Raw genomic sequence first — 141,502 nt, 5'->3', positions numbered from 1 at the left:
TAATAGAAACATATTTAGAAAGTCCTCAAACTTTTACAACTAACTAAAATGTTTTTAAATTAAAGATTAATCAAAGAAAAAAAATTTAAGAAATTAGGAAGCATTTTTAACTGAATGAAAATGAATACGCAATATATCAACACTTGTGGGATGCAGCTGAAGCAGCGTTTAGAGGGCCATTTATAGCACTAAACATCCATGTTAGAAAAGAATTGTTTTTTTCTTTTTTTGCGGTACACAGGCCTCTCTCTGTTGTGGCCTCTCCCATTGCAGAGCACAGGCTCTGGACGCACAGGCTCAGTGGCCATGGCTCACAGGCCTAGCCGCTCCGCGGCATGTGGGATCTTGCCGGACCGGGGCACGAACCCGTGTCCCCTGCATTGGCAGGCGGACTCTCAACCACTGTGCCACCAGAGAAGCCCAAGCCCATTTTACAGTGAAGAAACTGAAAGTTGGCCAACTTCCCCCCACCTCCCACCAGAGGAGCCTGAAAAGTGCTCCTTTTAACCACCACTCCCCATACTGATAAGAATACACGTCTTTTATGGAGTATTCCCACACACCAGCCTCTGTGAAAGGCGTTCTGAGAGGATTCTTTGACTCTCATAAAACTTGGTGAAAATGGTATTGCTGTTATTTGCATTTTTCCTGTGAGACAAGAGGATGCTTGCCAGCCTCCCCAGGTAATAAAAGAGGCATTCACAGATGACCTTCAAGAGTGGGAGTTGACTTCCGTCATTCAGGAAATCTCATCTATACCAAGCACAGTTCCTCTGGATCCTGACTTCCAGTCCCGATGTGCCCTGCTCTGCGATCTGGGCAATGGTTCAGCTTTGAGGCAGCCAGAATCCACCCTCTGCCCGCTGCACGTAGCACCAAGGCCTTCTCTAAGGAGATGAGTGAGAATCCTGGAGGGGCTCAGATTGCATGTTCAAGCACCCCAGAAGAGGCATCTCTCATTTCACGCTTTTTTTTTTTTTTTTTTTTTTGCAGTACGCGGGCCTCTCACCGCTGTGGCCTCTTCCGTTGCGGAGCACAGGCTCTGGACGCGCAGTATCAGCGGCCATGGCTCACGGGTCCAGCCGCTCCACGGCATATGGGATCCTCCTGGACCGGGGCACGAACCCGTATCCCCTGCATCGACAGGCGGACTCTCAAGCACTGCGCCACCAGGGAAGCCCTCATATCACGCTTTCTTTTCATTTCTCTCCTCTCCTTCATTTCGCATTGGCCTCCTTGATCGCCCTAACCCGGGTTTCCATGAGGCCCAGTCGCCTACCTTCTTCAGGCCTTTGCTCAAATGCGGGCCCCCGCCCAAAGTGCAGTCTCCCCAACAGGCACCCCACCCTTCCCTGTTTGTTTTTCCTACAACTTTTCACCAACTGGCACGCTATACATTACTGTGTTTATTGTGACTACTGTTTCACCCCACTGGCCCCAGAAAATTAACCCCACAGGAAAGATTTTGTGTCTGTTTTGTTCACTGACTTATCTTTAGAACCAAACAGACCTTTGGGACCTAGCATTAACAAAAACGTTCTTACACTCGGCACCAACACGTGATTCATAAGAGAGAAACTTAATAAATTAGACTTAAGTTTAAAACTTTAGCTCCTTGAAAGTCCATTAAGCTGATTTAAAAAAACTACAGACTGAAAGAAAATATTTGCAAGCCACTTATCCAATAAAGGTCTCGTATTTAGAATATATAAGGAACTCATATATAAAGACTATATGAGAACTCTCAAAATTCAAAAGTAAAACAAACAATCCAATTAAAAGAAAAGCAAAAGATATTTCACCAAATAAGAGAGGCAGAGAGCAAATAAACACAAGTAAATGTCATTAACCATTAGGGAAATACAAATTAAGACCACAATGAGACATCAATATATACCTTTAAATAAAAATAAAGTTTAAATGAAAATTAGCGGTAATGCCCAAAACTGGCAAGAATGTGAAGCTGGATTTCACATGTAACAATGGGGAATGTAAAATTATACAGCCTCTCTGGAAACGATTTGGTAGTTTCTCACAAAACCCAGCACACGCTTGCCTTATAACCCAATCATTACAATCTTGTGCATTATCCCAGGGAAATAGAAACATATGTTCACATATAACCTGTACACAAATATTCACAGCAGCTCTATTTATAATAGAAAAAATACTGTAAAAAACCCGGATGCCATTCAATAGGTGAATGGCTGAACAAATTCTGGTACATTCCATATGATAGAATACTATTCAGCAATAAAAAGTAATGAACACTTTCTGGTTTGGCATGTAAGGAGCCTGGAAGTAGCCCTTCTCTTCTAACAACAAGTAAAAAGCTGAATAAACTGAAAAATCAACCACTCTTCTTAGAGCTGTAAGAGAAATGAGGTCACATGCTGAAACTCTGCTCCAAAATTGGGCAGGCAGATACAGAAAATCACGGTACACTGGAGCAGAAACCTCCACGGGAACCAGTCAAGGTAGGAAAACCAGAACTGTAATGAGTTACCGGAGGCTAGGCTTGGGCTGGACTGAGAGCTAAAAACCCCAGAGGGACACAGGGCAGCCCCTACACGTTTGTGAATTTGACCTCCAGGAGCACAGCCAAGTTCTCACAGTAAATATCACAGAAAAATCCCTTTGTACTTCCGGTAGAGGGAGGGGAAAAGGAACCATTTTGAAATACATCAGAGCACTCAGTTCTTCTTAACAAGGAGGAAGTAGTTAACCAGAGCCTAACCTGCTGGGGTTGATCAGAGCTTAACTGACCAAGGGAAGTACCCAACGCCAGCCCCTTCTGGCTATACTGTCCCACCTAAGGGAGAAGGGAAAAAAAAAAAAACAGAAACACTTGTAAAGTTCACAGTCCAGAGGTGTGGTCTCACTAAAGGACGGAGACCTAATCATGGGACTATAGAATGCTTCTCCTCCCCCTACACCTTACCACCACGAGATTAAAGGCATCGTATTTACTGCAGTTCCTTTCACCCAGTATGTCATGTGCAACTATCAAGAAAAAATTACAAGGTATACTAAAAGGGAAAAAAAAAACCCACAGTTTGAAGAGACAGAGCAAGCATCAGAACCAGACATGACAGGGGATGTTGGAATTACCAGAGAATTTAAAACTGTGATTCACATGCTAAGGGTTCTAACGGTTAAAGCAGACAGTATATAAGAACAGATGGGCAATGTAAGCAGCGAGATGGAAATCCCAAGAAAGAACCAAAAAGAAATGCTAGAAATCAAAAACACTGTAACAGAAATGAAGAATGACTGCTTTTTTTTCTCTTTTTCTGCGGCACGCGGGCCTCTCACTGTTGTGGCCTCTCCCGCTGCGGAGCACAGGCTCCGGACGCACAGGCTCAGCGGCCATGGCTCACGGGCCCAGCCATTCTGCGGCACGTGGGATCTTCCCGGACCAGGGCACGAACCCGTGTCCCTTGCATCAGCAGGTGGACTCCCAACCACTGCGCCACCAGGGAAGCCCAGACTTCTTTGACTGCTTTGATGAGCTTATTACTAGGCTGGGCATGGCTGAGGAAAGAATCTCCAAGCTTGAGGATATATCAGTAGAAACCCATAAAACTAAAAAGCAAAGAGAACAAAGTCTGAAAAGAAACAGAGCAGAACAGAATCCCGAAGGACTGTGGGACAACTACAAAAGCTATCATATACCTAGTGGGATTACCAAAAGGAAAAGAAAGAGAGAAAGAAACTGAAGAAATATTTAAACATTAATGAGTGAGAATTCCCCCAAGTTATTGTCAGACATCAAAACACAGATCCAAGAGGCTTAGACAACACCAAGCAGAATAAAAGTCACAAACAAACAAAAAACCTACACCTATGCAAATCATTTCCAAACTACAGAAAATCAAAGATAAAGAAAAAATGCTGGAAGAAGCCAGAGGAAAAAACACCTTACCTATAGAGGAGAAAAGATAATAATTACATCCAATTTCTCCTCAGAAATCATGCAAGCAAACTATGAAATATTTGAAGGGCTGAAAGAAAAAAACCCACCAATCTAGAATTCCGTACTCTGCCAAATTATTCTTCAAAAGCAAAAGAGAAATACTTTCTCAAACAGAGAGACAGTGAAAGGACTAGCGGTTGCCAGGAGCTGGGGGGAGGAAAGGGTGACTAGATGGAACACGGGATTTTTAGGGCATTGAAACTACTCTGTGTGATATTATAATGCTGGATACATGTCATTATACATTGTTCAGATTCATACCAAGCACACACAACACACGAGTGAACCCTAAGGTAAACAATGTGCTTTGGGTGATGATGACATGTCACTGTAGGTTCATAGATTGTAACAAATGTATCCCTCTGCTTGGAATGTTGATAATGGAGGAAGCTATGCACGTGTGGGGTGAGGCTATATGGGAAATCTCTATACATTCCCCTCAATTTTGCTGTCAACCCAAAACTCCTCTTTTAAAATTGTCTTTTTAAAAAAGCAAGGAAGCGTTGAAGCATGCGACAACCTAGATGGAACTCCGGGGCGTGATGCTCAGCGGGGAAAAAAATTCAGTCTCAAAAGGCTGCTTATTATTTTATTCCATTCAAGTCACTAGGAACACTGAAATTTAAAAAGAATAAGATATCGCTTCATAGCAATCCATAAAAAAAAATAAAATCCCCTAAGGAAAAGTGAAATAAGAGGAATCCCCTTCAGAAAGAACATATCAGTAGGAAAATGGATGCAGTGTGGCCAACAGAGACGCAAAATAAAATGGAACCGAGAAGACAAGACAGACCTGGGGTTCAGTCACATACTCTGTGTTATTAGAAAAACCACCAAGAGACAACACATCCTATAAGGACTACTGATTCTGCTAAGGGTCCTACCTGGGAAAGTTCCCAAAGAGAAGCTCCAAGGACAGCCAAACATGGTCAGGCTACAAGGGCCATCCAACCCCCTTTTGCAAGTCTCTCAACGGTGGCTTCTGTGGTTTTTGCTTTTAAAAATCCCCCAACCCTGGCCCATTCCCTCCCCGGGAACGTACTTTTGGTCACAGTTTGCAAACCTTATGAAGAATAAAGCTGTCCTTTTGCTTTAAGATAATCCTGACTCCTTTTCTGGGATTTATTTCTAATTTAGGATGACAAATCAAACCAGAAAAAAAAAAAAGTAAAAAGCTATAATGTCAGTTGAGGGGCAATGCAAGGAAGATGGTGCCCAAAACAGCAAATCAGGCTGAGGGATATAGCCACCCTCTCGGGACAAATGAGCTCAGAGCTACACAGGCCCACATTCTCCAGCCCTGGTCCTCTCCCCAGGATTCCCAGAGGAAGAGTCAGACCCTCTCTGGGTTTCTGAGGACATGTGAGTTACTGGGGGACCCTGGGTTAAAATTCAGGACGGGCAGCTCCCTTGCCTGGCCCAGCCCCTAGATAGCTGACGGTGTGCTTTCCCACTCGGGGGTCTCGCCCCTCAGCTGTAAAGCCTGTGAGGGCAGGACGTTGGGTCTGCACACCCTTGAGGCCCCTCCAGCTCTAATCCCTGTAACAAAGCGTTTCACTGAGACCCTCGGGGGAGAGGGACACTCAGATGTGCTGGGGCAAACAAATGTCAGGGAATCTGGGGAAAATACACTCCCTCTTAACAGGAAAGACACTCCTTTTACAGAGTTCAAGAAGGCAGCCTGTTGGTCATTGAAAAAAGACTGCCCTTTGAGGTTTGAAAACAGCAGGCCGGGGCCTTGCATCCTCCGCTAGTGGTGAGAAAGGAGCTCAGTGCCCGCAGAGCAGTGCATCGCCGGCAGGGGGCAGCAGAGGCCAGGCCACAACGCAGGGCCCCAGCGCCCCAGCGCCCCAGGTTGCGTCCAAGATGCTTACTCCAGGGCTGGGTCCAGGATATCCTCAGCAAAGATGCATCTGCGGACCCTCACTCCTAGCCTGGTTTGATTGCGTAAGCACGCACCTTCCCACTAACATCCTTCTCTCCACACCCTGCACAGCCACAACCAGTGCCTGGAAGGGACTGCGCCTCATTTACTGAATGAATGAATGAACGAACGAACGAACGAACGAACGAACATACGAACATACACATGAATAGCGGCGGAGATCAGGACGCAATCTGGTGTAGAGGCAATTTGGTGTGACGGAGAGAGTTCAGGTTGACGGTTCCCTTCTGCTCACCTCAGACGATGCTTGCAACTCAGAGGGCACGAATTTAGGCTACTTTACGTCACTGAGTTTGTTCTCAGTGTGTCTTCCCTGTACTAAATGCCTTGGGGCCACGCCCGGTGTCTTCACCTCTGTCACAGCCCAGAAGCACAATGCCTGTAGCAAAATGCTCACAAGATACTGCTATTAAATACTCTGTTGGTGTGTGATATGAACCCAACGTCTTTGGGAAAACAAGAGCATGGGTCTTATTCTCACAATCTGACCCCTCCTGGAAGAAAAGCGATGGTACCAGTTGACGAGTCCTCCAGATCTAAAGTCCCAGTCCCACTCGGGGATGTCTTTGTGTGTTTCTATCAGAGACATGGTACCTGGCTGATGATGTTATTTACAAAATGATTATGTTCCCGGTCTATCATTCCTCACTTATCAGCTGGAAATTTCCATGAGAAAAGAACTTTGTATTTAACCCTTTGTCCTGACTCAGGTAGTTGTCAGTCTAGCTTTCAGGTAGTCTCACTAGCTTTCTGGTGAGATGAGACATCCCGTATGGTCCTCTTCTAGCGTAAGATAGGCCATCTCTCATTGGAGTCAGTGCTCCTTGTAATGGGCAGTGGTTTGGGGGAGACCACAGTCTGAGAGGTGGTAGGCTGGGTACAAAGGCTGTCAATTGACCTGGATTTGGTCTCTAGACCTTCATGACGGACAGAGTGAGGAAATATGTGTATTTTTAAAGGCCGTTCTATGCTCTTATATGAGATGGTCAGTCAAGTACAGCCGCAAGAGGAAACAAAGGAGAGACTCAGGAAAATAAAGTTGATTACAGCCCCAGGTCCTAGAGACAGGAGACCCAGAACACTACACAGGGCCACAGCGGAAGCACCATGGCGAACAGGAGGCAGAAGCGAAAGTGATGGGATAGCCGAGGCCACCGCCTTTATTGGGGTCTCCTTGGGAAAAAAGGGCAGGGCAGAGCAAACAGCTTGGGAATGGCTGGTTTGAATAATTCTGGGGGGCTTTGGGCTGTAGATGTGGTCCCTAGTTGCCTGGTGCCTGGCCTCTGGGTGATTAAGGCAGAGGAATATTGCCGCCTGGGAGGCACGGTCCAGGCAAAGGGGGTCTGGCTCTGGATGGGGGAGTTCTATATCATAGGTCTGCTCCCGGATGGGCCCTTTGTTGTCTCTAAGGAATGGCTGATCCAGGAAGGGTAGTCTCTCCTCAGCCAGAAAGGGTTTTCAAGATGCCAAAACATCATAATATACAGAAAATGTTTCACATCAGGCGTACCTCAAAGATACTGCCAGTTCAGTTCCAGACCACCGCAATACAGTGAATATCACGGTAAAGCAAATATGGTAATAAAGCAAGTCACACGGATTTTTTGGTTCCCCACTGCATATAAAAGTTACGTTTACACGATACTGTAGTCTGTTAAGTGTGTGGTAGCATTCTGTCTAAAAAAACAATGTTCATACCTTAATTTAAAAATACTTTATTGCTAAAAAATGCTAACCATCATCTGAGCCTTCAGTGAGTCATAAACTTTTTGCAATAGTAACATCAAAGGTCACTGATCATCATAACAAAATGATAATGAGGAAGTTTGAAATATTGCAGGAATTACTAAAACGTGGTCACAGACTCATGAAGTGAGCAAATGTTGTTGGAAAAATGGCGCCAATAGACTTGCTCAAAATGCAGGGTTGCCACAGACCTTCAATTTGTAAAAAACACAGTATCTGCAAAGCAATAAGCAAAGTTCAATAAAAGGAAGTATGTCTGTGTTTATAGTACAGAGGCAAAATGCATTGTGAGTTCATATTTCAAAATTAAACACAGAGCTCCAGAGTTTTTGTATACTTTAATCAGTCTTAAATTTGCACCTCCTTTGTCTGTTGATTTTTAAATGCCAGTTCCTATTTACTTTTTCCAGTGTTCCATGTACCTGGTTAAATTTGGACTTCATTGTATACGGAACACATAAATATATAAACAAATGTATATATTAGATAAAATGTAAAATAGAACATATAATATATACTGTTTAATATTTCCTATGTAATACTGTATTTAGCCTTTAATAAATAAGCATAATGCATATAACATAGTATATAAAAACGAGGAAAACACAGCAAACTACAAAGAATGATTGTCTCTGGATAGTAATATACGAGCAATTCTTATTTTCATTTTTATACTTTTCTGAAATTCCTAACAAAACAATATTTAAAATGCGAACCTTGATAAGCACTGATTGATGCTCTCGCAAATTTTAATTTGCATGCAGGAAATAATACTGCAAAAGAAATATAAAAGCAGGGAATTCCCTGGCGGTCCAGTGGTTAGGGCTCTGCACTTCCACTGCCGAGGGCACGGGTTCAATCCCTGGTCGGGGAACTAAGATTCCATGAGCCACGCGGTGCGGCCAAAAAAAAAAAAGAAATATAAAAACAACCCCTTATGAATGATTTTATGATGTTGTTAATATTAGAAATGTTTGTTTTGTTTTTAGTTAAATGTGTGGTGTTTGTAACTTGAGCCCTAACATGCAGGATGTCACGATGGTTGTCTCTAAATGTCAGGACATCCTGCCTAGAAGCAGTACCTGCCCCGCCCACCCCAAAATGCTGTAAGAGTCAAAGGGCTCCTGGTTATTTTCCCCTGGCTGACCCTGCATCATTGCCCTGCCCTTCTTGTCCACAAAGCAGAGCCCCAGGATTCTGGGGATGAAAGGGCCCAGAGTCCACACCTCCACAAACCATGCCTTCCTGTAACACTTTGGAGCACCCTAATAAATGAAAGCTCATCGCTGCAATTAACAGGTTTCCTAACTCAGACCTTCGATTTCCTTGTCTCGTCTTCCCTGAATGCACCTCCCTACCTCTTCACGTCTACCTCCGGTGCATCCTGCGAGATCCAGCTCCAGGGCCAGGCTCTCATAGCTGGCCCACACTTCTCTCCACCGCATTCCATTTGTGTGGCCCTCCTACCTTGCGGTCCAGTCATTCCTTCTGTGCCTGGATACCCGTGAGTCCCCCCAGGTTGGCCTGTGGTTCATTCATCTCTGCAGCTCTCAGCACCAAACACATCACAGGCTCTAAACTTGTATCTATTCAAGAAATGGAAGGTGGGCTTCCCTGGTGGCGCAGTGGTTGGGAGTCCACCTGCCGATGCAGGGGACACGGGTTCGTGCCCCGGTCCGGGAAGATCCCACATGCCGCGGAGCGGCTGGGCCCGTGAGCCATGGCCGCTGAGCCTGCGCGTCCGGAGCCTGTGCTCCGCAACGGGAGAGGCCACAACAGTGAGAGGCCCGCATACCGCAAAAAAAAAAAACAAAAACGAAAAGAAATGGAAGGTGTCCTTTAAAAAAAGCACACAGAGCTGTCCAGTGCTGAAATGGGAGACCCTGTAGGTAGAAAACTCACCACACACTCCATGAACGTCAGGAAGCTTCCGCCCTTCCGGGCGAGGGGTGTCAAACGGTGAACAAGCCCCTCCTCACCAAGCTTATGGTCCAGAGGCTATGAGGAGCCTTGCAGACCTTCTCAATACTGTTGGGCTTTATTAACTATTTTTATTGGAATGCAACATGTAGGGGGCACTGCACAGCTGCACAGCTCACCGGCGTACAGCTTGCCGGATTTCCACAACATGCAAACACAGTGTGTCCAGGACCCGCCCAAGAAGTTCCTAGGCTGTCTGGAACCCCTTCCAGCCACTGCCACACTTCAGGGTGAGGCCGACCCCCAGACGGACCTCTGACTCTACCGATAAAGACTTCAACTTTTGAAATTGGTGTAATGGAATTTTATGATATGTACTCTCTTTGTGTATGTGGGTTTTTTTTTTTTTCACTTAACGTAATGCTCAAGGGCCATCTTTTTACATGAATAAAGAGTAAACTTTAAATAAATTGCACACCTGAGTCGTTTTAATAATTCAGACAAAAGGTAAAAGGATTTACAGTGAAAAGTAGACCTGTCTCCTACATCCCTTCCTCAGAGGTTACCGCTGCTACCAGTTTATTCACCTTCTTTTCAGGCAAACAGGCTTCTGTTTTGTATTGTGTGTGTATGTGTGCGTTCCTTCTTACAAACAAAGTGGCACATGCTACGTCCAGAAAAGAACTCTTTGGGAGATTATCTCCTGAGTATTTCTCGAGTTAGCCTGCCTTCTCTCCGTCCCTATCACCACCACTCAGTCCGCCTTCGAAGAGTACACCCAGTTACTTAACAGAAGTCACTCGACTTGGCTTTGTCTAGCATTTCCTCATGACTCGATTAGTTTATGCTCTGGGGACAGTAAGACTCCAGAAGCCATTGCTTCCTACTAGGAGACACTGTGGGTCAGTGTGTTCCCCTGCAGGGACACAAATCTTGATCACTCGATTAAGGAGTGGTTTGCACATACAGGACAATGGGCACATGAAAAGATGCTCAACATCGCTAATTATTATAGAAATACAAATCAAACTACAGTGTGGTATCACCTCACACCAGTCAGAATGGCCATCGTTAAAAAGTCTTCAAATAGGGCTTCCCTGGTGGCGCAGTGGTTGAGAGTCTGCCTGCCGATGCTGGGGACGCGGGTTCGTGCCCCGGTCCGGGAAGATCCCACATGCCGCGGAGTGGCTGGGCCCGTGAGCCATGGCCGCTGAGCCTGCGCGTCCGGAGCCTGTGCTCCGCAACGGGAGAGGCCACAACAGTGAGAGGCCCGCGTACTGCAAATAAATAAATAAATAAATAAATAAATAAATAAATAAATAAATAAACAAAAACAGGAGGGGTCTGCAGTTTTGTCTATGGTAAAATCACCGAAATCAGTCTGTGATGAGTTTAGTAATTTGTGGGGGCTTCTGTGAGACAATGTGTCTGTTTGTCATCAAGCATCCATTCACAGGGGTGACGCCGCCAGCATCCGCACTTACTCTGGCGCCTGCCGCAGGCTCGGTCTGTGCTCATGTTGCCTTAACTGCTCGGAGCTCCGCTGCCTGTGGGACCAGGCAGTACTTCTCAGATCTGTGGCTCCTGCAGTGCTGTTCAGCATCTTCAGGAGGCCTGCCTGTGGCTGCAAAGGCTGAGACCCAGGAGGAGTGGTGGGTGGTGAGGCCAAGGGTGAGGACCTCCGATGCAGAGCCGTGTGCCCAGTCCTGGCCCCAGAGGATTCTGGGTTGACTTCGATGCCCATGGCTGCCCATCACGGGGATCTTGTCCCTGGTCTTGTCTTCACTCTAAGGCCTCGTGAGTTCTCTCTTCCTCTGGGCGGAGCATCCAGAGCTTTGATTTTGAAACCAAATTTGCATTCTTGACCCTAGAACCCCTGTTTATTTGGCAAGTCACAGTCTAGAATCGATGCAAGGGAAGGATTGCTCCTGAATGCTTTGATGAGTGCATGTAGCCGGGAGGGGGCGCTGCGGGTACGATGCCACCTGGCTCCTCCAGCTTCAGTCTTCACTTGAGGGTGGTCTTGTCCATGATCTGGGCTTAATTCTAACACCTTGCCTTTTCTGGAATGGAGGCCTGATTCTTCAATTCTAAAACCAAATGTGGATTCTAGATTCTTCAGTACTGAGATCTAAAGTAAGTTTTCAATATTACTTCAATGTGGAATCTGAAATATGACACAAATGAACTTATCTACAAAACAGAAACAGACTCACGGACATACCAGATTTGTGGTTGCCAAGGGGGTGGGGAAGGGATGGATGGAGAGTTTGGGATTAGCAGATGCAAACTATTATATATAAAATGGATAAACAACAAGGTCCTACTGTATAGCACAGAGGACTATATTCAGTATCCTGTGATAAACCATAATGGAAAAGAATATGAAAAAGAATGTGTCTGTATATATATATATATCTGAATCACTTTACTGTACAGCAGAAATTAACACAACATTGTAAATCAACTATACTTCAGTAAAATTAATTTTTAAAAAATATAAAGTTTTCATTGGGTAGTACAACCTGGGTGAATGCGTCTCTAAGGGTCTTGATTATCTGTGAACTTAGCCTGACTGCATGTGTCATTTGTAGTGTAACCACGTTTGGGGTCACCCCGTGACATGTTGGAATAGAGTCCTAACAGCTAAGGATGTGACTAGGCACAGGATAATGTTTTTAAATGCATAAATACGATCCTGACAATCTCAGAGACAATGCAGTTGGGATATTGTGATACGTGTGCTCCTTTATTAATGCATTAAATAAAGCAAAATCCAGCAGAGTGTGCAACAAGCGTCATAATTTTATGAAATTTAATGATGAAAATAAACCATTTCAGATTCTCTGCCACAACTGTAATGCAATATGGAATCATTTGTGATTTTTCGTGATGACACAGTCACAGGTGCTGCTGACAGTACGATAGCCGCCAGTTAGGTGTTGAGAGCAATAGTCACACCTTTTCTGCCACCTCTTGAAGTGGAATCAACTAAAAACACGGCGGTCGGGGTGATAGAAAATACGTGTGTGCGTACGTGCACGTGTGTATGTATATTTCACCTTCATCACTGATAAGGTGCTTTGGGAACTGCAGAGTTCAGCCTGCAGCCACAGTTGGACCCCTTCCCACCCCTGACACCTCGTCTGTCATACCCTCCAAGGCAGTTTCCAGTACGTGGAGCAGACATTTACCCCGAAGGATCCTCAGGTGCAAAGAGGAAAGAGAGAAGCAGCTTCCTGACCTCCTTCTAGAAGGAAGGGCTGGTGGATCCTGACCTCTGGGGCACCACCTGCCCCAGGCAAGCCTGGCAGGTCAGGCCCGGGGGCTCATGCCCATCCCTGCTCCTCATGTTGCCAGTCAGAGAAGGGGAAGGTAGACCACCCTCCCAGCTCCCGGTTCGCAGGCCCTGGCACGGAAGTGGGAGGAGTCTTCTGTGTACCCACTGGCCTTTCCCCCTGAAGCTTGGAGCCTGCGGTGCCGGGTGGCAGTCCTGACGCTAACCACCTCCAGAGGGAGCTGCTGCTTCTCCATGATTCTCTAGAGCCTCTGTCCCCAAAAGACTCCAGAGTGGACAAGAGAGCATTGCTGAGACTCCCAGCCCCTGCCCCGCTCCCCGTCCCCTAAACAAAAGCTCTTATTTCAGCCTCACATGATGCCTGTGATAACTCATTTTGTGTATCAACTTGGCTAGACCATGGTACTCAGTGTTTGGTCAAATACTCATCTAGGTGTTGCCATGAAGGTATTTTTAAGATGTGATTAACATTTAAATCTGTGAACTTTGATCAAAGTACATTACCCTCCATGACATGGGTGGGCCTCATCTAATCAGGTGAAGCCTGTAAGAGAACAAAGACTGAGGTTTCCTGAGGAAGAGGGGTTTTTGCCTACACACGCCCTTCAGACTGAAGATCGCAGCATCAGCTCTTCCCTGGGTCTCCATCCTGCCTTCTGCCCGGCAGATTTCAGAATTGCCAGCCCCATGATTACATGAGCCAACTCCTTAAAATAGATAGATGGAGAGAGAGAGAGACAGAGTAACAGAGAGATTGAGAGAGACAGATAGAGGAAGGGGAAAGAAAGATTGACACAGAAAAAAAGATAGAGACTGGGAAACACAGAAAGAGGGAGAGAAAATGCAGATGTCAGAGTCTTTCTTGGAGATCAGGGAAGCAGAATACAGAGGACAGAGCAGGGGCAGGGTGCTCAGGTCCACCAGGGCCACGCTGTGTCTCTGTGTCCCTCACACCTCGAAGGCAAATAGAGGATCTTCAGGCCGGACCTGCAGAGAAGATGCCGGGTACCTGGGTCCCACAGCAGCGGGCGGAAGGACCAGGGAAGACACCACTGTGGTCCACCTGCTGTTCGGAGGCAAGGGGAGGGGGGTCAGGGAGTAGGGCACTTCTGCTCCCCTTACCCGGAGGCAGGAATAAATGACCAGTGATGAAATCAGGATGAGAGAATCTCTCTCTCTCTCTCTCTCTCTTTCACACACACACACACACACACACACACACACACACATACATACACACAGAATTTGCTGCCGCTGTTTCATTTTTGTTCTTGTTCTTGTTGCTGTTTACTTATTGTGTGGCTTTCCTGGATTAATTCTGCAGATTCTGTATTCCTGGCAATACGTGCACACTGAGTTCTCTCCTAGCTTTAGTTCTTTTCGTTACTTTTAAGCCTGGCTTCCTGTGAGTCACGCAGATCAGGATCATTTAGGGATCAGCCAGTTATCGATCTTCAATGCCCTGAACCACCTTTTGCCAACGGGGTCTGTTTGTAAAGGCCCATCTTGAAACTGTAGGCAATTTACAAGACAGTTTAGCTTTCGTTGCCTGCTTGCCCATTTCCCAGGTCCTTCCTGGGCACGGATGCAGCCCTATGCATGCCCAGGAACGTGCCAGAGCTTTTTGAAGTACCCTATGGTCATCTAGTCCTCCAGGTCTTCCTTTTACATTTTTGGCCAGTCTTTTTTCACCTCAGCTGAAAGTATAGTCTGTGTAGCTGCCATATTACTAGCAGATTGCTAGTGTTTTCTGTAATAGGATAGGGCTGCTTTTTTTTTTTTTTGCGGTACGCGGGCCTCTCACTGTTGCGGCCTCTCCCGTTGCGGAGCACAGGCTCCGGACGCGCAGGCTCAGCGGCCATGGCTCACGGGCTCAGTCGCTCCGCGGCATGTAGGATCTTCCCGGACTGGGGCACGAACCCGTGTCCCCTGCATCGGCAGGCGGACTCTCAACCACTGCGCCACCAGGGAAGCCCCGGATAGGGCTTTTTTTTCAGAACTCAGCTCTGAGTCAAATCAAGTAGAGACTATACCAGGGGAGTGAAGATCTTCCAGGTTACTTCTAGTTTGGTCAAGCTGTTGACTCTGTTCTGAGCTTCGGGCTTTTAGTGGAGCTCTCAAAATGGTCATTCCTCTGTTGGCTGCGGGGCTGCCAACATTTCATGCCACTGAGCTGGGGAGGAAGGGCAGATGTCATAGCCTTAATTTACACCACCACATCCCCTGCTGTTCTTAGGACAATTCAGGATAATTTTTTTCTCGAATGTATGCGTTTTAGTTTGTTCTGTACCTTTGGTTAATTTCCAGAGTTCTGAAATGGTTGGGTTTTATTGGCTTGTCATTATTTCTGCTGCTTTTGTGGGAAAGTAGGTTCCTAAGGTTCACCTTTCCAGAAGTCAATCTTTCTCAACAGCCTATATTTTTAAGCTGCCTTGAAACCCTTTAGGAAGCAGGTGAGGTATAAAGCATGAACTGATTATAATAGTCATCCTAGGGCTTCTCTGGTGGCGCAGTGGTTAAGAATCCGCCTGCCGATGCAGGGGACACGGGTTCGAGCCCTGGCCCGGGAAGATCCCACATGCCGCGGAGCAACTGGGCCCGTGAGCCACAACTACTGAGCCTCTGCTTCTGGAGCCTGTGCTCCACAGCAAGAGAGGCCGCGACAGTGAGAGGCCCGCGCACCGCGGTGAAGAGTGGCCCCCGCTCGCCGCAACTAGAGAAAGCCCTCGCACAGAAACGAAGACCCAACACAGCCATAAATTAATTAATTAATTAATTATTTTAAAAAAAATAAAATAACAAGAAGCTGTAATAAATCTCCAAAAGAAAGTGGATATTTAGAGCTATGTCTCTAAGAAATGGTGTTTGCGAATTCAGTGAAAGCCACTGAATTCAATGGCCATCTTCGGCCCTCCTTACCCAGCCACGTGGCAGAATTGGTCACTGCTGCTGCTCCCATAGCTGGAAGACCTCACAAACGCCATCTCTCCGGGGTCTCCTCTGCCTCCTTTTCCAGGTGATCCTGTCTCCCCGCCTTTAAATGCAAGAATCCCCCAAGTCTTGGTCCCCACCCAGCCCAGCTCCCCCATTTCCAGACCATGCGCGAGACAGAGGGAGGAATCAAAGATGATGCCAGGGTTTGTGCCAGAGAGACTGTAAGAACCTGAGCCTGGCCTGGCCTGAGCCGGGCCGAGGGGAGCAGATCTGGGGCCCTGGTGGGGCCGGAAGTAAGGAGACAGACGGGTGACCATCTTGCTGGAGTTACAAGGGTGGGAATAATTGGCCTGATAAATCCAGATCAGATGTGAAAGGACACTTGTATTCATTTTCAAACAAGACGACTGTTGGTACATGGTAGAGCACTTTCTGATTGCCAACCTTTGCTGCATCTCCCGCTGTGGGGAAGTGTAAACTGCTGTCACTGTGTGCTTGTAATGACCCTCGTTGCCAAAGTAGCAGGCTGACAACAGCCCTGAAACCTCGGAGAGGAAGGCCCCCCGTGGTGTGGTTTTGCCATCAGATACACACAGACGTTCAGGGGAGGTGGTCTGTTGTCGGTTCATGAGTTAAATACAACTCTGTCAACTACTAGCCGTGTAATCATTGGACATCCCACAGGGGGGAGAGCCCTGGTCTCTGGCTGTCCTAATGGACCCCGTGGGCCCACACCGTGCTGGTGGGTGATGGACCTGAAGCCGTCCGCTGCTGTGCAGAGGACGAAGGCCCCCATTTAAATTCATTAGGCAGCCGATCGCCCATGCCAGGCCTCTGTGTACCTGCAGGGGCCCTTTTCTGTGGTTTTCCACTGCAGGCGTGTTTGGGCAAGTGTCCGTGTTCTGGTTTCTTTGGCAGGTCTGTGCGTCTGGAAGGGAGCAGTCTTTCCAGAGACACCACGATGGCTTGGAAAGTGTGGTCCTTAGGCCCGTGCCCTTGACTATTAGGCAGTCCCAGGAACACAGGAGAAGATGGATTCAGAAGGACATGTCCCCTGCCCAAGGGAATCAACAAGCCTCACGTTTGAAAGGCAAATCTGTTTGTATTGGTTGACAGAACCTAATAGGCACTTACATAAGACCTCTAAGAAGGAAATGAAAACCTCCTAGTGCTTTGAATTCAAACACACTGACTCTTTAAGAAAAAGTCTCAATGCCGTGGAGGGGGTACTCCAACTCAGAGGGACAAATGGAACTGAAGCCTCCACCAACCTTGAGTTGAGATGCTGTTGCTAAGCTACAAGGCCAAGAGCAAAGAATGTGATTAGTTAGTAGTGAAAAGGAAACAGCTCCAAAAACGCCTAAAATATCAAGACGTTTAAACAAGATTTTTTTAAATGTCACTATGTTCTGAAAACACAGGAGAATTATACAAGGATTTTTCTTGGATTACAAAGAATTTTCATTGAATATTACATGTCACCGTTCATCCTTAGACAAATTTAACTGGTCTAATCTTGATAAAAAATTCTGCTGTTTATCTTCTCCTGTATGGTATTCACAGTGTGGAACACAATGCAGGCAAAGCAAATTGTGTTTGTTTCCTCTTAATAAATTGAATTAATTCAAACGTCTTAAATTTCCTATTCTGGTTTCATGAGTCACTGTCATTTCCACTAAACGTTTAGCACTGTGGATGTAATCATGTATTCAACCAAATTGAATTATAATAACTAATGTCTTTATTTTTATAAAATCCGTTTGTACATGTCAAACCGGGCTGCAAATGCCATGGGTCCACAGTCACGCCAACAGGTCTGGGACACCTGCAGTGAGCGTGTGGCTACACTTAGCTGAAATATCATTTCCAAGGTGCCTGATGGGCTCTAAGTCCATGATTCGTGAATGATCTTTGATTATCTGGAAATTTCTGAATAAATTAAAATTCCACAAAGAGAGAGAGAAAATACGGTGCACTGAGTTATTACTTAGTTATTACTTAGACATTACTTAGACAAGTTATTACTTACATGTAGACATGGCTGTCTACATAAAAACAGATTTGCTCTTTTTCAATTTCCATTGGGATGGTAACTTGGATATAGGAATTGTCACGTGCTGTTAAGGTTAAGAATACTGCACTGCTAAAGTTGGGTGTTCTATTAGTTTGCTAGGGCTGCCGTAACAAAACACCACAAACCAGGTGGTTTACACAACAGAGATTTATTCTTTCCCAGTCCTGGAAGCTACAAGTCCAAGATCAAGGTGTCGGCGAGGGCTGGTTCCTTCTGCACCTATCGGGGAGAATCTGTTCCCAGCCTCCACCCCAGCTTCTGGTGGTGTGCTGGCAATCTTGGTGTTCCTCGGCTTGTAGAAGCATTGCCAGACATCCGCCTCAGTCTTCACGTAGTGTTCTCCCTTTGTGCCTCTCTGTCCAAATTTCCCGCTTATAAGGACACCCGTTGTTGGATTAGGAGTCCGTCCTATTCCAGGATGACCTCATCCTAACTACATCTGCAACGGGCTTATCTCTAAATAAGGTCACATTCTGAAGGGCTGGGCACTAGGGCTTCCAACATATGAATTTTGGGGGGACACAATCCAGCCCTTTACAGCCACCATTCAGGAGTGGGGTTGTGCTCCCAGGCGGAATCCGAGTCCCCCAAATCCCTAGAGAACGATAGCCCATGTTCTGAGGTTCTGGGGCTGGTATCATGGGAAGTGAGGAAAGTCCCTCACAGCAGACAGGGTGTTGCAAGTTTCAGGCACCTGGGAGACAGACCCGCCCCCCTGGCAGATCTGGGGACCAACTGGTACAGACAAATGGTCTAGGCTTGGTGAAGAGAGTTAATCCTTTAAGCTGAAAACAAGTTTTCTGGATCCTTGAGGAAACTCCAGGTGGGATTTTGTACAACTTTAGGAGGTTGACTGAACCAAAAAGCAAGGCAGGGCCAAGTCAGTTCACACCTGCTGCCCAAGGAGATCACAGGGCCCAGATGGGACGAGCGGTCACTATGAAAGGCCCCGGTAACACGAGTGACCACGGGAGTGTTTAGAAATCTTCAGAGGAGGAGGAAAGCAGCTTAGAGGAATGAAATCAATGTGCAAATAATCATGATAGGGAAAATGTGTTTAAAGGTAAACCTATGTCTAATTTCCATTGTAGAACGTGATTGACTAAGAGACATGTTCCATTAATGATCTTAGTACAAAAGCACAAGGAGACAAATCTCCAGAAATTGTCTGTGTTGAATGTGGACAGTTAAGGAGAACTTGGTCCAAACTTGGAAGAGCTCTTAGGCGTCTCTGCAGGTTTCCTCACCAGTGAGTTAAATCCAACTTTGATATGAACTTGTCTATTTGCATGAGAATGTTGTTTTTAATAGTGATCTTTAACCACGAGATTGAATTAAATCTAACAGAAAATCGCCAACAGAAAAGAGGCTTTCTGGGAGGACAGAGCCTGGGGTGCTGCCCCCTCAGAGGTCTGAGATGAGGAAGGACCCAGGAGAGCAGTGACTGGGAACCAGGTGGTGGGAGCAGTGACCAGCTGACCAGGTGCCATCTGAGAACTGACGGGTGGAGGTTGGTGGTGACTGGCTCGGGAGCCCGGGAAGGGTGAAGAACAGGCTGGGGAAGAAGCTTCAGGAGAAAACAGATGGAAATTGCTTAAAGCCAGGAAGTGAACCCTCAGAACAAAGGCATCGAGCTTCACCGGGGACCAGTGAAGAGGCTCCCAAGGGGCCACTTACCAGTGCATGGGCAAGGGTGGGGGACCACAGGGGGTGGCCCGCAGGGAGGGGCAGGGGCATCTGCTGGGTCCCGGAGGCACGTGTGGAGGGGGCCAGCCCCTTCATTCTCGTTACTCTGTGAGCCCGTCTCACTCAGAGGTGCCCTAACACAGGCTTGCTGGAGTTCACTAGACGGGAAAACTTGAATCCTAGAGACATGGCTGGTGGAGCCAGCCGACCAGAGCACAAACCCTGGCTATGCCATTTCCTTGCTGTGTGTCCTTGGGCAACTCCCTTTGCCCCTCTGAGCTTCTCTTCCCACATCTGTAAAAGGGACAAAAACGGTTTCAACCTCATAAGTTGTTCTCCAGGGTGAGTAAAACAGCAAAGAAAAACACTCCACACCCAGTAAAATGCTCAATAAATGGTGCTTCCTTCCTCCTAACTCATCCCCCAGGCTGTGTCCCCAATACTAGGCCAGACAGTGGGGCTGAGTTTATGTAAGACTAACTGTACTGATAACAGCATCAGCTCGGCCCACGTGAGCACTTGCTCTGTGTCACACAAGGACGCTCGGCCTCACTGAAGCCCAGCTATGCGAAGAGGAAAGTGTCACAGGGGGCAGGGCTGGCCGTCAGGGGTCACCCCAGGACCTGAAGCCAGGCACCCATTCTCGCCTCTGCACACCACTGTCTCAAATAAGACAGTGTTCTCACCACAGCCCAAGCCCTGAAGCCAGCAGGAAGGTCGGCGATGCAAGGCCAGAAGGACACTGGCTCGGGGTCCAGAGGCCTGGGTGACAGACACAGCCCCTCCCAGGAACAGAGTCAGGCGAGCCTGTCGGGAGACATCTGGACACTCCACCTGGAAGCCTGAGGATCAGGGAGGAGGGCTTCCAGGACCCGCTCTGCTGAACCCGCCAGGAGGGAAGGAGCAAGGGCTCTTTGGGGAGCCCCAGGGCCCCTGAGCACTGCCTGGAAGGTGGGCTCAGGGCGGTCGGAGGGATGACTAGGACTTGGCCAGTGGGGGCTTGGAAGGCAAGCACGGCGGATGGAGGGCCCTCCCCATCCTGGCACAGTGCCCACGGTCATGGGCACTCCGGAAAGTCACAGGGTCTTTCTGGGGCTTGATTTCCTGTCTGTGATATGAAATCCAGCCAGTACACCCCAGGACAGCTAAACCCGCTGTTAACATTTAACAAGGCTGCTCCTAACCACACCTCGGCGCCCAGGGGTCACACCTGCCACCTGCGCCCCTCCTGCTTAGCCCCACTGCTCTCCCAGTGCCTCTGCACCCCACTTCCTAACTCAGCCAGAGGACTCTCTGCCCAGCAGCTGCTGAGCCCTCTCGGGGCATCTCTTGCTGCTCCTCTGCCCTAAGCGTGTCCTCCCAGCTTCTGGGATGACGGCCTCCTCTGCCCCGCGGGTGTCAGCCTCCTGGACAGCGCCCACCGCCCATGGGAAGGCAGGACTCATCTGCTTTCTACTACTGCTGGCAGACCCTGTACATCCCCCTCCCTCCGTTAAAGGAACCCCAACTTTATTAGGGTGTCCGTGTGTCCAGAGGCAAATGTTGACTCCCAGACTCCCTTGCAGCTAGGAGTGCCAGTGAAGGCAAGTCTGGACACTGAGATGCCCGTGAACGTCTCCTGAGCCACGTCTCTGGGAAAACTGCCGTTCACCTGAGCAAAGAGGCAGGCCCAGGAGGGGTGCACCCACTCCACCTCCCTCCTGAGGCATCTGCAGGTACACAGCCCACGGTGGCCCAGAAGCCTGGATCTCATGCCGCGGAGGGCCTGGATCCTGATGGCAGGGCTGGACTGTCTCCCCCAGACTTCTGACCACAGAGGGAGGCCCGGTAACGTCCGCCTCCTACACAGCCAGCACCCAGTGAGCGTGTGCAAGTATTTGTTGTGGAATGAACCGTTCAGGGTGTCTCAGAATCAGAGGGGAGGTAGTTAGGAGATGACGGAGGAGGAGGCCGGCAAACATGGGGACTACCCCCCAAAATCCAAACCCGGCTCGTAACGTCACGGGAGAAAGCCCACTGAAGGCAGCTTCGACCTCCCGCAGATGTGTTCCCACTTAGCGTCTGACCCAGTGACTCTCTGGTCGGCGCTCCTGTCTGAATTGACCTTGTCACCTGTCTTATTTTGTGACACTAGGCCAAGAGCCCAGATGGAGAGGAGTCTGATCCACAGCCCCCCCCAGGGGGCCCTGGCTGAGGGAGGGTCTCCACTTCCACCCCCGGCTGTGTGCCCCTCCCCACTAGCACCCATCTGTCCCCGAGGCCAGCCTTAAAGCCCCACCCTGCTGCCTCTGGACACAGAGCTCTCCCTCAGTTTGCTGGCATCAGAAACCCCATTTTCCCCAAAATGCTTCAGTGCGTGGGACACAAGAATGTGTTTTTGCTGTCATTATCTTAATAATTTGACCAATATGCTGAGGCAGCGGGGTCTGGCTCTGGAGGGGCACAGATCAGACCTCCTGTACTAGAGCCCTCGGTGTCTACATGGCCGGAGCCCTCTCAGGCCACCAGGGGCCAGCGTGGTCCAGAGTGGAATTTAGAGAGAGTTTCTATTGAGTCCAAGGTCACCATGACTGTCTAGGGCCACGTCTAGTTTGCTGCACAGAAAACAAGAGTGACGATGGTTGGGGTGTGAGCACCTGAGATGCCGACCAGGGAGACACGGTCTCTTCTGTCCCTGACGGAGCCTCTCCCATCGTCTCCACAGAACGAGCTCTCAGCCTGCACGTGGGGCTTAACTGCGAGTCCAGAATAAAGACCCCACCTCAATCCCTCAGTGCTGCTGGTACCCAGCCGTCCCGAGAAATGCTTGCTGGTTGGCTGGATGCATGCATGCATGGATGGAGGAGTGAACGGGTTTTCCCAGACTTTCAGACGGGAGGCTGATCCCATATCCCAGGCAGAATTGACTCGGAGCCCAGGCTCTGCACCCTCACCCTCCATCAGCCAAAGCAGTCAGTCAGGAGGCTCTCAGCCCTCAGGGGGCTCATCCCCCACCCAAGGACCAGGAGCTCAGTAGGGAAGGATGTGCTCAGCTACGACAAAAGGCAGTGGTTGAAAGATAAATGGTATAATGGTACTCAATGCTTTCTTTTTAAAAAGCCAAATGCACACCAGCCAATTCTTCCAACATACACTGAAGGCTGGCCGTGGCCAAAGACTGCAGAGGTCACCTCCGTGGGCACGAATCCAGGTCCCTGAGTGGGGAGGTAGGGGCCACATCCCTGCAAGGCTTCCACGTCTGCAGAGAAATATGACGGGTGCACCTGAAGGGGGCCAGGCCCGGGACTCTGCCCTCTCCCCACAACAGGTGAGGCTCCCGAGGGGCGGGGCTGGCCCAGGGCCTTTCCACAGCACCCCAAGGGCTGTGAGTGCAGGGCCCCAAGGAGGGGTCTCAGGTGTGGGAGACCCCTCACACCCAGCACCCCCAGCCGGCCTCTGCGTTAAGGGGCCAAGGTTGAGCCCAGGTAAACTGCGAGGTGGGATTTCGTGGAGTCAGGAGGGCAGAAAGCTGAGAAAACAGGGCAGGAGGCCTGCTGGGGATGTGGGTGAGCCCGGTGGGGGAAGGTCGAGGCTCTGGACACCTCTGCAAAAGCTGGGCAGCCCGCACACCAGAGGGCCCGGCCTAGTCAGTCCACACGCTTTCACCCATCCCTTCAAAACCTCAGGGCAATATGCCTCAGCTCTCAACCCACCCACGTGAGGCAGCTAGAAAACTTGGTGGCTCCACCTTGAGCTAAAATTATAAGCAATTTGTGTGGGTACATCAGCTACCTGTCACTCCTCAGAAGCCAAGGGAGCTGCTGAGCTCTCGTCTCACCCAGAAGGGGAATCACATTGACGCCGCGCTCCCTGCGCCGCTCCAGACGCGAGGTCTGCAGCCAGGCAACGCTAGGAGGGCTCCAGGGGCGGGCAGGGGGTGGGTGGCTGCCTGCTCCAGGGTGTTGGCGGTCTCCTGGGTGCTCACCCGAGGGGTGGGAGTCTTCTGAGCAGCAAGGGACTGTCCAGTCCTCCGAGCTGAGGATTCAGCAGCCAGTAGGACCCTTGACCCTGCCCTGGAAAAACCCCCTGGACTTCAGCGCCCAGCCCCGCCATGATGCCTTTGCTCTCCCCCCAGCGGGAAGGGGGTGGGGTAGGGCTGGCTGGCGGCCCACTGCCCAGGAGGAGGTGGGAGGCCCAGAGGGACCAGTGTCCACCCCTCCCCCCAGCTTCCCCAGGGAGTCTGGGGTTTGTTCCCATCGACAGCAGACACGTGGAGGGGCTGCCATGGGCCCAAGTGTGCCCTTGCACAACCAGAGAGCGCTGGGCAAATGCCACAGTGGCCACGTTGCCCCCTCCCTTTCCCGACTTTCCCTGACCACCTCTATCCCCATCTCCATGCCACCAAGATGCCGGGTACCAGCTGGAACCGACCTGGTTTAGGAAGGATTCCACCTCGGGCCCCCAGAGGAGCTCAGAGGATGGCTGTGGTGTTGGGGGAGTGAGGCCAGGAGGGGAGCGGGGGCGCCCAGGGTGACTCAGGGCCTTGGTGTTGCGGGATGCCCACACGGCAGCCCAGGGGCCTTCCAGAGGCCACAGAGAGGGAGGGCAGTCTGCGAACACGGGGGACTTACCCAGGAACCAAAACATGTCCTGGCAGCACCCAAGCAGCCCCCAAGCCACGACCCACCTGCAGCCCCCAGAGAGGCCAGAGCCTTGGCCCTAACCCAAGAGAGACCAAAATAGGCCAGCCGGGGAACCGGACAACGTAGTAGGAGGGTGGCCTTGGTGGACGTGGGTGTCGTTGTGACCCTGGGAGTGTTGTGTGTCTGGGTGTGACCCTGGGTGTGAGGATCTGACCCTTGACGTGGACGTGACCCTGGATGAGGGTATAACTCTGGGCGTTTGGGTTTAACCCTGGGTATGTGAATACGACCCGGGTATGTGAGTTTGACCCTGGGTGCAAAGGGAAGAAATGGCCTCCTAGGCTCCCCGGGCAGCAGTGTTGCCACGGGGGGCAGCCTGGTCCCTGAGGCACTGGGTGGTGGCCACCTGCCCAGTGGCCTGGAGGAGAAGGCAGCCCTGCCCCAGCATGGGCACCCTGGGTCTGCAGTGGGAGGGGCAGCCCTGCTGACCTCTGAGTTGCCTTGAGGTCGGTCTTCCTTTTCCTTGAAGGATTACCTACGTTCACAGCCAAGTGGCCTTGTCGTGCGTCCTGTAGGATCTGGGAAGTCTGATGGCTCCTCCCTTTGTCCAGCTCTGCCCGCTTTTGTTCAAGCTGCAGTGTTTCCACTCTGTCATTTCATGATCTCTTTACCCAGTGATGGTGAAACGGAAACAGGACCCTATGGTCCTTGCCCCCGATGTCCTCCGCCTGCCTTTCGTTTGTGGAAAACCTTTAGCCGAAGAGTAAGTTTAATCAGAGACATGAGAAAATGCAGAAACAAAGGAAAGCAGTCAAAGGAGACCACATAATAATAGTTCAGTCATTAAGCACAGTAAGGACACTTAGTTCCTTCTCAAGGGCTACAGATAATATTCTGAGCCATATCTTGGGAGCTGTCTTACAGACACTGATACCCACACCAAGTGGAAGAAGGGAACTACATGATGACCAGACCGTAGCCATGACATCACCTGCCACAGTTCCAATAATTAGCCTCAGAGAAATGGGAACGAACCAACCGTGGAACCGAAGATTAACTGTACTTAAAACAATCAAGATGATGCTGAACAGACCACCCCATGACCAATTTCAAGATGACTGTCGGAGCTGACTGTGATGTTTCTACACGGAGCACCCTCCCTCCGTCTATAAAAGCTCTTGTCCACGGATTGTCGGGGGGGAGTAGGCCTTTGGACGGGAGTCCGCCCTCCCCACTGGCTGCCAGCGTCCAAAATAAAGCAAGCTAAAAAAAAAAAAACATAAACAAAATAAAGCAAGCTTTCCTTTCCGCCAACCTTGCCTCTTTATTGACGTTTGAGCGGCGAGCAGTCAGACCCCACCTTCGGTTATAATGGTCCAGCCACTGCCTGGTGTCCTGGTATACACGTATACTTAAAGAAGTATAAGAAGCTCATAAAGGGTCTAGTGGGTAAGTCTCCGTGCTCCCAATGCAGGGGGCCCAGGTTCAACCCCTGGTCCGGGAACTAGATTCCACATGCATGCCGCAACTAAGAGTTTGCGAGCCGCAACGAAGACCCAGAGCGACACAACTAAGACCTGGCGCAGCCAAAAATAAATTTAAAAATAAATATTTTTTTAAGAAAAGAAGAAGCACGTAGAGAGCATGTGTACACGTATACGTAATGTCCACAGATAGATGTAGGTATGTGGACAGAAGGAGAACAAGATGTTCATTTGCCATGGTCACAGTCGGTGATCCGGGTAAAAAGTTTATGGGATTTCTTGCAACTCCTATACATTTGAAATTACTCAAAATAAGCTTTTTTTTATATATAAAATATCATTATGTGTGAACCAGGGTTTGGGTTTTCTGGAAAGATGACCCAAACCCGTGTCAAACGAACGTGGTACGTTCGTCCATGAGCTCTGTCCGCACCAGTCCCTTCTCTGGGACTCACCGGATCTCTGACCCACGAGGACCCTGAAGAACATCCCTTTTCTGGGCCTAACGCAACCCACCCCTCCGCAGATCCCACATCCCAGCGCCTCTGGAAACCGCTGGCCTGGGCTGTTTTCAGAGCTCCCCTCTCCCAGATTTCCCAGGGATCCTGGCCAGGCTCTGCTCCCCTGAGACTCGGGGTGAGGGTCCCTCTGCACACTCAGAAGAGCTGTTTTATAGCACAGGCCTATGTCTTCCTGCTGCCCGTCACCCAGCCGCTGTCACCCCCTCAGGCTCCCCCAGGCCACTGCCCCAGCACTTCTATATCCGGACATTGGCCCAAGCGCTGGGAGTGGGGTGAACACTTGCCCCGCCCAGGCGCAGGCCCCTGCTCAGGGGGTGCCCTGAAAGCATGGAGGTCACTGAGATGGAAGGCAGGGGGAGTCAAGGGGCACAGCAGGGCTGGGGCGAGCAGAAGGGGAAGGACGGACCTCAGCGGCCCGGACAGAAGTGGGAACCGCGCCTTCACAGAGGGCCGCGCACTGAGCCTGTGGGCCCCGCGGCCACAGCCCCATCCCTGTGCCCTAGGTACCAGCACGCTCTGTGCTTCCATCCTCCACCTGTGACGTGAAGCTGAGAAGACAGCCCTGAGGGCTCCAGGATGGCAGCCCCCCTGCCCTGAGTCCCCTCCAGTGGGCGGCCCCCTTCCTCGCCTCAGAGGTGCACTGAGGCAGGCCCTCACTTTTCTGGTCACTCTCAGATAACAGAAGTCACCTTGGTCCAGAGACAGCCTCCAGGTTGGCTGTTAAACCAGCCAGCCCAACATACAAACCAGTGTCTGGGGAAGGCCTTGCTCCCCGCCACTTCCTGCGCCCACCTCGGGCTCCACCAGGTTGCAGGGCAGTGCGTGCAGGGGCGTCTCCTGGCATCCCCCTCCCCTGTCTGGGCAGGGGCTTAGGGGCACTCAGGTCCTCCCCCAGCACGGCATCTCCACGCTGAACAGCAGGAGATGCACGTCAGACCCTCTGAGCCGCCTCCCTTGATGCTCCTGCCAGAAGACTCAAGGTCAGGAGAAGTCACCTGTCTCCCAAGAAGCCTCCCTCCAGCTGCCACAGCCCTGCTGCCCTAAGTCCCAACCTCTCACCTCCCTCAAAGGGAGGCAGTGGGCGCCTGTGGTCCCGGCGTCTCAGCCAAAACAGACGGAAACCTTTCTGTCTCCGCATCCTGTGCCACAGGACGGTGCTACGGACTGAACCGTGTCTCCCAAAATTCATGTGCTGAAGCTGTAACCCCAATGTGACTTTCAGAAGACGACATGGGACTTTTAGGAAGGTGATTAAGGTTAAATGAGGCCATAGGGTGTGGTCCTAATCTGATAGGACTGATGGCCTTATAAAAGGAAGAGACACCAGAGCTTCCTCTCTCTCTCTCTCTCTCTCTGTGACATGTGAGGACACAGCAAGAAGGCGGCCATCTACAGGCCAGGAGGAGGCCCCCCCACCAGAACCCAAGCCCACTGGCACCCTCATCTCGGATTTCCAGCCTCCAGAACTGTGAAAAATCAATGTAGTTTGAGCCGCCAGTCTGTAATATGTCGTTATGGCAACCGAGCTGACTGAGACAGATGGCAAAACACATCAAGTGTGCCTAAGCCTCCCACCAGCAGATTCCCTTAGCCATCAGGAGAGTTTTTTAAGTCGAATTAGTATCATCTTCCCTTCACATCAGCTTCGACAACGACGCGAAGAGCTGATCTACATGTGGTGCTTCCTTCGTGTCAGGGGTCACTTAGATCCTCAAACCGATCCTGGGCTGGAGGCATCACTCATGACGCAGGTGAAGAAGCCAGCCCCCACCTGCCTGAGGGGAGGGGGAAAAAGAAGCGAGCCCCAGGCTGCCCCGGCCTGTGGTTTGTGCCCCTTGGTGTGCTTCCTCCGAGTTTGCAAAGTGCTTTCACAAGCATCATTATTTAACACGACCATTCAACAGATTTATCCAACAAGGCACTGGTGAGCTCCTCCTGCAGCCCACATGCTGCGTGCGTGAGTGCCAGAGGGCCAAGGACTCAGGAGACAGACACACCACCGCCCCCCTGCGTCCATACAGAAGGTAAGAAGCAGTCAAACTGTTACACAAGTATGTGTAAAGTTGCAGCTGTATAAACTACAAATTCAGCGCCATCCCACTCGAAACTCTCACTGGAATTTGTGAGGAATGCGAACAAGGACATTCTAGAATTCATACAGGACAGGAAAGATCTGCAGACAGCTCAGTGCCCTTTGGAAAAAAAGCAGAGGGAGGACTCGCTCTCCCAGGCACTCAGACTGATTCCAGAGGTGAAAAGCTGGAAGAAAGACCTCGGTTCTTGTCTTCTTTGAAGAAAGATTTCAGCAAAGAGACCAAGATTTTGAAAAAGATAAAAGCATTTATTAGAAGCAAAGTACACGCGGAAGAAGCAGAGTACACGTGGAAAAAAAAATACCTGTGAAAGAGCACACAGGCGAGCTCAGAGTGAGTTGCACCCAATAGGAATGGCTTAGATTGCTTACATAGGGGCAGTTTTCCGGGTTGTCTCTGGTCAACCATTTGGTCCTGGGGTGAGCACGCATCTCTCAGCCTAGACGGATTCTAGCTGGCATCTTCTCCCTCCTTTTGTCCTCACCCTGGGCCAAGGACCTTCCCCGCGCATGTGTCGGGCCGGGAAATCCACAGGAATGCACCCGATCAGGGCCCAGTGGTCCTCCTGGTATCCCATTTCGAAGCTTCAGCAGGAGTCAGCTGCAGCTGCTCAGCCTGGGGCCTATATATCTCCTACCTCAAGACCTGCTTCAGAACCTCAATGACAGCAGCCAACTTTGCTGCAAACAAAGGGCCCCTTTGGGGGGCTAACTATTAGAGGGAGCAACGCCAGAAAGCAGAGGAGAAAGGACAGCTTCATGGGAGGTGTTGTTCCTTGCTCCTGACATGGAGACACACAAAGCCAGACCCCATGTCACACCATTTACAAAGGTAGACGCCATGCAGATTAAAGACTTCAATGGGAAAGGTATAATTCTAAAGCCATGAGAAGAAAATGGAGAATATCCTCGTGACTAGGGGTGAAGAAAGCCTCCTTAAATAAAATAAAAAGAATAAGTAAAGTCTTCTTAAATAAAAGCACAAAGTGAAGAACTGATGCATTTGATGACATGCATTTAAGGACTCTGCTCAGTGACGAACATCACGTACAAATTAATGGGTGAAACCACATCTAAGACTGACAAGAGAGTGAAATCTGGACCGTAAGGAATTCCTGGAATGAATAATGCAAAGTCAGACACTCCAACAGATAGATGGGGATGAATAGGAATTATGGGAAAGGAAACCCAATTGGCTAATGAGTCTATGGGACACTCTCACCCTCACTGGTAAGAGGATAAAGCACAGCTTTTAAAGGAGAGGACACTTTGTACCCAATAGAATCACACACAGAAATTAAAAAGGGGTATGATGCCAAGTGCTGGTTAAGATGTGAAGAAAGGGGAATCCTCCTGGTCTACCAGGAGGAGAATAAACGGGATTCAGTCATCTCGGAAGGCAATATGGTGACACTCATAACATGAAGCAGGTGTATGCAGAAGACCCAGGAACTCTGCTCCAGGGTAGACACTCCAGAGATGCCCTCCTAGGGCTCCGGGAAGGGGTCTGTGGAGGACGTCCACCACGGGATCCAGGCTGGCAGCAGGGCACTGCAGACAACCCTGGCATCCTCAGGAAGAGAATGGCCGAGTCAATGTGCCAGGTGGTTGGCTGACCCAACACTCGGTCCCCACCCCTTTGTCTACCTCCACCTTGCAGCCTAGAGAACGTAAATATTCACTCTTTCCAGATGCCCACACCGATAGATGTGGTTGTCAAAGAGAGAGAAGCAAGTCTGCTGAGGATGTGTGGGGACCCCTTGTTCCCTAACTGGTTCGGCACACTAAGAACGGCAGAGACAGGGAGAGGCAGGGGCAGAGACGACAGGTAGAGCGGGGAGAGACACTACAGGGGCCTGAGGCGAGAGCAGTGAATGGGGAGAGATCTCCCTTTCCACCCTTCCACTGGATACTTTGGTTTTGTGTCTCTCATGTCTCTTGCCTTCTGAACTGGCCTTCAAAGGCATCCAGTGGGGAAGATGCAAGGCCTCCTGCCTCGCTGAGGACAGTAACACTGCTGGGTTGGCGGTGACGGGGTCTGTCTTCCCCTCCACCCTCCCCTCAGTCTCAGGGTCCTCCCAGCTCCTCTGTCTGCTCTATTTGCTCTGGTCTCTGTCTTTCAGGTTAGAGGCTAAAATTCCCATCACCAAATGCCAGTGTGCGTGTCAAGTTTGGGGCTGGGGACCCTCACATACCTCCAGGTAATTCTCTGACACCAACTGGATGTCCTACAATTCCACTCAAATCTGACACTGTCTACCTGGAGACAGAGTCGGATCCCACAAGACTGATGCCCTCCCTTCAGATGCCAGTTGAAAGCCCAGGTTGTCACCTGTGCTCCTGACAAGCTGGCTCTAAATTCGAGGTTCCACGATCCCCTCCTTCCTTGGGTTCAATATTAATTTGCTAGAGCAGCTCACAGAACTTAGGAAACATGTTTACTCACAAGATCGCTGGTTTATTATAAGTGGATATAATTCAGGAACATCCTGATGGAAGAGATGTGCAGGGCAAGGTATGGGGAAAGGACATGGACCTTCCACACCCTCTCCAGGTGCTCTGCTCTCCCCGAATCTCCACACGCTCACCAACCTGGACGGTCTTCAAACCCTGTCCTTTTGGGCTTTTGTGGAGGTTTCATTACATAGGCAGGATTGATTAAATCATTGGCCACTGATGACTGATTCAGCCTCCAACCCCTCTCCCCTTCCCGGAGTTTGGGGGGCGGGGGTATTGGGACTGCAAGTTCCAACCCTCTAATCACATGGTTGCACGGTTGGATCTCCTGGCAACCGGAAGTTTCTTTTCCAAAATCACATTATTAATTATTAATTAATTTCCAAAATTAACATAACAAGAGACACCTTCGTCACTCTCACCACTTAAGAATTCCAAGGGTTTGAGGAGCTCTGTGCCATAAACAGGATAAAGACCAAATATGTATTTCTTATTATAAATCACTAAATCCCAGAGGATCTCTGGAGAAGTTAGTCGACCCTGGACCACATGGGACTATTTAAAGGGAAAACAGTGAAACACTGGCTGGAGGCCCCAGTGAGAAGACAGGGCCTGGGGACGGATGTGCCTCGTGTAGGGTGACCAGGCGTGGCCACACAGCCTCACTGCGGGGCTCCCCAGAGGTCAGCGTGCGTGGCTCTGGCCTCCCAGCTGGATGGCTCCCTCAGGGGGCGATTGTCCAGCCCCCTGCAGGAGCGGGGAACATTCCAGGGAGGAGCACAGAAGGTGGCTGGGCCTCACCTGCCCACCCACGCCCTCAGCCTCACCTTCACCCCTCAGCCTCTCTGGAGTCACAGGGTCTCCTGCGGGGGGAGAGGGCAGGGGGAGGGCGTAGAGGTCTCACTGCTCACCCCGCAGACGGGGCCAACCCACGCCGCTGGAGCCCTGGCTCCCCCCACTTGCCTCCTATCGGCCTGACCCACCCAGGCCTCGCTTAGGTCTCACCTCCCTCCACTTTGCAAAATCCACCCACTTCCGGCTTCAAACTGTGCTGCCAGTGCTCCTCGGCTGTTGTTTCCTCTGTTGTTCTCTTCATCCTCTCGTTCCTCCTGGGTAGCTTTAGTCAGGTTTAGGTAAATGACCCTGTCAATCCTCCTCTTTAACCAAAAGTCCTGTCCACAAGTTTCCACCCCGCACCTGGGGTTCTCCCCCAACTGAGGAAGAAAAGGGAGGACTGTGGTCAGGCCAAGCAATCCCACCAGGCCTGCCTGTCTCCAAGCCTTCAGTTGCTGGGTCCCGTCTCTCTGACATCACTCTGCGTCCCCGGAACCCTGAGCTTTGCCTGAAAGGGGAGGTGTGGAATTTAGACGTCCCTTTTGAAGCCTGGCTTTCTAGAGTGTTGCCTCACTAGAAATTCAGGTCAGTCTTGAAACGCAAAGCCAAGTCGTGACCGTCTTGTCATATCCGTTATCGGAGTGGAATTAAGTCAGCAGGAGGGAACCCGCGGAACCAACTGATTTATGGGGAAACAGACATGCATCGGTTTGATGTCTGAACAAACACCACCATCCCTCCTGGTACAATGGGCACAGGTAGCAGGGGACTTTGGCCCTACCACGTCTTCTGGGGAGGTAAGAGACTCATATTGAAGGATGGGAGGTGTTAATATAGCCCAGGGGGAATGGAACGTGCCCGGGACCCCGCTGCACCAGCCCTTTCATTACTGCCTTCGGTTCTGACGTTTCAGGTTCAGGGCTTCTCCTCTCTCGGAGGCTGGAAACTATAGCCATTCAGCAAGGGGACAATAGGACAAACCTGCAGGTTTCCTGTTTGAAGTTCACGCTCAGCATGGCTCCATCCTGACCCTCAGGTCAATCAGCCCTCGGCAGCGCCAGGCTTTCTTCCTACGTCGAGGCCGGGTGAGTTCAGAGCCTTCCTATACCAAGCAAAGGCACTGGGGTCAGCCCTGATACCCAACCTTTCCCTCCAGGCTGGCACCCAGGCTGACCTCACACAGCAGATGTGTCATGAGTGGACATGCTTCTCAAGTGGAAGCTCTCATGGGCGTCCCAGGAGATGATGGAGGAAAGCACCTTCCCCTGCCAACCCCTGCACAGTGCCAGCTGTGGGAGGGGCTTCTGGATGACGTCTAACCTTTGGGAAAACACATGCCGTGTGGTCCCACGGGCAGGCGGAGGAAATCCTGCTAGATGCAGTTCGCTGTGTTTTTACAGCTCCTGCAGCTACTCAGAAGTCCAGTATCAAATTGGAGGCCTGAGAGAAGCTGTCCCTGACCACCAGATTCCATTCCAGAAACATCATCTCCCAATCCTCAGTCCTAGACGAAAATCCTATCATTTCTGGTAGCCACCAGTCAATTCATGTGCCCAAGAATGCAGCCACAAATGTACCTGATGACTCCCACATCTGCATCTTTGGTCTAAATCTCTCCTGAGCTCCAAACTGAGATATGTACCCCAGGCACCCAAAACCTAACATGTCTAGAACTGAACTCATACCAGTGGGAGGGAATCAGGGATCCCCAGGACAAGGAGGCCTTTATTTTTTTAAATAAGTTTATTTATTTGTTTGTTTTTATTTTTAGCTGCGTTGGGTCTTCGTCGCTGTGTACGGGCTTTCTCTAGTTGCAGCGAGTGGGGACTACTCTTTGTTGTGGTGCGTGGGCTTCTCGTTGTGGTGGCTTCTCTTGTTGCGGAGCACAGGCTCTAGGCGTGTGGGCTTCAGTAGTTGTGACACGTGGCCTCAGTAGTTGTGGCTCGCGGGCTTAGTTGCTCCGCGGCATGTTGGGTCTTCCCGGGCCAGGGCTCGAACCCGTGTCCCCTGCCTTGGCAGGTGGATTCTTAACCACTGTGTCACCAGGGAAGCCTGAGGAGGCCTTTAAATTGGGCTTTGCAGAAGAGTAGGCAGAAATGGGAAAGGGGATGGACAGAAATGGAAACAGATTTGAGAAAATTTTACATAGTAGAATCAATAAGGCCTAGAGATCGAGCTGATGTAGTACTGGGGTCGGGTTAATAGAGAGGAATCCAACAATATTAAGCAACACATTTTAAAATATTATTTTTAGAATTGATAATACATGTACATGTTCAATATTTAAAGCCTACAAAAAGGTATAAAATGAAAAGTCAGTCTCTCCTTCTCTTGCCCATCTCTGGACCGGGTCCACCAGGAGCCATGAAATACACAGTGCTCTGAACCTGACAGCACACCACGGGGATTACCCCCACTCAACACACAACAAATGTACCACCTTGCATTTAACTAGTATTCTGCTTGAACATTCAAGTTGCTCCCAAACTTCTGCTGTAGTGAATGTCCATATAGATTACATATATATATATACACAAGTATTCAGTAAGATGAATTTGTTGAAGTGAAATTGTGGGCCAAAGGTGTATGCATTTCCAGTTCTGATTGACAGATATTGCTGAAGTGCCCTGTACCAATTTACATCCCCACCAGCAACATATAAGAGAGCTTTTTCCTCACATCCTCCCCCGTGCACTGTATTATCAATTTTTTATTTTTGCCAATCTGATCAGTGAAAATGATGGCATCTTCATATATATATATATATATATATATATATAGGCCTCTCACTGTTGTGGCCTCTCCCGTTGCGGAGCACAGGCTCCGGACGCGCAGGCTCAGCGGCCATGGCTCACGGGCCCAGCCGCCCCGCGGCATGTGGGATCCTCCCAGACCGGGGCACGAACCTGCATCCCCTGCATTGGCAGGCAGACTCTCAACCACTGCGCCACCAGGAAAGCCCTTCATATATTTTAAATTGTATATTTCTTATTATGATGAGGTTGAATATCTTTTCATATGTGTAAAAGTCATCTTAACAAAACATCTCTACTGAGCACCTAGAATATGCTAGGTACTGGGCTTGCAGAGAAGATAAAAAACTGGAATGATTCCTGTTTCTGCCTCAGTCAACTTGGTGGATGAATATAGCACTCACTGAATACAAGAGGAGGAGGAATTTGGGTAAGGAGTGAAGGGGGTGAGAAGAGAGAAAAGGGAAATTTGATAATCCAGGCAAGGGACTATGGTGGCCTGAACTAGCCCAGTGGCAGAGGGAAAGAAAAAGAAAAGACAGAGAGAGGAAGGGCTAAAAATGCATAAAGGATAGACTTTGAGGACTGAATGGAGGTGGAATGCAGGAGAGGGAGGAGTCATATATGATTCTTAGGTTCTGGGATAGAAAGCTGCCTGAAATATAAATCTATTCCCTGAGAAGACACAACAGAAAATGCAGGAGTAAAAGAAAACATTATGAGATCCGGATATATGCTTCTGGTCAAGATGGAGTAGTAACAGGACATGCAGGTACTGCCATGCCTGGAAAAAACAAAACAGAAAAAGAAAAGAGATAATGTATAAAATAACAATTTTCAAAATATTGGACCTCAGACTATGAAGGACAGGGATCCTGAGAGCTGGAAAACAAACAAGATGAGCCCAAGTATGGTCCCAGCTTACTGCCTTGGGATAATTTCCAGGTGTGGCACAGGGACGGGGAGTTGAGGAGATGCAGGCGAGAGACTCAGGTGTTTAGGGTTTTCATGACAATGTACCAGAGAGGATACAAGCTGCACAGAGAGAGAGCTCTGAAGGTCTGCAGAGGGTCCCCCTTGAGTCTTCAGTTAAGAAGGGTCAGTGCATGTGTGAAGAAACCAGGTGAGGCTGGGAGAGAATCATCTCAAAGGATTAGAGTCAACAGTACCCAGCATTGGCACAGAGCTGGTAATAGTGCCTTTTCCCACCATCCAGACTGGATAGTCTCATACTTTGCAGTTCACTGAGTGAAGTACTAAGAATTGTCTAACATCATTCCCCAGAATACACACTGCTCCATCCAGCCTAGCAAACCTTCAGAGTGGAACCTGAAAGATTCAAATGGCTTCTATGAAGATAACTGCATCCAAGAACAAAGTTCAAGAATATTTTTATAAAAACAAAAACGCCCAGTGCCAACAAGATAAAATTCACTGTACCTGGTAGTTAAACAAAAGCTACCAGGCATGCAAAGAATCAGGATAATACAACTCAAAATGAACATTAAAATCAGTCAATCAAAACTGACTCAAAACTGACACAGCTATTAGAATTAGCAGACAAGGACACAAAATATATAGACAGTTATTATAACTGTGTTCAAAAAGCTAGAGGCAAGATGGAGTGGGATGAACTGGGAGATTGGGATTGACATATATACACTACTGTGTATAAAATAGATAACTAATGAGAACCTGCTGTATGGCACAGGGAACTCTACTGCACTTCGCTGTATGGTAGAAACTAACACAACGTTGTAAAACAACTATACCCCAACTTAAAAAAAAAAGCTAGAGGAAAGATGGAACATGTTATATAGAAACACTGAAGTATTAAAAAGACCCAACTCAAAATTTGAGAGATAAAAACTACAGTGTCTGAGATGAAAAACACACTGGATGAGATTAACAGCAGGTTATACATGGAAGTAGAAAAGAGTAGTGAACTTGAAGACATAACAATAGAAACTATTCAAAATGAAACCCAGAGAAAAGTGCTCAAAAAAACTGCAACACATCAGTGAGCTGGGGAACAACTTCAAGTGGCCCAATCAATATGGAATTGGAGTCCCCCAAACAAAAGGATGTCGAGGGGCAGACAGAAAAAAATTTTTTGAAGAAATAATGGTCACATTTTTTCCAAAGTTCATGAAAATGATAAGCCCACAGATCCAAGTAACTCAACAAACTCCAAGCACAAAAATCATGAAGAAAAATACACAAAGGTATGTCATAACCAAAATGTTCACAACTAGAAAATCTTAAAAGTAACCAGAGGAAAATGACATGAAACACAGAAAGGAAGAAAGGCAAAGGTGACAGCAAGAGGCAAGGCAAGCAAGAAGATAGTGAAGCATATTTAAAGTACCAAAAAAACTGTCAACTTAGACTTCTATATCCAGTGAAAATATCTTTCAAAATCAAAGGCAAGCACTTCTAGACTAGTGGAATGAGGAGCTCCACAGCCCTCTTCTCAGCAAAACAGCAATAACTAGTGACAATTATTTTTTAAAGCAGTCATTTAAAGTCTCTGGAATTATCCTAAGAGCACAGAGCAAATGGAGAAACATTTATTCAAGAAAACCTACTAAATCTCAGGGATAACAGTGAGATACAATGGCATTTGAGTACTGACCCACTCCCTCACCATCCCCTTCCCCAGAGCTCAGTGTGATGGAACCTAATTCCAGGTAGGTTCAGTCAAGAATATGGGGCTCCCTTTCTCTCCATTTCCCAATTTATGGCTACAGTTATTCCCCAGCAGGAGCAAGCCACCAGCATTTCTCACCTCCCCACCAGCTATAATCCAGGCAAGTGTGGCTGAGAACTCTGGGAATCCCTTCTTCCAACCACCCCCTACTGATAAGGCCGTAGCTCTACCCAGGTGTAGCAGGCTGAGAATACTGGACCAAATTGTCCTCAACTCAGCTCACTCATAAGGCAATGTTCAATGTCAGGAGAGGCAAGCCACAAATACCAGAGGCTACTGCATATGCCCGTCACCCCAAGTGTAAAAGTGGGGTGTCACTTCAAGAGAGGCAAGCCACTGTCCTGACTCCCAGCCTCAAAACAGTGGCCAGAGGTTCTCAGAGAAAGAGACAAGCAGTGAGAACAGACAGCTCTATGGCTCTCTCTGGGGAACTGACTTCATTTAGAACAGAACATGGGGAAGTTCAAGCCCAAGGGTGCTGCCAAACATGATGTAGATTTTGGTGGTGAGCAATTAAGAGGAGGCTGGCAGCTCCATGAGAGCAGCCACTGAAATGGGACTAGAAACTTAACAGAGAGAACCAGGGAAAGAGACAGCTGAGTGGAGCCCTCCTCAAAGGCTTTGAGCAAGCCTCAAAACTGGCCTCTTAAAAAAAAAAAAACTGGCCTCAAAGAAAGCCCTGCTAAGCAGTGAGACATTAACTGGATCAGGAAAGGTAATAATGCAGGTAATGATTCTTAAGAACAACATAATTAAATATTCTTATCTCTTTTCATCTTATTTTATGTAAAAAGAAATAGTATAAAATAATATATATGAAACTGTAGTTTCATATATAGTATAAAATAGTATAATAATAAAATAATATATAATATAAAATATAATATATAATAATAATATAAATAGTATAGTATATATAGTATATATATAATATATATACTATATATTATAGTATATAGTATATATATAGTATATATATACTATATATTATATAGTATTATTATAATAGTATAAATAATATGAAATAGTATAAAATAATATATATGAAACATATATATATGTCCAATATTGTTGGACTTGTAGCAAAAAGAATGTAATATGATTGACAATAACAATACAAAGGAAAGGGTGGGAATGAAACTACTGTGGTGTAAGGAGGTGAGTGCAGAGGGTAACTTGAATCCACAGGAGGAAATGAAAAGAGCCAGCAACGGTAAACAAGAATATTACTATTTTTAAGACAATAAATACATTGGTTTTCTCCTGTTGTTTCTTAGCTCCTTTAAAAGACATGGGATTATATAAAGCCATCATTGTGCCAATGTATTGAGTTTGTAACACATACAGATGTGATATGGAAAACAATAATAGCATATAAACAAGGAAAGGGAAGGGAGCTATACCAGAGTGCACTTTTATATCTTACTGGAATTAAGCTAGTATAAATCTGAACTAAATCTGGTATGCTAAGGTACGTATATAAGCCCTAGAGAAAATAGCTCAAAGTTATACTTTTAAAAACCATTAAAGGAATTAAAATGTTATATTAGAAAATATCTATTTAAGATAGAAGGGAGTAGGAAAGGAGGAATAAAGTAATTATGAGACGTTTAGAAAACAACAAGCAAAAAGACAAATGTAAATCCAGCCATGTCAATGGTAACATTGAGAAAGGAAGCATGGGGCCCCATATCAGGTTTGATTTGGTTTTGTTTACCAGCTATTTTAAGCCCCATGAACCCCAAAGACGCTGGCACCACACCAGGCGCACCCTGAAGCTTCCGACACATTCAGGCCTTGATTTGTCTCAATGTGGATGTTTCGATTTCATCATACTTGTGTAGTTCGCCGAGTGCTGCTCTTGGTCTTTGTTTCTCTTGGGTAGATTCTAGTTTCCAGAACAGCCCACAGAATGTCCTCCGGAGTCTTTAGTTTCTTCACTTTGCGCTTGCTTTCGAGTACACTCAGCCTGAACTGGGGAAGTCTGCTGGTGTAACTTCCAGTCTTAGGAAGGACCCACTGCTTGCAAATTCAGTCCCATTCTTCATGAGTACCACTGCCATCTGTGACCAAGTTTCCTTCTCTCACAAGCCAAATATTGGACGGAGATTTCTTGCAATGGCTGTGACCACTCGACAGCAACCAGGAAGTTCTCACCTGAGCACAGCCTCCCAAGCCTACACCAAAGCTGGGATGCAGGGGACAGGATGCACTGATGTTCCTCCATCTGCCTCTTTGCTGGATGGCCTCAGGCTACAGTCCCTAGCCGACAGTTCCAGCTCCTCCTGGACCTGTACTGACCCCTTTTCCCATGTGTGGACTGCTGCTTCCCTGGAGAGAGGATTTGGGAGAGCTCTGGGTCCAGGCACATGGTCCTACCTATGCAGACAACCTAGACCCTGGTAGTGATGACAGCCAAGCCTGAGGGGCACAGGTTGGCCAGAAGGCATTCTGGAGCAAGTTTTATGGAGTCCCCATCAGTAAAGGGCAAGGAGATGCTGACTTTGTCTGCCCAATCTGGGCAGCAGAATCTTGCCTGCAACCAGGCAAGGACCCAGATAGAACCCACCTGGCCTCACCATCTTCTGGTCCTTCTTGGAAGAGCTCTTTAGTTGGCCTCACTATGAAAACAACAAAAATGTTACCAGTGTGAACCCATGCTGTGAACTGAGCTCTGTGCACAGTTACCATGCTGCTAACATAACCAAGATTATTGTCAAAAATCATAGGAAATGCAGAATGAGATTCCTTCCCTATCAGAGAGGTACTGAAACAGCTAACCTGTCCTATCCCATCGGACCTCCTCTTCCAGCCTCCCCTGGGTTCTCGCATGTTCTCGTTCCCTGCTTGTCTGTGCTGTATTGGTTCTCTCTCAACCAGCTAATTGCTGTCTGCAGGCAACCCTGTATTTACATCTGCAGCTACACCAAGTTCTCTGTAAAAAAGACTCCTGATCCACCGACCTCTAGGAAGATGCTTCGTGCTGATGCCCACTGCTGATTCCTCATTTCCTGGGATGACCTTGGCAATGGAAAGAGCCAAGATTCTACTTTGTTTTATGGAGAAAAGTAACCTCCTTATCATTTTCCCATGTCTGTATATTTCTCTATAATTTTTAAATAACTTACCTTAAAAGAGGAAAAAATGGGAGCAGTTGGGAACTCTTCCAAAAATCACTTTCATTTATTCCTTAGATGTTCACTGAAGTCCCATGGGCCAGGACGTGTGGGGGCCCTTTATGGATTCAGAGGTGGATTAGATATGTTCTTCGAAGCCTCGGCAAGGAGCTGACACCTGAGAGAATAGTGACAGATGTGGGCAGGGGTCCTCGCCCAGCTGGTTCTTGGGGCGTTCAGGGAAGAGGAATGACCTTGGGCAAGTTACATTTCTCTGTGCCTGGTCCATAAATGGAGGGAAGAGTAGCAACCTGTCCTATAAGATGAAATATACAACATACCTAAAGCAGTGCCTGAGGTCTAACAAGCATGCATGGTGCTGGCTGTTGTGGTCAGGAGTGTGGAAGGCAGACATTGTCAACAGATCCTTATAATGATCAACACATGTGCCGTGATGGCGCTCAGAGCCGAATGACCCAGGACCCTAGAGGAGGCAGGAGGGGCTTCTGTGGAGGGAGCAGAGGAAGGCTTCCAGGAGGATGACTCATTGGAACTGGACCTTGGGGGATGAGTGACGGAAGGTGGAGGAGGGGAGTAGAGACCAGGTGCAGAGAGAAGAATGGAGACCACAGCCTGAGAGCACACACGTATGCAGGAGGCGAGAAGTGTTCTCGAGGCTGGAATGGGTGGTGTGGAGAGGAAGACTGGCCCCAGCTACAGAGGACTCAGGACACCACATCCAGGGTATGGACTTTTCTTTGTAGGCAGTAGGGAGTCAGAAGGATTCTCTAAGCAGAGGAGAGTGTGGCATCATGGGACTTGTGTTTTAGGAAGACAGCTTCAGCTCTTGGAATGAAGGATACATGGGAGATTCCGGAGATGTTGGGGACAAGGAGATGAGTTCGGAAGTAGGAGTTACATCCAATGGAGTCACTCCCTGAAAATCTCCCAGAACATTTTGGTTGTGGGCGGCGGGAGGTTCCTGAAAAATCAACCACATCATTTCTGCCTGTAAAGACCCAACCTGTGGTGGGGTGGGTTTGTAGAATATTGGTTGATATCACTGCACAATTTTATCATCATAATTCTAATGAATTATAGTTCCAAAAGTAGAGGCATATAAAATGTTGATAGAAAAATTTCTCTATTACACAGTGCTCAATTACTCAATACTCAGTTATACAACAAATATGTTGGTAAAAGAAAGTGAAGTGCTGGAGAAAGCTGGCTTCTTCTTTGCTTTACACATAAGTATGCCCATGTGAAGATAAAACAAAGAAGGAAAAAACAATTCTTTGATAGTCACCACCACCAACCCTACAGAGACCCCAACTCCCAGAGAGTACCACACTCCCCATGGAACCTGGCCATCGTCACCCAGACTTCAGTAATGCGGACCTCCAAATGGGGTTTTGCTGTTGCCAACTGTGTCACCTCTTCAGATTCAGGGCATCCAGGGTAGACACTGTCAAGGAAGAGCCAGGCTGACTGCAGTAGAAGGAGAGGCCAGCTAATGAAGCAGTGGTGACTTGGCTGGGTCCCCAGAGTGGGAGCTTTCCATCCAGTGGGTGCAGCTGTCAGGTCATGCCAGCCAGCCCACCATGAGAGGCCCTGAACCCGGGGCCAGTGGGTTTATTCAGAATGAGAAATGGGACTGCTCAACAACATGGATTCCCTAAGCTGAAAGCCAACATATTCCATCCTGAGGGGAAGGTGTAGGTGGAAAGTCAACACTGTGCTCTTCAAGTTAACGGGGAAGTGCAAAGCCGAGTCCAGGTCATGGCCAGTGTCCCTGAGTGCTGCCTCCAGGGATAGGCCTGCTGAGCGGACAGTGTTTCAGGTTGCACCCTGAGACCTCTTGCCCTGTGACCCTATGGAGACCACTCCTTTTCCTTTTCACCATGAGTAAGTTCCCTTCTCTTTCTAGTTTGCTGAGAGTTGTTATCGTGAATAGCTACTGAATTTTGTTTTCCACGTCTATGTAAATTCTCTCCTTTGTTCTATGAATGTGATGATTTACATTGATTTTTTTAGTAAAACCAACCTTGCATTCCTGTGGTCAGACCCACTTGGTTAAGGTGCATTATCCTTGCTCTCTACAGCTGGATTCAACTTGCTAATATTCCGTTAAAGATGTTTGCACCTATGTTTATGAGGGATATTGGTCTGTGATTTTCTTTTCTTGTAATTTCATTGTTATGTATCAGACCTATGCTGGCCCCACTGAATGAGTTAGAAAACATTTTTCCTCTTCTATTTTATTAATGTAAGATTGGTGGCATTAATTCCTTAAATGTTTGACAGAATTTACCAATGAAGTTCACTGACTCTAAAGATTTTTTTCTAGAAAGTTTTTTTTATTAATAATTCAATTTCTTTAATAGCTACAGGGCTATTCCAATTACTTCTTGTGTCTATTTTAATAAACTAGGTTTCAGAAAGAATTTGTTCATTATATCTAAGTTGTCAAACCTAATGACATAAATTTGCTCATAATATTTCTGTATTCTCCTTCTAATATCAGTAGGATCTATTATCATGGCCCCTCTCTCTTTCTCGATGTAGGTAATTTTTGGATTTTCTTTTTCCTTTTTCATCAGTCTTGCTAGGTTTTCATCAATTTTACTAATCTCTTCCAAGGGTCAATTTTTGACTTTATTGATTCCTCTATTGGCCATCTGCTTTCTATTTCATTGATTTCCACTCTTACCTTTAGCATTTATTTCCTCCTACTTATTGTTGGGTTTTCTACTTATTTAATTTTTCTCTAGCTTCTTAAGGTAGAATTGTCATTAATTTAAAATGTGCTTCTTCAGGAATTTTGGTATTAAAATCAGGACAGTACCTAGGAGAGAAGGACATTGTGAGAGGTGGTGAGGAAAAGAAGACTTTCCGTGTTATAGTTATTGTTATTATCATCATCATTACTGTCAGTAGTAGTGGTAATAGTAGCAGCGTTATAAACCTTTTGATAGTAATTTCTAACTCTAATGCATGTATCAATTAGAAAATAAAAGAATTTTTTAATTTGTTTTAAAAAATAAATAATGCTTGTTTTCTCATATAAGCATTCAGGGCTATAAATTTCCACTAAACACTGCTTTGGCTCATTGCACAAACTCTGACATGTTGTTTCCATTTTCATTAAGTTAAGATATTTTCTAAAAATTACCTTGGGATTTTTGCTTGACCACAGGTTCTTTAAAAGAGCTTTTGCTTAATTTTAAAATATTTGGGGGGCTTTCTAGATATCTTATTGTTACTGATTTCTAATTTATTTTCATTGTGGGCAGAGAATACACTATATATGACTCTAAACTTCTGAAATTTATTGAGATTTGTTTTTAAGCTCGGGTAGATAGTCTCTCTTTATGAGAAAATGCCTACGTCCTTGCAAAGAATATGTTTCTGCAATTGCTGGGTGTAGTGTTCTATAAATATCAATCAGGTCACCTTGACAGATGGTACTGTTTAAATCTTCCATAGTTTTACTGATTTGTTGGCCTAATTGTTTTATCTATAAATGAAAGGAGGGTGTTAAAATCTCCACCCATAGGACTCAAAAATATTCTCCCCAAATGATATGAAATAACTTAACTATGAAATTTCTATGCAAAACCATAGTCTCAACATTTCTTAAAAATAAAGAATACCTAGACTGCAAAATAACTGTCAGTAAAAAGAGAAAAGGCAGCAAACCCCGGCACAAGGTCCCACCCACTGCCCTACCAAGGCTGCCAGAAAAAGACCACAGAGAGGAGGGGGCTGCAGGGTCCAGGCAGAAGTGACTCTTCAGAAGGCAAGACCAATCCAGCCTGAAAATGCTCCCTCTAATTCCAAAGAACAATTTCAGGGCTGGCATCATGTTAAGGGGCAGGCATGATCTAAAGGAACTGTCCTCCCAAAAAAGCCAAAGGGGAAGAAAGAAGCGTCCTTTGGAAATTAGGGGAAAACAAGAAGAAGTAAGTGCAGGGTCATGCATGACAAAATCCCACAAAATCAGAGGATTTGCAGCCCCTCTCCCAAAGCAAACTCTCATCCCAAGGACCGTAGTTGCCAGACTGACAGGAAAGGGTCATGCTTAACTAGGAATTTTATTTATAAAATAAATAAGAGGAAATAAAACCCATAGAGAACAGCTGCAAAACATCAGGAAATGAATTTATACACAAACCAGCAGAGGAAAACACACCTATCCTCCAAAAATGAAAAAGAAGAAAAGTGTAAGTCTACACTCCAAATAGAACTAGATATAGTCGAAGCATTTGAGGATATGAAAACCCATCTGAATCAGAAATCCAAATGTCAAGAACAGAAACGGACAAAACAGAAAGAAAAGGAAAAGAGTTGATTGAACTCGGAAGAGAAGTGGAAGAAAAGGATGAAATTTCTTAGAAAAAAAGGATAAAATGATAATAATAAAGTAGTTCAGCAATTAAAAAAAAAAAGAATAGATCACAAAGTGCCCAAGAGAAAATAGACTTAAATGCAAAACTTTTTTTTTTTTTTCTGGCTGCTTAGAGTTTATTTTCTACTTGGTGTAAGGCACAGTGTTATGTGTCAGGAAGACTCTCATGTGGTTTGCATACTAAAGAGTGGGGTTCTCTCAACTTCCTTATTGGTGTTTTGCTAAATGCAAATTTAATACAAAGAAATTTAATCAAAGAAAACAGCAAAACAACCATGAGAATAAAAATGACACAAGAGAAAGAAGTAAAGCAAGTCAGAGAGAAAGGAGTAGAAATGGAAGAAATAATATTTGTATTACTGGAATCCCTGAGGAAGAAAAACAAAACAGTGGAATAGAATTATTATTCAAAAATATAATCCAAGAAAACATTCCAGAAACAGGAAAAGACTTGAATCTGTGTATCATAAAGGGCTCACTGGGAACCTGAGAAAATTAACCCAGAATGTCCAAATTCAAGACGTACTTTAGTAAAACTATTACATATCAAAGATGAAGGTAAAATCCTCAAGGCCTCCGGACATAAAGAAAAAAATAACTTAAAAGGCAAAAGAATTAGATTAACCTCAGACCTTTCAAAACACACGAACAAAGCAAGGCAACAATGGAGTGGCATTTTTCAAACACCCAACGAACAGAAGTGTGAAGGAGGATTTAAATACAGCCAAGCTGTCCTTCAGGTATCAAGTCTACAGGAAACACATTTCAAATACACAAGAACTTAGGGAATCCTTCACCCATTAGCCCTTCCTGGGTTCCTCTTTCTCTTGAGTTGAAAGCAAAACTTAAAATTGCCAACACACAAAAGAACATGCCTCCCAGCCAGTAGCCCACTCACCTTCCCAACCCAACACAAGATTTGAAGTGGACCCTCTAGCGTCCTAGAGACTTCCCCCCTGCACACCCTCACCCCGTCATGCCCCTAGTAATAAGTGGGATAGCTAAGAGGTGTGAGTCAAGTGGGAGAATGCTGTTTGTAAAAGGGAAATAAAGCAACCCATTGTTCCTTAACCAAACTTCCCAGGCAGGACAGTTTTAGGAAAGAGCTCTATGGAGGCTAATAATCTAGAAACTGATTATTTAATCTCTCTGTGTGTAAGCACATCCTTTGCAGGTTTTTTCCAGTTTCTGAATTACACACACCTGAGATTGAAGAAACCTGTTTAAAAGCAAATTTGTCATTTCCAACCTTATTTATTTGCATATTTATTCATTAATTTAAGTATATTCCTCTTTGCTGCAAAAAGTGCTTACAGAGATCTACAGAATACATACAAAACCTAAAAAACAAAAGTCAAAGATAAATAAGTCTAAACATAAAACAGAACAGGGAGTGGGGTTAATATCCAGCATGTGTTCCATGAGACTCTGCATACCTGCCAGAGACAGGCCCCAAAAGTGGCTCTAAATTTCCTAGTAGCCAATAAGAAAAAGAAAACATTACCCGCTACACAGTTTACAGCATATAAAGGGAAAAAGCCATCCAGTTACTTAAGAGAAATGCAACTGTTCTTGAAGCCAGACCAAAAGGGAATTTCTTCTGAAGGTCATCGAGTGACCCAATGACCATCGCAATTAGTGTCTTCATCGCAGCATGGTAGTGAGTAAACTAAGGCCGTTTTCTCAAAAGTCTCTAAAAAGAAGCCAGTATGGAATCTAAAACATACAACACACTAGTGAATATAACAAAAAAGAAGCAGACTCACAGATACAGAGAACAAACTAGTGGCTACCAGTGGGGAGAGGGAGGGGGGGCCATATGGGGGTAGGGGAGTAAGAGGTATGAACTGTTAGGTATAAAAGAAGCTACAAGGATATATTGTTCAACATGGGGAAGAGAGCCAATGTTTTATAATAACTATAAAAGAAGTAAAACCTTTAAAAATTGTGAATCACTATATCGTACACCTGTAACCTATATAATATTGTTCAGCAACTATACTTCAATTTTTTAAAGAAGAAGCCAATGTCTTCACCTCAAAGCCCCAGTCGGCCAATTGCTTGCAGTCTTGCTGCTTTGCCATAAGCAGGGTGGTTTTAGGATATTTAAGGCACAGATGTTCTCATAGTCTTCCAGCAACTCTATAAATATTGCATTTCTTGGCCACATATTGATGGACGAGGAGACACAGTCTGTACAAGTTTGCTGGTAAGTCAGGGAGCCCTGTCCCTGACAGCTGACCAAGCTGGCCCTGCAGCCGTGCCTGGGACACAGATGGTGCCGCTACCAGAGAGCTCTGGCCCTCCTTACACAGAGACACCTGCAGACAGACTGACGCCCAAGAACCTAAACCGTGGCCCCTTAAGATGGGAGCAGGGGAACTACTGTGAATAAAGATAAGCATCGGGCACAGGGAGATGGGAAATGACTGAGCAGGGAGTGTGGGGGTGGGGGACGGGCTAGACCCCTCTGCTGCCCCCATGCGGTCATGGACAGGTCTGTTCTCTCTGGGCCTCCGTTCCCCCAGCTGATAAGGGGGGGGCCCGGTGGGGTGGGGGGGACTCTGGACAGGACCATCCCCTGAGTCTCTGCTTTGATCACCTAGCACCAGGTTAGAGGAAGTGGACGAGCCCATGCTCCAAAGAGCCTCGGGCAACTCCAGGACACCCCACAGTTACAGACAGCCGAGCACGTCACTGCACTCCCTGGGGGCCAGCTGGGTAGGGGAGGCAAAGCCAGAAAGCGCCAAAGCCCAGCAGAGGGGACGGTGAGCTCCGTGTTTCTCTGTCCAGAGGCATTGGCAATTCTCTCATGCCCAAGTCAATACGGGGGTGGTTAAAAGTATGTGCGATCAGATAAAACCAGCATTTAACCTTTTCTCACCACTAACCAGCTGCGTGGCCTTGGAAGCATTACCTAGCCCCGCTGAGGGCTCAGTTTCCTCATCTGCATAATAGCAATAAAAATAGAATCTGCCCCAAGGGTCATGGGGGGAATCACAGGAAACAGGGCGCTTATGCACAGTTCCCAGAATGCAGTGAACATTCAGGAAGGATGTACTATTGTTTGTTCCTGGAAGCCCAGGTCCCATGTTCCTCCTCTGGTGGCTTTGTTATTGGGAAACACTTTTAATTTCTGGCTAAAGGAGCCACCAAGATCCCTGCCTTCCCACTGCCCCCTCCCTGTCTCCCTCTGTCTCCCTGTCTCCTGGGTCACCCACTTTCTCCTTCTCATGGGAACAGAAAACCATCTCCCCGACCCCCATTCCTGGTGTCCCCCAAACACGTCCTGTGAACTGAAGAACTCACTGTTAGGAAACAAGCAAGGAATAGAGAGAAAAGGAGAAATAAAGAGTTCAGAATCTCCCAAAAAGGTTTCATCTTTGTCCCAGTTCCTGGACCCCTTTCTGAGGTCGTTCTGCTTGCAGATGAAGCTGTCCTGAGTGATGGAGATTGGGTGGGGGAGCTGTCCTGAATGATGGGGGGCTGGGATCAGGGGGTGCTGTCCTGAGTGATGGGCACCTGGGGTCAGGGACACTTGAGTCCTTTCTGACCCGGTTCTTCATCTCTGCTGCCGGTGATCGGGTCTCAGAAAGAAGTCACCTCCGTCCGCTTTGGTCTGCAATCATACTCCGTGCTTTACTCATTTATTCTTTCTTTCAAAAAAAAATTGAGTACCTTCCTCTCTGAAGCTTCTGCCACTCCTTTGCCTCTAGCACATGCGTAATTCTTTACATCTTCCATGAAGTTACAGGCCACAGAGGGGCAGGGACCCTCTGCTGATGGGGTCTCAGGATCACCAGAGTACAGGACCCCACTTCTCTGCAGAGAAGAGAGGTGTTTCTGCCTTAGAGCACATCTGTCCCTTGGTGCTGTCAAAGAAGGAAAACCAGACAGGCAGCAGCTTGTCTCCGGGTACTCTGCAAGTTAGAGGAGAGGTGGGGCCAGCTCTGCCCTAAGCCAACCCCACTCCCTTAATCTGCTGGGCTGCCAAAAGGAAGTACCACATACAGGGCAGCTCAAACAACGGAAGTTTATTCCAGAACAGCACTTAGAGTTAGAACAGTCTAAGTTCAAGGTATCTGCAGAGTTGGTTTTCTCCAGGGCCTCTCTCTTTGGCACGTAGACAGCCGTCTTCTCCCCATATCCTCACATGGTCTTCCCTCTGTGTGTATCTGTGTCCGGATCTCTTCTTCTTAAAAGGACACCAGTCAGATTGGATTAGGGCCCAGCCATATGGCCTCATTTTAACTTAGTCACCTCTTTAAAGACCCTACCTCCAGGGCTTCCCTGGTGGCACAGTGGTTGAGAATCCTCCTGTCAATGCAGGGGACACAGGTTCCAGCCCTGGTCCAGGAAGATCCCACATGCCGCGGAGCAGCTAAGCCCGTGCACCACAACTGCTGAGCCTGTGTGCGCACCTAGAGCCGGTACTCTGCAACAAGAGAAGCCACCGCAATGAGAAACCCACGCACCACAGCGAAGAGTAGCCCCCGCTCGCCACAACTAGAGAAAGGCCGCGCGCAGCAACGAAGACCCAACGCAGCCAAAAATAAATAAATAAATAATTTAAGTAAAAAAAAAAAAAAAGACCCTACCTCCAAATAGGGTCACATTACGAGGTCCTGGAGGTAGGGTTTCAACATATGCATTTTGAGGAATATGGTCACCCACCAACCCACGCAAAGGCAGCAGAAAACCCATCATCAGCTCCAGACGATTGCTGATTTTCAGCCTATATTATTATTGGTTATCTTGGATCGAGCTTTTGATGGACTGTTTTGAAATCAACAAAAATAGAAGAGCAAACATATCAGTGGAGTTGTGGATGAGTATGTCCTAGAACACCTTTCAGTTGGACGGGTGGGTAAGAGAGGGGGACCGTGACAGGTGGGTGAGGGAGGGGGACCGTGACAGGTGGGTGAGGGAGGGGGACCGTGACAGGTGGGTGAGGATGGTCAGATACAGCAGTGCTAGAAGTGATAGATGAATGGGATAGATAGAGAAGAGAGAGTACGGACAGTATGTTTATATATACAGTGTTCACCTCTGTGGTGGGATGATAATTTTTATTTTCTGCTTATTTTTCTGGATTTTCATAAATTTCTACAATTAATGTGTATTGTTTTAAAAATAGAAAATATAAATAGATATTTTCACTTAGTTAGAAGTTATACACCCGCCCTTTGTCTGCCTTGACAAGGGGACATACTGGAATGGGATCCCTAAACCAAGTTCTGCTCTGGGGAAAATGGTTTCTGAAAGGGCTCAACCTATAAAACTCAATGCTATAAAATTCTTAAGACCCTTATGAACACATAAATGAGTCTTGGAGGTTCCAAGCCAAAGCCATGAGTACTTTTATTATGGTTCCAGAAATGGTGCAGAGCCACCCGGTCGCAGATAGTTTTAATTAATCCTGGAACGGGCAATCAGGCATGTCCCTCTCAACTGCCCTCATATCCTGAGGACCCACATTCATTTTAAAGATACAGATAAGTGTCCAAAATACCGGGGGCCCAAGGTGGGGCTCTTTCTCGGCCTCCCTCGTCATTTTTATTGTGACAGTGTTATTAATGCTAGTTAACTAGACCAGCGTCTGTGCTTCCCAGATACCTTATTGATCATAACTAATATCTATTTGGTGTTAATTCCTTGACTGAGTACTCAATCTTCCAGTTGTAAAATTAGTAATACTTCTGTACTAAGGCAGATCTGTATCACAAAGAGACCTCCACGAAGGCCCCATATTGTGAGCACCATAGACTCCATGCAGAAGCAATGATAATACTGTTTTATCTTGTCTCAGTTACTCCCCACCATGAATTGGTGTCACTGGGGGACAGAGTCCCTTTCACATCTGCTCTGGTCTGAATGTTTGTGTCCTCCCAAAATGCGTACGTTGAAATTCTAATGCAGAGCCTTCATGAATGGGATTCACGCTCTTATAAAAGAGACCTCAGAGAGATCCTTAGCCCCTTCCACCAAGAGGACACCGCGAGAACGGGCCATCTGAGAAGCAGGAAGTGAGCCCTCACCAGACACCTCGCAGAAGCGGCCAACGCTGCAGTCTTGTACTTCACAGCCCCCAGAACTGTGAGAAATGATTTCCGTTTATAAACCCCCAGTCTGTGGTATTCTGTTATAGCAGCCCACACGGACGAAAACAACATCCTTGTAAACAACCAAAACGCTTAGAAACAAGACCTATGGAGCAGAGGGGCATCGGCCAAAGGAAGCAGCTTCTGTGGCCAGAACCCGCTTTCCCTCCAGTTGCATCCATTCAACATCCACTGGCGTTTGACTTGAGGCACATCCATGCAGGGTGGGGTCAGGGGCCGAGGGCTGAGCATGGGAGGAAACGCAGAGCTCAGGCCAACACAGTCTCCGTCGCAAGTAGCTTGACGTGGGCGTCAGTTTACAAACATATGATGTGCATGGCCTGCCTCTTAGTGGGGCTCAGTAGATTTTAGCAGAAACAAACTGGAAAGGGGACACGTGGAACTCGGTAAGGAGACTCAAAGGAATGTCCTGGGCCACCTGGGTGGACGATGCCTAAAGCAAGGCACACAATCACATCGGTGCTCGGGGGAAGGACGCGCTGCAGTCACCTTCCATCTCCAGGCGCTTTGGCAGGACCACCTCTTCTCCCCCCCAGTTCCCCTCCACCCACTACGGGAGCACTGGAACCTCTGCAGCCATCACATTCTGTGACCTGGGAGTTCTAAGGACTCTGCTGACTGCTCTGTGACCTGGTGGCCATCGCCCATCTGAACAGAGGACATTATATCACACCTCCAGCCAGAAGGATCATTTTCAGTGCAAAGGTGAACACAGAGATGAGAGCTTCCCAAAGGGGTGGGTCCAGCCGTGGAGACTGAGCCCCAGGAAGTGGGACAGAGGCCAGAGACCCCCGAGTAAGGGTACACAGATGGGTTCTGGTTGGCCAGCTGACTACAGAGAGCCTTCTGGTAGTGATCAGAGAGTCTCAGAAAAGGACCACATGCACAGGCAGGGTTGCAGCTCCACTCTGGTCAGAATCCTGTAAACAGTGTGCGTGGTGCCCGAAGGAGCAGAGAGCTTCCTCCCCGGCTTGTCCAGTTCTCCTAGTGGCCACTGACGGGGAAAGGGGCAGGTCACGATAACTGCAGTAGTCAGCTCAGCTGCCGTCACAAGGCTGGGCAACTTAAACAACAGACATTTATTCCCTCTCAGTTCTGGAGGCTGGAAGTCTGACATCAAGCTGCCAGCAGGGCTGGTTTCCCCTGAGGCCTCTCTCCTTGGCGTGTAGACGGCCGTCTTCTCCCTGTGTCCTCACGTGGTCCTCCCACTGTGTGTGTCTGTGTCCTGATCTCCTTATAAGAACACCAGTCATATGGGATTAGGGTCCAGACATGTGACCTCATTTAACCTTAATAAAAAGGTTTTATCTCCAAAGAAAGACACATTCTGAGATCCTGGGTGTTCGGGGTTCACCACATGCATCTAGGGGACACACACAGTTCATCACAACCACCATCCTGGAACCATATGTGTCTTCCCTGACTTCACACACACGCTCACACGCAATCACACACACAACACGTGCACGCACACTCTCATACTGACTCACACATTCACATTTACACACGTTCACACACACTCGCACACTTTCACAATTATTCCCCAAAGTAACAAGACCTGCTGACAAGTGACTCCCGGGCAGAGAAGACCCGTCTCCCACACAGGAGAGAGCAGTGCAGGCTGCATGCAAGCATTAGTGTGAGGGGTGCGTCCCCCCTAACCAGGGCTCAGGCAGCCTCTGGAGGAAGTAGAGACCTGAAGGTGGGTCGTAACTGCCCAGGCAGAGTCCGAGAAGGGTAGAGCGTCCTGGCATCAGGACAGGAACGGTGCGTGTAGGCTTGGCATTGGAGGAGCTGGTGGTCAAGAATCATGAGGCACAGGAATACTACTCAGCCATAAAAAAAGAACAAACTAATGCCATGTGCAGCGACATGGATGGACCTAGAGATTGTCATGCTGAGCGAAGCAAGTCAGACACAGAAAACCAAATATCCTATGATATCGCTTATATGTGGAATCTTAAAAAAGGGTACAAATGAACTTGTTTACAAAACAGAAGTAGAGCCACGGATGTAGGAAACAAACATGGTTACCAGGGGATGGGGGGGAAGGGATAAATTGGGACATTGGGACTGACATCTTCACACTACTACATATAAAATAGATAACTAATAAGAACCTGCTGTAGAGCACAGGGAACTCTACTCAGTACTCTGTAGTGGCCTATACTGGAACAGAATCTAAAAAAAAAAAAAAGAGTGGCTATTTGGATGGGCATCACTGAATCACTTTGCTGTACACCTGAAACTAACACAACATTGTAAATCAACTCTACTCCAATAAAAATTTTTTTGAAAATGCCACCAGGAAAAGAACCCCAAAATCAGGTGGTGCAGAGGAAGGTGGCTCGGGGGGGCTGGGGCTACACTGGGCCGGGGGGGCGCGCACATCCTGCTGAGAGCCAAGGACACCGCCGCCTCCTGGCCTCACTTGCACTTTAGGACACTGGCTAGGTGCGGACTGGCTGGGAGGGGAAGCAGGACTGGGCGCTGGTGAGGGAGGCACTGAGGGGGCGGGGACGAGGCTCTGGGGAGGCTGGGGGTGGGGGTGGGGGTGGCAAACTGTATGGGCCTCCACCCCTGGGGTCAGATCACATGGGGAAAGAATCACTCCTTGTGACCCCGCCAGCCTCTCAGCGCCTTTCCTTACTACAGTGCCGGTGTGTGTGGGGGCGGGGGGGGGTGACCCAACATCCTGGGGGAACAGAGAGGAGCCCCATGGCCCCTCCTCCGGGATCAGCTGGCAACCGCAGCCGCAGGCCAGTCAGCCACCTCTGGGCTGCGGGGCTGCCACAAGAAGGCGCAAGCTCCTTTCAGGGTCCCCGTTAGGGCTGGGAACTGATTTAGATGAGGCCCCGGCGGCCACGAATGCCTGTGCCCTGCAGAATCTGGTCCTGGGGCTGCAGCACCCCAGTGGCGCCCGCTGCCTGTACTTGTGCCCCAAGGTTGGGCAGCCCTAGGCCTTTGATCTCATCCTCTGGGCAGTGACTGCACCATGGGGCAGCTCTGTCCACCTGAGGCAGGCTTTTCTCCAGGCAGGCTGCTCTGGGCCAGCCCACACCTGCGGGCAGCGGGTCAGCTGAGCCCACCGCAGGCCCTAGGAGGGAAGCTGTCCCGCACCGCCCTGGGGTACCTGACGGGGGCCCAGGGCTGTCAGTGAGGCTGACTCCAGAGGGCATCTCTCCTAGGCACGGGGGAGGGGACGATACTTCTGGCTTTAACTGAGTCAGATCAGCTGGACAGATGGGGGGCTTTCGAGACAGGGAGGTCCCCTGAGGCCACAGAGCCCTGGTGAGCTCTAGCTGGGCAGGCAGACAACATCGGCAGCCCCAATTCCTCCCAGACTCAGGGCCGAGGAGGGCTGTGGAGTGGGAGGGCAACCGTGCATTCCTGTGGCTTATCTTCAGGCTGCCCTCCCCTCCCATCCCACGGTCTCCGGTTGGCTGTGAATTGGCTTTTCCCAGGAGCTCGGATGGAATTCCACCGTATCTCGAGCATCACAGAGAGCCACGAGCCTCAGAAACAACAAAGCCGCCCAGTTTCCTGCTGTGCTGATGGGAATCTCCGTCCGAAAGGCATGGTGGGAGGAGCCGGCACCTCCACCCTGAGGTGCCTAGCTGGAGGGGTGGCCACACGGAAGCTGCTGCAGAGGCCGACGGAGCAGGAGTGATGGGGAGAAACCCGCCCGCTCTCCAAGCTGCTGGGGCCTTTCGTTGGCCAAACGCAATCCAGGAGTCGCCTGGGCAGGGGGCAGCTCCTGAGCACAGAGCGGGCCCGGAACGGCCTTTGTCAAACTTCCTCCTGGTGACCCCAGGCACCCGCCATGTGGACCCTGTGCCTCTGCACGTCCATCACAGTTTGGTCCAGAGCCCGCACAACAGCGCAGAGCCGAGCCTCCGGATAAGGAGAGCTCTCGTAGGCAGGCAGGTGTGGAGGGGACCCCAATCCCTCAAGAAGTTGCCCCTTGTCCACAGCCTCCCCAGGTCCAAGCCTGCATGTCACTCGGCCTCCCCTCCAGCCTCCTTTTGTCCTGAGCACATCTGACTCTCCAGCCCCTGCTCAGGCAGGACCCGTCGCCAAAGCCCCAGTGACTCGGTTCTGGCGGCCTTTGTGGGTCCTCTCCCGCGGCCACCCCGTGTCCTCTGCTGACCGAAGGCCAGGCCTGGGACTTTCCTGGGGCCCCTCGGCAAGTCGGGGAGGAGCCAGGTCCCGGGCACCTGTGCAGCCACACACGGCCTCTCTGCTCCCGCAGGGCTCAGGGAACAGCGCCAGCCAGCTGCCAACCATACGTCCCTTACCCAGTTATGGTCAGAGACATGAAGAGTGACCTTTGGGGGCCTCTTTCGTCTTCCTGGAAACGCGCCGTGTGGCTTGCGGGATCTCAGTTGCCCGACCAGGGATCAAAGCCAGGCCATGGCAGTGAAAGCCCGAATCCTAACCACTAGGCCACCAGGGAACTCGCCACCCCGGTTCTGATGTTCTGACTGATTCCCTTCCACTGATTGCATTCATTTTGGCTACTTTGCAAGTTAAAGGCATCCACTGTTAACTGAACATAAATGACAGCAATAAGAAGGTGTCTTCACCCCTGGACACAAAGGGACACCCGGCCACAAGTGGACATCTCTGGACATGAGAGGGCACCCTGGACACCAGGCATGTGGGGGAGGCAGCAGCAGCGCTGGGCTCAGGTGGCCTTGCTCCCCCTTCTTGGCTGCCCCGAGGCAAGCTGTAAAAACAGCCTCAAGGCTTTTGCTGCCTGGTGACCAAACCAGCCCCAAGGAGAAGGCTCCTGACGAGAGGGACCAGAAATAAGCGCGTAGGAGGGGCGGGGTCAAACCTTTGCGGGGAAACGGCCCCCCTCCGCCTGCGCATCTCTGCCTCCCTGCCCGGAACCGCTGCTCCCCGAGAGGACACCCAGCTTCCCTCCACTTGGGCCCCTGCCCGTGAGGAAAGGGTGGGTCTGCTTTGCTGGAGGCCAGACCGGCCACTAAGGGAGCAGTGGGTGGGAGGAGCCTCTGCAGTGACGACACAGAGGGCCCGTTCCTCCTTCCTCTATCCCTCAAATCCGCTCCCACCACGGGAACCTCGCCTTGTTTAAAGCCTTTCCGCATCTCCAGTTGTTTTTTGTAAAGTGGCAGCTTCGGGGCTGCCCACCTGCTCCTCAGCACCTCTCCCACACCCTTCAGGACCACCCAATCTCCCAACCTTCTGACCCACCCGTCATCTGCCAACTCTGCTCTTTCTGGAACCTTCTCCAACAGTCCCAGCAGGATCAGGGCTCCCCCAGCAAGCGTTCCCGGTGTAATCGTGGCCTGCTGTTCGGGGGGATGGTGAGGACATCAGGAGGGTCAGGAGTGCCCTCCCCCCACGAGGACCCGACTGAAGCCACGTAAGCCTCCCACCGTGGGTGACATATTCTTGGTCCTGTTGCCTTGCAGGACAGGAGATGGTTCTGACAGCGGTCCAAGGATCGCCACCTGACCACATCCAGGGGATTCTTCTTGGTCTCCATGAACTGGATCCCTCAGCAGCATTTGACGCCTTCTGGAAACTCTCTGGTTCTCTCACTCCCTCCCTGCTGCCCAGGACCCTCCTTCCTAAGGTCGGAACCCTCGGGACTTTGCCCTAAGCTCTCTTTGTGCCCCACTCAGCACATCCCCTGGGATGTCCACTCCCACATCCCACAGCACATCCCCTGGGATGTCCACTCCCACATCGTCCACTCCCACAGTGTCACCCTCCACGGAGGGACACGCCAGGGACTCCCCAGTCCAGACCCCAGCCCAGACTTCCCATAAGAGCAGCCAACAGTGAGCACCTACTGTGTGCCAAGATCAGCAAGCTGTGTGGGTTATCTCATCCCGCCCTCCCAGGGCCCTGTGTGAACCAGGAACCTACCTGTGCAGAGGCCACATACTTGTCAAAGGTCACGTCGTAAGTGTGGTCCCCTGCAGCACCCTGACCATTGTGCAGAGGTCCACACAGAACACACAGAGCACAGCTCGGTCAAGGACACGTTGAGGGTTCCTGCACCAACCCCCTCCAGGGGAGGGGCACCTGGCTGATCTGTGTACGTAAGACAGAGGCAAGTCTGCACGTGCTCTCGGAGAGTACTGGAGGACGAGGGACAAATTGGGGATGGGCTGGACTGTCAGTGTGAGCCCACATGTCGTTCTCAGAGAGCACAGCCCTGGGCTCACCACACACACTCAGGACCACAGAGGCTCCGCAGGGCCGCCTTTGATGTCCCTGCGTCTGATCTCTGTGTGAATCTGCTGTCTCTGCGGGTGTCACGCTCAGCTGTCAGGCTCCACTGGTGTCTGGCTGACTGCGCCATTGTGTTGACGATGACCTGGGACATAGATGCTCCACATTCTAATCCAATCAAATCTGAGCTCCTTGGTGGGGTGGTTTTAGGGCCAGGCTATGAGGTTTGCTCTGACCCTACTGGGGCTCTTTGCATTGGTCTCTGTCCCCATTTCTCTCTGGTGGTAAAATCCAGCTGCCTGGGGCTTAACTTGTGCCCTTATGGAGCTGCCAGCCTCCTCTCATGCTCACCTCCACGGTGGAGCTGCCAGCCGCTTCCCACTACTCACCACCAAAATGCCCACAGTTCTTGAGAGCTCCCTTAGGCTTGGGCTTCCCTACGCTCTATTCTAAATAAAGTCAGTTGTCATGGAGAGAGCTTCAGAGCTGCCTATCCTTATGGCTTCCTCTCCCCTAGGGAAGATCTCAGACCCACCGTCCAGAGCTGGGGTTGTGGCATGACACCCCCACTTTATGAACAGGATGTTGGGTGGGGACGGCAGCTTCTGGTCTTCTCAGGCTGCCTCTCCTGGGAGGAACCTCCACTTTAGAGGCAAGCTGAAGAGACACTGATGGGGCCCCAGTATCCTCAGCATGCCATGCCTGGGGTCGAGCCCTCCAGCAAATACCAGTGAGGTCTGGCCGGGCGCAGGGAGCCCTGACATCTCAGCTGTTCATGACTAAAATTTAGTCTCTGTAACATGGAGGTTCGGGTGGAGGGGATGAGAAATCCTGCCCCTCCCAGGGAAATACCGTATCAAGATTCCTTGTCTAGAAAGTGGAGAGACATGGCAACCCCTTGTCTGGGAGCTGGGGGAAGAGGGACACAAATGCACACACATATACACACATGCATACACACACACGTTCCCTGTGTGGGCCTGGCACCCAGGACCCTCCAGATCCTGGAAAAGAACTCATGGATAGGTGAGAATGTGAGGAAAGATTCAAATAGGAAACTTGAGTAGACATCCCTCTTATTCCTGGATCCTAAGTTCTTGAACAGGGTGAATGTTGAATGCAGGTTTATTTCCCTTCCTGATGAGGTGAGTGGGGACCGGCACCTGGGCTCCCACCCCCCAGTCCTGTCCACAGCAGTGCGGCAGCTCCACGGCCCCCAGCCCTCAGGACCTCAGTGCAGGGAACTCCAGACTCTCCAAACACACACAGCACAAGGAGCATTTGTCTCAGTCAGAGTCCCAACCTCACCTCGGCCAGAAATGGTGCCCAGGGACTCCCACGCTAATAAATGTTTCTAGAAATAAGTGCACAAAGGACATCAGACTGCCGGACCGGCCCTAGAGACACCTTGCTCCCTGCACCCTCTGTCACTCACAGCCCACGTCCTTTGCTGGACCCTCTTCCCCACCCACCTTCAATTGATACAAAGCAGGGCACGGGGGTGACACTTAGTGTGCCAGATGGAGGGAACCAGCCCCCTGCCACTGTGAGACTCAGCGATAAAATAAAGGAGTGAGACGAAGAGGAGGAGGTGTGAGACATCCAGGAAAACCCAGGCAGAGGGAAGGGCAGAACTGGGGCTGGGGTCGGGGTGGGGGTCCCAGATGTCCTGGGGTCCCCACCCTGGTGGGCACACACCCTCTCCGATTATTCAATCAAACTCTAACCAGGGCATCAGGATTTCTCAGATGTGATTAAGGTCTCAACTTTACTGGCTCTCAGATAGGGAGATTATCCTGGCGGGCTTACCGATCATATGACTCCCCCCGATAAATCCAAGCCTAGAGGTCAGAGGGGTCAATATGATGTACAGTCTCCTTTGCTGGCTTTGAAGATGGAGGGGGCCATGTAGCCAGCAACATGTGCAGGGCCTCTAGCAGCTAAGAGCAGCCCCACCGACAGCCACAGGAAATAGGGCCCTTAGCCCTTCAACGGGCCTTTGCCACACCCTGTGAGCCTGGGCGAGAACCCCGAGCTCCGGATGACATCTTGGCTCCAGCCTGGAGAGACCCTGCACTGAGAACCAGCAAACCTGGACCCCAACTCCAGGCTGCAGAGCTGGGCTACTTCCAGCCTTGAAGTCTGTGATATTTGTTACCCAGCAGTAGGTGCTGACACAGCATCCCTGTGCGTTCTTCACCCGACACATTCAGCAGCCCCGCTGCAGGTTCAAGGAGGCAAAGAACTGGGTTAGCCGTGCCCTGGTTTTGCCAATGAGCACAGTGAAAGACGAGAGGGCCAAGGGGCTGACAGAGCACGCAAAGGCATGACCAATAGTCCACTGACCAGGATTCAGGCTGGGCCGGGGGGAAGGCAGAGAGCCAGAGCTGGGCGGAGCTGGCCTGGGGGTCGGAGGTCTCATGGGGGCCAGGAGGTCTCTAAAGTTAGCATAGTGAAGAAAGTGCACTGTAGAGCTAAGGGGGGTGGTCGGGTGGCCCGGTGCCTGGCCCAGGATTGCAAGGGTCACCACTCTTGGTAAGGGTGGGGTCCGCAGCCAAGAGGGCCACTTGACGGCCATGTGCACACAGGAGTAGCCCCTTGGTGGGGGCCCAGCTTCTTATGGGACCCAGGAAGTGAGGACTCCTGGGGAGGGGAAGGCACACGCAGCATGTGCTCCAGAGGCCCTCAAACAGGGAGTGACCAGGGCCAGCCAGGGGCTGGGCTGCACACCCACCAAGGCAGCCACGCCCCCCAGGACATCATCTGAGAAGAGGGCCAACATTTTAAAGGTTTGAGATGGTCTGAGACCCGCGAGCACTCTGACCCCGCACCCCGGCCTCCAGAGGCCACGTCATCTGGCAGACGTCCAGCGAAGATGACCAGCGAGGCTCAGGTAGCGGGAGATGCGCTGGAGTCAGCGTGGGTTCACGTTCAGCTCACAGACTTCTGGTCCTCGGCCGAAGCTGCCTCACGAAGCAGAAGTGCCAGGAGTTTCAGATTCTGTCCCTACACTGTGCCCCTACCCGCACCGCTGGGCACCTGGAGGGGACCAGCAGGCTCAGGGGACCAGCACATCTCTGGGCAGGAAGGGGGGCGGGGCCTCTGACGGACACAGGGACTGCCCCGCCAGGTTCTCTCCACGTCCACTCATAGCCATGGCCCACCTCTGGTCCCCAGCAAGACCGTGCTGAAGCCAACAGCCCACATCCAAAAGCCTCGGCCCCAGAACTGGAACATGGACAAGGCCCAGCGAGAGGTCTGCGGACAAAGTGCCCCCACCAGCTGCTCCCAGGTCCCCAGGACCAGGTGGGGGTCTTGGCAAGCCCTAGGCGACCTTGAAATGCTGGAAGGATAGTCTCCCCTCCATCCTCAAAGCGCAGGGTGCCAGTGGGAAGCACAAAACCTCTGCAAGCTGGATGGGTAGATGCCTCCTGCCTGCCCACATTCCCCTGGTGTGAAGCTCTCTTTGCCACTCGGAGCTCTGACATTCTGGAGCCTCAGGCACTCCCCATCTGTAAAATGGGCATGGGGGACTTGCCAGTCCTAAGAGGCCAGGTGGGGTCTCTGGGAATTCCCTGAAATGAAACTGGAAACCCCAGAAGCAGCATGACTCTTTACTCAGAGAAAGCACAGACATGGCAGACAGAGCTCAGCCAGAACGACAGCGCAGGGGACCCCACCCCAGGCCGTGCTCACAGCGGGGGGCCGTTAGGAAGCTCCAGCCCCTGGTGGTGGCCCCAGAAAGCAGGTCTCAGGCTGTGCTGTGGCTCCTCGGAACCCCCAACCCAACCCTCAGTCTTCCAGATCTCTAGGTGGGCTCCCTACCAAGAGGACTCAAAGCCTGCGAAGCGAGGACCTACAAAAACCCCCTCACTATCTCTTTACCACCAATCCCCAGCCAGGTGGGAATAGGCACACCTTTCCAGGGTGGTGCCAGGGTGGGGCCAGGGCTTGGGGTGGAGTCAGAGTGGGAGGTGGGGCCAGGACTAGGGGTGGGGTCAGAACTGGGGTGGGGCCAGGGCTGGGGGTGGAGTCAGAGTGGGAGGTGGGGCCAGGACTGGGGGTGGGGCCAGGGCTGGAGGTGGGGTCAGAGCCAAGGGGTGGAGTCAGGGCTGGGCTGGGGCCAGGGGTAGAGTCAGTTGGGAGGCGGGGTCTGGCCGGGGCTGCAGATGGGGCACCACGGGACTCTGTGCTAGGAACCCCGAGGCCCCCGCCCAGCCTGGGACAGCGCGGGCGAAGCAGCGGTGACTTGTGCCCAGCACAAAGGCTCCAGTCGCAGCACGTTTTCTTTCACCAGCCCAAAGGCCGCCCAGGCAGGGTGGGGGGCAGCCGAAGAGTGTCCACCGGCTCTCCCAGCCCTGGAGAACTTTCTTCCGCTTCTCCAGGCGGGGCCCCTCGGACTCACCGGGCCCTCACACCACCTGGTCGGTGCGTTTGCTGCGCCACACCACCACGCCGGTCATGGCGATGGTCAGCAGGATGGGCACTGCGATGAGCGGGATGAGAATTTCGTCTGGGGGGTCCTGCCAGTGTTGCCTGTCCACGGAGCAGTTTTGGAAGAACCGCCTGTGGACCCCAGCGATGAAGCTCTCCGCCAAGGGGTTGGGCCAGTAGCAGCCCACCACGTTGGTCTCCACCTCGGTGCAGTTGGTGAAGCTCTCATAGTACCTGCAAAGGCAGAGGGCTTGACCGCCTGGCTCCTCTGCCCCTCCTCACTCTGGCCCTGACCGCCAGGAAAGTGGGGGGCAATCCTGTCTGGCTACCTGCTCTCATCATGGCTCCAGGACACAGGGGAAGGCCTCCTGCTCTGAGCCCTACTGGGCCTGCTGGGCCAGCAGGGTCCATCTCCCTGGCGTCCTTGCCCAGAGGCTCTCTGGCATGGCGACTCCATGCTCTGCTTCCCACCTCTAGGCCTCAGCCCCGCTTTCATCTGCCCCTGAGCCCCCTCCCCAAAGTGCACAGCCATGTTCTACTCCCCTTCGCAGGCTGCCGCGTCACAAACTCGATTCCCCTCGTGCCCACCCCAGCAGACAATGACCTCTGCACAGAGCCCGGTGTCATCGAGCCCAACTCCTGGCCCTCCCATCTTAAAACAGAGGCAGCAGGGCTTCCCTGGTGGCGCAGTGGTTGAGAGTCCGCCTGCCGATGCAGGGGACACGGGTTCGTGCCCTGGTCCGGGAGGATCCCACGTGCCGCGGGGCAGCTGGGCCCGTGAGCCGTGGCCGCTGAGCCTGCGCGTCCGGAGCCTGTGCTCCGCAATGGGAGAGGCCACAACAGTGAGAGGCCCGCGTACCGCAAAAAAAAAAAAAAAAAACAGAGGCAGCAGAGCCCAGCATGGAAACTCTGAGGCCATGAGCCCCCCAAAATACACCTCATGCCCCGTCCTGCATCTCCTACGTCATCCCTGCCTCATCTTGGTCATCCACACCCGTCACCTGCTTCCTATGAGGACGTGAAGTCCCAACGCCCAAGGTCTGGGCCCAGCATTTCTCAAGTCTTCCCAGGGGGTACTCTGGGCCTGGCTTCTTTTTCCAAGGCCAAGGGATGTGTGGAGTCACAGCCACTTGGACCTGCAAGACCCTTGTCACCTAAGGCCACTCTATGGGCTCCCCGGGGAAGAGGTCTCTCTGAGGCAGGCCGAGGACCAGCAGCCTCCCAGTCAAGTCAGCTTGCCCTCATTTACCTGTTTTGGGGGAGCGTGTCCCACCTGTGAGCCCAGCCCCGGCCTGTCTTCCTCTCAGACGTCACCTCCCCCAGCCCCCATCTGACAGGACACGTGGGATTCCCCCCGCCCCAGGGTCTTCCTGTCTGTGTCAGGCAACCGGAAAGGGCACTCAGCAAACCACCCATGAGGAGCCACGTCCATCCAGCGGGCTGGCTCTGGACGGTCCTTGAAGCCAACCAAGGGCTACAGCTACCAGGACCCAGAGTTCAGCCCCACGGCCAGCTGGCCTGGGATTAGCGGCCCCTGGGAGTGGTGGCCTAGGTTGGCAGCCATTGTCCAAGGTGCTCTGGTGAGAGGGCTGGTCAGACACGTGCCAAGGTGCACCAGCTCCACCACTGCCCACACTCTCTTGCAGCTGGCAGAGTCCTGCATGCAGGACAGGTATGGGAGCGGGAGAGGCTCCTGCCTCAGATCCCCACAAGCAGCAGGCCCTGCGGCCCCCCTCCTCCCTCCGGTGCGGACCCAGGGCGGACCCTCAGGCCTGGCCTGAGCAACAGGAAGGAACTGCTTCCTGCAAGGAGCTTCCTGTACAGAACCTCGTCTCTGCCTGGAAAGGCGGTGGGAAACAGGGCGGCTAATCACTAAACCAGGCCTTCGTAGTGCCCACGCCTCCCAGCAGCCCCGGGCAGTTTCCCAGTCCAGACGCTTGGGTTGCTGGTCAGGCACACGTCTGCCCTGCACCCCTCAGCTAACGCAGACAAGGGAGAGCCACACGAGGCAAAAGAGAGCGGGAAGCAAAGGGTACGGCCTGGAATCTGTGTGCAGAGCCGTGATGTGGCCCCTGGGACAAGCTCAGGCTCTGGGACACCTCACCAGGCAGGTCCTCAGGCAAACCCATCACTCCCCAAGACCCACCCCTCCCACTGGGCCCCGTCAGTGACCTGCCACCCCAGACAGAGCCTCTAACTGGACACCCTGCCAAGCCCCGACCCACCCCAGGGCTCATAGGGCTGAAACGAAGCAGATGGAGCTAGGGGAAGCCCCACTGTGGACAGCAAGCCTGCAGGGGCTGGGGAGTGGTGTGTGGCCCGAGTGACCCCCCATGCACAGAAAACAGCACAGGACAGCAGCTTAGGGGTCAGGATGAAGAATCAATGTCCTTCAATCCCAGCTAGCCCACTGACCATCTTCCTGACTTTGTCCACATTACTTAGCCTCCATGAGCCTCAGTTGCCCCGCCTGTAAATGGGGTTCATAATTCTTATCCGATAAGGTGACTGAAAGGACCAAATGAGGTGAAGTGAATACACTCCTGACAAGTGCCTGGCACATAGTAGGTGCTCGGTGAGGTCTCGGGGTGAGCCCCAAAGGCCAGGAATGGGGCAGAGCTGAGCATAACACCCATCTCCGTGGGTCGACCTACGGGGCCAGGCGCAGAATGCCCACACCTGGTGCTTCCCAAGAACGCTGGGAAGTGGCTCCGAATTTTAAGAGCAAACACTTTTAGGATAAAAGACACCGAGAGGTCGGGCACTCAGGCACATGGCAAGAGTTGTAGAGGCCAACTCCCACATCCCAGCATCCCACCCTTCCCTGGGCTGGGGAGGCAGAAGGCAGGGACGCACACATTTGCACACACTGCTCCCAAGCCCTGTTAACTCGCCAGCCCAAGTTCAGGCTGGAGACGAAATCAGGGTGTCCTTCACAAGGAAGCTGCTGTTTGTGTGACATCGCAGAACCAGGGTCACGACGGTCTGTGCTTCCCAAGCGTCCCCTGGTCACCCAGGGCCTCCCCATGTCCTCCCTTCAGTCTGGCTTCCAGAGCAAGAGAAGACGCAGCCATAGGCCAGATGGGAAAGGGGGATGCAGAGGCCGGGAGTGAGGCAAACCACCCCCGTCAGACTCCCTCTCCCGCCAGGCAAACTTCCCTACTCAGGTGGAAGTCGGCCCCTCTCTCTCCAACTCCCAGACCCCCCTCCTGGCTGCCCCCTCTGCTGTCCTCAGGCCCCAGGGCTGGATGTCTGATCTCCTCGCTGAGGCTTTAGCAGGTGACAAAGGCACAGGATGGGAAGCGCCCACCTCATCCTCCCTTACCCCAGACCCCTGTGTGTCCACTCCAGGCTTGGCGTCCAGGCCAGTGTCAGAGGACAAGAAGAAGCCTGGCCAAGCCCCTTCCCGAGCCCCCAGCCCCCCTTCCCAGCAGACACAGAAATTTCATACTGTTTGGTTCAGCGAACAACTATGTCTGCGAGGGGCCTGCCACTGTCCCCGGGGGAGTTGGGCCTGGAAGCCCCTAGAACAGCCACTGGGGGCAGAGACCACAGGGGCCGGGGTCTTGGAGGGGAAAGGGCTGATGCAACTGAGCAAATCCGGGGCTCCCAGGGAGGATGGGGCCTCCAGGCAAGCACGGCTCACAGGACAGTGTGAGTCTGCAGCGGCCGCCAGCAGCGCACCAGATTGAGATGGCCAAGTGGGAAGTGGAGGAGGGCGGGCACAGCCCGTAGGTGATTTCTGAGGAGGTGAAAGGGCCACCTTGACACTTGATGCTAGGTGTGACCAGAGGAGATCAAAAACCTCGGGAGCTTCTAGAACGTCGGGCTCTCTGTGGTGAGGCACTGCTCCCGCCGCACCAGGTAGAAACCAGCGGGGTTCAGTTTCTCTGGGGTCCACTGGTCCTGACTACCAACCCAGCCCTGGCCGGTGCTGTGAAGAAAACCCAAAATGACAATTTCCACCCAGCATGGACCGTGAAGAGAGGCAGGCACGCCAGGGCAGGGCACTAACCCAATTCAGGAAGGGCAGTGGGTGTCAGGGTTTCCCAGAGACATGACCTCGCTCAGAGGAATGGGGGACACACAGCCTGGAGTGTCCAGTTTGGAACTGCCAGGGTGGTCCGTGTGGGGAGTGGAGGGCTGTGAGGCTTGGAATGGACCTCGGAGCATGCGGGGCACAGACGCCGAGGGTAGGACGTGGGCAGGGCAAGGGCGGGGCACGGACACACGGTCAGCAGGATACAGACGGGCTGTGGGCAGAGGGTAGTCCAGCCACGGGCAGGGCATGGGCAGGGCGTGGGCTGGGCGTGGGCAAGCCACGGGCAGGGCGTGGGCTGGGCGAGGGCAGGGCGAGGGCAGGCCCAGTGCCTGAGCAGGGACACTCACACGATGAACTCCGACAAGTTGCACCACTTCCAGACCTCCACCTTCTTCATCCTTTCAGCAAAGGTCTGGCCGCAGTGGGGCAGCATGGCCAGCATGCGCTTCTCATTGCAGCCGCCCACTGGGGGACACTCCCCTAGAGAGGAGACAGCCGTGAGCACTGCTGGAATTGCTGGCATGAGCCTTGAAGGGCTCCTGCTGATGACCCTCAAGGCCAGCTGGGGTCTTCCTCCTTCACCTTGACCTCCATGTGACCTGGGGAGGTTGAAGCCAGTGCAGAAAGAGTGACCCACTTGGAGGCGTCCAGGAGACAGGACCCAGAGGGCCCGTGGCCTCCCAGGGCAGCATGGGAAGAAGCAGGTAAGAGGACAGCATGCAGAGGGACAGGGGTCCCGGGAGTGGAGAGGCTGAGGGCTGACGGAGTCCGGGCTGGGTGGGGGCAGGGAGCAGGGGCGACCACTGCACCTCGAGGGTGAGGGCACCCGCAGCATGTCCCAGGAAGGGTTCTGAGAGTCTGATGACAGTCCCAGGCCTCTGGGCAGCGACAGAGGGCCCTTGACAGTAAGGACTGCCCACCCTGTCAAAGCCACCCCCTTGAACTCCAGGAGGCCAGGGGCTGAGGGCTGCAGGGTCCAGCAACAGCGGCCAGGCCTTTGAACACTCTTGGGGTCTGGCAGGACCCCTGCCCCAGGATTTCTCATCACTCTTCCGGAACTCTGCCCCCAACACTTCCTGTGCCCTCCACCCCCAGAGAACACCCTCCTCCCACTGGGAACACCCGCCTGTCCGACCCTCAGGACCCGTCCCCCCACCCTCTCCAGGCATCCGATTTCCAGGGGTCAGTTCCCCCCCTCGTAATCTTCCCTCTCGTGACCCCCAGCTTTGGTTCCCATCATGTAATCAAGAGAAAGCCCTGCTGTGCATGTCCTAGAGTACATATGTTGTATTGATATATGCATGTGTGTGCATCTATGTGTGCGTGTGTGTCTTAGTGTGTGTGTGTTGTGTTCACATCTGTGTGTGTTGTGTGTGTAGGTATATCTGCCCTGCCATGTGTATCCTGACATATGTATGTGTGTATGTATATATGTGTACTGCCCTGCCGTGTGTGTCCTGATGTGTGTATGTGTGTTGTGTGTATATGTATGTCTGTGTGGTATGTGTGTTTGTACATGTGTGTGTCTATGTGCACGCTGCCCTACTGTGTGTTATCTGGTGTATGTGTGCCTATGTGGGACTCACAACTTCACAACTTACAATAATCTTACAATAATGAAGACAGTGTGGTACTGGCATGAGGGTAGACATATAGGTCAATGGAATAAAATTGAGAGTGCAAGAATCAACCTTCATTTTAGAATAAAATTATTTTCTCTAAATGTACCAAGACAATTCACCAGGGAAAGAATAGTCTTTTCAACAAATGGTGCTGGAATTATTGTATATACACATGCAAGAGAATAAAGTTAGACCCTTTCCTCACAATTTACACAAAAATTAACTCAAAACATATAAGAGAGCTAAATGTAAGAGCTAAACTATAAAAATTCTTAGGATAAAAGGAGAAAGTCTTTGTGTCCTTGTATAAGACAAAGTCTTCTTAAATATGACACCAAAAGCACAAACAACAAAAGAAAAAGACAGAAAGTGAACTATATCAAATTTTTTAACTTTTGTTCTTCAAAAGACACCATCAAGAGAGTGAAAAGACAACCCACCGAATGAAAGAAAATGTATGAAAATCGTATTTCTGATAAGGGGCTTGTATCTAGAATAGATAAAGAACTCTTATGACTCTATAAAAAGAGAGCAATGACCCATTTAAAAATAAGCAAAGGATCTGAATAAACATTTCTCCAAAAATATACACAAATGACCAATAAGCACATGAGAAGACAATCAACATCGTTAGCCATCAGGGCGATGCAAGTCAAAACCATAATCAGATATCACTTCACACCCCCCAAGATAACTATTATCAAAAAGATCTAACAGAGCTGGGGGGAGGGGAGGGGAGAAAAAAAAAGATCTAACAAATGTTGGTGAAGATGTGGAGAAATTTGAACCCTCATATGCTGCTCGTAGAAACGTAAAATGATGCAGCCACATTGAAAAATAGTTTCCTGGCAGTTTCTCAAAATGTTAAAAATACAATGACTATATGACCCCACAATCACACTACTAGAGGTAGTAGTGTAATTTCTTTCCATAAAAGAATGAAGTACTGACACGTGCTACAGCTTGGATAAACCTTGAAAACATTATGTTAAGTGAAAGATGCCGGTCACAAAATACCACATATTGTATGATTCCATTTAATGAAGTCTGCAGAATAGCCAAATCTATAGAGGCAGAGTGCAGATTAGATTACTTAAGGCCAAGGGGGTTGGTGGAATGGGTCATCACTGCTAGTGAGCATGGAATTTATTTAGGAGTGATGAAATGTTCTCAACTGGATGGTGGTGATAGTTGCAAAACTCCGTAAATATACTAAAAAACATTGAACTATATACTTTAAATGGGTGAATGTGTGGTATGTGAGTTATACCTCAAAAAGCTTTTTTAAAAAATAAAAGTTTTTTCAAACATTCAAAAGTTGAAAGAAGGTATTACAAGCACACTCAAACTTCAGGTAATATTTAAGAATTTCCTTTAGGGAGAAGGAAAATAATATCAGAAGTAAATATTGATCTTCACAAAGGAATGAAGAGCACCAGAAATTGTAACTCTAGGAGTAAATATATAAAGTTTGTTTCTCAACATTTAAATCTTTTAAAAGATAACTGACTGTGAAAACAAAAACAATAACGTACTGTGGGGACTTCCCTGGTGGCGCAGTGGTTGAGAATCCACCTGCCAGTGCAGGGAACACGGGTTCAATCCCTGGTCCGGGAAGATCCCACATACCGCGGAACAACTAAGCCCGTGAACCACAACTACTGAAGCCCACGCACCTAGAGCCCGTGCTCCGCAACAAGAGAAGCCACCGCAATGAGAAGCCTGCGCACCGCAATGAAGAGTAGCCCCCGCTCGCTGCAACTAGAGAAAGGCCGCATGCAGCAACGAAGACCCAAAGCAGCCAAAATTAAATAAATAAATTTATAAAAATAAATAAATAAATAAATAAATAATGTATTGTGGATTTACAACTTAAGTTTAAATAAAATGTATGACAGTGATAATATAAAGGGCAAAAATGGAAGGTTCTTGTGCTATACGTGAATTGATATATCATTTAAGAGACTGAGTCTCTCAGGGTGACCACGTGAGGTGTCTGACTTGGCCGCACACCAGACTCACCCAGGCCACAGCCCAGGCCCTGAGACAGGGACCAAGAATCGGTGTTTGTTAAACTGCCCCTACGCCCACATAATTCCAACGTGCTGTCAGAGCTGAGAACAAGTGGGAAGAGCAATGCTTGCTCACAGTTACGTGCACACAGGCACGTGGAGATCTTGTGCAATGAAGATTCTAACCCCGCAGGCCTGGGGCACCAAGATGCTAATCTCTGACAAGCTCCAGGTGGGTGATGCGAGACCCAGGCCCACACTCTGCAGAGTAAGAGACAGAAAATGGGAGCGCTGAACCCAAGAGTCAGAGGGGAGTCAGACAGCCCCGTGGCTCTGCTCCCCAGCCCAGACGCACTCACTCTCCTCTCTGAGGCTCGGTTTCCCTATCTGGAAATGGAGCCGTGACACCTGCCGTGACACCTCCTTGCCCGGCTTCCCTCCACTTCAGTACTGACCAATGTCCACTGAGTGCCCTGTCCTAAGTGTGGTCCAGCTCGCCGAGCCCTGCAACAGCCCAACAAGACAGGACCACTGTGACTGGGGAAAGTCATCGACCTGCTCAGTAACACGGTAGGGGGCCGAACCCAGGTGCAGCCCTAGGTCCAGGGCCGTGCAGGCCCGCAGTTAGTGACTTTAGGGAACGCAGGCTCTCAGGCTGAGGTGGAGGCAGATGATGAGAAGGCAGCCTACGCTCCTTTCTCCCACTGGTTGCCCTGTTCCAAAGGCATCTTTTCCCCACAGCTCACTGACAGGCTCCCCACCACAGGCTCTGAAAGTCCACCTGACATCCAGCCCTTGTACCCATTCCTGGGCCTGGTCTTGTCATCCCCTGACAGCATCCTCTCAGTATCCTTCATGGCTGTCCTGGGCTCCACCCTCCTCCCACATGGGCATGGGCCAGGCAAGTCTCACACTGTTCGCCCCTGCTGGCTGCTGCCACTCCTCCCAGCCATGGCCCGACTGGACCTGGCCTGTCTAGACCACCTGGACCACCATCTAGACCCAACTGAACCTGGATCCATGGACCTGGATGACCTGGACTTTAATCCTCTGGACCTGGACCCCCTGGACCCCTTGGGCCTTGAATACCTGGACCCTGGACCTCCTAGATGCCCCCTAGACCTTGAATACCTGGACCCCCTGGACCTGTTGGACCCCTTGGACCCGGAACCCTGGACCTGGAACACCTAGACATCCTCAGCCTGACCCAACGGCCACCTGTCGGATCACTGAGACCCAGCCCAGGGCTTTCTCCTCCTCCCCTCCCACTTCTCCCCACCACTGGAGCCCCTTCCTCCTCTCCCTTCCTGCTTCCTCATGGACAGAATCTCCTTGAACCCAGAATCTCCATGTGTCCCAGAATCGCCACATACCCAGCACCACAGGGGCCTGGCCAGGGCAGGTTGAGAATGTGTCATCAAGGACCACGTGACATCCTAAGGCAGGTTTCCTGGGATAAATTCTCCCGCCCATGGGGGCGGGCAGGGGGTGCTGTGAGGATGCACAGGGCAGGCACCATGGGACACCTGTCTGATCAACCACAGGTGCCCTCCGTGAGGGGGTGGGGAGACTGGTAATTACGGCACCATTTCTTTTTTTTTTTTTTTTTAATTTTATTTTTGCTGTGTTGGGTCTTCGTTTCTATGCAAGGGCTTTCCCTAGTTGTGGCGAGCGGGGGCCACTCTTCATCGCGGTGCGCGGGCCTCTCACTATCGCGGCCTCTCTTGTTGCAGAGCACACGCTCCAGACGCGCAGGCTCAGTAGTTGTGGCTCACGGCCCTAGTTGCTCCGCGGCGTGTGGGATGCTCCCAGACCAGGGCTCGAACCCGTGTCCCCTGCATTAGCAGGCAGATTCTCAACTGCTGCGCCACCAGGGAAGCCCATGGCACCATTTCTGATGCACAGGCTTCAGGGGCTCCCAGCCAAACCCAACAACCTGCCCTGTGTTATAAGAGTGAGGTAAAGATGCAGATTCCTGACAACACCAAGAAAGTGTGTTGCTGCCACCCACTCAAGCTACCAGCTGCATTAGTAAAGGTCTCGGGAATTAAGTTGAAATAGAAAACCATTTCAGTTGGTTCCATCAGGGAAACAAAGAAAATGCACTGTGTTCCTTTTGTCTAGGGGACTTCCAGACTCTGGGAGATGAGAAACAGCCAAACAGATGCATTTCCAAGAGAAAGGCCTTTTATGGCCAGTCACTTGGAAACGAAATACAGGAGCTCTCGTTCTCCTCTTGCGCAAATCAGCATCAAGCAGACTGCAGGCTCTGCAGCGATGGGCCATGGCCAGTAGGGCTGTGGGAGGGTGTGGTTTCTGAAAGGTTCTGCCCCCAGTCCCTGCAGTCTGAGGAGTTCCCTCCCCACCCTGGACCTCAGTTTCTGTATCTATATGATGAATAGGGACGTCAGAGGACCTTCAAACACCTCTCGGCTAACCACCTCATTGCAATCACTGCGTCACTGGGCTACTTGATATCCAGCCACTGCCTCTGGGCTCGCTTGAGTCCACAGAATCCAGTGTGAAAGGAGGTGGCTCAACAGCAGGACAACATTACATCCACCAGTGACAAAAACAGTGACAGTGACATGTTCATACACATACACACTGGCATGGGCACTCTGTCTGGGGGTGCTGTGAGCCGCTGGTAGCCACAGCTGCTAGCAAACTCGAGTGCCCACAGAATGTGTGCCAGGCACTGATGGGAGCTTCCCATACACACAACCCTTTCATTCCACACTCTTGGTCCCCGCACATCGTTATGGGGACTGAACTCATTGAATCCAAATGGCTATCACAACAGCCCTTTATAGGGTGCTATTCCTGCATCCACACTAGAGTGGGGGAAACTGAAGCTAAGGGCCAGTAAGTAAGTGTCTCATAATCTTGGTGTTAAGGTGCTGCAAAGGGAGGCCCCCAGAATTCACACCCAGACCCAAGGGGCTGGTCAAGGGCTAGGCATGAAACCGAGCAGTAGGCCTTGGGTTAATTAGTAGAACTTCAACCAAAAGTGAAAAAGGATGGGGGGAGAGGCTTTTTAAACTGAAGTAAGTAAACTTAACTTAGTTCAACTATTATTTTTGGTTTTACACTGGCCAGGTGAATTGCCATGACACACGATGTCCTGATTCCCTATCTTTCCATTTGTATGTTGTTTGTTGTTAAAAAGAGGAAACCTCATTTGGGTAAGTCGAGGGAACTGTTGGACTTCACCCTTCTGTTCTTGTGCTACAAGAGTTGAATTGTGTTCTTTGTGTGTATCTTTGCATTTGTCTTGGGCGTAAGTGTGACTTCTATGGGAAACAAAATCTGTTTTCGGAATGCAGCACCTCAGGGTGCGTCCTGCAGAAGTGGACCACTTCCAGTTGCAAAGCAATGAAATGTAAAAAGATGATTTTCCTTTGTAATACAACCTGGCCATAATACTCCCTAGATTCAGGGGGAAAATTTTGCCCTTTAATGGGTCCCTAAACTACACTACTATTATGCATTAGAGCTGTTTCACAATAGAGAGGAAAAATGGGATAAGATTTATAAACTAATAAGTTTTATATTGAAATAAATACCTGATTCATGAATAAGTTTTAAAATGAAGGTATGGGACTTCCCGGTGGGGCAGCGGTTAAGAATCTGCCTGCCAATTCAGGGGACACGCGTTCGATCCCTGGTCCAGGAAGATCCCAGATGCCACGGAGCAAAGAAGCCCGTGCACCACAACTACTGAGCCTGCACTCTAGAGACCACGAGCCACAACTACTGAGCCCACCTGCCACAACTACTGAAGCCCACACACCTAGAGCCCATGCTCCACAACAAGAGAAGCCACCGCAATGAGAAGCCCATGCACCGCAATGAAGAGGAGCCCCCACTCGCCGCAACTAGGGAAGCCCACGCGCAGCAACGAAGACCCAACGCAGCCATAAATTAATTAATTAATTAATTAATTAATTAATTTAATGAAGCTATGAGATCTCTGCCTATCTGGATATATGTATGTCTATATATACATTATAATTATATGTCTTTATCTCTGGGTAGTATTACCAAAACTAATTTGTAAATGAGCACTACTTAATTGGCTTAAAGAAAAGTAAGTGCTTACAAATCAAACATTTCTAAATACAACAAAAAACTAACCAAAATGAATTTCAGGTTCATGTGATCTGGGGAATATTCAGTATTAAATTAATATCCAGCATTAAAGTTAGTTTAAGTATAGTTAATACAGACATGTCTTTAGAGTCATCAATGTTAAGTATGATAATTTTATTGTACCTAGGTTTACTGAAAGTCAGTAAATTCATATTATATCTACTGAAAAACTTGTCAACAAGAAAATGAATTTTGTATGATGATACTGTCATAAGTAAAAAAAATAAAGATAAGTGGTATAGAAGCTTTTAGGTGAACTCTTTAGAAGTAATTATGTTTTAGTCTTTCCAGATTCTTAGTAACTTGAAACTTTCGAGTTTTTCTGAATTAAGTTAAATGATAAACATTTCTTGAAGGTCTAGGTCATTTTTAAGATAAAGTACTGGAACACTGATTGCTAGACAAGTCTATCTTCTTTTGTCTTACGAGAGAAAAAAAAAACTAAAGGTGTTTGGGTTTATTAGACACACATCTTGAACCACTTTAAAGAGAAATTATGCTATAAAAACGTATTTTTAAAAAAATGTTTTTAGAGGTTAGAGAACATGTTTATAAGTTTGCCAATCAGAAAACGTTGGTATAGCAAACAGTTCAGTTAGTTGGCTTTTGGTTTTTGCTGGCGATTACGGTTTTTAAGGGTTAAAAATTCTAATAAATATGCGATTAAACTATTAAAAATAATAAGGAAATCACTTCAGAATGTAAAGAAAATACATTGTCAGCAAGAGAAGGATGGAGATATTTTTGTTAAAGAAAAAGGGAAAATAATTTTGTCCTAGAGCTCATTGTTTCTAGATGGGAAAAAATAAGGGACAAACTTATATAGATACAGAAAGTTGTAAAAGGTTTATGGAAAAGGAACCTTAAGAAAAGAGTTTTGTGCATGGTCAGGATTGATTGAGATTAGATTGAATTTAAAAGCAAACTAATACAGGACTAGAGTTTGTTTTTCTCTCTCTGTAAAGAGAACAAAGTTTTCCTGGAATATTGAGCAGCTTTGATAACAGACTGTAAGTTTCTTTCTCTAGCTAACTTTGAGTTTCCCAAAGGGCCCCTGAGCCATCTCAGAAAGACATATTAAACTAATTAAGATTATTTGGTCTATTAAACTACATGGAAAACATTATATGAAAAAATTTCTCTAATAAAGTGGTCACAGAGTATAACTACTCGTGACACGTATCACTGCTTGCTTTAAGTCTACTGCTTGGAGCACGTGCCATGTTTGTGTGACAATTTGATATAACTGATAAGATGTATAACCTATAAAATGTTTCCCTGTCAACATACCTTTGTAGCTGCTTGTTATGTCTGATTAGTTTTCCCCCAACATGGATAACTAGGCAAACATATAAACAAAAAGTAGGAGTAGCACCAAGGGACATGATAGACCCAGGGCAGGCAGCAAACACAATCAAGGGACAGATACTTTGATCATCAGTGCTTTCTACTGAAAGATTTGCAACCAAAAGGGGGAAATGACAGAAGAAAATTTCACATATTGAGGTATAGGGAAGTCTTTCTGGTTTACATGATTTAACTCAAATTTCATGCTAATTTAAAACAGCCTGTTTGTGGTCTATTAAACATACATTGTATGTCTGCTTTAACCATTAAGGGAAAAACTACATTTGGAGAATAGTACAAACACGCATTTTGATTATTATCCTCATTGTAATATATCTACTAATTTTCAAATGTTTGTCTAGGTGCTATGACAAAGCAATCAAAGAGGGAAGTACTGTTTTCATAATACAAAATATTGATGCTAAGCTTGGAAATAGGGACTATTTCCAACTCTGTGTCCAATTCCCCAAATTGTGGCAGGACTAGGCCTCGTTTCACCAGGAAGTAACCAGAGTGATCATCACCCCATTCCCTCAAAGATTTGGGAAAAGTTAAAACAAAAACGGAACCAAAGCCAAGTTCCTCTGCTAAGTTTATGATTAACCTTTCTATCCAAAACTTTCTTCCCTTTCATATTCTGCACCTCTTCCTCCTCAGGATTGGAAAATATCAAAGAAAAGGGGGGACTGAAACCAAGCAGAACTCTGCAGGACCCTCTCAGGTACAGAAGCCCTTCTGGGTCCCCTGTTTCTTGTTTGTAGCAAAAAGCTTTAGTCTCCTAGGGGCCTCCCCTGAGTCACAAAAGCCTGGCTCAAGAAGTAATGATTGAAAGGATGTAGACATGTAGTGACAAAAATAGCAGTTGGGCCTAGAGAATGGTAACAAGTTAAAGAGTAAATCAGCCATAGAGCAGTCACAGAATCTTTATTCCCTCCCTGAAGAGGACAGATGACAGTGTCTGATGCATACTCCTGGGCTGTTTTGTACATACTTGATAAAAACCGCCGCCAGAGGGGAAAGGCTACCTGCGTGACGATCAGACTGTCGCCATGACACTAGCAACTCCATCTGTTCTGCACGCAGTCTCCTGCACGTCCTGGAAGCTTTCCTTTAAAAGCTCCTGTCCGCTGATTGGCAACGTGGAGTTGGTTTGGGGGATGCTAGTCTGCCATCTTCCTAGGTTCCTGGATTCCTGAATAAAGCATCTCTTTCCCCCCACCAACTCCTGTCTCTCGAACATTGACTTCCGAGCAGTGAGCAGCCCAAGCTGAGGTCAGTGTTGGCTCCGGGTGGGAACAGACACAGAGGCAGAGGCCCAGCTGAGTGGACTTCTCTTGACCTCACTACCCCAGGGCCCTGCACGGCAGCAACTGCTTCTGAATTAGGGTTTGTAATTTTCAAAGAAGCACCTTCCCTGATGGGCCCTTCAGAGCCCCTGATGGGCCCCTATGGTCAAGAGGAACCGCCCCCCCCCGTGGCCCTGCGCCCTGGGAAGCCAGGCCCCCCACTTGGCACAGCTCAGAGGCAGCTCAGGGACAGCAGGGTGTCAGGATCCACAGCATAGACAGCCGGCAGCCCTGAAACCCTCCTTCGAGATGCAGCAGCCTCCAGGGCTGATATGGCCCCCATCCCACCTATGACAAAGCAGCACGGGACCAAGAGCCGGTTCGCCTCTCCCTGCATCTCCCTGACGCAGTCAGGAGCCAGTTCCTGAGGCCCTCACTCTGACCAGACCAGCACCGGGCTGTGTCTGCTGAGAGGCTGGCCTGGTCCCCACCCCAGGCTCCATGGGAGGGGGACACTGGGACCAACAAGACAAGACAAGGTGGCCTCCAGAACCATGCCCACGTGAGCCCAAGATTATTAACACAGGAGATTTCTGCACAGGGTCTGCCTTTGGGCCTTCTCAACTCCATGCTACAGGCTGGTGAGGAGAACCTCGGATTCCCTCATAGTGAAGCAAAGGATTCCTCTTCCATTTCAAGGACCAAAACCTCCATCCAAGAGCTTTGTATTTGAAGGTTGCTGAAATGCCACATCAGTGCACTCCTGATTTCTGGAAGCCACCAATCACCCTTTCCTTCAACACAAAACCCAGCTAATCCTAGGGCTCTAACCCCAGAATGTGAAATGAAGTCACACTTTCTCCACCCCAGGCATCTCCAGTGGAAGGGTAACCTAGAGTTCAAGATGTCGATGGGCCTATGCCGCCTTTTCCAAATTTCACGTCATCAAAGCTGACAATGGGGCTTCCCTGGTGGCGCAGTGGTTGAGAGTCTGCCTGCCAATGCAGGGGACACGGGTTCGTGCCCCGGTCCGGGAAGATCCCACATGCTGCGGAGCGGCTGTGCCCGTGAGCCGTGGCCGCTGAGCCTGCGCGTCCGGAGCCTGTGCTCCGCAACGGGAGAGGCCACAACAGTGAGAGGCCCGCGTACCGCAAAAAAAAAAAAAAGCGGACAATGATATTTCAAATAAGCCCAATTTTGCATCTTACAGCCAGGGAGACTGAGACCAGTGAGAGCAAGGGAGCATCCCAAAGGACCCAGGGGACAGTGGCCCCCACGGACAGGGCCTGAGACCCTTGAACCCCAGGCCAGGGCTCCCTCCTCCCAGAGCTGGCCAGGCTCAGACCCTGCTCTGCAACTCCCAGTCTCAGCAAGTCTCTCCCACCGAAGCCCTCCCCAAACACGCATACCCTATTATTTGTTCTTGGATGATTTCTTTAGAACGATTTTTCAAAACAACCTTTTCATTCAATCCATTCCCAATTTGTGAGCAATGTGTTCTCCCAGGAGTTGTGTTTTCTTGCTGGAGAAGGGATCTGAGAGGGGAAGCCTCGGAAAGCCGCCCCCTGCCCCCTCCAGCCAGTCTCTCCAGACACGCGCACACACACTCACACTGAAACATTGTCCTCGGAAGGACCGGCACAGCAGGGAAGGTCTAGCACTCCCAGTTCTGGATTCCTCTCATCCACACCCCTGCGCCTGGTGTGAACGCAGGAGCCCCGGGACGAGGAGCGCACTATCTCACAGGGAGGAGGGAGACGGACATGCTCGCCGCCGCTGCTCGCTCGGGGTGTCGCGCTGGCATGGCGTCCCCAGCTCCAGGGCAGCGAGGCCGGGGACATCGCAGCTGGGAGGGGCAGGCCCAGGCCGAGTCTGCGGCTGGCGATGCAGAGCCCGCAGGAGACCCTGCGCCTTCCTTCCTAGTCCGGTCCGTCGCCATCGGCTTGGAGAGAGCCTGGGGACCGCACCCGGTCACCCCTCGCCCCTCCGGAGCGGGGCGCGCCAGGCTCGCCCAGGTCGGTGCAGGGGAGGAGGTGCAGCCAGGTGCGGATGCAGGAAGGCAAAGGCCGCGCGGATCCCACAGCCCCAGAGGCGGTTGGGCCCCCGGTGCCGGACCGAGCGTCCCCTTACCGCAGAGCAGCAGCAGCAGCAGCAGTAGCGGGAAAACGTGCGGGCGCCGCCGCGCTCTTGTCTCCATGGCTGACCAGCTGTGGCGCGCGGTCCAGCTGTGTGGCGCACCATCCAGCTGAGGCGCGCGGTGCACCTGAGTCCCGGCTGGGGGCGCTAGGGGCGCCCGGGGGCGGAGCCCAGGCGGGGAAGGGGCCGCAAAAAGCCCGCCCCCAGGAGGTGCCTTCCCCCAGGATGTGCTCTGCGCCCCTTAGGATGCGCCTCCCTCCCACCCAGGTGCCCTCCCTCAGGTCGTGCTCCCCCAGGACGTGCTACCCCTCAGGACGCTTCCTCCCCCAGGATGCTCCCATCCCTAGGACGAGTACCCTAAGGACGCGCCCTATAGCCCAAAATATGTCTTCCCTCACTGGACGGTCCTTCCCCCAGGACGGATCCCCTCCCCAGCGCAAGCCCCCTTCCTGCAGCCCTGGGGGCGCGGCCCACCGCAAGTGAGCGCCTGGAAGGCTCCGCGCCCGACTGGGCTGCAGGGCAAGATGAGGGGCGGGTGAGGGCAGCCTGCCAAGGAGCGGGCAGGATCCTGCGGATGCACCCACCCTCCCCCCAGCCCGAAGAAGAGCTGGGCAAGGTGTCTGGAGAAGGACTGCTGTGCGTCTCTGTGCCATGAGACCGGCGAGGGCAGCGCCCCTGGGGAGAGAGCTGGCTGAGAGTGGGGATATCTCTGTGTGAAGGTGCGGAGAGGAGCCCTCAGGGTGGAGCGCAGCTGACCCCCGAACTCTTACTGGCCTCAGGCCCCCAGGATACTTTCCTGGGGCCTCGCCTGTGCCAGGAGCCTTTGCACCCCTCTGGACTAGAGCGGGTGGGGCCATACACGCGTGCACCCGGCTGCACTCTTGCACACACCCCACTGCCCATGGCTAGAACCGCGTCCTCAGGCCCTGGTCCTGCCCTGTGCCCTCTGGAGGCCTCAGGGGACAAGACGAGGGCCAGGAGAGTGACTGGGTACCCCTAAGGACCTGACCTAGAGGAGTGTCATGGGCTCCGAGGGGAGGGAGGGAGGGACTTGGGATTCTCCAACCATGGATCACTTCACCTGGCTTGGTCACCTCTGTCACCCTCAGCCCCTAGCATAGACTCTGGCCCCATGGACAGCTGGTCACATTGTCACTGGTGGGGACCCCTCTGCCCTACGGTGCCCCCAGTCCACACACCCCCCAGCACGTGCTGGTCTGAGGGCTCAGGGAGCTGGGTCAGGAAGATGGGGGCCCCCTCAGGGATTGGTTGCTCTCGGCCTGGGCCCTTCCCAGTCAGAGGGATGGAGCAAGTGGGCTCCCCACCTGGACAAGGGCTCCGCCTCTCTGAGTGGTGGAAGATGGGTAATACCCCCACCCCGAAGTCCAGGTCCTGCGAGGGAGGGTTGGGGAGAGGGATTCTAGTACAGGCATCGCAAAACAACTACCTTGCAAGAGCTGAACTGACCTTTCTTGCGTGAGGAAGTCCACTTAATAAGGGATTGAAGCTTTCTGTGCTTTTTCTGATTACAAACAGAATCATTTCAAGGGAGAATTCAAGCTAGTTAAAATTGACCAGCCGTCCTGCCTGCCTCTGCCCTAGGTGGTGGCAAGCACAGATGCAGGGGCGACTCAGCACCTGTGACCCAGGCCTTCCACGCGTTCAGCGGGGGCTGAAGTCTCGGCCAGTGTTTCCTGCCAGCTGCCCTCTCTCAGATGCCCTGCACCAAGGGAGACAAGCCAAGAGCACGGCCCAGGTGTCCACCAGTGTCCCAGGAGGCCACAGACTCACAGAGGCCTGCACCACTCCACGAGAGAGGCTAGGCCAGACCTCGCAGGCGATTGCACACAGCTAGCAGGCTGGAATGGGGGAGATGGGCCAGATGCGGGGGGCAGATCAGACAGCACCCTGGAGCCTGCCCCAGCCTGGGGCTGTGGCTCCACACTGACCGGTACTAGGGAATGAGCACCCTGGGAGGCAGGGCGCTGGATGAAGCTGCTCCCCTGTCTGCGATGCCCTCCCCTCCCCCATCCCGTAGACTCGGGTCCCTGCACCCTACTTCCATGGAGCTCCTCCGTGCCCCAGGGCAAACTCCCGAGGCCTACAGGCTGCCCACGCATCCCCGTTAGAGGGAGTGCCTGAGAGGCAGGGCCCTGGCTTCCGTTCCCCGTGCACAGGGCACGTGGTCTGCTGGCGCAGGGGGTTTCAGGCAGGTAGTGAGAAGGGGGTTGGGAGAGTCCCAGAGGGGCCATCGTGCTGGGGCCCCACGCTGCTGCTCCCACATTCATCCTGTCCTGGCACCCGCTGGGCACACTGGACCCCCCTGTGCAGAGCTGTCTCCCCTGCTGAGAGCCGGCTGCTCCTCTTCTCTCCAGAGAGGTCATCAGAGACTCTTCAAAGGTCATCAGAGACGCTTCAAAGGTCATCAGAGACTCTTGGCTGCCCCTCCCCCCACCAGATCCAGGCTGGCATTAGTGGTTGCTATGGTCTGTGGATCACAGAAGAAGGGACGTTCTGGGAACTCCAGGGCCAGAACTTAAGAGATGGGCAGCTCTGGCTTGTTGCTGTGCACAGCTGCTTTTTCACAGACAAGGAGAAGCCATGTGGGCAGCCCTGGGATGAGAGGTCACCTCGACATTCCTCCAGCTGCACTGAGGTCCTGGCTGAGTCGGGGCCAGCCTCTCCCAGGATGGTGAGGAAGGACACGTGTTTGCTGTATACGCCACTAGGTCTGGGTGCAGGGGTGTGAGGGTGTGATGTTCCCAGGAAGACAGGAGGGGCTGTCCCTGTGGAAAGATGAGCTTGAGAGGGGAAGGTGGGACGGTGGAGGCTGGGTAAGGGGACACCCTGGACAGGTGGGTTAGGGTCAGTGCTCATGACAGTGGGTGCTGCCCTAGGACGATGCTGTTTCATCCACAAGCAATCTGCCCTTAAGAGGGGGAGAGGCTGTAGCCTGGATCCCTCCAGGGATGGAAGCCCCTACTCACAAAACAGCCAGCTCCTCTGGGCCAAGCTGATGACGTCTGGGAGGCCAGCTGCAGCCCTCGGGCCTCAGGGCAGAGAGAACAGGCCAGGCCCAGGGGATTCCCTGAGCTCACAGGCTAGAACCATCTCCTCCCCACATGGATGGATCCAGAAACCCACCTGAGGGTCTCCCAGCCAGCCTTCCTCCTGTTCCCCTGAAGCCCCAACTGCCCTCGGTTCAGCTCACACACCCTTGAGAACAGGTCCAATCAGCTTTTATAGGAACCCGCCCCAAGCTCGAAAACCCTCAGGGAGCTTCGAGTTTTCCATCTGAAGCTGAAGGGGATAACTGCCCTGCCTCATTCTCAGGTCAGAGGTGAGGATTGAGGTCAAAGAAGCTTCTCTGTGCTGAGATTCATAGGCACTGGGGGATGGAGGTGGAGATGGTGGAGGTGGAGGTGCTGGAGGTGAGGATGGTGGAGGTGGACATGGTGGAGATGGTGATGGAGATGGTGGCGATGGAGATGGCGGAGCTGGAGATGGTGCAGATGGTGGTGGAGGTAGAGATAGAGATGGTGGAGGTGGAGATGGTGGAGGTGGAGATGGTGGTGGAGGTGGACATGGTGGAGATGGTGGAGATGGTGGAGGTAGACATGGTGGAGCTGGAGATGGTGCAGATTGTGGTGGAGGTAGAGATAGAGATGGTGGAGGTGGAGATGGTGGTGGAGGTGGCGATGGAGATGGTGGAGCTGGAGATGGTGCAGATGGTGGTGGAGGCAGAGATAGAGATGGTGGAGGTGGAGATGGTGGAGGTGGACATGGTGGTGGAGGTGGACATGGTGGAGATGGTGGAGATGGTGGAGGTAGACATGGTGGAGCTGGAGATGGTGCAGATGGTGGTGGAGGCAGAGATAGAGATGGTGGAGGTAGAGATGGTGGTGGAGGTGGACATGGTGGAGATGGTGGAGGTAGACATGGTGGAGCTGGAGATGGTGCAGATGGTGGTGGAGGTAGAGATAGAGATGGTGGAGGTGGAGATGGTGATGGTGGAGCTGGAGATGGTACAGATGGTGGTGGAGGTAGAGATAGAGATGGTGGGGGTGGAGACGGTATAGTGGAGATGGAGGTGGAGATAGGGAGGACCCAGATGGCCATGACAGGCCCAGAGTAGCCATCATGCCTGTCAGGCTCGTCTGGCTCCTCCTTGCGGCACAGCCACTCTGAGCAGGTGGCTTCCGCATTGGGAAGGCAAGGCCATCAGACCCCACCTTCTCTAGCAGGCCTGCAGGCAGCTCCCTGAGGGTCCTCTCCTCACCCCTGCCTGGCCACGGGCCACCAGATGGGAAAATAGCAGCTGTGTTGATTGAGGAGGGGCCCCTGCAGGGTCCAGGGACCCATGCCAGGTCCTCTGGGAAACACAGGCACTGGACGAGCACGAGGCCCTCCCCTGTGGTTCATGGTAGGCTCAGGCCCCGTGGAGTAAGCTGAGCCCTGAAGGGTGAGCCCAAGTGGTCTTTCTCCCCTGCGAGTGGCCTGGCAGCCAGTGCCACCCAGAGACCAGCTCAGACGGTGTCATGGGGTGGGGAGATCCCCTGCCCCCAGGGGAGGGGACAGGGCTCACTGCTGGATCCCACAGGGGCTGCTCCCCGTCTGTACTGCCGGGCCCCAGGGTCTGAGACCCCAGAGAGGAAGCAGCCACCCCTGCACCTGCGTCTTCTCACGTGTGACACGGGTACGCTCGGTTCCCACGCCCACGTATGATGCACCCAGGCAGCGCCTGGCCCCTGACTCACTCCTCCTGAGGGTGCGGCCCCCTGCCGCTGGGGTCTGCTGACCAGGCATCCCTACAGCTGCGGTCCTGCGTTCCTTCGTAGGCCACCCAGTCTCCGTTCACGGTCCTCTATAGCAAACTCTCCCGTGCCAATTACTGTGTGGCTTCTCTCTCCTGATCCAGCCCTGACTGACACAGTAGTCTCATGATATTTATTCAATAATTTTTCTTGTAATGGTTTTAGGAGCAAATTCTCTCGACAGTAAAGGAGCTTCTTCTCTAAGTGGAGGGTTTGTGAGCAAATGGGATCAGAGAAACACGGGGCGTATCGGCTCCACGCATCTCGCCCAGGAGCCAGCATGAGAGGAGCCGAGGCTCCTTCTGGGAGACTCCCCTCAAAACCCAGACGGTGGGAGACTTGGCTGGACAGGCCGGCGGAGCGGGGCAGGTGCACGGGTACTTGGCGCCCCCTGCCGGTGAAACATTGTCTCTCCATCCTCAGTGAAGCGCCAGACGTGACCCCCGCAAGTGATGCGGCAGAGGGTCTGTACACAAAGTAGGGGCGGCAGGGAGATACCCCTCGGCCGGCCGGGAGAGGGACCTGACCCTCAGCTGTTTCCCAGGGCCCAGAACTCAACTCTCTGTGTTGCTGTTGTTGTTTTTGTCGTTGTCGTTGTGAAACACACATCACATAAAATTTACCATCCTAACCACTTTCAAGTGTACAGTTCAGGGGCATTAAGCGAACTCACATGTTGTGCTACCAACACCACCATCCATATCCTGAACTTTTCATCGTCCCAAACTCTGCCCCCATTAAACAGTAATTCCCCTTGTCCTCTCCCGCAGCCCCTGGCAACCACCATTCTACTTTCTGCCTCTATGAATCTGCCTGCCAATGCAGGGGACGTGAGTTCGATCCCTGCTCCAGGAAGATCCCACATTCCGTGGAGCAACTAAGCCCATGCGCCACAACTACTGAAGCCTGCGCACCCTAGAACCCGCATGCCCCAACTACTGAGCCTGCATGCTACAACTACTGAAGCCCACGCACCTAGAGCCCGTGCTCCACAGCAATGAGAAGCCCGTGCGACACAACGAAGAGAAGCCCCCGCTCGCCTCAACTAGAGAAAGCCCTCACCCAGCAATGAAGACCCAACACAGCCAAAAATAAATTTTTAAAAACAAGAAACGTGGGTGACCTCAGAAGCTGAGAGCCAGTGAGGAGGGGGGACCTCAGTCCTACAACCGCAAGGAAGTGAATTCTGCCAGTGACACAAACAAGCAAGGAAATGGATCCTCCCCTGGAGTCTCCAGGAAGAAGGGGGCCCTGAGACACCCTGACTGTAGCCCAAGGGACCCAAACTGGACTTCTGACCTACAGAACTATAAGAGGATAAGCGTGTGGATTTAAGTTGCTGCGTTTGTGGTCAGTGTCATGGCAGCTCCGGAAAGCTCACCCACCCTAAAACAAATACGCTAAGTCCCCTACGTATGAGCGAGTTCCGTTCCCAGAGCGCATTCGTAAGTCCAATTTGTCCACACGTGTAACAGAGTTAGCCTAGGTACCCAGCTAACACAATCGGCTATGTAGTACTGTGCTGTAATAGGTTTATAATACTTGTCACACAAATAATACATAAAAACAAACAAACACAAAAAATAAACATTTTTAATCTTACAGTGCAGTACCTTGAAAAGTACAGCAGTGCGGTACAACAGCTGGCATCCAGGGGCTGGCATCAAGTGAACAGGCGAGAAGAGTTACTGACTGGAGGAGGGAGAGGAGGTGGGAGATGGTAGAGCTGAAGGATCGCCAGCAATAGGACACGGAGGGCAAGCTGCAATGTCGCTCATGCCTGACGTGGATGGAACACACGTTCACATCTTTGAAAGTTCACAGCTTGAAGGTTCGTATGTAGGGGACTTACTGTACAGCTCACGTCTTGCCTTGGGCTCCCTGAAACAGACCTCGACACCAGGAACAGCATGAAACCAACGTGAGTGGTTTCTGGGGAGGCCCGGGGAAGTGGGGTTCACTTGAGGTGGGAGAGGCGAGAGAGGGCGCAGGGGAGGAAGAGGAGGTCCAGCCCCAGAGGAGTGTGGGCCAGGCCAAAAGCAGTGAAGCCCCCAGGGGGGCGCTCAGGGAATGTCCGTTTTATTTTGTGTGCAGTAGGCCTGCTCTGCAGAGCTGATTAGGTGGTGCTTTCAGCAGGCCCCTCTAGCCACAGGGAGGGCACAGCCGGCAGATGCTGACAGGACTCCAGAAGGGATGGACAGAGTGAGAGCGAGTGACGAGTCAAGGACGGCTGTCCAGGGAGTGCCCCGGCAGTCCAGTGGTTAGGGCTCCACGCTTCCACTGCAGGGGGCACGGGTTCGATCCCTGGTCAGGGAACTAAGATGCCACATGCTGTGCGGTGAGGCCACAAAAAACCAACCAAACAAACAAAAACCAAAAACAACCACAACAACGAAACACAATTTTAAAAAAAAAAGATGGCTGCCCAGGATAGCAGCTCAAACCCCCAGGGGGTGCTGGTGGCGGTCCCTGAGTGGGGAGAAGAAAGATGTGGGCTGGCAGGAAGGGGTCTGCTTGAGCCCTGCAGGGGAATGTCCCCAGGCAGGTCCATGCCTGGGCCTGGAGCCCGGGGGGCAGGCTGGGTGGAGAAACAGGCCTATAGGTCTTTGGCATCCAGATGGTATCTGAAGCCAAAGGAAAGCACGAGATTCCCAGGTAAAGTGTAGAGTGAAGAGAAAACGAGCCCAGACAGAGGTTTGGGCGCTCTGACGCTGAGGTGTTCCTGGAGCACCATTTCTGAACCACCCAGACCCCGGTCCTGTCACTCGAGTTTCTAGAAAACACAGGCTTTGGAGCCGGCCCTCTCGGCTGGAAACCTCAGGCTGAGGGTCCGTGAAGTGAGCACATCGCTGAAACTCTGAGCTTCAGGATTTTACCTTCAAGATGGAGCACAGGGTCCATGCAGAGCTGCAGTGGTACCCACGTGAGCCGGGCCGTGTGCTCTGACCCTCCCTCCACGCCATGCCGCACCACACACACTGCCGAGCGATAGCAGAATTCAAGGAACTGAACAAATTGAACGAAAGGACAGGGCCTTAAACAGGCAGCATTTAAAATCAAGGAGGAAAGAGTGGGCTTGGAGCAATCTGTCAGCTTTGAGGGAAATCAATTATATTAATTCCTGACCTGATACACTTGCACACATATGATTTCCAATGAACCAAAAGAACTTAACGTTAAAAATCCATCAGAGTATTACTAAAACTACAGAAGGATGTGTTTCTAACTCTGGGCTAGATTAGTCCGGGTTATAGCAGGAAGGCACAAAGGAGCGCACAATTCTGACCACATAAAATTTTACATCTTTCACAGGACAAAAGAATACCATAGAGTGGTAATAAAAACAACCTAACGAAAGGAAGTATTTGCAACACACAGAATTCATATCCAACAGGTAAGAGGAATGTCTACAAATCAGTAACAGCCTGACAGGAAAGTGCACGGGCCACAGAGTATGAACAAGCAGGGCCCAGGAGACGATGAAACGGGGGTAACATAAAATGCGGTCACCTCGCTAGTGATGAGGGAGACAAAATTCAAACAGGTGTAAGTTCTGATGCCATCAGCGTGCCTGACATCCACAGAACAAGCGTGGCTGGCCGAGGGGTGCTGCTGAGCACCGAGCCACAGGGCCCGCTCCAGGGTGCTGGAAGGAGATGGACGCTGGCCACTGCAGGAGTGACCCTGCCAGGACAAGATAGGAGGCCATCTCCTGCCCCACCCCCTCCAGTCCCCCTCTGACGCCTCCTACTGCAGCATCTAACAGGAAGCCAGCTGGCAACGCGGCCTCGGAGATGTGGCTCTCAGATCCCTCGCTCTGTGTGACTATTTAGGTTTAATTACCCACAGTGAAACAAATTACAGTTTCAGGTCCTCAGTTGCACTAGTCACGCTAGTACTCAAGAGCCTCCTGTGGCTGCATACTGGACATACTTCCACCGCTGGAGAAAGTTCTGGGGAGCGGCGCTGCCCAAGTCACAGGGGCGGGCAGGCTGGTGGCATCCACGATGGCACTCTTGTCCTCACAGTGTCTCCTGAGGGCAGAGAGGGGGGCCGTCTCCCCAAACCTCCCTTCTCAGGCTTGAGAAATGTACGCATTGCGGAGGTGCTCCCCACTTCCCTGGGGACCAGCAGAGAGACCGCCACACTCACCACCTGCCTCGGCCGTCCCCCTCTACTCCTCCCCTACAATCACCTCCTTCACCACATCCAGACAGGGGTGGGACACACATGACCACTGCCCATCCATCCATTCACTCAGCAGGTATACACTGGAAAAGTCCCACCATAAACAAGCTTTCCTTTTCCAGCTGGACCCTGACAGATATTCCGGCTGAAGTTCACATTAGGGATGGCAGACCTGAGCCTTCAATAACATGACCTGCTTACCTCATCAATGACCTGATTCGCATGAAGTCCCTCTGTAGCACATGCTGGAGTCTGGCTTGTCCAACTTCCCTGGCTTCAAATCTCGGCCCTGCTCTCCTACACACCCCTGTGGCTGAAATGAAAGAACGGTTGTCTGTCTCCTGTGGGAAGCATGCTCCTTGAACAGTGCCAAGTCAAAAGTACGTGCCCAATGCATACCTGCTGAATGAATGGATGGATGGGTGGTGGTCATGCATGTCCCACCCTCTCTGGCTGGCAGATCACTCAGCCTGCCAAAGCTGGTGAGCAAGAGAGCCATTACATCTGCATTTTGAGAAGCGGTTAGGAGGACCGACCCTGAGGCACAAGGTCACAGGGACAGGGAGGTAGGTGAGAGTGAGGAGTGGAAGTGACGTATTTAGGGATAACATTGGCAGGACTTGGCCGGAAGGCCCCAGGGTTCTGGCCAGGCTTGGTGGTGGAGGTGCAGGCTTAGCTGGAGAGGGGCTGGCCGGAGCTCAGAGGACAAACAGGGCTGCCTGGGGTGGGCCGTGCAGAGGGCTCGGCCACGTGCGTTCAGGACCTCGCCATTTAGAGGCTGGCTGCAGGAGGTTAAGCCTCCCGCCAGGCACAAAGGAGGGGCTGCCAGGCCGGGAGCGCCTGGTGTCACAGTGGGCACAAGAGGACCACACATCACGGGGAGCAGGACGATGAGGGCTAGGGATGCCCACAGAGGTCGGCAGAATCCTGGCAGGAGTGGATTCAGAGGCGGCTGGGTCTGCTCTCCCTGCACTGAGCCTGGAGGGGAGAGCTGTGTGCAGTCTCTCCAGCCACAAGGGACCTCTGCTCCTCTCTCCAGGCGACTCCGTGCCCTCGCTGTTCACTTAGGACGCTGACTTTTCTTATTCTTGGAAACCACCATTTCCTTCGCACTTAGCCTTGGGGGCCCTCCTCCATGTCTGCTGCCCTGGATGACTGTGCCTTCTGTCTCCACCTGGCTCTGCCCCCAACTTCACACGCCAAGATCCAGCTCTGGAGTCGTCTCCTCTGAGCAGCTATCCCTGGCTCCTTCTCTGACACCCCCTCCCACTTCTGGGCTCAGGATTCTCTGTGGTTACAGCTCTCTGCCGTGACATCTGGTAGCCCCAAGCCACCCCCTCCGCAGCCTGGGAAACGGGTTTTGCCATCAAGTGCTGGAATAGAACTGTCTTTGCCGAACTTAATGAAACTGCCCGGCAGCACGAGCAGTGGAGAACACTGGTCTGCAGAGAGATGGAGCCCAAATGCCGGTTCTTCCTCTGGTCTAGCTGCATGCTTCCCCCACCTCTGTGTGATCCATGGTTTCTCCTTTTGTTACCGAGTCCAAGCTCGCTCTGCTCACCGCACGACAGGCCAATAAATCAGAGACAGGTGTTGAGGCAGGGAATACGACTTTATTCAGAAAGCAGGCAGATCGAGAAGACGGCAGATTAAAGTCTCAAAATAACCATCTTATCGGGGTTTGGATGCCAGTTTCTTTTATAGCACAGAGAGGGGGAGGAGATGAGGAAGTAAAGTAAAAAGGCCATAAGTTTTGCAGATATCACCTGGAATGACCAGCCTTGGGGAGGGGAGGTGTTAATTTCTTCTTTCTTGCAGCCATCCACAGGTGGACAGGGTCCGGATGTTTGCCTGAACAAAGGCACTTTGGTTTAACATTCAGGCAGAGGGGCGGGGTTCCCAGAGGCAGGCCATTGTGTAGAGACAGTATCCTTTTAGTGAACAAAAGCGGCGGAAAGCAAAGGTTAAAGTAAAAGGAACAGATCCAACATGTCAAATTTGGCTCTTCCGGTTACACTTTGGCTGTGCAAACTGCTTTTTAATTTTTTAGATGAGATTCATGTAAAATAATAGAACGTGGAAGATGCCAAATTGTTTTTAATTAATTTGTTATGATCATGCTACCACTCGGTAATTGTAAAACTGTCTTTTAAAGTTAAAGAGTGACCTCAGAAACATGGTGGAGTGGAAAACTACCTTTGTCCTTCCCCTTCGATCTATACCCGGTAAGACATCCACAGCTCAGCAAAGGCTCCTCTGCCCAACACAACAGGACGGGGAATGTCCACACATCAGTACATCTAAAGGTGGGTGAACTGAAATAGAGAAGACAGAACCGTGGGAACAGTGGAATGGGTGCCTGCCTGCAGTCCCAGCCCTCTGACCACGGCAGCTGAGCCCACAGCTTCAGAGAACCCAGGAGCAGCAGAAGAAGGGGCACATACGACTCAGGCGTCCCAGATGCACCGGCACCCGTGGCCACAGGTAACTGGGCAGCAGTGGCAGTGAGGGCTGGGGGACCATCCTCCCAGCCACTGAGGCGCCCACGACACGCCCCCATCTGCAGTGGTGGAGCCCGGGAACCTTACAACACCAGACACAGGAGAGGTGGACCCTGGCTCCCCTCCCCTCGTCTTCCCTCCTCCACAGGGAGCCTGTGTCTCCGGGGATCCCAGACATAAGGAAAGAGCCCACCATCCCAGGGACGACAGCAGCCCTGGCAGAAACAAGGCAGCAATGACCCCAGAGGCACAAGAAATGACAATGAAGGCACAGAGCCACACTTTTTACAGAGACGACGAAGCTGGAAAGTGCACTGAAATAGAACCAGAGGCAGCTCAGCTAAGAGAAACCAAAAACTTGTGTGATAGCGCCACCTACTGGAAAATAAAAGAAAGGACTCTAATTCCCAATCTGTCCAGTCTCAAATGCACCAGCACAGTTCATCAAACAACACGAAGAACCACAGTAACACTACACAAAAAGAAAATGACAATTCTCCAGACACCAAACTTAAAGTCATGAAATATTGTGATCTGATAGAGAATTCAGATAGCTGTCATCAAGAAACTCAGAGAGGGCTTCCCTGGTGGCGCAGTGGTTGAGAGTCCGCCTGCCAATGCAGGGGACACGGGTTCGAGCCCCGGTCCGGGAAGATCCCACATGCCGCGGAGCAGCTGGGCCTGTGAGCCGTGGCCGCTGAGCCTGCGTGTCCAGAGCCTGTGCTCCGCAACGGGAGAGGCCACAACAGTGAGAGGCCCGTGTACCTCAAAAAAAGAAAAAAAAAGAAAAACTCAGAGATACAAGAAAAGTCAGAAAGGCAGTTTAATGAGCTCAGGAATAAAAACGATGAACAGAAGGTACACTTTACCAAAAAGACCGAAACTCTCAAAAGGAACCAAAGAGAAATTCTGGATCTGAAGACCTCAATAAATGAGATGAAGAGAGTATTAGCACTGGAAATGGAGCAGACCATATGGAAGAGAGAATTAGTGAGCTCCAAGATATAAGATAGAAATCTAACAATAATACAAGTAAAAGAGGAAAGAGAAATAAGATATTCCTTTAAATGAGGAAATCCTACAAGAGCTATCTTTTAGGAAGGGCAATATTAGCATAATGGGTATCCCAGAAGGAGAAGAGAGGGAGAAGGGAGCTTATTTAAAGAAATAATAGCTGAACACTTCCCAAATTTGGGGAAGGAACTGGATACACAAGTCCATGAAGTTACAAGAACACCTAATTACCTCAACGCAAGAAGACTTTCTTTGAGACACATTATATTAAAATTGCCAAAAGTCAAGGAAAAAGAAAGAATTTAAAGGCAGCCGGGGAAAAAATGGTAATCTACAAAGGAACCCGAATTAGGCTATCAGCAGATTTCTCGGCAGAAACCCTACAGACCAGAGGGAGTGGAGTGACATTCTCAAAATACTGAAAGATAAAAATTGTCACTCAGGAATACTCTATACAGGGACTTCCCTGGTGGCGCAGTGGTTGGGAATCCTCCTGCCAGTGCAGGGCACAGGGGTTTGATCCCTGGTCTGGGAAGATCCCACATGCTGCAGAGCGACTGAGCCCATGTGCCACAGCTGCTGAGCCTGCACTCTGGATCCCACGAGCCACAACTACTGAAGCCCACATGCCTGAAGCCTGTGCTCCGCAGCAAGAGAGGCCACCGCAATGAGAAGCCCACGCACTGCAACAAAGTGTAGCCCCCGCTCGCTGCAACTAGAGAAAGCCCACGTGCAGCAGTGAAGACCCAACACAAAAATAAAATAAATTAATTTTTTTAAAAAAAGGAATACCCTATACAGCAAATTTGTCATTCAAAAATGAAGAAGAAATAAAGACTTTCCCAGACAAACAAAGGTGAGGGAATTCATCACCACTAGACCTGCTTTACAAGAAATGCTGAAAGGAACTCTTCTACCAAAAACAAAACAGCAAAAATACACAAAACTTTGAGCAAGGGGCTTCCCTGGTGGCGGAGTGGTTGAGAGTCCGCCTGCCGATGCAGGGGACACAGGTTCGTGCCCCGGTCTGGGAGGATCCCACGTGCCGCGGAGCGGCTGGGCCCGTGAGCCATGGGCGCTGAGCCTGCGCGTCCGGAGCCTGTGCTCCGCAACGGGAGAGGCCACAACAGTGAGAGGCCCGCATACCGCAAAAAAAAAAAAAAAAAAAAAAAAGGAAAGCAGAAAAACAGCTATAGCTATCTCATTTTCAGGTATAAGTAACAAACTTACAACAAAAAAAGGGATAATTTGAGACAACAAAAACATAAAAGGGGAAGAAGAAAAGGATGAAACTCATATAGGTAAATGAAAATAAGATACTATCAGCAGAAAAAGGACTGTTTTAGACTCACAGACATAGAAAACAAACTTTTGGTTACCAAAGGGGAAAGGGGGGAGGGCAGGATAAGTTAGGAGTTTGGGATTAACAGATACACACTACTACGTATAAAATAGATAAACAACAAGGACCTACTGTATAGCACAGGGAACTATAATCAATATGTTGTAATAACCTATAATGGAAAAGAATCTGAAAAGGAATATATGTAACTGAATCGCTTTGCTGTACACCTGAAACTAGCAAAACGTAAATCAACTATACTTCAATTTTAAAAGGTGGGGGGGAGATGAGATTAGGAGGCTAGCTTTGATGCTGTATTTCCATAATAATTCACACAAGTTTTTTTTATATAAATTTATTTATTTACTTATTTATTTTGGCTGCGTTCATTCTTCATTGCTGCACACAGGCTTTCTCTAGTTGCAGCGAGCGGGGGCTGCTCTTTGTTGCAATGCATGGGCTTCTCATCACGGTGGCTTCTCTTGTTGTGGAGCACGGGCTCTAGGCACAAGGACTCAGTAGTTGTGGCACACGGGCTTCAGTAGTTGTGGCTCACGGGCTCCAGAAAGCAGGCTCAGTAGTTACGGCACACGGGCTTAGTTGCTCCGCAGCATGTGGGATCTTCCCGGCCCAGGGCTCAAACCCTTGTTCCCTGCATTGGCAGGCACACAAGATTTTTTAAAAAGAAAAAGGACTATTTTATCTATGAGACATTTTATACAAACCTCAGGGTAACGAAGAAAACATAAACACAGAGCAGAGACATGAAACACAAAAAAAACAAAAAAAAAGGAAACTGAGAAAAATACCAAAGAAGACCACCAAACCAAAATGGCAGACAGAAACACAAGGAAAAAGAAACAATGGAGGTATAGAGAAACCAGAAAACCAAAGATAAAATGACAGTACTAAATCCTCATTTATCAATAATCACCCTAAGTGAAACTGGATTGACTTCACCAATCAAAAGACACAGAGTGGGGCTTCCCTGGTGGCACAGTGGTTAAGAATCTGCCTGCCAATGCAGGGGACACGGGTTTGAGCCCTGGTCTGGGAAGATCCCACATGCCGCGGAGCAACTAAGCCCGTGCGCCACAACTACTGAGCCTGCGCTTTAGAGCCTGTGAGCCACAACTACTGAGCCTGCCTGCCTCAACTACTGAAGTCCACCCACCTAGAGCCTGTGCTCCACAACAAGAGAAGCCACTGCAGTGAGAAGCCTGCGCACCGCAATGAAGACCCAACACAGCCAAAAATAAATAAATAAATAAATAAATAAATAAATAAATAAATCTATAAAAAAAAAAAAAAGACACAGAGTGGGTGGATTAAAAAATAAGACCCAACTATATGCTGTCTCTAAGAGGCTCACCTCAGCTCTGGAGACAAACATAGGCTCAAAGTTAAGGGATGGAAAATGATACTTCGAGCAAATGGCAGCCAAAACAAAGCTGGTATAGCCATACTTATATCAGACAAAACGACTTCAAGCCAGAAAAGGTAACAGGAGACAAAGATGGACGTTATGTATTGATAAAGGAGACAATTCATCAAGAAGACAGAACAATGATCGATATATATGCATCTAACATAGGAAAACCAAAATATTTAAAGTAATTATTAACAGTTCTAAACGGAGAAATTGACTGTAACACAATAATAGTAGAGGAGTTTAACACCCCCAACATCAGTGGAAAGATCATCCAGACAGAAACTCAACAAGGAAACAACACCCTTAAGTGAAACATTAGACCAGATGGATTTGATAGATTTATAAAGAACATTCTATCCAAATGCAGCACAATACACATTCTTCTCAAGTGCACTTGGAACTTTCTCAAGGATAAACCATATGTTGAGACACAAAAGAAGTCTCAATAAATTTAAGATTGAAATCATATTAAACATATTTTCTGATCACAATGGAATGAAACTAGATGTCAACTACAAGAAGAAAGTGGGAAAAATCACAAATATGTGGAGACTGAACAACATGCTACTGAACAACTCCTGGGTCAACAAAGAAATCAAAGGAGAAATCACAAATTACCAGAAGACAAATAAAAATAAATATACTACATACCAACATGTGATGCTGCAAAAGTGGTACTAAGAGAGAAGTTCATAGCAATACAGGTCAACTCAAGAAACAGGAAAAATCTCAAGTAAACAATCTAACTTTATACCTAAAGGAACTAGAAAAAGAACAAATGAAGCCCAAAGTTAATATAAAGACTGAAATAATAAAGACCAGAGCAAAAATAAATCAAATAGAGACTAAAAAGACAACAGAAAAGATCAAAGAAACTAAGAGCTGGTTCTTTGCAAAGACAAAATTGACAAACTATTAGCTAGACTCACTAAGGAAAAAAGAGAGAAGGCTTTGATAAATAAAATCAGAAACAAAGAGGAGGAAAAAAAGATAGATACCACAGGAATACAAGGACTATAAGAGAATATTATGAACAGCTACACACCAACAAGTTGAACAACCTAGAAGAAATGGACAAATTTTTAAAATCATACAAACTTCCAAGACTGAATCAGGAAGAAATTTTAAAAATCTGAATATACCAATCACTAATACAGAGACTGAAGCAGTAATCAAAAAGCTTCCAGGGCTTCCCTGGTGGCGCAGTGGTTGAGAGTCCGCCTGCCGATGCAGGGACCACGGGTTTGAGCCCTGGTCCGGGAAGATCCCACATGCCGCGGAGCAACTAAGCCTGTGCACCACAACTACTGAAGCCCATGTGCCTACAGCCCGTGCTCTACAAGAGAAGCCACGGCAATGAGAAGCCCACGCACCGCAACGAAGAGTAGCCCCTGCTCGCCGCAACTAGAGAAAGCCCACACGCAGCAACGAAGACCCAACACAGCCAAAAGTAAATAAATAAAATAAATAAATTTTTAAAAAAGACAACAGCCATTGTCACCACAAGAAGAGCTTGAGCCCAGGTGTTGTTCCACACCTGATCCATTCATAGCCTTGTTTAACCACCAGAGTCAGAAACCCACTTGGACAAGATTAAGCGCTAGGTGGGCTGGCCGGGGGCCACCTGGGACCCCTGCCCCCACTCTCCCATCTCCCTCCCCGTGCTGCAGAGGGACCCAGGCACGGACGTCCATCCTTGGAGCCTACCGCTAAGACAGAAATCTCCAGATCGAAAAGGCCTGCTGGCGGGCCCTACCATCACCACCCTTGTGTGCCAGAGACCAGCAGCGGCTACCAGGAGTGGGGAGAGCCCTGCCCCACAAACACCCTTCCAGAGAGGAACCTCGGGACCCCACACGATGGTCTCCACAGTGTTTCTCTTCTCCGGGTTTTACTTCGTAAAGGGCATCAGCCATCCCTGTGTCTGCAGAGCGCCGAGCTCCCCTGCAGGCTGCTCTGTGCTGCACGTGTTTGGTGTGAATCCTCAAGAGGTATATTCTCTACTCTGCTCTGGGCCACAGTTTGAGATGGTTTTCCTTGCCATGTTCTGTGGGTGGGAGAGTTTGATTTCTAGATCTTTGAGTCCTTAGAGCCCCATCTTGGGCACATCCTGGGTTTTGTCTCCTGCTGGCTGTGTTCAATACCAAGTTCGGCTGGCAGGTCAAAGGCCACTTACGGCTCTGCTGAGCCTTCCTGGGGTCCTTCTTTCACCTAACTCAGCTCCTGATCATTTGCTGCTACCCGGCGAGGTCTGTTTTCTGTTCAGGACTTTTTTCCTTGTCTTCACAAGGAGGCTCAGCCGGGACACCTAGGGGGAGTCCCCTCCCCTGGAAGGTGCTGCTCTTGGTGCTTCCATTCCGCCCACCCCTCTTCCACCTGGAGTTCTGCATCCTTCTCCCCAACCAGTTCCCAAATGTGGTGTCTTGGGGCTCAGCCAGGAACCCCTCCCTGCACTCCTTCCCTGCAAACCCCATGCATTTCCCATAAGCTGACAGCTCCCCTGATGTTCCGGACACTTCTGGCCTCTGGCTTGCTGTATATCCGGGTCCCAGTGGGTCCGCCTCCAAAGTGCATGGATGCCCCTCACCGCACAGCGCCCCGCCTCACCCCTGCTGCTGTAGAAGCCACCTGGTCTCCCCCCTCACCCTGCCCACCCCTCCCTCTGTTCACACAGCAGCCCAAGAGGTCTTTCTAAACACGCACCAGACCCTCCTCTGCTCAGGCCCTTCATTTATTCCCATCACACTTGGACGAACGTGCAAAGCCCTTTTCCTGGACCATCGAGACGTGCGGTCTCTGTCTCTGCTGCTGTCCCCTCGGTCCCCATGTTCCCACCGTTCCAGCCCCTCCAGACACTCCCCGCTTTTTTTTTTTTTTTTTTTTTGCGGTACGCGGGCCTCTCACCATTGTGGCCGTTGCGGAGCTCCAGGCTCCGGACGCGCAGGCTCAGCGGCCATGGCTCACAGGCCCAGCCGCTCCGCGGCATGTGGAATCTTCCCGGACCGGGGCACGAACCCGTGTCCCCTGCATCAGCAGGCGGACTCCCAACCACTGCGCCACCAGGGAAGCCCAGACACTCCCCACTCTTGGCCTCAGTCCCCTTCTCCCAGACTGGACAGGCCCGAACTAGCCCCAGTCTGGCCCCGTGCCTGTATTCTCCGCTGCACTGCTTGCGCTCATGGATCAATGGTAACGGAGTCCCCTGTCCCCGGTGGCCTTGCACAAAGCCCACGTCATGGATCAGCTAGGACAAAGGGACATGGCCAAAGCAAAGCTCCCGTTCACGGCTCACTTCCTAGAGCAGGAACGCAAAGGCAGCTGTCCAGGCTTACCTTGGGGTCCCTGTCTTCCAATCCTGTGGGTTTTGATGCTTTCAGTGAGAATTCTGACCACTATTGCTTGGCTTCCTGAGTCGCCCTTGGGAAGGGGAAGTGGATCTGAGTTGCCTCTCCACCATTACAGAAGCGCAAGGCTGGCTTCTGATTCTTCAAGAGGACCCAGTGAGACTGACACCCGAATCACATAGAAAACAGACTTCTGACCCGCAGCCCGCAGCAGCCAGCCCAGGAAGCCAGCCTGCTGTCTCTAGGGACAATCCAGGAAGCTAAACAATAACCCCTGTAACAATCAGCCCCAAAAGGCCAGAATTTGGTCGATAACTGACAGCTTCCCTAATTTCAGTCCCTACCTCCAACTCAGGACCAACCAGAGAAAGCCAAACACGCTCCCCCAACCAATCACATGGGACCCCCCCTTCTAGTGAGGGCACCTCCAGCTTCCCCAGGCCCACAGCCCCCACCAGGGCAGCCCTGAGCCCTCCTTCTCCTCCAGGAAGCTGTCCCACTGCCCTGCCTGCCCTTGAGTCTCTGCCAAACCAAGTGATGGGAGCAACTCCCTCGCTACAGCCAGCTCTGAACACACACCTCTGCCTTCCCCATCTCGTTGGTTTTGTTTATTTCCACAGAAGAAAGCTAGATTTTATGAAAAATCTCCAATTACTCTTTTTTTTTTTTTTTTTTTGGCTGCGTTGGGTCTTCATTGCTGCGTGCGGGCTTTCTCTAGTTGCAGCGAGCGGGGGCTACTCTTCACTGCAGTGCGCAGGCTTCTCATTGCCGTGGCTTCTCTTGTTGTGGAGCACGGGCTCTAGGGCGCGTGGGCTTCAGTAGTTGTGGCACGTGGGCTCAGTAGTTGTGGCTTGCAGGCTCTAGAGTGCAGGCTCAGTAGTCGTGGCACACAGGCTTAGTTGCTCCACGGCATGTGGGATCTTCCTGGACCACGGCTCAAACCCGTGGCACCTGCATTGGCAGGCAGATTCTTAACCACTGCGCCACCAGGGAAGTCCCTCCAATTACTTTAATGTTGAGAACAAACATAAAATTTTAAATGTCATGGAGGTGACAGGGCTGCAAGGTTGTCATGTCTGTTGAGTAAAGTGGGAGCCTCTGACCTCTGACTCCTAGTGGCAGGAATTGTGGGAAACAGTTTTGGCCTCTTTTCTAAGCCGGCAGGGTGGTGCTGTGGGCCCTGGCCTGGCCCTGGGGATGCGACCTGCAGGCTTGTACAGATCCTCTCCTTGGTCCCTGTCCTCCCGGCAAGCCTTGCTCCGCTCTCCGAGCTGTCAGGCCCCCATCATGAAGGAAGGGGTGTGCCTCTGGCTCGCTGGCCTTGTTGAAAAGCCCTCCCATTGTGAGCCCATTAGTGCTAATTCTCTACCCAAGGCTCCATCTGAGGCAGGACAAGCCCACTGGGCTGGGATTCAAGGGTTTATGGAGACACCACGAGGGGGGAGGCTCCACCCTGCTCTCCCCCTGATCACGGGGCTGGACCCCCACTTCCTCAGCTCCAGGACACCCAGGCCCCTGGTCCACATTCCTTCTGCCCAGGCCTCACCCTTATCAGCAAGACAGGCAGTGGGCTCTCCCGGGGTCTCCCTGCCCCTCACGGTCCCACCTCCCAGTCAGCCAGCAGAGGGCCTTTCTGAAACATACTGGCCGTGCCCACCCACCCTGACACCTGGCCTGGCTCCATGCCCTGTGTGGTCCAGGTCTGCGACCTCCCCAGCTCCCTCCCACTTGAGTGACGTGGTTATCAGACTCCCCTAGAACTGGGGTCCCCAACGCCGGGGCCGTGGACCAGTACCGGTCGGCAGCCTGTTAGGAAGCAGGCCGCACAGCAGGAGGTGAGCAGTGGGCGATGGAATCTTCATCTGCCACTCCCCATCACTGGCATTACCGCCCGAACCACTCCCACCACTGCCCCCCGCCCCCCATCCGTGGAAAAATTGTCTTCCACGAAACTGGCCCCTGGTGCCAAATAGGTTGGGGACCGCTGCCCTAGAAGACCCCGTTTCTTTGTGCCTGGCAGCACCACCCCTCATGGCCCCTGGACCGTCCACATCTTCCGGCCTCTCTCAGCCTCCAGGTCCCCAGCCGGTGAGATGCCTGCACCAGTGCACACCTGGGACCAGAGGGCTGCATTCACCAGTGTCCCTGGCCAGACAACCAGCTTGGATGAATGGATGAAGAGTAGGGACCCCGAACAGGGGTGATGCCGTGGGGCGCAGCCACCCAAGCCTTCCTACCAGGACCACCGGCAGCCCCTGCAGCACACCCTTCACCCTGGATGTCCCGCTAACCCAGCAGACCCCATGGGAGCCCGAGGGGACCACAGTGCTGTTGGATCATGAGGGAAGGGGCAGGGCTCCCCGACAGCCCCACACCCAGGAGTCCTGAACAAGAGGTGCCGATAGAGCCTTGAGAAACTTGGGGGAGGAAAGAAATTTCTGGAGAGGAGCAAGAGGCAGGAGAAGCAACCACTACATGCACTGACTTGGTAAGATCAGGGTGTGGAAAAGTTCGTGAGCTGTGAGAGATCCGATGAGGACGGGACTCCCACCCAGGGGCCGTGATGGTCCCCACAGAGAGGGGCAAGCGTGTGAATGGCGTGGGCTCCCCTACCTGGTCTTGGGCATGAGAGTCTGGAGGAAACCCCAAACCCAGCTGACCCCACAGAACCAGTGGGGACACTATGCGCTTACCTCACCATGTAACTGATGCTCCGGGAGATCACGGCTGAGCCTCAGTTTCCCCATCCATCCTGACACACAGGAGCTGTGCAGAGAGAAAAGGCCTGCAGGTCTTGAAAGAAGATGGGCTGAGGCCAGGCCAGAGGGGCCAGTGAACACCCCCAGGGCCCGAGGACCCCACGTCCCTGCCCCGGGGCTGGTGAGCCCAGGGAACATCATTCCTGGAAACTCCTGGTTCTGCGTCTAGCCCTCGGGGCCGACAACCTGCCTGAAGGCCTGGCCTGCCAACACCTCTTGCCCCTCCCCTTCCCCCCAAGCCCACCGGGCCTGCATCCCCCCTGGCCTGGCCTACCCAGCACCCAGCAATTAGAGCTGGCCTCCACTCCCCCTCCAGATGAAAAGTGCAGTCCCAGTCTCATGGCTGTGTGAAGCGTTCTCTTAGAAGCTGAGGAAATGGGTTAATGGTGGTGGCCTGCCAGGGAAGTGACCTGGTTCCCCACCACTGACCACCATGCTTTCCATAAGTCTTGAAGGCATGGGAGTGCTCTGAGTAAAATGTGACTGTACCACACCTGCAGCACAGCCCCAGTGACACGAGATTGCCTGGGGGGAACAGTCTGTGTATATATGCTGGGATGTGACAGACACACATGTGCTTACATAGGAAAAAGCCAGATGAAGGTGAACGAAGACATTAACAAGGTAGCTCCAGGACACAGATCACGTGTGATTTTCTTTTTCTTCTTTATGCTTTTCTGAATTGTGCAAGTTTTCTGCAATGTGTATCAATTATTTTTCTAATTTAAGAACTTTGAAATTATCTTCTAAATAACCTCAGTTGTAATCTGTAGAAAGCTTTCTAGATAAGAGGCACCTTCACTAATTTACCACCTCATGTAACCCTCACACCTACCCATTATGAAAGATGCGGTCGTTGCCTCCGTTTCATAGGTGGGAGAACTGAGGGGCACGTGAAGGGAAACGACCTGTCTGAGGTCACACAGCAAATGAGACCAGAGCCCGATTCCCAAGGACAGACTCCTTCCACGAGGGGTTTGCCCAGGGGCCTTACATCTTGAGCCTTCAAATCTTAGGCAAGACTTCAACGTTAGCCAATGCCCTTGTGTTGATCATAACAAAATACATTCTGAGGTGTAATCTGCTAACAGCCCTCACCGCCCCAAAAGTCTCAACCTAAATCACAGAGATCAGAGAATGTCAAGGACAGGAATGTCCTCTAACGTGCTATGCCCCAGGTGCCAAATGCTTTTGCAACACCTGGGTTCCCTAGGCAACAGCCTCACCCCATGCACAGGTGAGAAACAGTAAATAGTTCAAGGTCACAGAACTAGCAGAGCCAGGGCTGGACCCACCCAGGCATGGATTCAAACCCTCCCGCTTGACCACTTCATGGGAAGGGCATTCATGCCACACCCTGTGTTTGGACTTCACCCCCCAGGTTGTATAGGAAGAATTTCAGATGGCAGGGGTGGCTGGGGGGAGGGATGGTGAGTGATAGGATCATGCTAATATGCGAAAGCTCAGCTGGCCAGAAAGACCAGCATGGGGACTTCCCTGGTGGCGCAGCAGTTAAGAATCCGCCTGCCAATGCAGGGGACACAGGCTCAAGCCCTCGTCCGGGAAGATCGCACATACCGCTGAGCAACTAAGCCCACGTGCCACAACTACTGAGCCTGCGCTCTACAGCCTGAGAGCCACAACTACTGAGCCCACATGCCAAAACTACTGAAGCCCGTGCACCTAGAGCCCATGCTCCGCAACAAGAGAAGCCACCACAATGAGAAGCCTGCACACTGCAATGAAGAGTAGCCCCCGCTCGCCACAACTAGAGAAAGCCTATGCGCAGCAACGAAAACTCAATGCAGCCAAAAGTAAATAAATTTATTTTTTTAAAAAAAAGAGTGAATCTGAAAATAAAAGGAAAAAAAGTGAAGAGAAAGCACTTTGTAAGTTTTGTGCAGAATGAAATACATGTGCCCATCCCAACCAGGGATGTAAAGTACGATTTTGGTGATTCCACATAAGAGTCAAATGCTCTCGTGTTCTCATTTAAACTGGCATTGCACAATATAAAGATGAATGGTGGGCTTCCCTGGTGGCTCAGTGGTTGAGAGTCCGCCTGCCGATGCAGGGGACACGGGTTCGTGCCCCGGTCCGGGAAGCTCCCACATGCCGCGGAGCGGCTGGGCCCGTGAGCCATGGCCGCTAAGCCTGCGCGTCCAGAGCCTGTGCTCCGCAACGGGAGAGGCCACAACAGTGAGAGGCCCGCGTACCGCAAAAAAAAAAAAAAGATGAATGGTAATATTCACACTAATAATAGAAACATTTAATTTTAATTTAGCTAGAGTGACATTTTTAAAAAACACCATTTTTAAAAATGAGAGACGTGGAAAAGAGGAAAACCTTTGTATTTAGTATCTTTACCAACACTTTCTTCCCACTTGTTAAACAAGGCACCCCACAAAGTATGTAGCCAGCCCTATGGTCAAGGAGGAAGGGACCAGGCCCTGTGACCCTATGACCACAGGTCCCATAGCCCAAGGGCTGTGTCCCAGGGAGCCAGAGGCTGGCGACTCAGTATGAGGCCACGGCCCCGTGGCCTGAGTTCCTGGTGTGGTCAGCCTGGCCTCAGACCCAGCATCTGAGCCAGGAGGACCCTGAGTCCTTCCGGCCGTGGTGTAGGGGGAGGGACAGAGAAAAGGGAGAGAAAGGTCAGCAGGGCCAGCCAGTGAGTGACCGTGGCCTGGCCACCCCTCACTTCTCTGAACCTCAGTACCCCGCTCTGACCTGTGCACTGCATTCTTCTCAGACTGCAGGAGGGGAAGCAGCCAAAGGGGGAGCATCTTGTGAGCTGCCAGTGTAAAGAGGCACCAGCAGGTAGCAAGTCGCCATTGGCCAGGACTCCAGAACCCCATCCCTGAAGGCCGGCACTGGCCACCCCGGGAGGGACCTGGGCTGAGGTCCGAGAACTCTGCTGAGAGGTCCTAGGGACTGAGACGGTGCTACATGGGGCCCGGAGTCAGGGAGAGCCAGGGGGACCTGAGCTGCTTGTCGTAGTGGCAGGGTGTTCCGGGCTAAAACATCTGGAAACGCGAGTACCCAGGGAAGCACTGAGGGGCTCTGTGTCAAAGGTCAAGAGGCCACAGGCCAGGCAGAGTATGGCCTGGACCAGGGGTGGGCACTGACCATCAGCACACGTGGTCACCCCGGGGCCACCTTCCCTGTCCAGGCCCTCAGGGCAGCAGGATCAAGGAAGTTTCCCCAGAGAAGGAGGGGCACGTCTCCTTGGTGTTGGTCCCGCTCACAGGGCACAGGCGGGCCCTTCTGGGAAGAGGCCTTCCCAGTGTCCGCCCTGTGCAGAAACAGCCCTGACACTGCCCCTGCCCCTCCCTTTCTCGCATGCCCGACATTCTCTGCACAGAACATGCAGCCCATAAACTCAAGACGGCCTGTTCTTGCTGTAGAATGTTCAGGAAAAGACAAAAAGACACCATGGGAGAAATAAAACGCCCCCCCAGATACCCCTGCGCCTGGGCTCCTCCTCCTTCTCCGTTACCTGTGGACCGTGTGCTGAACTGGACCCGTGACTCCCTCTCCCTGAAGGGCACCCCCACGACCACGGAAAACAACGCCACGTTGTGTCGTTGTGGATTCTATTTCTTCCTTCGTCTGCCCTTCATTTTCTTAATTCTCAGAGTAAACACGCATTACTTTCAAAGTGGAAAAAAATGGTCCACCTTACTAGGAATTCTTTTTTTGTTTACAAAAGCGGCCCGAGGCAGCAGCTGCCCAGTCTGGGCTCCGTCCAAGCCGGAAGCCCCTCGGTCCCCCTGGGGCAGCCCCAGCCGCCCGCCCTCCCCGCCATGCTCCTCCCCCCACTGCCTCCTTTAAAGGTGCCCCGGGGCCACAAGCCACCATCTGCCACCTGCCTGCCACCCGCCACCATGCGTTGTCTTGCCAGCCTGGCCCTGGCCCTGCTCGCCCTGAAGGCTGCCCTCAGGCTGGCCCCGGCCCTCATCTTGCCAGGTACGCCCAGGAGGGTCATCCTGAACTCCCTCCCCTCCAGGTGCGCCCCTGAAACACTGCCGGACCAGGCAGTTTGGTAACTGGGACAAGAGGAGAGAACGGGGGAGGCACATCCCGCGGCGGGGTGTGTCAGTGACAGCAGAAGAGTGGGGTACTGCCCAAAGATGCCCGTGTGCTGGGGGACTAGAGCCACAGGGCCCAGGCCACTGTCCCAGGGTGAAAAGTGACCGGGCAGCTAACTGGGCATGGGGGGAGCCTGTCCTGGCCCCTCAGGGTCTTAACTCCACCTCCTGCAGTGCGCCTGAGGCCTTGTTTCCTAATTTTTACAGCTGATTCACACTTTTGTCAGCTGTGTCACATTTCTGGCAGATTTTTTCTTTCCTAGAAGCAGAGCAGAGCGCTGGGCTGCTGGGGACCAGCCTCCCCATTGTTCTGTCCTTGCCCCACCTTGCTTTCCCCTGAGGAGCCCCAGGGGAGGCGGGATCTGGCCACCCCCCACCCACCTGCCCATCCTGTGTGCAGGGCAGGCGTGTGTCCAGAGCTCAGCTCCTCCTCCGAGGATTCCTGCACAATCTCCTGTGTCAACGATGAGAACTGTCCCCAAGGCACCAGGTGCTGCGCCAGGAGCCCCTGCTGCTGATCCTGCATGGTCCCCCTCATAGGTAACGCCGCCGTCCCTGCGCCCCAGTGGAGCCCCATCTGGAGGGAGGGACGGACCAGCTTTGTCAAGGGTCCCCTTGAGCCGGCACTCCACACTCCGCTCTCAGTGAACCCCCCAGTGGCCCCATAAAAGCCCGGTCATGACACCGCTTCACCTGCTGGACCCACTGGAGGCCCAGCTGAGGCTCGCCCACTTCCTCCCAACATCACCAGTGCCTGGCTCAGCGATCCATGAGGGCTGCTGTCTCCCTCCCAGCCTTCAAGCTCCAGGCCACCAAGGGGGGGTGAAGGTTGGGGGCCGCCAGAGACCAGCAGTGGGGCAGCCCCAGCAAGCCAGCGGGCGATGAAGGCCTGGCCCGCCTCTCCCCTAGTACCTGTTCCAAAGGCTGGCCGCTGTCCCCGGGTGCAGGCCCTGCTGGCCCCAAAGCTCTGCTTAGAGAGAAACGAGTGATCCAGGGATGACCAATTATGGAAAACCAGAAGTGCTGCTTCAGCTCGTCGTGTGCCATGAGGTGTATGGTCCCCACCACAGGTAAGCATCCCGGAGACCCCGCCCTCAAGACACCTTCCCGAGACACTGCCCTGGGGATGGTGGACTTGGCTTCTCCCTTTGCCTCCCCTGACCTTGGGGCCTCTGCAGGTCCCTGAGGGCAGTAAGACACAGGAGAGGGCGGGGGCTCAGGCAGCAGTGACCCAGGGCTGCAACAGCTGCAGGCCTCTGCATGCACTTGATGCCGTTGGGTTAGAGTGGGTCTCAGACTAGCAAAGGGGGCTCAGAGGAACACTTGCTTGGTGGGACTTGGTCCAGCTGGGCCCACCTGCAATGCTTGTGCCTTTGCCACTTAATCTGGGGAGGAGCTCTGGGTTAGGAGCCCAGAGACATGGTTCCCAGATAACAGTCCCTGCCAGCTGCGACCTCGCCTGCCTGCCTGCCCACGGGTGATAGTGAGGGCCCGAGACAGTAGTGTGGAGGGCTCACTGGCCCACACACAGCATCCCTCCCTCCCCTGCCTCCACCGTGACCAGGCTCCACCTCCTCTGAGGCCTCCGCGTCCCCTGCAGAGGGCTCTCTCCAGTGAGGGACATCCCTGAGAGCCCCTGGCTGCCAGGAGTGACCGGTCCAAGTCCCCTCAGCCAGAATCTTCTCTCTTGGATCCAGTCAGCCCAAGATGCCTCCTACCTGCTGCTAATAAAAACCCACTTGGGGCTTCCCTGGTGGTGCAGCGGTTGGGAGTCCACCTGCTGATGCAGGGGACACGGGTTCGTGCCCCAGTCCGGGAAGATCCCACATGCCGCGGAGCGGCTGGGCCTGTGAGCCATGGCCGCTGGGCCTGCGTGTCCGGAGCCTGTGCTCTGCAATGGGAGAGGCCACAACAGTGACAGGCCCGCGTACCGCAAAACAAACAAACAAACAAACAAAAATACCACTTGGCTTCATGTCTCTCGGTCCTCTGTCTGTCTGTCCTTGGCACCTGCCCGGGGTGGCGGGGGGCAGGCGAAGCACACAGGCTTTGCCCCCAGGAGCTCCCCAGCAGGCCTGGAATCTCCTGGAAGAGCCAGGCGCTGGGAGCTGGGGGCCATGGTGGCGTCTCTGGGCTGGGAGAGACTTGTCCACCAGGCTCTCGGTGCCGGCCCCTGGGGTCTGACCCCTTTCAGAGGTGCTGATGAATGGGGGCTCGGGAGCATGAGCAGAGGCTGCAGGGAGGGCTTGGGGCTCAGCGGCTGCCAGACCTCACTGGCCTTGACCAGCTTCGGGGACACACAGAGGGCAAGGTGTTAGAGGCTGTTCCTCGGGCAGCCTGGTTTAGAGCCTCCAGTGACGTGTGCATACCCCACCCCACACCCAGTGAGTGTCTTATAATTCATTTCAGCTCTGACAAAACCAGCCAGAGGGAAGTCCCTCTGGTCCAGGGATTAGGGCTTCACACTTCCACAGCCAAGGACATGGCTTCAGTCCCTGGTTGGGGAACTGTGCAGCTCCCACAAGCTGTGCAGTGCAGTGCAGCCAAAAAAAAAAACAAAAAACTACCCAGAGTTCAAGTCAGGCCCCACAATCAAGGGCTCAATCCCATAAGGCAGGGGTCCCCAAACCCTGGGCCACAGACTGGTACAGTTTGCAGCCTGTTAGGAACCATGCGGCACAGCAGGAGGTGAGTGGCGGGCGAGAGAGCGAAGCTTCATCTGCTGCTCCCATCGCTCCCCATCGCTCCCCATCCCTCCCCCATCCCTCCCCATCGCTCCCCCATCACTCCCCATCGCTCCCCCATCGCTCCCCATCGCTCCCCATCGCTCTCCATCACTCCCCATCACTTCCCCATCACTCCCCCATCGCTCCCCATCACTCCCCCATCGCTCCCCATCACTCCCCATCACTCCCCCATCGCTCCCCATCGCTCCCCCATCGCTCCCCATCACTCCCCATCCCTCCCCCATCGCTCCCCATCACTTCCCCATCGCTCCCCATCACTCCCCATCACTTCCCCGTCACTCCCCATCACTCCCCGTCCCTCCCCATCACTTCCCCATCACTCCCCATCACTCCCCCATCGCTCCCCATCGCTCCCCATCACTCCCCCATCACTCCCCATCACTCCCCATCCCTCCCCCATCGCTCCCCATCGCTCCCCATAGCTCCCCCATCACTTCTCCATCACTCCTCATCACTCCGAATCACTCCCCCATCGCTCCCCATCGCTTGCATTACTGCCTGAACCATCCCTACAACCGCGGTCCGTGGAAAAATTGTCTTCCACGAAACCGGTCCCTGGTGCCAAAAAGGTTGGGGACCGCTGCCCTGAGGCTAAAATTCAGGGGTTCCCATAACCCCCCCAGATTCAATAGTTTGGTAGAACCGACCCGCAGATCTCTGAAAGCACAATACTTATGTTATAGTTCTACTATAGAGGATACAGACCAGGAAGAGCCAGATGAAGAGACACATAGGGTGAGGGCGTGGGAGGGGGATACAGGAACCTCTGTCCCCGTGGGCTCAGGGTATGCCACCCTCCCAGCCCATTAACCATCACCAGCCCAGAAGATCCCTGAGTTTCTGTGTCCAAAGGCTTTCTTGTGGGTTCTTGAATAAGCATTATGAGGAACTTCCCTTGTGGTCCAGTGATTAAGACTCTATGCTCCCAATACAGGGGGCCCAGGTTCGATCCCTGGTCAGGGAACTAGATCCCACATGCCGCAATTAAGAGCTCACATGCCGCAGCTAAAGAGCCTGCATGCCGCAACTAAAGATCCTGCATGCCACAATGATGATGATCCCACGTGCCACAGCTAAGACCCAGCACCGCCAAATAATTAATTTAAAAAAAAAAAAGCATTACAAGGAAATCATCAGCAATCGGTGATTAACTCAATCCCCAGCCCTCTAATCACCCTAGAGTCACCTCATTAGCATAAACTTGGGTATGGGAAAGGGGCTCATTACAAATAACAAAAGGAAATTGTAAGGAAATTCCTATCACTCAGGAATTTGCAAGAGTCTTTGAAGCTGTGTGCCAGGGACAAGGACCAGATTCAGTTTTTATGTGCAGCCCGGTTTTCGACACCTACAGTCCATGTGAGCAACTTTCAGTTCTTTACACACCTACACCCAGGCCAATTTGCCACCTCAGGTGGCTCAAAGTGCAGCTTAGGGCAGTTCCCAAAGTTCGGCCCACATCAGCAGCAGCGTCACCTGGTGGTGTCAGACGGCTCCACCCAGACCCACTGGGTCAGAAAGGCAGGTGGGGCCCACACGCTGTTTTCAGCAGCTCCAGGAAATCAAGGACTGCTGGGTGAGGCTGCAAGGCTTCCTGATTTCAAGGTGCCCCCCAATCTCCAGGAATCTTGCCAAAATGCAGATTCCAATTCTGGAGGTCTGGAATTCTGCATTTCTAGCTGCTCCCAGGGGAGGTAAAAAGTAAAAAGGGAAAGAAGGCTGGCCTTCCAGGACTGGGGCATGTTGGGGGCCAGCTGGTGGGAGGGGTGTGTGGGCGGCCACGTTGGAAGGTCCTGAGTTGGGTAATGCACAGCTGGGAGCACAGTGCAGCGCCAGAGAGGAGGGGCTGCAGGAGGACGCACGGGAGGGAGGCCTGGACGCTGGGCAGGTAAAGGGCCGTTCCAGGGTGTGAGAAAGATGGGGCTACAGGTCCTGAGGGAGCCACACCTACCATGCAAAGGGACTCACAGTGCGGTGCTATTGTACCTCCAGGAAGCCCAGAGGCTGGAGGACAGTGGGCACACCCTCCCACACCCCTGCCTGTGCTGGGCAGGTGCCAGAAGAGCTTCTGGGGGAGAGAGGTGAGTCTGAGATGGAGCTGAGCCCCTCGACGGGGCTGCCGCTCCTGCCGGGGCCCAGACCCAGGAAAGATCCCCGGCGGGCCCTGAGCCCACCCTGACTTGAGCTTAGAAGGAACGGGGTGGGGGGGCTCACCAGCCTCCCCCCTCCCCCTGCCATGCTGAGGACTCCTCCCCTGCAGAGAATGCTCATCACGCCCCAGTCTCTGCATTAACCACGTGTCCAGCTTCTGTAAACTTGATGCTCTAACATCTGTCCTACATGCATACCCTGGACACCTCGATGATATGCCTGACTCACCTTGCTCAGTCTCCTGCCCCCCACACCCCTCCTTGGGGGTGTAAAGTAAACAATTCGGAGACCACACCCCCACCGCCTCGTCTAGGGGTCTCATACTCCTGGTCACTCTCCCAGTGCAAGGCCAGGGACCACACCACTAGGGGGAGACCCTCCACCCCACAGCCCACTGACATTATTCACACTAGCCGGTCCTAATAAGCCTGTCATCCTTCCTCTCCAGCTCCTTCCAAGGAAACCACAGTAAAGCAACCCACAGTTTCTCCCCACTCCTGCCCCGCCACCTCCCCACCTCCTGGCTGACCCTGTGCTTCCCCTTGTGGCTCTTTGTGGAGGGATGTGCCTCCTTCTCCTGGGAACTGTGAATGATAAACTATCTTCACTGGCAGTCATCTCAGATTTTCTATTAACACACTATATTTTAATAGTCACTTTCAGGGGCTGGACATCCATCCCAGAGAGACCCGGGGCTGCGAAGGGGGTTCTCTCCCCACTGCACCACCTCTCAATGCTTGCTCACAGCAGCCCACCCCAGAGCTCCCAGCACCCTACTAGGCTGATCCCCTAGCCCCACCATAGCTCTATCTAGAGAGAGGCCGCCCCCTGCAGCACAGGTACTCAGTTCCTACAGACCCCAGAGCAGGAGCCCAGGTGGAAGGCAGGAGAGGCTGGAAGAAGGGCCCCATCAGTACGGCTCAGTGCCTGGCCCACAGGCTGCCACCCCCAGGCCCCACTCCATACACTATACTGTGCACTTCTCCACCCCGCACCAGGAGGGCTCTGCAAGACTTGCTGGTGGACAAGGTGGAAGGCTGGGCAAGGTGGAGTGATGGGCAAGGGGGATGGATGGAAAGGTAGAAGGACGGACATAATGGAAGGAAGGGCCAGGGGGAAGGCTGGAAGAGTAATTCCATGGGCTGTGGGCCCCTGGAAGCCGGCCGTGTTCAGGATTCGGGAGGGCAGAAGGCCCAGCACCTTACCCAGCTGGGAGCGAGCCCCTGGCCAGGACGGAGAGGCATGGGGAGGTCTGGGCAGCTGCAGGAGACCTGGATGTTCACTCTCCATGTGCCCATGGGCTGTCCTGCCCTCCCTGGGCCTCAGTTTCCTGTACACAGAGAAGGGCAGAAAGGACATGTTCATGTGCCCAGCAAGAGCTGGGGCCAGGCTGACTTTGGGACAGCCACCAGGTCTGATTCCTCCTCTTACTCGGGGGTCTGGAGACGCAACAATGCTACCAGGCCCTGAGGGAAAGTCTTCTCCTGAGAGGAAAGCCCTTGGCCAGGTTTGTCCAGGGTCCCCAAGGCCACCCCCCAGGTTCTGTGATTCTCCAAAAGGACTCAGCATAGAGTCACACTCATGGCTAAGATTTATTCTAACTAAGGAGACAGAGCAAAACCTGCAAAGAGAAAAAGGCACATGGGGTGAACTCTGGAGAAGACCAGTCATGAACTTCCAGACCTCTCCCCTTAGAGTCACCCTGGTGGCACTGAATCCCCTGGCAACAAGCTGGGACCATGAAGTGTCTACCAAGCAAGCTCGTTAGAGACCCAGCATCCAGGGGTTTTTATCAGGCCTGGTCTTGTAAGCACCCTCTGCCCAGCGTGTACCAAAATTCCAGACTCTCCGAGGGAAAGCAGGTGTCAGCACAGCGCACTACTTGTCCAGTTTGGGTGCAGGGGGCTACTCTTACCATAGCGGGAAAGTTGTCGTCAGTGTAGGGGACTGTTTAGCGGTCACGTTTCCAGACACCAGTGGAGGGCCAACCCGGCCGGCGGGCCCGTCAGGACTGGCAGCCTCAGACGTGCTGTGTCGGGGCTCTTCTGCGCACCAGGGCTTCTGGCAGGTTGTGGTTTGAGTACACCTGGGGAAAGAGAGTGGGCAGGTTGAGGACAGAGTGATCAATCACCCTGGCTGGCCTGGGACTGGGGGATTTCCCTTGATGGGGACTTTCTGTGCTAAAACCAGGACCACGGTGGGCACACCAGGATGGCTGCTCATCTAGTTGAGGCACAATTTCAGGAGAGAAGATGCTGTTGGCAGAGGGTGGTGGCAAGAGTGCGAGGCTCAGCCTGGAAGGAGGCAGAGGGAAGGGAGGGAGGGTAACCACGTGGGGGGCTTATCTGGAGGGCTCCCGACAGAGGCCTGTATCCCTGCATCCTGACCACACATCCTCAAGTAGCACTTTGACAGACCTGGAGACTGAGCCAGGCAGGTTCAGTGCCCGGCCCAGGTTACAGGGTGCGCAGGCAGTAGGACCAAATTAGTACCCTAACCTCCTCACAGTCATCTGTCAGCTCATCTGGCCCTGATTCCAACTGGAATGGGAACAGGTGTTGGCGAGTCCCCACACCTCTCTGCACCTCAGTTTTCATCTGTCAGCAAGTGTGTTGGATGAGAAAGGCTCTGAGGTATCCCGACTCTCCTTTCCACCCTCCCTCTGGGAAGGAGACAAACTCATCTCCTACAGCTCTGATGTCCTGCCAGGTGGACCCATGGCTTGTTCCTCATCGAGGACCTTGCAGTCCGAGGAGGGCATTCAGGTCAGATCCCCACCCCAGGCCATTCCATCCCTCAAAGTCACCAATAAGGCAGTTCTGGGATCAGAAGGAAGGTGGAGGGTGCTAGCAAGTAGAATCAGGAAGGAAATAAGGGGATATCCCTGGTGGCATAGTGGTTAAGACTCCGCGCACCCAATGTAGGGGGCCCGGGTTCCATCCCTGGTCAGGGAACTAGATCCTGCATGCCGCAACTAAAGGATCCTGCATGCCGCAACTAAAAAAAAAGATCCCTCACACGACAACGAAGATCCCACCATGTGCTGCAACTAAGACCCGATGCAGCCAAATAAATAAACCCACAGAACTGAGTAACTACCTTTCTCCAACACCTCTCCCCACCAAAAAAAGGCCAGAAGTTTCTCTCCAGAGAGGGTAGTGGAGGGCACCTGGAATGAATTGCCTCAACCCTCTGGGAGAGTGGGCTTACCTTGCTAAAATCTGAGTGACTGTGGCAGTTCGAAATGCAGCCTCAAATCCTTGGGCACTCCTCCCCTTGAGACTGAGGTCAGAGACCCCCTCTTGAGTTTAGATGGGGCCGTGGCCACTTCCACCATGGAGAACGCAGACCCTGCGTGCTTCTTGAGGCTGGTCATAAAAGGCAACGGGGTCTCCCTTGTTTGCTGGAGCACCCACGGTTGAACCCCTGAGCTAAGCAAGAGAGGCTGGCACACGCGGGCTCTTGGTAGACTGTCTCTAGCTTTGAGTGGTTCCAGTGGAGGCCCCAGTCATTGTACAGCAGAGACAAGCCATCCTCAAAACATCCACAAGCACAATAAAGCAAGCGGCGGCGTCTGTTCCGTAGCAACAGTAACGATGATGAAGGAAACATACGCATGCTCAAACCTGAGGCCACACACCCCGACCCACCCAGCTGTCCTCCTCAGCCAGGCTCCCAAAATGTTGGCGGCTCTGGAAATGCCTCTGCAAACTCTCACCAGCCCAAGAGGAAAGACCTAAGAAGATGACAGCAGTAGCTACCCAAGAAAATGGCCTGATGGCGAGGTTCACTGCCAACATGCTCTACTCATGTGCTAGAGTTCCTTCTTTTTAGCCCACCGTTCTTTTTCTTTTTTATATCACAGCTTTATTGAGGTATAATTCACCTAACATAAAATTCGCTCTTTAATGTGTACTCAGCGGCTCATCATACATTCAGTTAATCGTGCAACTATATAATTCCTGAACATTTTCACCACCCCAAAAAGAAATCCCATACCCATTAGTCACTCCCCATTATACCACCACCCCCATCTCCCCAGCCCCTGAAAACAATTCATCTACTTTCAAGTCTACAGACTTGCCTCTTCAGGACATTGCATATAAATGAAATCATGTAATATGTGGTCTCATTGGACTGGTTCCTGTTAACTGAAAAAAATGCGCAACCTAAAAGTTGAGAATTGTTTTATTTGGTGGACTTTCTGAGGATTTCAAACCCGGGAGGCAGCCTCTCAGATTGCTCTGAGGGACTGCTCCGAAGAGGTATTGAAGAGGAACCAGGATATATAGTTTTGTAACAAAAACCAGGTGGTCATAACAACAAAAGATTACTGTTAATTAAAGAAAACCGGGCATCTCAAGTTAATTAATTTAGCACTTTTTATGTATGCGAAGATGCTAGTCTGGGCTCATTGAAATCATTCCTTTGATATGCACCTCAGCTATCTGGGGCCAGTATCCTGTTCGTTCCCATCCTGAGTCCCCTCAGGGCTCACCATCAAGGGGCAGCTGTAGTGGCTTGATGGCTGCAACATCCTTTGTTCACTGATTTAGATTTAGATTCCACACTTTAGAAATTAAAAAAAAAAAGGAAAAGAATGGAGGAGAGGAGAAGGAAACAGGAAGAAAAAAGAAGAAGGAAGGGAAGGAGGGCGGGCGAAAAAACACCTCACGTACAATTTTTGGACTCCACATAAACTCAAAAAGCTTGAAAGCTAGAGGCTCACAGAGTAACCAAGGCTTCAAAATCAGGAAATGATTTCTAAAACACCCAGCCACACTATCAATCAAGCAGGAGGATATAATAAAGACATTTCAGACCTGCAAGGCCTTTACTGACCTCCTTTGCATCATTTCTCACAGAGGTACTGAAGGATGTGCTCCACCCAAACAAGGGCATAAATCAAGAAATAAGATAAAGAACAGAAAGTAAGAGAAGGGAAGCCCAGTAAGTTTATTTTTAAAAACTAAATTAAAAATAAACCGCCAGGCAGGTCCCTGGAATCTTAAGCCAAAAATACAAAGCAATTCTTAATTCCATGGAAATAAAAAGTCGTGCAGGGCTTCCCCGGTGGCGCAGTGGTTGAGAGTCCGCCTGCCGATGCAGGGGACGCAGGTTCGTGCCCCAGTCTGGGAGGATCCCACATGCCGCGGAGCGGCTGGGCCCGTGAGCCATGGCCGCTCGACCTGCGCGTCCGGAGCCTGTGCTCCGCAGCGGGAGGGGCCACAGCGGTAAGAGAACCACGTACCGAAAAAGAAAAAAACGGCGTGCAGGAAGAAAGATAAATCAAGTCCACGTACACAACTCAGATACATCTTGCTTGGCTTACCCCGCAGTTTCTTTTACAAGTAAACGTCAATATTTAAAAGTCAAGAGACTGCACATAAAATTCCAGAATCCTAGATTCTTTTTTGGAAAAACTGCAAGATCTAGGCAATCTGTGCCTACATTTCCGCACACCTGCGCTGAGAGGCCTTCCCAGCGTGCCACAGCCCAGCCCTGGGCAGTCCACAGCCGGGGCTTCTCTAGAGGCTATGAGAAGCCCGCGGGTAAGGCGCGGGGGTGGGAGGTGGTGGGAAGCACGCACTGACGACAAAGCGTCGCCTCCTATACTCCGAATGAGGGCTGGGTACTGACCAGAGGGTCCCCAGGCCTCCCAGCCTCCGTTTCTCGACACTTTATTCTTCCCCACCGCCCCTCCCATTTTTCCGAAGTTGCTCGGCGCCTGTCACTCACTTCATCTGTCCGCGCCCTGAGCGAACATCACCCCAGCAGGAAAAAGGAACCGGAAGTGATTTCCGGCTGGGCGGCAGGCGACGAGCCTCGCTTCCGGCGGCGCGCCGAGTGACGTAAAAGAGCGCGCCGCGCAGCGTAGGCCGAGGGCCGTGCTGGGACGTATGGAGGTCAGCCGGGGCTCTTGCGCCAGCGGCGGTGGTGGCGGCGTAGGTCTCGGGGCCGGGGGGAAGAGGGTCCTGAGGAGCTTAGGTCCTGAAGGCATGGGGGCGTGGCCGGGAGAGGAGACCGGGAGGGCGCACGGGACGCAGGGTGTAGGGGTGGGGGACGGGGGTCACAGGGGTGGGGGCGGGCCCGGCCCAGAGCCTCGCCTGCTCGTGCGCACGCGCCCTTTTTCCGAGGTCCAGCGTGGCGGCCTGCGATCCCGCACTGGTCCTCCGCGCTGTCGCTGGCTGGCCTTCGTGCAAGTCGTTCTCTTTCTGCGTCTGAGGGCCGAACTTCTGGGTTGGTGTTTCCACAAATCCCAGTTGGGCTTCTGAACTTGTTTTCCTCGCTAGCTCGTAGGACGGTCTTTAGTCGGGAACGTTTTCAGTGCTTCCCCGCCGTTGGGGCTCTGTGGATGGTGGATGTTACCCTTGGATCGGTGTTCCTCCTCTCTGAGTCTCTTGCTTTATGTACAGTTAATCTAAGCTTTCTACAGCTACAACAGTGAGCTCACGTAAAAATAAAATGTCCCAGGCCAAGTTCTCGGAAATCGAAGGTCAAACACGCTCTCTGCTTTGGCAGGAGGGAGGCCCAGGTTATAACGCCTTTTATCGTGCCCCGGCGGGGTGCCTTACCCAGGTCATTTATTCACGCTGGTGAGCAGGACAGAGTTGTTAAAAGCAGCTGCATCGGGATATGTAACATTCATGGAGGAGGTAACGTTTTTTGTCTGGGTGCGGGAAGATGGGGGGTGATTTTCCGGGCCCTATGAAGGGGGGTTAAAAAAAAAAGAGGCAGTAGGCCTTGCCCTGCCCTGCCAAGGTGTAATGAAAGTGCAAGGCCTGTGTAGAATGAGGGTGTGTTCCAGGGAGGAAAAACAGGTAAAACTGGGAAGACAGTTCTGGGCCATGTTGTGAAGTGCTTTTTATGATTGGTTCAGGAGGTTTGCTCTTGGAAAGTGTGTGTGTGTGTGTGTGTGTGTGTGTGTGTGTGTGTGTGTGTGTGTGTGTGTGTGTGTGTGTGTCTCTCTGTGTGCGTCTCTGTGTGCGTGTGTGTTTAGTAGGTCGGTGAGTAACAGTGTAGCTTGGTTTGGGGAGGCTCACTCACAATCTGTAAGTATTAAAATAACATCCACAGAAGCTGTGGGATGTATATGTGGATGATATGTCCAGGGTTTTCCATGAGTAGTCTAATTTAAAATATCCTGTCTCATCGTCTCCATAAGTCAATAATTTTTAATCCTGCGTACTTTTAAAAATTCAAAAAGTGGGGGGGGGAACGCTGTTCAAGCCCTGTGTGCAGAGACTCCCACTCGAGGTCTTGCGTCGGGCCTGGGATTCTGAGGTGTTGAGCCATTCCCTAGGTGATTCTACAGCCAGGACTGGAAACCCTCCAGCCCAAGCTCCTAAGTGATGCTCCTAAGTCTTGTTATTTGGTTATATCATGTACCGAAGCAGAAGTCCTCTGAGATTTTTGCTTCAGAAAACGCTGCTGCATGCGCACGGTCAGTCAGGAAGGAGAGGTTTGGGCTGGTTTATGAGGAGTGTGGCTGTGACTCTTTATTTTTTTAATAAATTTATTTTATTTACTTATTTTTGGCTGCGTTGGGTCTTCTTTGCTGCGCGCGGGCTTTCTCTAGTTGGGGCGAGCAGGGGCTACTCTTCGTTCCGGTGCGCGGGCTTCTTATTGCAGTGGCTTCTCTTGTTGCGGAGCATGGGCTCTAGGCACATGGGCTTCAGTAGTTGTGGCGCGTGGGCTTAGTTGCTCTGTGGCATGTGGGATCTTCTCGGACCAGGGATTGAACCGTGTCCCCTGCATTGGCAGGTGGATTCTTAACCACTGCACCACCAGGGAAGTCCTTATGATTCCTTTTCATTTGTCTGGTTCTTCTGTTGTGTTTGGGAGTCGGGAACTGCCTCTGCACCACTCCCTTCTCTGTTCTTTTTCTCTTCAGGGCTTTGGAGTCACTTGCTAGGAGGCTTCTCTCCCCGCCCCCCAGGCCGCCATGGCTGCTCGGCTGGTGAAGCGATGCACGTGCTTCCTGAGGGAAGCCACCCGTCTGGCCCCTGCCGTGTCCCCAGTTGGCCAGCTGAGACTCGCCCGGAGAGCCCAGAAGCCTCTGACGTCCTCGGCTACCTCATCCAGCTCCCGCCTCCCAGGTCCTTTGTCAGAGCTTGTGGAGAAGGAACAGGTGTTTACTCCCTACCCTGAGCGCCAGGAGGTGGACCAGCTCATCGAGAAGGCCACCAGGCCAGAGGATCTCCTGGAGCTTCTGGGTGGCGGACACTGTCTGCACGAGAACCACGCCGCCCTCACGCTCATCCAGCTCTCTCGCCTGCTGTCTGAGAAGCCGAAAGACAAAGCCTTGCTCATACAGGATGCCCGCTTTCGGCAACTTCTCGATCTTGTCAACAGCCAGGTGGGTTCGAGAGCCCTTCCTGCAGGTTCAACAAGCAGAAAACAGCAGAGGCCCCGGAGTCCGAAGCATCCAGTCACTTTCCGGGTGTAGACAGGAGCTCTGCTGTGTGTTCAGGCCCTCCACGTCCAGTGGTATTTTTTCATTTTATAGATTCCAAAGTACTTTAATGTGTTTCTTCTCTTTTTTAAAATTAATTTTTATTAGAATATAGTTGCTTTACACCGTAGTTTGTGCTGTACAGCAAAGTGAATTAGCTATTCAAATACACATAACTCCTCTTTTTTGGATTTCCTTCCCAATTAGGTCTGCTTTCTCTTGTTAATCCTCACAGCAGGTCTGTTAGGTGAACATTGCTGTCCTCATTTTACAGATAAGCAACTCAGACACAGTAAATAGAAGCAGAAGGATCGAGCATGGTTCTTCTCAATGCCTTGGGGGCTTTCCCCCTCGCCCTGCAGTCTTGGCTTGCATAGCCCCCACTCAGTGTCTGGCTGACGGGGGAAACACTCTTGAAGCTGGAGGAGATGAGGGGTGACTAGCAGAGGATCTCAGAAACTTGAGCTGCCCATGGGCGTTATCCGATCAGATCCTTAAAGGTGGAGCGTGGAGAGAAGGGACCTGTGTGTGGCAGGGATTGGGGGCAGGACTCTACCCAGTTTGTGTTCCGTGTTAGGAAGGACTCCCTTCATGCAGACTCTTCCCGTGGCTCCATGGGGTCTGCTGGAGCCAGAGGGCCTGGGGCGCAGCAGAGAAGTACAGATCCTCCCCCTGGCTGCTCCAGAAGGGCGAGGCCCTGTGTCCACTTGTCAGGGATGGTGAGGAGGAGACTTGCAGCTCAAGGAAGGGACCACATTAAATGAAATTTTTCAAACTGTAGGTTATGAAAGTGTAGTGGAAGTGGCCAAGTGTTTTTAATGAGATAGAGTAATGTAGAAAACAGTTCACATGTAGTAAGGGAAGTGTTTCGTGGAACTTTTTGTCTTAGTTAAGTGTGTATGTGCAGGTCACAGTAGAGCTTTATTTCTTACTGAGAATATAACTCAGAAATTAAGTAGATCCCTTCTTTTTCTAAGACTATAATTCTAGTTGTTATTCATTGAACATTTTACACACAAAGTAAGCTTTAGAGACAAGGCTGAACATTTGGAACAAAATTACATTGTAACAAATTACATTGTAACAAAATTACAAACTAGTAATGAACCAGGAACAAAGTATTTAGAAATGTAAGCAGTGAACAAGATTTCTTTTAAAGAGCCTTCCTACTTCAGGGAAATCTGCAGAAAAAGCAGGAGCCACTGGAGGCTCATGTGATGCTGAGATCAAATTCATACCTATTTTTTGTTTTGCTGCACCACGCAGCTTGTGGGATCTTAGTTCCCCAAACCAGGGACTGAACCCGGCCCCTGCAGTGGAAGCGCAGGGTCCTAACCACTGGACTGCCAGGGAAGTCCCGCATACTTTTCTCCTTCTGCCCGGCCTTTCACACAACAGCTTTTTTGTTTGCCCCTCACGTGTGTGTGATTTCAGCTCCCCCTCTCAGCAGTGCAGCCCCATTTCACAGATGAGGGCTCAGGAGACTTGCAGCGTGGCAGAGTTAAGGGCCTTAGCGCCGCAGACAACAGAGCCCTGCTCAGCTACTGAATACTGCCTTCCCTGAGGGTGGGACCAGAGGGCTCCCCGAGTGGCCCCCGTATTCCCCTGAGGCCTGGAGACACACCCTGCAGGGAGCGCTGTGGTGGGCCTGCTGGCCCAGACAGGCTGTGAGGGAGGAGCAGCCTGGTGCGCCCGCGTAAGTGACAGGTGGGGAGCTGCTTCTAGGGAGGCAGCCACCAGCTTGGAGCGTCGGCCCGCTCTGTGACAGCACAGGGTCAGCAGGGTCCCGGGTGTGACCTTGCCTGTGTCCCCCCACCCAGATCACTGCAGTCTGGCATGGGACCCTCGTGAAGCTGCTCCGGAGCCTCTATGCACTGGGCCTTCCCCCCACCTCCAAGGAGCTGCGGTCGGTGGAGCAGGAGGTCCGCTGGCGCATGCGCAGGCTGAAGTACAAGCACCTGGCCTTCCTGGCCGAGTCCAGCGCCAACTACATGCAGGAGCAGGACTCCCAGGAGCTGCTGGCCGAGCTGCTGGTGCAGCTGGAGCGGCGCTGGGCAGAAATCGATGACAGCCGCATGCTGGTGGCCATGATGATGAAGACGGGGCACCTCTCCGAGTCTCTGATGACCCGCCTGGAGGACAAGGTACTGGGATCCAGAGCCCTGGCAGCTTCTGTCCAGAGTCTGGGGCATGGCATTGGAGGGACTGGCGCTTCAGACAGCTGGAGGCAGCTCTCCGCACCCACTGGCTCCTCCAAGGATCCAGGGGGGTGCAGAGCCTGAACCCCACTCCTTTGTATTCCTCCAAAATTGCGTCTTGCACATAACCTGGAGGCGGCATGGCCGGCAACTCCTGAAGTGTGTCCTGGGCCGCCCCAGTGGCTCAGCCTCCGGCTAGTGCTTCCTAGAGACTCCACGCCTGCCCACCCCCTGCTCCACCCCCAGCGCTGCAGTCTAGTCAAATTCAGCCCCTGTTCCCGTGGTAGCGGGGGCTGGCCCAGATGACTGCTACAGCAAGCTCCGCAGCTCATGGGCCCCGGGTCCCCTGCCCTGGGGCCTGGGGATAAGTTTGGCTGCAGACATGGCGCCCCCGTCTGGGGGCTCCCTGGGGTGGGCGTGGGGGCAGGCCCTGCACGGGTGGGGCCTGTGTTTAGTAAGCTCAGGCCCAGTTACTGTCTCGCAGGGCCTGCACTGCATGGGACCCTTGGCCCTCGGGCCGTCGAGCTGACCCTGCCGGCTGTGGTTGACAGTGCCTGGAGCTGGTGGAGCATTTTGGCCCCGAGGAGCTGCGGAAGGTGCTGGTGACATTGGCAGCTCAGAACCGGCGGTCGGTGCCCTTGCTGCGGGCCATCTCGTACCACCTGGTCCAGAAGCCCTTCCCCCTGACGAAAGGCATCCTCCTGGACCTGGCCTACGCCTATGGTGAGCCCTGTGCGCGGAGAGCAGAGTGGGGCGGGGGCTGAGCTCTGGCCGCAGCTGTGTCAAATTCGGTGCCTGCCTCACCGTGGCGGGCACTGGCCTAAAAGGCTGCCACAGAAACACTGTGACTCACGGGCCCTGATCCTCTCTGCTGGGCCTCAGGGATAAATTTGGTTACAGACACCAAGCTCTTGCTTCTTGAGACCAGGGTGGGTGGCGGGTGGGCCTGAGGGTGGCCTGCCGATCCTCACCAGTTAAATCTCGGGCTCTGTCCCCAAGGCAAACTCGGCTTCCACCAGACGCAGGTGTTCCAGCGCTTGGCTGCAGACTTGTTGCCCCACACTCCTAGCCTGACGTCCAGCGAGGTGGCCCGCTGCACCAAGTCCTTTGCCTTCCTTAAGTGGCTCAATCTGCCCCTGTTTGAGGCCTTTGCCCAGGTGAGCTGGGGTGCAGGCCTGAGGCCTGGCTTTGAGGGCCTTCTGTGCCTGACCCCCTGCGTAAGCCGGCTCCCTGGTCATTTCATTAGGGAGCCCCCTCCGGCCTGGAAACACTTCCTGGTGGCAAACATGGAGTCCTTATTTTGGCTTATTGGAGAGAAATGATACGATTTAGTAGTGAAAGAAAATATAGTTGTAAACGGTTTCTTCCATTCTTTCACCAAACTTCATAGGAGTTTTTGTCTGTCTTTGGCTAGCTGTGTGGGGAGCAGTGTAGACAGTGAGGCTGAGAATCCACTCAGAACTCTCCCTGAACTTCCAGCTACCCCAGAATGGAGTTGTGAAGAAAGAGGATGTTTGCGCTTAGGTTTATGTGCAACAGGTTGAAACTGTGTTTGTAGGCTGAGGAGTATTTCTAAAGCTGTCGTCAGGGGCCTTTTGTGTGTGTGATTGCCTCTGGGAGGATAGGGTCTGGCCCTCTGCCCACTGCCCTGTGTAAATTACCCCTTGGGGCTGGGAGCTCATGGGCTCTGGGGGAGGGCCAGGTCTGCATGGGGCACTGGCCACCGGGCACCTCTCATCCGGCCTTTCTGTCCTACCTGACCGGCCCAGCACGTCCTGGACAGAGCCCGGAGCATCACTCTGCCACACCTGTACAACATGCTCCTGGCTTTCGCCCGTGTGAACTTCCGCCCAGAACGGGAGGATCCATTCTTCAGCCTGGTACAGTCTTCACGCCCCCAGCTCCTATACTCGCCCTGCCTCGGATGCTCAGCCCTCCTTGGAGCAGCTCGGGACTGAGTGGGAGGGAGGGAAGAGACCGGATATGTGCTGAGGGGCCCCGGGTGTAGGCAGTAAGGAGGAAGGCCCGGCATGGGCACGTGGAAGGAGCTGGCTAGAGCCAGGCGTCCCAGGGATTGTCTGGGGACGAGACACGCAAAATCCAGCATGGCAGCCAAGGGTCAGGAGGGCATCCGACGGCTCACTGTGCAGTAGGGCTGGGGGACCCTTGCTCTTGCTTCCTAGGGCTCCCTCAATGCCCTGTTGGGGCTCAGAGACCTCAATCCACTTGCAGGGGTGAGAGCATCCTGTGAGTGGACTGGGTATGACCCTAGGGCCCCGCGGTGGGCACTGCCTCAGCCAGCCAGCTGCTTCCCCTTTCATAATCTCTAACTCCTCTCAGGGCCAGAAATACCTCCCCTGTGCAGGAGACGTGGTTTTGTGCCATAGGTCCCTGCCAGTGGGAGGGGCAGCGGGGGGAACACAGCTGCTGTCCAGATTGGGCCTAAGGGATGAGGAGGGTTTCTGGTACCTTCCACCAGGGGTGCCCCAAGCCTGACCAAGAGCACCTGGGCCAGCGTTGCTCCCCATCACCCCCTCGGGCCTCAGCGTGGCCAGGTCATAACGCAGCTCCAGGTGCTGCCCACCCAGGGATGCCTGCGGCCACGGAGCAAACCTGCTTTCCCCACCCCACCCCGTCCTTGCCCAGGTGCATGAGAAGCTGGGGTCAGAGCTGGCGGGCCTGGAGCCAGCCCTGCAGGTGGACGTGGTGTGGGCCCTGTGTGTGCTGCAGCAGGTGCTGGAGGCCGAGCTGCAGGCTGTGCTCCACCCTGAGTTTCACACCCAGTTTCTAGGTGAGCGGTGGGGGGTATTCCTCCCTCTCCTGAGTGATGGCAAGCCCCCTGTGCATCCCCCGCCCCATCCCAAGTACCGCCCCAGCCTTGAGCCAGGAGGGCGCCTGGGAGCCAGCCTCAGGGCTCCACTCACCATCCGGGAGACTGGGCAAGCCCGGGCTCACCCAGCATCTGCTCCTTCTCTGTCCACTCCTAGTGGGTGACCGGCAGACCCTCTTCCCGCTGCTCCTGGCCGAGAGTCCAGGGTGAGACTTGGGTGAGGGGTGCCTCTGGCTCTCCCACCTGGCCCCCGTGTCCCTCCACCGTCTTCCTCCTGGCCCTCCGCTAGCTCCTCCCCTTTCTCTCCATCCTCTACCGTTAGGTGTCGAGTCGCCAAAGGATCAAAGCACCTTCCAGAAGCTGCTCCATATCAATGCCACTGCCCAGCTGGAGCACCCCGAGTACACGGGCCCCCTTTTGCCAGCCTCAGCCTTGGTCCCCAGGCCCTCGGCCCTTGACAGGAAGGTGACCCCCTTGCAGAAGGAACTACAGGAGACGCTGAAGGGGCTGCTGGGGAGTGCCGACAAGGGCAGCTTCATGGTGGCCACGCAGTATGGCTGGGTTCTGGGTGAGGGCCCTCCCCCTCCCCCTCCCCCTCCCCCCTCCCCCTCCCCTCCCCCCTCCCCCTCCCAGCAGTCCCATCTGGGGACTGTTCTAAACCTGCCCCCTCTGCTCTCCAGGGTCTCTGTTCATCCATCGTAGGGGCGGGGCTGTCAGCCCAGTTGGACGCCAGGGGACAGTCCCCAACACGTTTTCATTCCGTGCTCTCCCTAGATGCTGAGGTGCTGCTGGACACCGACAGCCAGCTCCTGCCCCTGAGGGCCTTTGTGGCCCCTCATCTCGCCCTGCCCTCTGGCAGCCAGCCACTACCCCCGGGGGCCAAGAGGTGAGCGACCACACAAGCCTCGGGGGCCACGTGCACTTGGCTCCTCAGCATTCGCTCTTTCCTCCAGGGGCCTAGGAGAGCTGTCAGCACCCACAGCGCCCCTCTTCCTGCAGGCTGGCCTTCCTGCGCTGGGAGTTCCCCAACTTCAACAGCAGGAGCAAAGACTTACTGGGGCGCTTCGTGCTGGCCCGGCGTCACCTGCTGGCCGCTGGCTTCCTGCTGGTCGATGTGAGTATCTGTTGGGTGGGTGGTGACTGCACAGGGAGAAGCCTCCAGCCCGGTCGGGTTATGGGAGGAGCCAGTGCTCACGCGGACCCCAGCTCTTGAGGTCAGCCATGTTGGGATTCCCCCTTCACGTGAGAAAAGGGAAGTTTGAAAGGGTGTTGTATCTTTCTCAATGTCACACAGCTTTTAAGTATCTGATGCCATAGGCACTGTTCCCATCTCCACAGCCAGGGCCTCTTAGTCTTAGACGGGGTAAGAGCAGCCAGGTGCCCAGGTCCGCGTGCCGACGTGTGCCTCAGCCAGGGTTCTGCTGTGCTCCGGCCCTGGGGCCTGGCTCCAGCTTTTCACTGCAGAGACTTGTGCCACGGGAGCAGGCTGTCCTGTTAGGGGCCGGAGATTCACATGAGTGACTCTCCTGTTGAGTTTTTTGTTTTGCTTTCGGTACAACTTTTAAAATCTAGAGGCTGCTCTTGGTCCTGTGTAGCCGTGGGCCCCTGCAGCTCTGAGCACTGACCAAGTCAGGGTCTCTTCCCCACCCATGCTGCGGCAGCTCCGTGGGCTTCTTCCTTCGGGATTTGGAGGCCAGGGGTGTGGTGTGCAGGGCAGCAGGCGGGACAGGGGTCCCCGCCTGCCCTGACTTGTCTCCTGCCTCCCCAGGTCCCATACTACGAGTGGCTGGAACTTAAGTCTGAATGGCAGAAGAGCGCCTACCTCAAGGACAAGATGCGCAAAGCAGTGGCAGAGGAGCTGGCCAAGTAACCTGTCCCGTAGCAAGGACTGTGTGACCAGGGGGCCGGACTCCCCTGGAGGCCTAGCCACGAGCACTGGTGGGCCAGAGGTGGCACGCCCGAGGACAAACCTCAGTGCAGGACCTTGGCCGGAAGTGGGCTGGTGGCCAGCATCTCTGAGTGGCAGGTCGTTCTTTCATGGGTAATAAATCTTTAATCAGCTGCCTGTCTGTACCAGCTTCTCTGCCACCCACGGAGGACCCTTCTTGTGTACATTCGTGCACGGCTGGCCTGTTGCTCAGGGCTGGCAGTCAGCCCCAGCACAGGCTGAGTCCTGCAGTGCTGAACCTCAGCGCACGAGGACCTTCCCGGCGGGGGGGCAATGGGGTTTTCAGTGCATGGCTTGGGGTTCTAATCATGGTGTGGTTACTGATGACAGTCGTCCTGGGAGTTCCCCTCCCATCCGATGGTCTTGGGAGAGTGGGGGACCCTGACGGCCTACACTGCCACATGGCATAAGGCCAGTCACTCAGGAGGCACTGGCTCTGAGTAGAAGACAGGCGTGCACTTGACTGACACTGGGGCCGGAAGAGACCCCTTGCTATCCTTACACCCAGACCAGAGTGCCGTGGTGTCATGCTGCCATTGTGGGAACTGTCTGCCTGCGTAGCCCAGCCCCTTCACCACACCAGCAGCAGCGCCCCCAGATGCTGGAAAGAAATAGGCATTCTCCGGATTCCTTGGCAGTCTAGTGGTTAGGACTCCACACTTCCACAGCTGGGGGCCAGGGTTCAATCCCTCGTTGGGTAACTAAGATCCCACAAGCCACGCAGCATGGCCAAAAAACAAGGGCTTTCTTGCAGTCCCTCACAGGAGACTTTGCTGGAGACAGGGCAGTGTCATGTGCCCCCCAGCAGTACAGAGTGGAGAGAGGCTGGTGTGAGTGGGGCTGAGCAGAGGAGAAGGGCCATCTCGCCCCTGTGGGTCCCCATCCCAGCTGTTCCCCGCTCCCTCCAAAGCGGTCCCTCAGAGAGTGAGGCACACAGGCATTGGGGTAGCGGGGGAACCATCGGACACCAGCTCACAGGACGTGGGTCCTTGTCACTTGCACAGGCAGGTGGGGGTTCTTCACCCAGAGACAAGGGCAGCCAAGATGGCTTTCTGAAGCTGCTGAGTCCAAGCCCAGGCAAGATGAGGGAGCAGGGAGCACTGCACAGTGAAGGGCGAGTGTGGACAAGGGCGCGGGGCTGGGCCAGCGGGGGCGCCTCTGGGGGCTCCCAGCGAGGAAAGAGCTCGTCCTGTTCACCAGGATCTCTGGCTTCTATCTGAGGTACTTTAACAGCTTCTCTGCAGTTGTAAGGAACTACACAGTGGTCTCTCGTGCCCCTACCAGTTTCCCCAAAGGTGACATCTTGTAGAGCTCTGGCACATGTCACACCAGGACACTGACGGGAATAAGGGTCCACATGCAGGACACGTGCATCACCACCAGGACACGGTATGTTGTCCTTTATGCTCGTACCTCCACCTTGTTCTCAGCTAACCCGCAGCTGCCAACCTGTCCTCCATGTGTTTTGTCACTTGGAGAATGTTCTATAGAGGAATCATACAGTATACAACCTTTAGATACTGGGTTTCTTCACGGGCACCATTCTGTGGCGTTTCATCCAGTAGGTCCTTCCTGGTTACTGCTGTTAGACTGATTCAGCGCTGTGTGTGGGTGTTTGTGTAAACCTAAGCTTTCATTTTGCTGGGATGAGTGCCCGGGAATACAGCTGCTGGGTCGTATGGGATTTCTATGCTGTTTAAGAAGCTGCCACAGTGTGTGCGGGGGGTGCTGTACCATGTTACAGTCCCACCAGCAGTGTGAGGACCTCCACATCCCTGCCAGCCTTTGGTGTTTGCAGGGGTTCCTGCAGCAACTCTGGAGCGTATGGAGTGATACCTTTTCACTTGCATTTGCCTAATGGCTAGGGATGTTGAACACTTACCTGTTGTTTTATTCTAGTCATCTTGGTGGGTATGAAGCGCTATCCCATTGTGGTTTTGATTTTCATTTCCATGATGACTAATGATATCTTTTCATGTGCTTATGGCCTATTTACATATAATTTTTGGAGAAATACCTATTCAGATCCTTCGTCCAGTTTTTAATTAGGTTGTCTTATTGGGTTGTAAGAGTTCTTTATACGTTCTAGAAACAAGTCCCTTATCAGATAAATGACTTGCAAATATTTTCTCCCATTCTGTGGGCTATATTTTCACTTTCTTGATGGTGGCCTTTGAAACACAAAAGTTCTCAATTTTGGTGAAACAGAGTCTCTCTCCCACAAGTGGGGACTAAACAGAAGGGAGCCCCACCTCTTGGCCACACTTGCCTGGGGTTCACCTCCAGCAGCGGGTATCTGGGGGCAGGATAATAAGTGCCAAAGCCCCCATCCCCCCAGGGTAGGGGCAGGGGGTGAGGGGCCCTGTGTTCTTGGCCGCACCACTCTGTACACGGTGGATTCTCAAATACTCTAGACTGCTTTCTTCGTAAATTTGCATATATTTTATTTTATTTGGCTGTGCCACGTGGCATGCGGGATCTTAGTCCCCCAGCGGGGGGGGAACCACTCCCCCTGCAGTGGAAGTACAAAGTCTTAACCACTGGACCGCCAGGGAATTCCCAGCATAGATCTTGAATAGCTATTGCTTCACCTATTTGCCCTTCAGACCCTTTCCAGGAGCTTTAAATGTTTGCCTGTTTTATAATTTTCACCAGCTTTCACTGGGGAGCTGGTCAGTGGAGCTCCTCATGCTTTCATTCTGAGGTCCATGTGCTTTTTACTTATTTTTCTTGCCTTACTGCAGGGGTTAGAACTTCCAGCACTGTTTGAAAAAAGGGCGGGGGAGGGGAGCTTCTGTTGAGAACAGGCATCTCTGCCTTGTTCCCAATCTTAGAAGGCATTCAGTCTTTCACCACCAAGGGTGATGTTAGCTGTAAGCCTTTTGTATATGATTTTTATCAAGTTTATTTTAACTTGCTGAGAAGTTTTTTTTTTAATCTGAATGGTTGATGGGCTATGCCAAATGCTTTTTCTGTATCCATTGATATATAATTTTTCTTCTTTAGCCTGTTGGTGTAGAGGGTTACATTGACCTTCAAGTGTTGAACCACACTTGCATAGCTGGAGTAAATTCTACTTGGTCATGATGTGTAATTCTTTATATACATTGTTGGATTTGATTTGCTTATATTTTAGACTTTTTGTGCCTATGTTCATGGAAGATATTGGTCTGTAGTTTTTGTTTGTTTGTTTTGGGTACTATCTTTGTGTGGTCTGGGTATCAGGGTATTTCTTGTCTCCTAAAATGAGTTAGGAAGTGTTTCCTCCTATTTTGTGGAAGTGATTGTCTAAAATTGATGTTAATTCTACTTTAAGTACTTGGTAGAACTCCAGTGAAACTATCTGGGACTGAAGACTTCTTTGGGGAAGCTTTTTTTAAGTTACAAATTCAATTTCTTTCATGGTTTTAGGACTATTCGTATTATCTATTTCATCTAGTTTGAATTTTTGGTAGATTTCAATTTTCAAGTAATTGTCCGTTTCTTCAAAGTTGGTGAATTTATAAGCATTGCTGGTAGCATTCCCTTAGTATCCTTGAAATGCCCTCAGACTCTGTAGCCCTGTTATTAGTCAGCATTCTCCAGAGAAACAGGGCTAGCAGAATATGTGAGAGAGAAAAATGTAAGTGGAGATTTATTACAGGAATTGGCTCTGCAGTTATGACGGCCGAGAAGTCCCATGATTTGCATTTCTCAAGCTGGAGAACCAGGAAAACCATAGTCATTGGTATAAATCCAGTCCAAGTGCAAAAGCCTGAGAATGGGGAGGGGTGTGGGGTGGCGTGTCACTGGTATCAGCCCTGGAGTCCAATGTCCGAGGGTAGGAGAAGGACGTCCCAGCTCGAGGAGAGTGAATCCACCATTCCTTCATTTTTTGTTTCTCTCTGACCCCACCCCAGCGGATGGGCTGATGCCCACCCACATTGGTGAGGGCGGATCTCTACTCAGTCTACTGAATTAGATGCTGATCTCCAGAGATGCCCTCACATACACACCCAGAAATAGCATTTAACGGGCTAACTGGGCATCCCTAAGCCCAGTCAAGTTAACACATAAAATTAACCATTATAGCCCCCATTGCATACTGGTCATTTGTGTCTTCTCTATTTTTGTCCATCTTGCAAGTTTATCAATTTTCCAAAGAACTATTCTTTTTTGTTTCATTGATTTCCTCTGTTGTTTTCCTGTTTTCAGTTTCATTGATTTCTGCTCTTTCCTTCTTTCTGCTTGTTTTGGTTTATTTTGCCCTTCTTTTCCTAGTTTCCTGAGGTAGAAACTTAGATGATTGATTTGAGACCTTTCCCCTTTTCTGATGTGCTGTAAATATCCCTCTTAGCACTGTTACCTGCAGACCACATAATCTGATTTTGTATTTTTATCTTCATTCAGTTCAGTTCTGTGTTTCTTAAAAATTTTCTTCTTCTAGATGTGATTTTCCTGGTTGTTGGGTTCTTCCCTGATTTCCGCGGTATGATGGGTGTTTTGTTTTTTTTTTAATTGTATCCCAGACAGGCTATTATGTTCAAATTTTTAATTTTAGCAGGCAGTCATCCTGTTTGGGTTCAAGATGCAGGTCCTGGGCTGCTTTCATGGCCTGTGGACCTAAGGACAGTATAACATTCAGGGGCTTTCTTGCACTGTGTTGGTCTCATGCCGCTGGGCCCTGCTGGTGCTCTCGAATGGGTGGGAGGCACTTCCTAGGCTGGACCATCCTGTGCCTTGGGTCGGGGAGGGGGTGTTTTCCTGGGGGAGGAAGCCCTGCTTGCTGGGCTGAAAGCCTGCTGTGGTGGGGTTTCCCTTGCCAGTGCCCCCATCCGCCAGAGCCTCTGGTTGGGGGTGGGGGGGCAGGAGCCTGAGTGAGGCAGGGCACGGTGTGGGGAGGAATGTGCTTCCCTTGACCCCATATCAGGAGACTTCCCTTGATCTTCGTACCAGTTCTGCCAGACTCCCTAGAATTGTGACAGACTCCCGTCCACTGGCCCTCCTCCTGGTAGCAGCTGTGTGTGGGGAGGAGGGTTGGGTTAGGAAATGCCGGGCTTGGGTCCCCTTCTGTTGGGTGGGCTGCTCCTCCAGTCCTGGGGTCCCTCACCAGCTCGCCTTCCTCTTTTCATCTTTGAGAGTTCAATTTTGGTGGTCTCTGATTTCCTGCATTTTTCTTGGCTTAGTCAGGAGGAGCAGGGAGACAAGCTCACGCCACAGGGGCTGGCAGAGAAGTGAGACTTAGGAAGGACTCCGCTGAGGCGATGAGAAAGGGGCCGTAGGAGGACGCAACTTTCCCCGCCCTCCCCCCCACCCCCGCCTGTGCCGCGGCTTGTGGGATCTTAGTTCCCCTACCAGGGCTTGAACCCGGGACCCAGCAGTGAAAGCGCCGAGTCCTAACCACTGGACAGCCAGCGAGTTCCCTGAAGGAGCAACTTAGAAACTCTTGGATGTTTCCAAGACCCAAGAGGGTGAAGATGGGTGTGGAGGAAAGGGAGGAAGAGGAGTCCCCCACCAGTGGGATAGACGGACAGATTTCCAGCGACAGAGAGGGATGCAAGATGCAGGGCTTAGATTGGGACATGATGTGTCTGGTGCCTGGTGCACCGGGGAGATGCCCAGCAGGCAGCCCCTGGCTCCGTGGGCTCTGGGGTAGAGCCAACAGAAGATTGAGGATGGAGGAGACTCCCTCCGCAACAATGGCCGCTCTGATTGCCTGCCCCCGCCCTCGTCTATCTCTGGGGTGGTGACAGTGTTCATCTGTCTCCCGGAGCCTGGCACAGGGCGGATGCTCGGCGAATCTGAGTGCAGGCGGGCCTGCGTGGAAGAAAGGGCGCATCTCCGGAAAGCTCGGGGAGGGTTTGCGTCCTCGGGGGTGTGGCAGGGGCGGTTGCTGAGAATGGAGGAAGGCGTGTTTCTCCATCTTCTTTCCATTGCCCGAGAGCTGAAGGGTGGGACAGCGCTGAGCCGCGGGGAGCCCCGGGGACCAGTCAGCCCGGAGCTCCGCTGGGCCTACCTTCCCTGCTGCGCTCCCGCCAGCCAGCTCTGGTTGCCATGGAGCCGGGAGGCGGTTGCCACGGAGACCGACGTGCGAGGACCAGCCAATCAGTGAGGAGCTGCGGCGCCAGCTCTCCTCTTGGATGGAGGCGTTGGGTTAGGCTGGGGAGCCCTGCCTGGGTAGCTGGGGGCCGGGAGTTCGAGCAAGGGTACTACGCCGCCGCCTCCCCCAAAGCGCTCGGCCCCCCAGAACCTCCAACACCCCCCCGGCCCCGCACCCCGAATTCTGGAGACCCTGTGACTCTTCCCGACCCGGCCAGTGGCCTCCGACTGGCCCTGAACCCCGCTCCCGTTAGTGGGGGCGGAGGGGTGATGCTGCGGGAAAGGCGGGGCCGCGGACCGCGGGTGGAGAGTGCAGCCGGGGTGGGGTATGGGGAGGGAAGGAGGCTGTCCCACCCCCTCCGCTCCCGGCGCACCGCAGTGCCTGGCGCGCCCGCGCACGCTCACTCAGAGCGCTGGGCGGGCGGGGCGGCGCTGACGTCATCCACTGACCCCCTTCACCCCCCGGCCGAGGGGCGGTGGCCGCGCAGGCTCCGCGGGACGGACTCACGGACAGACAGGGGACGGAGGGACGGGCGTACGGCCAGGCCATGCCGGGGGAAGCTGCCCGCGCCGAGCTGCTGCTGCCGGAGGCGGGCGGAACAGGGCCCCGCACAGGTGAGGCCGCGGGGCTCTCCCGCCTGCGTGTGTCTCCGCCAACCCCTCCCGTCGTCCCCGTCCCCTCTCCACCCCTCTCTCTCCGTCCCTGTCCCCATACCATCTCCGTCCCCGTTTCCTCCCCGCTCCCCGCCCTCTCTCCGTCCCTCTCTCTCTCCATCCCCGCTCCGTCCCCTTCCTTGGTCCCCTGCCCCTCCGGGCACCGGAATCCTAGCCCAGCTCTGGCCCCCACTCAGGACTGCAGGGAAGGGCGGGGTGGAGCAGGGATGTCCTCCAGGAGCCAGAAGCGACTTGAAGGCCTTCGAGCGTCCAGGGCTCCGTGTGCTCCCCGCCAGGGTCCCCTGCCGCGCCCCATTGTCTGGGGGAGCAAGGGGCCTCGCGGCCCCTGCAGCTCTGGACTGGAGGCTGCGGGTTGTCAACTGCACCCCGGCCACTGGGGATGCACCGGGCACCCGCCCCTCCAGATGCTTGAGAGCCGCCTCAGGGCTGGCGACTGGTCCTGGCTCAGGAGGAAGGAACAGTGCTGGAGCTGGAGCCTGGGGAAGCTGGAGGTGCCGGCTGAGGTCTGGAACGTGGGAGGCCCTGGGGGAGCATGGCCTGGAGAGCAGTAGCCCTGGAGTGCAGGCCCGAATCCTTGGAGAGACTCAGTCAGCAAGTATGGGAGGGAATCTGCCTGGGCCTGGGAAAACCAGCCAGGGATGGCCACCGGGCAGGAGGTCAGCCATGTGAGGCTCCGGGAGGGCCAAAGGCACCTGACTGTGGGTGAGAAGTCCCCTGGGGATGAAACCAGGGCTGGGTCCAGGGGCCTGGCCTCCCTCTGGGTCCTGTGGGGCTGGCTCTGCTTGGCTCTGCTTGGACTGTTTGGCGACCTTGAATGAGGCACAAAAGCCTTTGACCTTTGGCTTCCCTTCCTCTGCCCCCTTGGCCCAGCTTCACCCTCTGGCTGCCTTGGGGCCCTGGAGTCTAGTGCAGTGCACAGGGGTACCACGCCAGGCTCAGTGCCAAGAGCCTGATCTCCAGCACCCAGCCCTGCCTGCCACACCCACCTCCTGGGGTTAGGTATTCATCACACTCCAATGGACCCAAAGGACCCCCTTCTCAGGACCCCCTGGCCACGCCAGCACCCCAAGCAGTGTGGCCCAAGGGCCCGGGTTCTGCCACTGCTGCAGCCAACGGGCAGCCTGGGGAGGGGCTGCCCCTGCGTAAGCTCCCCTCTAATCCTGGCAGACACTCTCCCCTTTGCATACTGGAAGCTGAGGCACAGGAGATGTTGTACTTGTGGGAGGTCTTGGGTGAGCACGGTAGAACAGGAACCCTCCAGAGAATGTGGCCAGGGCTTGGTAGCCCCTGTCCACTGCCGTGGGACGCCCCACAGATGTCCCTGGCAGAGGGAGCCAGGCCTGCCAGCCCTGCGGGGTGGCTGCCACCGTGGAGACTCAGCTGGACACTCTCTCAGGCCCCCACAGCTGCACACAGGGCAGGGCAGGGCCGCCTCTGCTTCCCCGGAGGGCCAGCACCACTGCCAGCACGGCCTCTGGCTGAGCTGGGACGTCCTGCCTGAGGACCACACGCCGTGGCCCCTGCTTCCCCTCGTGCACGTGGCAGCTCTGGGAACAGGGGTGGGGTGGAGCCCAGGGAGACCCCGACAGCTCGGCCTCGGGTGCGGGCAGCGAGGAAAGGGGAGAGATGAGGCAGAGAAGCAAGAGCCCCACTTCACAGCAGGCGTGAGATCTGGAATGTTCCAGAGCTGAGTGGAGTGCAGGCCTCCTACTCCCTGGGGGCCCACTGACCTGGGGGGTCATAAGCAGGCGTCTCCTGGCAAGCCCAGCCGAGGCAGCGCAGATTACGGGCAAGGAGTCAGCAGGCTAGTGTCTGAGGCGACGGGAGCTGGTCTCATCTTTACTGAGCACCTCGGAGAAGAGCCAGACCTCAAGCTGCTCACCGTGGTCAGAACTCTTGGAAATCCTCCCCCAGGCACAGCAATCGCCTTTCCCTCTCGTGACCTCTCTTTTCAGCGGACACCCAGCCCCACGGGCCCCCAGGCCTGTGCTCAACTCCCGTCTGAGGGAGGGACGGCTGCAGCCTGGGAGCTGCTTCTCAGGGAAGATGCCTGCCCTTCTCACGCCCTTCTCTCTCCACAGATCTGTCCTGCGATGCGGCTGCGGCTACCACCCCGAGGGGGGACCAGCTGGAGCACTGTGTCCTGACCCCTAAGCCCAGTGCCCTAGCTCTCACGTTCCTGCCCAGCAAGCCGGGTGCCCGGCCCCCGCCTGACGGAGCCAGCTGGGATGCAGGGCCGGGACGCGCCCCCTCGGCCTGGGCAGTCCAGGCAGAGGGCGACCCCAGCCCAGGGCCCCCCGAGGTTCGGCCTGCTGAAAGTCCTCTCCCAGCCTCCCTGGAGCCCCGGATTGTGATGGGCGAGGAGACGTGCCGGGCATCCCCTCTGCCCAGGGCAACCCTGCCAGAGCTCAGGGACTGGGAGGGTGGGCACGCCAGTCTGAACCCACCCCCCGAGTTGTGTTCTCAGGGTGACCCTCCTGTGCCTTTCCCTGCCCCCGACTCCGATTCCTACTTCACCCCTCCCTCCACCCCGACCGAGACAGCCTCCACCCTGCTCCCTGGCCCCGGGCCCCACAAGGAGGCCCAGGATGCCCAGGCTGAGCTGGGGAACTCGCCGCCAGCCTCGCCCTCGGGCTCCTACATCACGGCGGACGGGGACAGCTGGGCCTCGTCTCCATCCTGCTCCGTGAGCCTGCAGGCCCCGGCTGAAGGGCTGGATGTGCCCTCAGGCTGGGGCTTCTCCCCACCTGGGTCTGTGGCCGATGAGAGGGAGCTGCCCCCTGCCGGGACCCCGGACACCTCGTCCCCAGAGTCCAGCCTCTCGGCAGACAGCAGCTCTTCCTGGGGCCAGGAGGGCCACTTCTTCGAGCTGGACTTCCTGGCCAACGACCCGATGATCCCTGCTTCCCTCCTGCCCTTCCAGGGCAGCCTAATCTTCCAGGTGGAGGCTGTCGAGGTGACCCCGCTGCCCGCCGAGGAAGAACAGGAGGAGCAGGCGGAGGAGGGCGAGGAGGAGGCTCCCAGCCCCAGCAGGGACCTGGCCGGGCAGGGCGAGGACGACAGCACGTTTGCGTCCTCGCTGCAGTCGCTGTCCGACCTGTCCATCACTGAGGGCATGGACGAGGCCTTCGCCTTCCGAGATGACACCTCGGCCGCCTCCTCTGACCCTGACTCGGCCTCCTACGCGGGGGGTGACGATGAGAGACTGTACAGCGGGGAGCCCCACGCACAGCCCACCACCCTGCTCCAGGACAGCCCTGGTGAGGCCGCCTCCTGGGGCCCCAAGCCCACTCTTGGGGTGTCCGAGGGAGACGTTGGCCGGGCTGCCAAGAGCCAGGAACCCATCTCTGATATAACGGGGGTGGGCCCCGCTCCAGGCCAGGTGTCCGCTGCTGCTATGGCCCCTCACGTCCCACAGAAAGCCCCAGGCCTCACTGCGGTGACCCCGCGGGCCTGGGCAGCAGAGGCAGGCTCCACCATGGGACCAGCACCTGTTGCCACAATCACACCTCAGTCCCTGGAGGAGGGAGACAGCGCTGCCTTAGGCTTAGAGCCCCCCACTTCGAAGGGAGAGGCGGGCCTCGACTCTCTGCAGAACCTGAAGGAAGAAACAGGCCAGGGGTTTGCCGCTGCAGGCAGCCCTGAGCCCCAGCCAGGAGAAGTGGAACCGACAGTATTCCTGCCCCTGCAGGATGCAGGCCTCCCCACTGGCCAGGGATCTGAGCCCCAGGCCAGCCCTGAGCCCCAGCCAGAAGAAGTGAACCTAACGGCATCCTTGCCCCTGCAGGATGCAGGCCTCCCCTATGGCCAGGGATCTGAGCCCCAGGCCAGCCCTGAGCCCCAGCCAGAAGTGGACCTGACAGCATCTTTGCCACTGCAGGATGCAGGCCTCCCCTATGGCCAGGGATCTGAGCCCCAGGCCAGCCCTGAGCCCCAGCCAGAAGTGGACCTGACAGCATCCTTGCCACTGCAGGATGCAGGCCTTCCCTCTGGCCAAGGATCTGCCCCCGAGGCCAGCCCTGAGCCCCAGCCGGAAGAAGTGGACCTGACGGCATCCTTGCCACTGCAGGATGCAGGCCTCCCCTCTGGCCAGGGATCTGCCCCCGAGGCCGGCCCTGAGCCCCAGCCGGAAGAAGTGGACCTGATGGCATCCTTGCCCCTGCAGGATGCAGGCCTTCCCTCTGGCCAGGGATCTGCCCCCGAGACCGGCCCTGAGCACCAGCCAGAAGAAGTGGACCTGACAGCATCCTTGCCCCTGCAGGATGCAGGCCTCCCCTCAGTCCAGGGATCTGCCCCCGAGGCTGGCCCTGAGCCCCAGCCAGAAGAAGTAGACCTGACGGCATCCTTGCCCCTGCAGGATGCAGGCCTTCTCTCAGTCCAGGGATCTGCCCCCCAGGACAGCCCTGACACCCAAATGGAAGAAGTGGACCTGATGGCATCCCTGCCCCTGCAGGATGCAGGCCTCCCTTCTGGCCAGGGATCTTCCCCCCAGGACAGCCCTGAGACCCAACCAGAAGAAGTGGACCTGATGGCATCCTTGTCCCTGCAGGATGCAGGCGTCTCTTTGGTCCAGGGATCTGCCTCTGAGGCCAGCCCTGAGCCCCAGCCGGAAGAAGTGGACCTGATGGCATCCCTCCCCCTGCAGGATGCAGGCCTTCCCTCTGGCCAGGGATCTGCCTCTGAGGCCGGCCCTGAGCCCCAGCCGGAAGAAGTGGACCTGATGGCATCCCTCCCCCTGCAGAATGCAGGCGTCTCTTTGGTCCAGGGATCTGCCTCTGAGGCCAGCCCTGAGCCCCAGCCAGGAGAAGTGGACCTGACGGCATCCTTGCCCCTGCAGGATGCAGGCCTTCCCTCTGGCCAGGGATCTGCCTCTGAGGCCGGCCCTGAGCCCCAGCCGGAAGAAGTGGACCTGACGGCATCCTTGCCCCTGCAGGATGCAGGCCTTCCCTCTGGCCAGGGATCTGCCTCTGAGGCCGGCCCTGAGCCCCAGCCGGAAGAAGTGGACCTGATGGCATCCCTCCCCCTGCAGGATGCAGGCCTCTCTTTGGTCCAGGGATCTGCCTCTGAGGCCAGCCCTGAGCCCCAGCCAGGAGAAGTGGTCCTGACGGCATCCTTGCCCCTGCAGGACGCAGGCCTTCCCTCAGTCCAGGGATCTGCCTCTGAGGCCGGCCCTGAGCCCCAGCCGGAAGAAGTGGACCTGATGGCATCCCTCCCCCTGCAGGATGCAGCCCTCTCTTTGGTCCAGGGATCTGCCTCCGAGGCCAGCCCTGAGCCCCAGTTGGAAGAAGTGGACCTGATGGCATCCCTCCCCCTGCAGGATGCAGGCCTCCCCTCTGGCCAGGGATCTGCCTCCAAGACCAGCCCTGAGCCCCAGCCGGAGGAAGTGGACCTGATGGCATCCTTGTCCCTGCAGGATGCAGGCCTCCCCTCTGACCAGGGATCTGCCTCTGAGGCCGGCCCTGAGCCCCAGCTGGAAGAAGTGGACCTGACGGCATCCTTGTGTCTGCAGGATGCAGGCCTCTCTTTGGTCCAGGGATCTGCCTCCGAGGCCAGCCCTGAGCCCCAGTCGGAAGAAGTGGGCCTGACTGCATCCCCGCCCCTGCAAGATGCAGGCCTTCCTTCGGGCCAGGAATTGGCCTCTGAGACCAGCCCTGAACCCCAGTTGGAAGAAGTGGACCTGACAGCATCCTTGCCCCTGCAGGATGCAGGCCTCCCCTCAGTCCAGGGATCTGCCTCCGAACCCAGCCCTGAGCCCCAGCCAGAAGAAGTGGACCTGACAGCATTCCAGCCCCTGCAGGATGCAGACCTCCCTTTGGTCCAGAGATCTTCCTCCAAGGCCAGCCCTGAGCCCCAGCCGGAAGAAGTGGACCTGACAGCATTCCCGTCCCTGCAGGATGCAGGCCTCCCCTCGGTCCAGGGATCTGCCTCCGAACCCAGCCCTGAGCCCCAGTCGGAAGAAGTGGGCCTGACTGCATCCCCACCCCTGCAGGATGCAGGCCTTCATTCGGGCCAGGAATTGGCCTCTGAGGCCAGCCCTGAACCCCAGTCGGAAGAAGTGGACCTGACGGCATCCTTGTCCCTGCAGGATGCAGGCCTCCCCTCTGACCAGGGATCTGCCTCTGAGGCCAGCCCTGAGCCCCAGCCAGAAGAAGTGGGCCTGACAGCATCCCCACCCCTGCAGGATGCAGGCCTTCCTTCGGGCCAGGAATTGGCCTCCGAGGCCAGCCCTGAACCCCAGTCGGAAGAAGTGGACCTGACGGCATCCTTGCCCCTGCAGGATGCAGGCCTCCCCTCTGGCCAGGGATCTGCCTCCAAGGCCAGCCCTCAGGCCTTGCAGGTTGACACAGGCTACACCCTAGGGACAGAGCCCATGGCCACCACAGCCCAACAGAAAGGAGGCAAGACTTTGGAACTGAGGCCAGCGCCTGAGAAAAGGGACCCAGACCACACTGGAGGATCAGACTCTCTGGCCTTGGATCAGATCCATCTGGGTGGTCTGGAGCCAGCTGCAGATGCTCGGATACCCTTGGACGGAGATGCATGCCCTTCCAAGCCTGCCACGGAGGCCCCAGACACACCTGAGCCTGCCACGGAGGCCCCAGACACACCTGAGCCTGCCACGGAGGCCCCAGACACACCTGAGCCTGCCACGGAGGCCCCAGGCACACCTGAGCCTGCCACGGAGGCCCCAGGCACACCTGAGCCTGCCACGGAGGCCCCAGGCACACCTGAGCCTGCCACGGAGGCCCCAGGCACACCTGAGCCTGCCACGGAGGCCCCAGGCACACCTGAGCCTGCCACGGAGGCCCCAGGCACACCTGAGCCTGCCACGGAGGCCCCAGGCACACCTGAGCCTGCCACGGAGGCCCCAGGCACACCTGAGCCTGCCACGGAGGCCCCAGGCACACCTGAGCCTGCCACGGAGGCCCCAGGCACACCTGAGCCTGCCACGGAGGCCCCAGGCACACCTGAGCCTGCCACGGAGGCCCCAGGCACACCTGAGCCTGCCACGGAGGCCCCAGACATACCTGAGCCTGCCACGGAGGCCCCAGACACACCTGAGCCTGCCACAGAGGCCCCAGGTCCCCCAGAGCCTGACTCCAGTAGGGAGGAAGTAGCCAAGGGCCTTTTGGCACCTGAGCAGGGAGCCTGTCCTGATGCCCGTGGGCATGGGGGTGATGGAGCTGAGCCCAGCTCGCCCCTAAAGGAGGCCCCGGGGGCTGAGAACCAGGAGCGTGGAGTTCTAAAGGCAGTCGTCTGCAGCCCAGAGCCATGTCCTGCTGCCAGCCTGGAGGTTGGCCAGGTGGGGCCCCCAAGCCCAGTGGAGGAGGGAAGGGCCGCCCTGGGGCCCAGGCTTCCCGTGGCTGTGGCCGCAGAGGCCGGGCTGGGCTCCTGCCCAGGGTCTCCATCAGGGGCTGTACCCAGGCTGGGAGGGAGCTGTCCCAAAGATCCTGCCCTGGCACTTCCACTGCCCTCAAGGCAGCCAGAGCCCGTGAGGGGCCTGCACAGCGGACAGCAGGCCCGGGCAGCCCTGGGAGTCCTCAGCTCCTCCCCGCCGCAGCCTCCACAAAGCGCCCTAGGGGGCCTGCCCGGTGCACCCCAAGCCAGCATCCAGGGCGCTGAGTCCTCCGCTCCTGGTGTCCTCATGCAGACAGTCCCACCCCCCGCGGCACCCCCTGCCCCCTGCCCTTGCCAGGTCCCCGGGGAAGACCTGGGGGAGGGCGCAGAGCCCCTGGGCTCTCTGGGACTCCCACCACCACGGGCAAGAGCCCAGCGGGCGGTGGCTGCCCTCTCAGGGACCAAGAATCCCCCCGGGGCCGGGCAGGCCAGCCTCCCGCCCCACTCCCCACTCCCCAGCCCCAAGGCGGCCCCCAAGGGGGCTACCCATGCCAAAGACCTGGCCTCGAGGATCTCGCCCCCCTGCCAAGTGCCTCCTGGCTCTGGGCTCCGGAGCCCAGCCGGACCTCGAGGGCTCCCAGCCGCCAAGCAGCAGGATGACCAGGACAGTTTGGAAGAAGGTGAGGGGGATCCAGGCTGGAGCAGTGTCCTGAGCTGGGGGCTGCACAGGGCGGGGACGCCAGCCCCTGGTGCAGAGCCAGCGCTGCTCGCCCCCAGGCCCCTGTCCAGAGGCGGAGGCCACCCTCACACCTGCCCTGTCCTCAGACTCGCCGCAGGCTCCGGGCTCCGGCCAGCACTCGGACAGCCACGGGGAGTCGTCAGCCGAGCTGGAGGAACAGGACCTCTCGGGACCACGGACCGCGCAGTGCCCAGCCCAGGTGCCCAACCGCGGGGGCACGTACAGCCCTGGGAGGGCTCCACGCCCCACCCTCGGGTGCTCAGACCCCTCTGTTCCTCAGGCCCCGGCAGGCGGCGGGAGCGAGGAGACCGTCACCAAAGTCAAGCAGAGCCGCAGTGAGAAGAAGGCCCGAAAGGTGGGCTGGGGCCCTGCTGGGACCCCGGGAGGGACCAGGCTGGCCAGCAACCCAAGCACCCAGGACTGGGGCTGGCTGCGTTAAGGGGACCCCTTCGCACCCCACGGCCGATGAAGTCCATTGGCAGGGGCTCGTTGGGTAAAGGCAGTAACGGGACACCTCGTGCAAGTAACTGGGCCTGGGCTGTCAACTGACGTGGCCTCTCAGCCCGGGGCCAATGCCCTCTTGTACACACGGGGGGCCAGCTGGGGGGGTCCACAGAGGGTCCCCGGGAGTCGGTGGCAGAGCCCTCGTGATCCTGGCAGTGCGCCGCCTCCCCCTCCCCCAGCCCCCACCGGGGACCTCTGGGGCTGCTGCCCGGGCCTGAGACCGCTGTGCCCCCAGGCGATGTCCAAGCTGGGCTTACGACAGATCCAGGGGGTCACCAGGATCACCATCCAGAAGTCCAAGAACATCCTCTTTGTCATCGCCAAACCTGACGTCTTCAAGAGCCCGGCCTCAGACACCTACGTGGTCTTCGGCGAGGCCAAGGTCCACCCGGCCGGCCGTGGGCGCGGGGCGGGGGCTGGGGGCGTGGGCTCGGCTGACAGCTGTGCTCTGTGCTGCAGATCGAGGACCTATCCCAGCAGGTGCACAGAGCTGCGGCTGAGAAGTTCAAGGTACCCTCGGAGCCCTCCGCCCTGGTCCCCGAGTCAGCGCCGGGGCCGAGGGTGAGACCAGAGTGCAAGGAGGAGGAAGAGGACGACGACGAGGAGGTGAGGCCCAGGGGCACAGGGCCCAGCCCCGCGAGGGGGCAGCTTTGCTGGGGGCCTCTTCCCGGGGGAGGGGACCGCTACAGCACCTCCCTGCTTGCCCCGCTCCAGGTGGACGAGACGGGGCTGGAGCTTCGGGACATAGAGCTAGTGATGGCGCAGGCCAACGTGTCAAGGGCCAAGGCCGTGCGGGCCCTGAGGGACAACCAGAGCGATATCGTCAACGCCATCATGGTGAGTGGCCGGCCCCTTCGCAGGCGCCTTGCTGCCGTCTCCGCTGTGGCCTCACACAACGTGACCCTCTCTTTGTGCGCTTCCTGCAGGAGCTGACAATGTAGCTGCTGACCAGAGACCTGGCTCCACCCCTGCCCCCAAGCTCTGCTGCTCAATAAACCGGTGTCCCCTCACCGCCTCTGCTCCTCCAAAGGCTCCCCCAGCGCAGGCTCTGGCTCAACGGGTTGGAGGAAGCGTGAAGATGCTTCCTGAAGCCACGCAGGCCCCAAGGAGGGTGGCGGTCCTTCCCCCAAGTCCCAGAGGGTGGTGGTCCCTCCCCCACGTCCCAGGGCGCCCAACTTGCCCAGAGATTGAGGGCAGTCCGGTCACCTGGCTGCGGCCCCAGGTGTGGGCCTGGGGACTGCAGTTTCCAGAAGGAACTCCCCAGACGCAGGGGCTCAGAGTTTTCTGCAGGGGCCCTGAGCCGCAGCAGCTGCAGGAAGGCAGCGTTTGCTCAGGGACTCAGCAGTTCATGCCCCAGCGTTCCTGGCCCCTCACCACGGCCCAGCTCTAGGAGTCACCGTCCTCCCCGTGTCCTCTCCTCTCTCCTACAAAGGCCAGGGATCTGCAGGGTGGGAGCCACACTCCAGGACAGAAGAGGGAGACCACCAAGTGGGAGGCCATGTGTGGGTGGAGCCCCCAGAGAGGAAGAGCAGTTCCTGGCTGGCCACAGGACACTCCTGGGACACCAGGTCCCCTCCGCGCGCAAGCCCAGGGGGGGCTGTGGAGGTGCCGGCCCCTGACTAGGTGGCTATCTTTAACTGTTCCAGATGCTTCCAGGGCAGGTCGATTTGCACACATGCCTAGAGACAACACCTACCAACGGTCTCCCTTAGCTTTGCCCAACCCAGGCCCACAACCAGCTCCAGGAGAGCCAGGGCCAGAGCCAAGTGTGAGACCCCTCCTCCCATGCTGCCCCGCCCCTCAGAAGAGGGGGAGCCTAGCGGGCTGCAGACCCCTGCCTGGTCCCCTCACGACCTCACCGCGAGCCCACGGCCCTGCCCTCCCTCCTGCGGGTTTAAGTACCCACCCTGCTGAGCCTGGTGCTTCCCGCACACGCGGTCAGGGGCCTCGCAGCAACGCGCAAGCGTCTTGCGGGCGAGGAAGCAGTCCTGGAGCTGGGCCCTCCCGCGCCCACACAGCAGTGCCCAGGCCCCAGCCTGCAACCCGACGGCCCTGCCCTGGGGTCACCACCACTGCCTCCCCATGTCCTAAGGGCACAGGAGGGGCTGGGCCCAGGGGGGAACGAGGCAAAGGGACTTGAAGGGGCAGGCACAGTGCCCCCACTGGCCTTCCTGACGACCGGCGACCCTGGGCTCCAAGACGACGCACTCTCAGGGTGGGGACGGCGCTTCCAGCGAAGCGGTGGTGTGCAGGTCTGCTGTGGAGACCACTATGACTGTGGATGAGAGCCGGGGACTGGGGCTTGGGGGAGGGAGGAGGACAGCCAGCGCCCCTCAGACAGCCCAGTGCCCAGGTCCCGCCAGCAGGGGCCTGATGTTCACGTCCACATGTGCTTAGGACACCTGCTCTCTGCCC

The 141,502-nt window shown here is 53.1% G+C and overlaps 3 protein-coding genes across 5 annotated transcripts; 1 reads left to right on the top strand and 2 right to left on the bottom strand.

The window, feature by feature from the left end:
* Positions 1-60,589: 60,589 nt before the first annotated feature.
* Positions 60,590-78,049, bottom strand: RAMP3 (receptor activity modifying protein 3). Its single transcript, XM_082661620.1, has 3 exons — positions 77,934-78,049; positions 65,732-65,864; positions 60,590-61,576 (listed from the first exon to the last, which is right to left on the bottom strand). The coding sequence occupies exons 1-3, from the start codon at positions 77,998-78,000 to the stop codon at positions 61,321-61,323; spliced, it is 456 nt and encodes a 151-aa protein (XP_082517746.1). The 5' UTR covers positions 78,001-78,049; the 3' UTR covers positions 60,590-61,320.
* Positions 78,050-88,542: 10,493 nt separating this feature from the next.
* Positions 88,543-115,759, bottom strand: LOC309827182 (uncharacterized protein; the record flags this gene model as incomplete). Its single annotated transcript, XM_082661720.1, has 6 exons — positions 88,543-88,872; positions 89,138-89,256; positions 109,528-109,652; positions 110,238-110,408; positions 114,062-114,273; positions 115,712-115,759. The coding sequence occupies 5 exons, from the start codon at positions 115,757-115,759 to the stop codon at positions 89,183-89,185; spliced, it is 630 nt and encodes a 209-aa protein (XP_082517846.1). The 3' UTR covers positions 88,543-88,872; positions 89,138-89,182.
* On the top strand, positions 114,183-123,856 carry TBRG4 (transforming growth factor beta regulator 4). Of its 3 annotated transcripts, none has more exons than XM_082661608.1 (11): positions 114,183-114,228; positions 116,217-116,681; positions 118,598-118,921; positions 119,527-119,698; positions 119,975-120,132; positions 120,745-120,855; positions 121,622-121,766; positions 122,128-122,373; positions 122,580-122,691; positions 122,805-122,919; positions 123,574-123,856. In XM_082661608.1, exons 2-11 carry the CDS (start codon positions 116,268-116,270, stop codon positions 123,673-123,675), a joined length of 1,899 nt encoding a protein of 632 aa, XP_082517734.1. In that variant the 5' UTR covers positions 114,183-114,228; positions 116,217-116,267; the 3' UTR covers positions 123,676-123,856. The 3 variants fall into 3 exon arrangements, with proteins under 3 accessions (XP_082517734.1, XP_082517733.1, XP_082517735.1); XM_082661607.1 differs by having other exon boundaries at positions 114,186-114,267; XM_082661609.1 differs by lacking the exon at positions 114,183-114,228 and adding an exon at positions 114,487-114,978.
* The last annotated feature ends 17,646 nt before the right edge of the window (positions 123,857-141,502 follow it).

The sequence above is a fragment of the Grampus griseus genome (assembly GCF_964374135.1).
Source record: "Grampus griseus genome assembly, chromosome: 9".
Classification (NCBI taxonomy): Eukaryota; Metazoa; Chordata; class Mammalia; order Artiodactyla; family Delphinidae; genus Grampus; species Grampus griseus.
Note: the sequence above shows the minus strand (reverse complement) of the source record. Positions and strands in the feature narration are given on the sequence as shown.

Coding starts and splice junctions, on each gene's coding strand:
- TBRG4 (XM_082661608.1), top strand. CDS start 116,268: ATGGCTGCTCGGCTGGTGAAGCGATGCACGTGCTTCCTGAGGGAAGCC. Junction 119,699..119,974: donor GGACCTGGCCTACGCCTATG/GTGAGCCCTGTG, acceptor TCTGTCCCCAAG/GCAAACTCGGCTTCCACCAG. Junction 121,767..122,127: donor GTTTCACACCCAGTTTCTAG/GTGAGCGGTGGG, acceptor CTCTACCGTTAG/GTGTCGAGTCGCCAAAGGAT.
- RAMP3 (XM_082661620.1), bottom strand. CDS start 78,000: ATGGAGACAAGAGCGCGGCGGCGCCCGCACGTTTTCCCGCTACTGCTG. Junction 65,865..77,933: donor GCTGCTGCTGCTGCTCTGCG/GTAAGGGGACGC, acceptor TCTCCTCTCTAG/GGGAGTGTCCCCCAGTGGGC. Junction 61,577..65,731: donor AACTTGTCGGAGTTCATCGT/GTGAGTGTCCCT, acceptor CTGCCTTTGCAG/GTACTATGAGAGCTTCACCA.